Source organism: Choloepus didactylus, chromosome 8, assembly GCF_015220235.1.
Source record: "Choloepus didactylus isolate mChoDid1 chromosome 8, mChoDid1.pri, whole genome shotgun sequence".
In the NCBI taxonomy this organism is placed as follows: Eukaryota; Metazoa; Chordata; class Mammalia; order Pilosa; family Megalonychidae; genus Choloepus; species Choloepus didactylus.
Window position 1 is genome coordinate 76,344,134 of NC_051314.1, and position 118,878 is coordinate 76,463,011.

General features: G+C 45.5%; 11 protein-coding genes across 15 annotated transcripts; 5 read left to right on the forward strand and 6 right to left on the reverse strand.

Annotated features, from left to right (window-relative positions):
* Positions 1-943: 943 nt before the first annotated feature.
* MMP19 (matrix metallopeptidase 19) lies at positions 944-6,500 on the forward strand. Its single transcript, XM_037846249.1, has 9 exons — positions 944-1,172; positions 1,466-1,551; positions 2,515-2,645; positions 2,813-3,028; positions 3,487-3,732; positions 4,151-4,279; positions 4,879-5,043; positions 5,223-5,350; positions 5,543-6,500. The coding sequence occupies exons 1-9, from the start codon at positions 1,083-1,085 to the stop codon at positions 5,939-5,941; spliced, it is 1,590 nt and encodes a 529-aa protein (XP_037702177.1). The 5' UTR covers positions 944-1,082; the 3' UTR covers positions 5,942-6,500.
* Positions 6,501-6,668: 168 nt separating this feature from the next.
* LOC119543053 (transmembrane protein 198-like) lies at positions 6,669-11,244 on the reverse strand. 4 transcript variants are annotated; one of them, XM_037847692.1, is made up of 5 exons: positions 10,867-11,042; positions 9,633-9,892; positions 8,464-9,045; positions 7,855-8,012; positions 6,669-7,748 (listed from the first exon to the last, which is right to left on the reverse strand). In XM_037847692.1, the coding sequence occupies exons 2-5, from the start codon at positions 9,805-9,807 to the stop codon at positions 7,611-7,613; spliced, it is 1,053 nt and encodes a 350-aa protein (XP_037703620.1). In that variant the 5' UTR covers positions 9,808-9,892; positions 10,867-11,042; the 3' UTR covers positions 6,669-7,610. The 4 variants fall into 4 exon arrangements, with proteins under 4 accessions (XP_037703620.1, XP_037703619.1, XP_037703617.1 ...); XM_037847691.1 differs by having other exon boundaries at positions 7,855-8,015; XM_037847689.1 differs by lacking the exon at positions 9,633-9,892 and having other exon boundaries at positions 7,855-8,015; positions 10,867-11,244.
* A 170-nt stretch (positions 11,245-11,414) lies between these two features.
* On the forward strand, positions 11,415-18,605 carry DNAJC14 (DnaJ heat shock protein family (Hsp40) member C14). Its single transcript, XM_037847687.1, has 7 exons — positions 11,415-12,451; positions 12,893-14,355; positions 16,293-16,399; positions 16,611-16,730; positions 17,081-17,241; positions 17,336-17,438; positions 17,616-18,605. The coding sequence occupies exons 2-7, from the start codon at positions 12,949-12,951 to the stop codon at positions 17,827-17,829; spliced, it is 2,112 nt and encodes a 703-aa protein (XP_037703615.1). The 5' UTR covers positions 11,415-12,451; positions 12,893-12,948; the 3' UTR covers positions 17,830-18,605.
* A 193-nt stretch (positions 18,606-18,798) lies between these two features.
* Positions 18,799-21,453, reverse strand: ORMDL2 (ORMDL sphingolipid biosynthesis regulator 2). Its single transcript, XM_037847694.1, has 4 exons — positions 21,252-21,453; positions 20,222-20,396; positions 19,889-20,040; positions 18,799-19,272 (listed from the first exon to the last, which is right to left on the reverse strand). The coding sequence occupies exons 2-4, from the start codon at positions 20,393-20,395 to the stop codon at positions 19,137-19,139; spliced, it is 462 nt and encodes a 153-aa protein (XP_037703622.1). The 5' UTR covers position 20,396; positions 21,252-21,453; the 3' UTR covers positions 18,799-19,136.
* Positions 21,321-63,709, forward strand: LOC119543056 (SAP domain containing ribonucleoprotein). The gene is made up of 11 exons (XM_037847693.1): positions 21,321-21,703; positions 30,271-30,370; positions 32,056-32,102; positions 32,311-32,378; positions 36,446-36,497; positions 37,374-37,447; positions 37,893-37,921; positions 39,655-39,680; positions 40,857-40,925; positions 61,192-61,281; positions 63,441-63,709. Exons 1-11 carry the CDS (start codon positions 21,668-21,670, stop codon positions 63,480-63,482), a joined length of 633 nt encoding a protein of 210 aa, XP_037703621.1. The 5' UTR covers positions 21,321-21,667; the 3' UTR covers positions 63,483-63,709.
* Positions 63,710-67,962: 4,253 nt separating this feature from the next.
* Positions 67,963-77,260, reverse strand: GDF11 (growth differentiation factor 11). The gene is made up of 3 exons (XM_037847688.1): positions 76,795-77,260; positions 71,592-71,989; positions 67,963-71,048 (listed from the first exon to the last, which is right to left on the reverse strand). The coding sequence occupies exons 1-3, from the start codon at positions 77,231-77,233 to the stop codon at positions 70,668-70,670; spliced, it is 1,218 nt and encodes a 405-aa protein (XP_037703616.1). The 5' UTR covers positions 77,234-77,260; the 3' UTR covers positions 67,963-70,667.
* Positions 77,261-90,933: 13,673 nt separating this feature from the next.
* LOC119543030 (acyl-protein thioesterase 1-like) lies at positions 90,934-91,519 on the forward strand. The gene is made up of 2 exons (XM_037847612.1): positions 90,934-90,952; positions 90,993-91,519. Exons 1-2 carry the CDS (start codon positions 90,934-90,936, stop codon positions 91,517-91,519), a joined length of 546 nt encoding a protein of 181 aa, XP_037703540.1.
* A 6,457-nt stretch (positions 91,520-97,976) lies between these two features.
* LOC119542697 (basic proline-rich protein-like) lies at positions 97,977-100,886 on the reverse strand. Its single transcript, XM_037847390.1, has 3 exons — positions 100,715-100,886; positions 99,900-100,415; positions 97,977-99,432 (listed from the first exon to the last, which is right to left on the reverse strand). Exons 1-3 carry the CDS (start codon positions 100,884-100,886, stop codon positions 99,206-99,208), a joined length of 915 nt encoding a protein of 304 aa, XP_037703318.1. The 3' UTR covers positions 97,977-99,205.
* Positions 100,184-103,551, forward strand: CD63 (CD63 molecule). The gene is made up of 8 exons (XM_037846702.1): positions 100,184-100,271; positions 100,883-100,950; positions 101,964-102,152; positions 102,335-102,409; positions 102,512-102,607; positions 102,720-102,860; positions 103,103-103,186; positions 103,394-103,551. The coding sequence occupies exons 2-8, from the start codon at positions 100,885-100,887 to the stop codon at positions 103,457-103,459; spliced, it is 717 nt and encodes a 238-aa protein (XP_037702630.1). The 5' UTR covers positions 100,184-100,271; positions 100,883-100,884; the 3' UTR covers positions 103,460-103,551.
* A 940-nt stretch (positions 103,552-104,491) lies between these two features.
* RDH5 (retinol dehydrogenase 5) lies at positions 104,492-108,951 on the reverse strand. 2 transcript variants are annotated; one of them, XM_037846701.1, is made up of 5 exons: positions 108,305-108,951; positions 107,061-107,402; positions 106,615-106,873; positions 105,046-105,209; positions 104,492-104,753 (listed from the first exon to the last, which is right to left on the reverse strand). In XM_037846701.1, the coding sequence occupies exons 2-5, from the start codon at positions 107,368-107,370 to the stop codon at positions 104,530-104,532; spliced, it is 957 nt and encodes a 318-aa protein (XP_037702629.1). In that variant the 5' UTR covers positions 107,371-107,402; positions 108,305-108,951; the 3' UTR covers positions 104,492-104,529. The 2 variants fall into 2 exon arrangements, with proteins under 2 accessions (XP_037702629.1, XP_037702628.1); XM_037846700.1 differs by having other exon boundaries at positions 107,061-107,407.
* Positions 108,952-109,107: 156 nt separating this feature from the next.
* BLOC1S1 (biogenesis of lysosomal organelles complex 1 subunit 1) lies at positions 109,108-112,710 on the reverse strand. Its single transcript, XM_037846703.1, has 4 exons — positions 112,540-112,710; positions 111,748-111,820; positions 109,598-109,730; positions 109,108-109,318 (listed from the first exon to the last, which is right to left on the reverse strand). Exons 1-4 carry the CDS (start codon positions 112,598-112,600, stop codon positions 109,208-109,210), a joined length of 378 nt encoding a protein of 125 aa, XP_037702631.1. The 5' UTR covers positions 112,601-112,710; the 3' UTR covers positions 109,108-109,207.
* Between the last annotated feature and the right edge of the window lie 6,168 nt (positions 112,711-118,878).

A 118,878-nucleotide genomic window follows, 5' to 3' on the forward strand; every position in this document is an offset into this window, starting at 1 on the left:
TGGCTATCAGTCACTCTCCTAAGCCAGTTATTCATTTAACAAACATTTATTAAGTACCCCCTCAAAAGCATGGAGTTGGCCCTAGAATAGGCACTAGGGATGCGGTGATGAATGAAGTCCTCAGGAGCTCACTCGCTGACCACAGCAGGCTTTTCTTGGCTTGGAGCTTCTACTCAAGACCTGTACTGCCCCTGTTTCCTCAGTACTCTTTTACCCCATCCAACACTTAGCCAGCTCAAATCCTGCCTGCTCAGCAAACCTTCCTCATGGCCCTATGACCCTTAGGATGGGACATCCCTTGCCTGGCATGGATTCCCCTCATTTCAGGTACTGGGGTCTGCTTCCACCCTGCTAGCTTCCTAAGGGCAGGTTCTGGGCCCTTTACTTTGTGCCTCTGTTAACCCCCACCCCAGTTTAATGCTCAGCACACGTTCGGAGCTTATTAAATACTTGAAATAATGACTTTTGAAGCAGATACAAAAAGATTTCAAGAGTATTTAAATCCCCACTTGGTTTTGGGTGCAAAGAAACTGAGACCTCATGCTTAATTCCTTCACCTGAAACCCAAGCACCTCAGCTGTCTCCTGCTTCTTATCTTTTATTTTTCCTCCCATCCTCAAGCCTATAGGGAGAGATGAAGGTTGAAGTCAAGGGATTTGCTGGCCCAGGATCCCAGGAATGTCCAACTTCAGGGGATGGCTATGTTTCTTCTCTCTAGTCTTTCCAGGACTCCTTCTCATCTTGCCAGGATGCCCAGCCCAGGACAGTGTGAAAATCTTCCCAACAGAGGGCTCAGGTTGGGGGTGGGAGTAGATGGGGGCTGGGGGCTTTTTTCTTGACCTCTGCTGTCTGGTAGGGCAGGGGTTAATGGTGAATTGCAACATATCTCTCTGGGCTGAGTCACCTCCCCCTGCCACTCCTCCCAATTCCTCTCAGCTGAAGTTTTATAAAGAGGACTAGAGGCTGGATAGTGACAGGAATTGGAAGTAAAAGAGTCCCTGTCTAGCCCTGCTCCCCTAACCTCCCAGAAATCTCAGGGCAGAGGACACAGACAGCCTCTGGAGCTCCTGCCTGGTGGGGCCATGAACTGGCAGCTGCTGTGGCTGGGCTGCTTACTCCCCATGACAGTCTCACGCCAGGCCCTGGGGCCTGCAGAGAAAGAAGCAGCAGTGGTGAGTCCCCAGGAAAAGGGGGACCAGGGCAAGGGGATGGGAGGGGGTGCTGCTCCACAGTTCCATCCAAGCCTCCCTCCTGATCTTCAGATCTTCATCCTGCCTCCTTTGATCTACCCCTGGCCACTCTCCCCGCCCTTCTCCTTGTCCACTGAGCCTGTTACCTGGTTTGCGTCTCCTCTGACCTTCCATGTCTAGTCCCCTCCTGTCCTGATGGGCCTGTTAGATCACTTAGGAGCTTCACCCTGACACTGACCTCTTTTTCACTCTGCTTATCCCCACCTCTATCATAGGATTACCTACTGCAGTATGGGTACCTACAGAAGCCTCTAGAAGGACCTGATGACCTCAGGCCAGAAGAAATCACAGAAGCTCTGAGGTGAGAGGTCACAAGGGACATACCTTCTGGGTTGAGGTTGCAGAGTCATCTTTCCCTCTTCTTATCCCTTCCTCTGCCCGGGTCCACTTCTGCCTGACTCAAGTCCCTGTGCTTATCACTTTTGGGTGGTGGGGCATGGGGTGAGCTGGGGATTCCAGGACAAGGAGCACAGTCATGGGATCTTCCCAGGCTGTAAGTACTCCTTTAGAAGCGCCACCCCATGCCCCATCTGATACACTTACACAAAATGCTAATATCAAGATGCATTGCATGAAGTATAAGTTATATGGAAAATTGTGAGTAGAGTTAGATTTGAGTTGTTGACATGACGTTCCCTTTTGTGTACAGTTAATTCAACAGTTATTTATTTTTATATTGTAGTTTTCTTTTCACAGTTTGGATCTAATGGATTGTTTTTCTTTCTGCTTTCAGATATGTCCACAGTCCCTTGAAAATTCCATAGGCCATGGCCACAGTACAGTGGCTGTAGTGCCTGGTGGATGAAACGACCCTAGCACAGGCTGAGCTGGGAGGGGAGTCCAGCCAGGAGAGAAGGCTGAGGGAGGACAGACCCGCAGGCGAGAGCACTGGAGGAAGAGCCTCCAGAGCTGGGGCTGGGGAGGAGAATGGAGGGTTTCACTTCCCCAGAGCAGGGGAAGTTTAGAAATGGCAGTAGGTGAGGAAGGTTATACCTGAGGGTAAACTTACCCAAGTAAAAGAGACTGAAGAGGGGAAGATAAAATTGTAGAACTACCATTTCTGCAGAACACTAGACAAAGTCCCAAAGTCCCAATTATGAGGACTGGAGGCTGGAATGAGCTCATCAGCCTTAGAAATTTTGTGCCATTCTTAGCCGCTATCTTGGGCAGCCATGGGCCAAAGAGCTCTCCCTAGTTCCCAGTCATTTCAGAGTCCCCCATCTTGGTTGCTACCCTGCTGGATCAAACGTCTCCCTTCTTTCAGGACTTTTCAGGAAGCATCTGAGCTGCCAGTCTCAGGTCAGCTGGACGATGCCACAAGGGTCCGCATGAGGCAGCCCCGCTGTGGTCTGGAGGACCCCTTCAACCAGAAGACCCTTAAATACCTGCTGCTCGGTGAGAACTGAGCTTGGGAAAGGGAGGAAGAGGTGAGGGTGGTGTGGCTCTGGAGAGCTGTTCGGGCACAGGGACAGCCTGGACCAGTTCAATGTTAAATGGATGGTCAACCCTGGGGATTGCAGGAGTGTCCGTGTTTCTAATCTATTTTCTGGTCCAATAACCAGGACGCTGGAGGAAGAAGCACCTGACCTTCCGCATCTTGAACCTGCCTTCCACCCTCCCAGCCCACACAGCTAGGGCAGCCCTGCTTCAAGCCTTCCAGTACTGGAGCAACACGGCCCCCCTGACCTTCCAGGAAGTGCGGGCTGGCCGGGCAGACATCCGTCTCTCCTTCCATGGCCGTGACAGCCTGTACTGCTCCAAAACCTTTGATGGGCCAGGTAGGCACCGCTCTCGGATCTGAGATTACCTCTGTCCTCTCGAGCCTGTGACTCTGGAACCTTAATGTTCAGGCTGCCCCCTATGCTCAATGCCCATATGTACCCTACACTCTTTACACATCTTCTGTCATCTCCCAGGGAGCAGCTGATCACCTACCAGGGGCCTTACCAAGCTTCCTTTATGGAGCTTATGCCTCCTTCCCTGGCTTAAGTTCCGTTACCCAAAGCACACCTCAGGGAGGCTGGGCTAGAAAGGAGATTGAGTGGGGGAGGCAAAAGGACAGAATAATGGGCATCCCTGAAAGAACTGGGTGAGGACAGGTCTCAGAAAGGGGAGAAAGAGATATGCACGAGACAGTGAATATACATAGGGGAATGGAGTAAGTAATTCCCTTTAACAGGCAGCTCCAGCCTAGTGACCTCTGACCTCCTTCCTGCCCTCCTTTACCTTTTTCCAGGGAGGGTCCTGGCTCATGCAGACATCCCAGAGCTGGGCAGCGTGCACTTTGATGAGGATGAGCACTGGACTGAGGGGACCTACAGAGGGGTGAACCTGCGCATCATTGCAGCCCATGAACTGGGCCATGCCCTGGGGCTTGGGCACTCCCGATATACCCAGGCCCTCATGGCTCCTGTCTACGCTGGCTACAGGCCCCACTTCAAGCTGCACCCGGATGATGTGGCAGGGATCCAGGCTCTCTACGGTCAGTGAGACAGCCTAGAGTAAGAGAGTCAGTCAGTCCAACCAGCATCTCTTCAGGCCTTGGCTTCCTTCTCCCCCTGCCAAGTGTTTCAGGCTTCATCACTTTCAGGAAGTGTTTCTCCCTGATTCTTCCTTGTTTAAGCTTCCTTCCAGGTCTCTCTCTCCTTACACCATTCTTGGGGATGGAGAATATGTATTCCAGCAAACCTCCTTCCCCTCTGCTGGTGCCTCTCAAGACTAAAACTTGTGTCCTTCCGAGATCAATATGGTCTCTCCTAGCAGTAAGGAAAACTCTCTAGGATTCCCTTTTCCTGCTTTATGTATGGACCCTCTGAGCAGAACTTACAGTAGATGGGTGGGGAGGCCATCTCCCATGATCAGTGAGTTCTCTCCTTGAGCAGCAATATGTCACCTTGCAGGCAAGAAGAGCCCGGAGACAGGGGATGAGGAAGTAGAAGAGTTGGAGCTGCCCACTGTGCTCCCAGTGCCCACTGAGCCCAGCCCCATGCCGGACCCCTGCAGTGGTGAACTGGATGCCATGATGCTGGGTGAGGCCCTTTCCTTCCAGGCTGTAGGCAGGCCTGGGGCCAGCCTGTTGACAAATGGAAATGACATGGGACCTCAGCACAGGCAATGGAGGTTAGACCCCACGCAGGGGGTGATGACTGCGGAAGGAGATGTGGTTTAGAGGGGGGTGGGGGGGAGTCAAAGCCAAATTAAAGGTGGTTCAGGCAGGCAGTTACCTTGGTTGTCACTCTATAAAGGCCTGTAAAGCATGTCTGGAATTATGGCATGATGGAGAAAACGAAATTAACCAGAACACCTGTTAGACAGAGAATTATACCCCATTGGAAGGACAATTTGGAAACTTCTTGGGTGGAGGTGAGGTCCCCAAGGAGATCCAGCAATCTGCAGGGCTTTTGTTTTGATGAATAGACCAGAGCTGAATTGCTCTGAACAGCAAAGGAGAGGCTGAGCACTAGGTCCTCCACCTCTGCCCTTAGTTTTCTCTTTGAATTAAAATTGAATGAATTTTTGAAGAGTCAATCTGTGGGAGGAGGGCAAATGATCAGCCTGCCTGAGGCACCCAAGAATCTCTATCTGACCCAGGTCTTTTTCTTACTTGTTGACATACTTTTGTTCTCAGGGCCCCGTGGAAAGACCTATGCCTTCAAGGGGGACTACGTGTGGACCGTGACAGATTCAGGGCTGGGTCCCTTGTTCCGAGTGTCTGCCCTTTGGGAGGGGCTCCCAGGAAACCTGGATGCTGCTGTCTACTCTCCTCGAACACAATGGATTCACTTCTTCAAGGGTAAGGGGGCTGCTTACAGTGTCTTTCTTGGGGTGGGCCCAGTCTCAAATAGTCTCATAGATGACATAAAAGGAAGAGGGTGGGGAAGTGATGAAACATTTCTGAAAGTATGGGATGGAGGGACCAGAAGCTATCACCTGAGCACAGAGGTGACTTGTTCTTTCCTAACACGCTCTTAGGAGACAAGGTATGGCGCTACGTTAATTTCAAGATGTCTCCTGGCTTCCCCAAGAAGCTGAGTAGGGTAGAACCCAACCTGGATGCAGCTCTCTATTGGCCTCTCAATCAAAAGGTGTTCCTCTTTAAGGTATAAAGTTCAAAGGAAGGGCAAATCCCTTCTCAAGGGGGGTGGGGAGTGGGCTACCTCATACTGAGAAAGAAAAGACTTGCTCCTGAAGGGAGATCTTTGGCAGCTGTAGTAGACTGGGGCAGACCTCTTCAGGTCCCTAAGATCTCTCCTTATCCTCCTCTTCTCTTCCCTCACGCCTCCCACCCCCAGGGTTCCGGGTATTGGCAGTGGGACGAGTTGGCCCGAACTGACTTCAGCCGCTACCCCAAACCTATCAAGGGGTTGTTCACGGGAGTGCCCGTCCAGCCCTCGGCTGCTATGAGTTGGCGGGATGGCCGCGTCTACTTCTTCAAGGGCAAACACTACTGGCGTCTCAACCGACAGCTTCGACTAGAGAAAGGCTATCCCAGGGATATCGCCCAGAATTGGATGCACTGTCGTTCCCAGACCCCAGATACTACCCCATCGGGTGGGGACACCACTGCTTCAGCTACAGGCAAAAGCTTGGATACTATTCCCTCACCCATAGATACCATCTTGAACACTGACCGTGCCCCCACAGACACAATCTTGGACAGTTCCACTTCAGCCAGAGGCACCACCCTATAATTTCCTGGTAATGTCACCCCCTCAGTGGCCTAATGCCTGAGTCAAATGTCTGCTCACTAGGATTATGCAGGTGCTGCAGCAGGGACAGTCCCATGGGACATAGACCGTGGGCCTCTGAAGATCCCCAGCTCTAGCTACCACTCTCCTATGTCCTCTCCCTCCTGGGCAATGCCTCCCTGACTCTGGGTCGACCCTATCTGTTTCCTCCCTGTTTTAGAAAGCACTTCCAACTGCATCATATACTGACTGGAGGTCAGTGGTGGAGGGAAGGTGTCAATCAGGTCTTTAGCCAACAGAAGGCTGGATACCTGGGTCCTATTCTTCCTAGATACAGTACAAAACAATAGCTTGGCCAGTAAAATGAGCAAGGGCTTTGGAATTCTTGAGGATCACCGTTACTTCTTTATGACTTTGGGCAAGTTAACCAACCTCTTTGAGCCCTGGATTCCTCATTTGCAAAATAGGGTTTGTTGTATTAAAGGAGATACTATATGTGAAGTGCCTGACACAGTGTTTGGCACATTTGTGCTTAATAAAGGCTAACTCCATGTTCTTAAGAGAGGAGTGAACAGCTCTTCTGGCTTTGTGCATGTAGTTCTTATGGTAATCCAGACTGATATGGGTACCTCTATCAGATCTTTAGGGGACAGAGGCTTAGTCAGTATGGCTTTTTATTTTGAGGGGCAGAGAAAGAAAAGAGCAGTAACACAGAGGCAAGACTCCCTGGTTCAGTATTCAGTGCCATTTTATTCACATGCTCTCAGGTTCTTCCTCCCTCCCATCATAGCCTTGCTGCCCAGGGGAGGGATTTATCTTCCTTCTTGCTGTCTGGGGAACAAGGGAACAGACTTTGGGCAGGAGACCCAGAGGTGGGAAGTGTTAGAGTGGGTTAGTGGCTGGAGCAAAGTTCTGGTTAAGGAGGAAATTAGTATCATCCACAGTGAGAGGCTGAGAAGGCACTTGTCTCCCATGCAGCCCTGAAAATCAGGCTGTTTTGGGCCAATGGGCAAGACTCTGGCATGTGGGCCAATCCTTGGAGCAAGAAGCCAACTTTGGAGGGTCAGGCTCTGAACCAGGTACTGCCCTGCAGTCTTCCCCAGGTTAAGAAAGAAAAGGGGAAGCATTATGGAGGACAGTGTCCCCAGCTGAGGTAGAAGAAGGGGGCTCAAGCCTGTGGGGTCTGGGGGAAAGATTAACCAGAAACCCAACTATCCCCTCCCTAATGAGGGACCTGGAGATTGGAATCATCTGTGCCCTTCTCCCCATCAAAAAGCTATCAAGTGCTGATTTTCTATAGGTCCTATGAAAACAAAACCGCTTATTTCACCATTGAGAGGCACACTAAGGTGGGTAGTATAAAAGAGAGGTGATTTGGAAAAGAGCCCTCTGGTTTGGAGGGGATTAGAGTCAGTTTCTTTGGGGACCAAGGCACTTCAAATATTGGACAGAAGTAGGTATTCACACTTCCATTTCTCCCCCTCCCCCAACATGCCATTCTATCTGTCTCTAAAACACATTCCTACAGACCTGGGCTTGTTTGGTGCACAGATCCTATCCCCGAGTCCAAGAGGTGGGGAATTCTGTGTGTGGGTCCTGTGAGCTCAGGCCCTGCTCACCTACTGTTCCCAGACCCCTTGCTAGGGGTGGGGGTATCAGTAGAGGTTTAGGTTCAGGTCTGGGTGGAACCAGAGGGTGTGGTGAGGGGTACCGTGGAACCACAGTCAGAATCCAGGTCCAGGATGGTAGGCGGGGCTGTGGCCTGGGTACCTGGCCGCAGCTGGCGCTCTCGTAGGCTCTGGAGAAAACTCTGGAGGGGAACAAGGCAGAGAGGGGCAAAGGAAGTGCTTGGGTCCCACCCTGACCATCCCCGTGCACCCTCTGCCCCATCCCCTCAGGGTGCCTGCCCCACTCACTGGAGCCAGACTGTCAGCAGGGCTGCGGGCAGTGGGGGGAAGCTGGCGCCGGTAGCTGCCTTCACACAGCCCCACCCCGGGGGGCGTCCGGTGCCACTTGGCCTCTTGCTGACGGAGCCCAAGGAGATGGAGATGCCTTCGCTGGCGGCTTAAGACCACTGCTTGGGAGAGGTCAATATGGACTCAGGGAGGCCTCTTTAGACTCTGAATCCCACCCCCAAACATACTTCCATGCTAGAGAATCCCATTTGACCTCCCTGGTATGGTTCTCTCAAGCCTCATCTTCCCCTTAGTTATTCCAAAAGAAACTTTTCTGGAATCTTCCTAATCTCTCCTCCTGGACTTCCTGGAGTTCCTCCTTTCCTTCCATAACAGTCCCCAATAACTCTTCCCTGCTTTTCCCAATGACTGATTTCTCTTCTCATTTTTACCCACATCTTCTTTGGTTCCTCCAACTCTAACTTTCTTTCAATGCCCTGCCCCACTCACCTTGGATATCCCTGCCTTCCTCCCTCAAGTGCATTTTTTTCTTTCCCTTCTTTAAGTCTGGGGACTGGAGACATGAGTGGACGCAGGTTGGTAGCTTCTGTACCAACAGCACTAACTCACCATTGGTGTGGCCTCCATGTTCCTCAGCCATGAGCTTCCACTGGGCCAGGGCCCCAATGGCCCCCAGGGCGGGCCAGGCCCCCAGCAAGACCCAGCTATACCAGCAGAGAGGAGGAAGGGCTGGAAGTGCCTGCAGGCGTTGGCCCAGCCGACTGCCCAGTGCCAGCCCCTCCAGGAAGTAGTCAGCACAGGCCACCAGCACTGCAGCACCCAGCAGGGCTGTGCCTAGAACTGTGAATGGGCGTGGCCACCGAAGTGTGAGCAGGGCTCCCAGCAGTGCCAGCCCCACCAGGCTCCCGGCTGGCACCCAGGCTGAAGGCGGTTGGTAGATGGGCTCAGTGCCCAGCAGGACCCCGGCACCCAGGGTCAGGCCTAGCAGGAGACCAGTCAGGAAGAGCCCAACACTGCGCACTAGCATGGTGACCAGGCCGCAGAGGAGTCCGATGCCCAGAGCGATGCCTGCGCTCACCTCCAGGCTCAGCTGTGTCTCCAGCACCCGCTCCTTGTGGCATAGGAGGAAGATCACCAGCGCTCCTGATAGCAGGCCCGAAAGAAACATCACTGCCTTGAAACAGCGGTAGCCTAGGAAGGGAGGCAGGAGGAACTGAGAGGCAGAAATGGGGAAAGGATCTACAGGGATGACTCCGAGGAACCGGGAGGGAGAGCAGTGGCTACACCAGAGGAGCAGAGGACAGGAACAGCACACCAAGGGAGCTCAAGGCAAAGGGCAGAAAGGTATAATCTCAGGGGGGCTTTTCAGGAACTATGAGGGGATGGGAGGGAAAATTAGGAGGTAAGAAGTATGCTTTGAGGGGACTATGGAAAAAATGTCTACTCCTTCCGGGAATGGCAGATGGGAAGAAATCAGCATAGGAGATTCAGTTCATAGGAGAAGAGTGACGAAGCCTTAAACATGGAGAATAATTTAGGAGCAGAGTTTTGAGGTAGGAGGCAAGAGGAATGTAAATGATAGATACCAGGGGCCAGAGCCAGAGGGCATGGTGGATGGCAAGAAGAGGTTCTGACAAGATAAGTATGGGCCACCCTGAGGATAGGCATCCCCTGATAGAGGAGTGGAGATGGTCCAAGAGCAAAGGAGAAAGTTGGTGTCACCCTGGAGGGTGACAGTCTTGGGCAACTGTCCCCCCATACCCTGGCCCTGGCCTCACCAAAGCAGCAGTAGATGATTCCAAAGCAGCAGCAAAGGGCACACAACAGGGCAGGCGCCAGTTCAGGACTGTTCTGGGGTTCCAAGACACATCTTGGGTCTGGAGGCTCTAGGAGTTGTTGGTTAAAGAGCCTGGGATCAGAGGTCACAACCAGGGGCAGCAAGCTTTCCTCCATAGCTGAACAGGAGGCGCTCACAAAGGGGGAGATCAGTGTCAGTTCCTCTCATCCATCCATGAATGTCTTGAGAGGATTGGGAAACCTGCAAGGTAGTAGGGGGCAGAACCTTGAGGACTATGAACCTTGAGGACTATGTACCTCTTTTTCTTTTAAAGAAAGCTGGGCTAACAAGAAATCTACGAGACTGTGTTGAGGGAAGCAGCTTTACCACCCTCTGAAACAAGAACACTAAGAAAAACAAATAAATGAAAATCTCAGAAGCTTATGAGCCTTTGTCTGCCCCCCAGCTTTCCAGGGTGAGGATGGGAGTAGTAGAAAGGCCTTGGTCTGTGGAGAGGCCCAGGAACCATAGTGATACTGGGGTCTAAAGCCCCAGCAACCTGTCCAACTGAAAAGAAAGCTTTTTCTATCTGCAGAGACTCAGTACTACTCTACTGGACTGGGAAGGGTGGGGTTAATAAAGGGGAGAGAGGGAGGAGGAAGAGGAGAGAATGAGTCATGGTGGGGTCTCCAGACAGCTGCTCCAACCCCAGTGGAGGAAGAGGGGAAAAAACAGACACCAAAAGATTTTGAGACAAGGAATCAAGCAGCGACAATCACCCATACTTTGTCAGGGTTTTGAAGCCTCAGCTTCATGCTAGATGGAGTTGTTGGGGGAAGGGGCATCTAGCCACAGCCCAACTACCCTCAAGAAAGAAGCAGGCGCCTTGACCACAGACATCTCATATCCTGCGCCACTCCTGCTCCTCCCCTCAGGACACTGGTGGGATTTTTTCCTACTCCTCCCTTCCCCCAGGGGTGTTGGGGCTGCAGCGGGATTTGAATTCAGTCCATGAAAGGAGGAGAACACCAAGGAGGTGCTGGCATTTGAGGCATTGTGGGTGTGGGGTAGGTTGGGTGCATGCATCTTCTTTCAGCTGTCTGCTTTTGATCATCGAGGTCCTAACAGGCTGGAGGGATGACTTGGGGAATCCCTGAGACTCCTCGCCTCAATCCGCTAGTTAGTTTGGGGATACTAAAGAAGAGGAAATTGGGGAGTGGCTCTTAACTACTCACCACCCTGCCAGGGTTGAGGACAGAAGGGGTGGAAGTGCTTCCCTAGACCCCCAGCTGCATCCCTGCCTGAAGTCCTAGGCGTCGGGGCGGCTGTCCGGCATAGGCATCTCCAGGGCCATTCTGTTCGTTGCCCCCTAAACTCTTGCAAGTCGTAGCCCAAGCCCCGGGAGCTAACTGCAACCAGCTTGGGGGGGTGGAAGAAGGGGACAGGGTAGTGTGTGTGTGTGTGTGTGTGTGTGTGTGTGTGTCTGTGTGTGTGTGACATCACGGGGCGGGCCCCTCCAATCCTTTCCCCTGGGTGGGGAGGACCCACATTGCTTACTGTTCTACACCGAACCAGAGACCCCCAACCACGGAATGGTCTCGGGGGGCACCGCAAAAGGTTTGGGAAAAGGTCTCTGAATACTTAAGAGATGACTCGACAACTCCAAGCTCTCAAAGTCGCAACTGGGGTTCCAGCGCACCCCTAGCTCAGGCTTGGTTTCTTCCATTACCCAGAGAATTGGAGTATTGTCTTCTGGAGAACCGGGTGGTCGGGATCGGGAACCCGGGGAAGGGACTATTACTGGTCTAGGGGCGGCAGGGGGCTTATTGGTGGAAAAACCTGCGGGCTATGGAAGGGGCACTAACAGGAGCGGTGTAAGAAGCTAGAGGCTTGTGTTACACGAGTGGACAGAAGGCGAGGGGACCCAACAGGGTCTGAGTGGGGCGGGGGCACGAGTCGACGTCGACCGAACGGAGCGGTATGCAAAAGAGATGCAAAGCAGCATGCAGATGAGTGCGGTGTTGTCTGGTTCTCGGCTCAGACTCTAAACCCAGCGGAGCTACGCCCCCAGTATCCTCGCTTCGCTTGCTGACGGGGCCTGGGAGCTGCGTCCAGAAGGGCGGATCTGGGCCGTGGGAGCTGCAGTTATAAGACAGCTGGGTTAGGCGCTGGGAAGACACAAGGGTTGCCAGGAAAGGAGGCGCAGCGCCGGGGAGCCAGGGCAGAGGCTGGCCGGGGACACTTTCCCCTTCGCCTCGGCAGGATTCAAACGGCCTCTGACCTCGGCTGCGGCCTACAGGAAAGGGATTAGGGTGGTGGCTCCTTTGCGCTTCCCGGTTTTGTCTGCAAGGGAAACAGACTGTGGCTCGGTGGCTCTCCTCCGTCTCCCAGTCTCGACAGAGTCCAGGAATACAGCCAGACGAACCCTGAGAATTTGCCCCCATCCGCCAGCTTTGCTGCAGCTCCCACTAGCCACACTTCCAGCGGCGAAACCAGCCAGATTCCCAATTTAGCGCGCCGAGGGCAGCCGCAGAGGACCCTTTAAGGGGCGGGCCCAGTACTTCCCCAGGACCGCCTCCTCTGATTTGACTCAGGGTTTGCGGGATTGGCTCGCGCCTCGGCCAACCGCTTTTTCTTTTCCTTCCCGTCTCTTCCCTGGTGACCCCGGAAGTGGAAGTAGGCGCTGGTCGGCAGCCGCGGCGGGGACGGAAGGCGGAAGCAGAGCGTGAACGGGAGGCGGAGCCGGGGGAGCTGCTCTCGTAGCTCCCCCTGGCCCCAGGCCTAGCTCCCCGAGGGGGGAGGAGTCACCGCCGCTTTTGGGTACGTTATCTTCGCCCCCTTTGCGCAGCCGGAGGTTCCCTGGTTGTCTCCCTCGGGCAATCCCAAGCTCCGTCCTCAGGTTTTCCTTTAGGAGGGTACGGTCCCCACCCTTTTCTGACAGCCTGCGGCCCCCCTTTTCCGTCTGTCTTTCCCTTTTTCTTAGAGTGACCTGAGGACCACACCCTTTGTGACACCTCCCTCTCTCTGATTTAGGATTATAGTTCTCTGGGGAAAGAAAAAAAAAAAAGAGGAATTTTGGGGTGGGGGGAAGCAGGATTGTGGTTCGTCTAGTTCGGGCTTTTTGCTGGGAGTAATGAATGCCCCAAAAGAACTTGGGAAGACTAGGGGGTAGGTACATTAAGTGTATCCTCGACTTAAGATTATCTACCCCTTCTCTTGGTTCCATCCTTGACCATCTCCACCTTGACACCTTTGTTACAGGCATCAGAACTTACCATGATGGCTGTGACCTAAAACCTTCAGAAAGCCCCGGGGTCATGGCCCAGAAGCACCCCGGAGGAAGAGGGTTGTGTGGAGCCCACCACGGTGGTGGTGCATCCTTCAGGACTTTAGGATCCTCCGTGGATCCTGATATACTTTCATTCTCAGGACTCAGGGACTCAGCGGGGACAGCTCTTAATGGTACCCGTTGCCTCACGGAGCACTCCGATCCTAGGTACACACAGCCCCCAAACCCAGCTCACTGGTCGGATCCAAGCCATGGCCCTCCAAGGGGTCCAGGACCCCCCAGGGATGGAGAAGATCCTGATCAGAGTGAGGCATCTTCAGAAGAGTCAGGAGTGGACCAGGAACTCCCAAAAGAGAATGAGATTGGGTACCAGGAGGATGGGAACCCTTCTTTTCTTTCCATTCCACTTGCTTGCAACTGCCAGGGAACCACTGGAATCCCTGAAGGGCCTTATTCTGAGGGAGGAGATAGCCCTTCTAGCAACTTTTGCCACCACTGTACTTCTCCAGCCTTGGGAGATGAAGAGTTGGAAGAGGAATATGACGATGAGGAACCTCTTAAGTTCCCCAGTGATTTTTCACGTGTGCCCAGTGGAAAGAAACCACCACCCCGGAGACAGCGGCACCGCTTTCCAACCAAGGAAGATACCCGAGAGGGTGGACGCAGGGATCCCCGGTCCCCTGGTCGACATCGGCTGGGCCGGAAACGAAGTCAGGCAGATAGACGCAGAGGACTGGGATTGTGGGGAGCAGAAGAACTATGTCAGCTTGGACAGGCAGGCTTCTGGTGGCTGATTGAACTGCTGGTATTGGTGGGAGAGTATGTGGAAACTTGTGGGCATCTCATCTATGCATGCAGGCAGTTGAAAGGCAGTGATCTGGACCTTTTTCGAGTCTGGGTGGGAGTTTGGGCTGGACGACTGGGTACCTGGGCCCAGGTGATGTTCCAGTTGCTAAGCCAGGGGTTTTGCTGTGGGGCAGGGCTGTTCACCCGTTTTCTTAGGCTATTGGGTGCTTTGCTGCTCCTGGCCCTGGCCCTCTTGTTGGGCTGTCTACAATTGGGTTGGCGGTTTCTGGTGGGACTGGGCAACTGGTTAGGCTGGAGGGGTAAGGCCACCTGGCTCTTATCTTGGCTAGATTCTCCTGCCTTGCAGCGTTGCCTGACTCTGCTGAGAGATAGCAGGCTATGGCAGCAGCTGGTAAGAATTGTTCATTGGGGTTGGCTGGAGTTGCCTTGGGTCAAGCAGAGGACCCACAGGCAGGGGAATGCACCTGGAGCTAGTGGGCGCTATTGCCAGCCTGAACAGGAAGTGGCTCGACTCTTGACTATGGCTGGAGTTCCTGAGGATGAACTAAACCCTTTCCATGTGCTGGGAGTTGAAGCCACAGCATCAGATGTTGAACTGAAGAAGGCCTATAGGCAGCTGGCAGTGATGGTAAGTACCCTTCCCCTCTGTTCCCATCTTTTCTATTACAGTTTTGGAAAGCATGGAATAAAGGGCAAGAAGAGTAGAGTGTTAATGTGAAGCTGACGAGTAACATTCTTAGAATACCATAAAGACTTTTCCCCCCCTCTACTAGGGGATCTGAGCTTCCCTTCATTTTAAGTTTTTTTTTTTTTTTTAATGATAAGGAATGAACCAGTGTTGGACTCACTCACCCTGGAATATCCAGGTAAAGTCCTGAATAAGATGGAGAAGAGGTGTAGTCAACCATTCAGCTGTTCTCCCCTAAACAAATGAGGGTTTGTTGAACACAGGAAAATCCAACTATCTCTCCTAGAGAATCAAGTGTGGACTTAGTGTGGAAGGTTCAGGGAGCTCAAGTGAGTGATTATCTCAGAACCAGTTGGAAGAAAACTATTTCATCACCAGCAATGCAGAGAAATTAAGGAAAAGGGAATGGAACCTCAAATCATACAGCAATATGTGTATAGGTGTGTCATACATGAAAATATGGTTGCTTTTTATAAGGGGGTTGCAGGTTGGAGGTGTGATGTACCATATGCTTGAGGAAAATGGTTTACTATAAGCATGCAGTCAAGTTGCTGTTAGAAGTTGATAATAGGTTGCTGTTATTACATGCTTGTTGTATTTCTGTATAAGTAAAACTGTATTATGAATATAAGAAATGTGTGCAAATTGTATTGGAGGCCTATTTTTACTGAGTTAATGGAAATGGATTGTTAAAATATCACTGTGCAAATTCCCTCAATGGTTATGTGATGCCAAAGAGGAACAGACTACCAGAATTTCTCTTTTAACTATTCAAGGCATAATAAACTGTCAGCGTTGTAACTTACCAAAGGACTGAATTAGTTTGGTGGGAAATGCATACCTCTTAATGGATAGCCTAGGAAATTCTTAGAGTTGGGAACTGCTTACACTCAAATTGTTACTTTTCCCACTTTGTCTTTTTAGCAGACATCCCCTCTTGGGAGATATCACTCTTAAAAAATTCTCATTTTTCAACTTCTCTTAGAGGTGTAAATACCCCCATCCTCAACATACCCCTCCCAACACTCCAAGGTTCTCTCAGGTACAGGTCAGAATGTCCAAGTTTCTTTTATAGAACCCCTTACTGCCTTTACTAGTCTGGGCCAGAGTGCCCATGACCAAAACACTGTTTTGTTTTGCCTGGAAATGTGGGAGATTTAAAAACATGATGTTTATTTGGCATCAGGTAGGAGGCTAGCTCTACCTCTGTATTTTTAGAGAATGGGGATCAGAACAACCAGGAAGCTGTAGGAAGAGGGATTATTCATTTTGGAGAAAAGACTCAAGAGTGGATAAAAAGCCTGTGAGGATCACAATATGTTGTTTCATTTCTGGGAAAGAAAGAAGAGCAGACTATTGTAGGAAGTTTTCAGTAGACAGGAGAATTTTCCAGTTAGAAAAGAATGAATTTGAGGAACTCTGGAACTCTCACTTTATGACTGATAATAAAATTAAACATAGAGACTTAGTATGTGGCTGCCAGGTCCCTGTTTTCTGAGACATGGGACTTTCAGTGCTAAAACTGGGACAGTCCCAAACTATGATGGTGGATTGCCTTAGTGCTAGATTCTGTTTTATGCACTTCACATGTATTCTCATTTAATCCTTTCAACAATCCATAGTTGATACCATTATTACACCAGTTAACACTGGAAAAGCTGAGCCTCAGAGAAATTAAAATATTCAAGATCATTTAGCAAATAAGTAACAGAGCTGGAACTTGAACTCCTATGTCTGCAGAGCCAGAGCAATTAATCATTAAGCTATATTAATTCTCTAAAGGGTGGTGAAAGAGAACCCTTTGATATGGTTATTTTGATCCAAGATAGGGAAGTGGGTGGGAATAGACTTGTGATGAAATCTGTTTGTCTTGGTAGGTCCATCCTGACAAAAATCATCATCCCCGGGCTGAGGAGGCCTTCAAAGTTTTGCGGGCAGCCTGGGACATTGTCAGCAACCCTGAAAGGCGAAAAGAATATGAAATGTAAGTTGGAGATGAGAAATGGTCAGTTGAGGTAAACGTAAAATCCTCAGTAGCAGAGGCCTCTGGACTTGTGGATGGAGGCTTTTTTAGAGGCCAAGAAAACTGAGGTTGCTTTTTTTTCTCACTGGCCAAGGGCTTAATAAGCCAATAGATCTTTTCCCTTTTGTCTGTTCCTCAACACCTTTTGATTTACAAAGCCTTTCTTCCTTAGGAAACGAATGGCAGAGAATGAGCTGAGCCGGTCAGTGAACGAGTTTCTATCCAAACTGCAAGATGACCTCAAAGAGGCAATGAATACTATGATGTGCAGCCGATGTCAGGGAAAGCATAGGTATGAAACAGGACAGGGATGGGTTAGCCATAACTCAGGAATTGGATAGCCAAAGACCTTTCTTGTGGGTATTATTGGTACTTGAGGGATACATGTGGCTAGTAAAAAAGTCCCTGAGGTTTCTACCTTTGCCATACTGTCAGAGAATGGGGATTTGATTTAGCAGTGCATACAAAATGAGTATTTTTATCTGTAAGATAGAAAGTTGAGGGCTGAGTATACACAGACATACATTAACGAGCAGAGATAGTGTTAGATGTTTTAGCCATATTTATGAGTAATGAGACTGGAGTAATGACCTAGATAGGCTTCACAAATTATTGAGAAATTACCTTTTTGTTGGGTTGTAGGAGGTTTGAAATGGACCGAGAACCTAAGAGTGCCAGATACTGCGCTGAGTGTAATAGGCTGCATCCTGCAGAGGAAGGAGACTTTTGGGCAGAGTCAAGCATGTTGGGCCTGAAGATCACCTACTTTGCACTGATGGATGGAAAGGTGTATGATATTACAGGTACACTTCTGTCCTCTAGAAGTATGGATCCATACTTCTGATCTCATATTTGCTCTAAACTGGTGTTTTGGCTAATTACATTTCATGTTTGCAGAGTGGGCTGGATGCCAGCGTGTGGGAATCTCCCCAGATACCCATAGAGTCCCCTATCACATCTCATTTGGCTCTCGGATCCCAGGCACCAGTGGGCGTCAGAGGTAGGTGGTATTTCTTGTCAATAATCCATCCATTGTTCTAATTTTGAATATGGTTTCAGACGACATACTGTTTAGGACATCTAGCAGGAAGTTGGGGAGCTGACTGTCTCTTTAACTGAGGTAACCATATGACTCTAGCAATATCTCTTGCCTCATTATTTCTTGTTTTCCTTTTAGAGCCACCCCAGATGCCCCTCCTCCTGCTGACCTTCAGGATTTCTTGAGCCGGATCTTTCAAGTACCACCAGGCCAAATGTCCAATGGGAACTTCTTTGCAGCTCCTCAGCCTGGCCCTGGGGCCACTGCTGCCTCCAAGCCTAACAGCACAGTACCCAAGGGAGAAGCTAAACCGAAGCGGCGGAAGAAAGTGAGGAGGCCCTTCCAACGCTGAGACCCGTTCTCTTCTATCCTTAAATCAATGTCAGGGAGTCAAAGGGCTGTGTACAGCACAGGATGGAGTTTGATTTGTTTATTTTTAAATATTTAACAAAGGGAAAATTTTAAGCTCAAATTGTTCACTCAGTACTTCTAGAAGCCCCTGAACCACTTTTTCTCCTTCCCCCGCACCCAGGAACTGAATCTTATCTTCTGACAATACCAAAGAAATAGGAGGTGGCTAGAACAAAGTATCTAGGGCCTGGAACCTGGGCTGGACAATATATCCCATAGTAGTGTGGGAACTGGGTATTTCCTTGGGGTCTGTATGCCTTTGTCCTGTCTTTTGCTTTTAGAGCAGATGACTCCCCACCCCCCCTCTTTTAAAACTGAGTCTCTTATTTCTTGAACCATTTCAAGAGCAAATCCCTCTGCCCCCTTATCCCTGGTCTAGACTAGTTAAAAGACCAGAAAAAGAAAGCAATTGGCCCAACTTATAGGAGATGTATAGCGTTCAGAGAGAACTCTGAATTCTTCCATCCACGGACTTTGATCTTGTGGGTCATCACGCAACTACAGGCTTGTTGCTGCAGGGATGGCCAAAATTAATAATTTTTAAAAAGCAGACTTATGCCCTTTGCCCTTGGGTGAGGGGAAAGAATAAGGGGGTCCCCAGCAGCTCTCATACGATCCAAGGGTTTGTATTTTTTTAAGTTTGTTCATATTTTTATGTACATATCTATTTAAAGCCAGGGGATTATCTTTCTATAAACATATAACTGGCAATCTGTATTTTCCCTCTCTTCTTTGCCCCATGTAGCTGAAGTCCTTTTTCTCATTTGAGAATCCTTTCCATACTGTTAGCTGAGAGTGAAGGGCACCCCCTACTGGACCAAGGGAGAGAGGATTAAACAGTAGCCTTAGAGAAGTTTTATACAGTAAGTCATCATTCCCTCTTTCCCTACACTTTCTGCAGACCATATTGTAGCCATATCTGAAAAAAATTATCTTTATTATAAGGAAAATACACAGCAAAACAGAGCTGCAAAAGAGGTGTGTGAAGAAGATATGGAAAATTTTAATCAACAAACAACTGCCCAAACATGGCTTCCTGCTGTGGAGGAGAAGGATTTGGCCCTTGTCTCACCTGCCTTTCCTGATTCAAAGAAACCTGCTCCTAGCAGGGCTGGACCCAGGCAGCCCCATTTTCCAATCTCTTCTTTTTCTGGGAGTTTGAGAAGGGTTGTACAATATGAAGAAGAAGGAAGGATTTGTAGCCGTTTGTTCCAATGTCTTCTCCATGCCTGTCTGCAGTCACCTCCCTCAGTACTTGTTGATCCCAAAGAGACGAACCCCATGGAACTGGGGCAACTTAGGCAGCAGTACACTGAGCAGTGAGGCTGTGTTGATTAAGAAGTGAGCAGCATCATACTTGGTGTAGAAGCTGGCCAGGAGGTAGCTGGGGAGAGAAGAAACAGAGTGAGATTGGCCTTCCCTTTTATATTCATGCCTTTCCAGTAACTTTCTTTTCTATTTTAAATTACCAGTTCTGCATGTAGTCTTAGGACATCTGAAAACATTGCAGCCATATCAACAGTATTTATTTTTGGGTTGGGGATATCATGAGATGGCACCTTTAACTGGAGATTATAAGTCAGTTTGTGTTTCTTCATTGTTCATAACAGGTGACAAATGACAGCTGCAGCTGTTTCAGCCTATATGAATATTAAGGATCTTAATTTGTTTCTAGTCTCCACAGTTTTCACAGATGAACATCAGTTCTGCCTCTATTCACTTCTGTTTGGAATTGTAAAATCATCTGATTTTATTTGGCATTTTATCATTTCTCAGTCCCCCTCCATTCCCCTACCACCAAAGGAGGTGGCAAGGAATGCTTGATTACTATCTTCTACTTTTTACTTCTCTCCCTAATAACTAGTATACCATGGTATCTTCTAAGAGTCTTAGATTGGTAGATCCCCTTTTAAACGCCTCGCTGTGGGCCTTTGTACCTGGCTTTTTAAAGTGTTTTCCAATCTAGCATCACCCATTACCAATCTCCTTCCCAAACTCACAGTACAATAGGAGAGATGCTAAGGAACTTGCGGGAAGAGGTAAACTGGAGCCCATAGTCCATTTGCTCCCAGTGTGTCAGGAGTCGTGCCTTTCCTTGGTCAGGGGTCTCAAAGGGTGTCCCTTTCACCGTATGTAGAAAGACGTACATAGCCTAGGAGGAGGGAAAGGACAGGGTGAGGGGGGAACAGAAGGTAGTCTTTCAGCTCAAGAATTCTGCTAAGGTAGGAAATAGGGGATCCCAGAAGGAAGGCAAAATCCTCAAAGAATTGGTGATTTTATTTTGTTTTTGGTTGGGGAAGACCTGGGGTAGGTGTGTGTGGTTTAGTGCTCACCAAGTTATGGATGACGTTGGTCAGGGTCCAGACAACAGGAATGCTGAAGAAGGGGATGCTAAGTAGAACCACATGCAGCAGTCCTACCAAGATGATGTAGGCCAGCCAGATGCCACGGCTATTCATCACTCGAGTGTTGGGATTTACTTCACTGTGTGCCACCCCCACATTCATCCTAGTACAGTGGGAGAATCAGGCAGAAGTATAAACTCAATTTCCTCTCCTTTGAGCTTGTTTTCCCAGTTGTCTCCCGAATAGCCCAAATCCCCTGAACTCTGCTGAGGATGGAAGAACTTTCCCATCATGCACAAAGGAAAAATTGCAGTCTTGGGGAAAATTTTCAAAAGTAAGAAAAGCCCTCCCTACATTTTAGAGACATATGGTAATTTTTACTGATCCTCACATTTCAACTGTAATGTGAAGGATTAAGTTTAGGCTTGGGGGACCTGCTTCAAGAAGCAAGAGAAACTTAGGAGTATCTCATTTTACTATCCTTAAGAAGTTAGTAAGGAATTAGGAAGAGGTTATATAATCTAGATTTCCAGAAGACGGTCCTGGGATTCAATCAAGGAACCACTAAGGAGAGTTCGGGGGTAAAGCTACTTCTAATTCCCACCTTTTCTGGGGTTTGTCCGCCCTGTTTCTCATTTTCTTTGCTCGTAAGCAACAAACATCCTCATTCCTTCTCTCAAGTGTGGGGCGCTGAAAGAACTTGCCCTGGGCTTCTGAAGGGCTAGAAAGGGACCCGAGTTCAATATCTCGAGGGATGGAGCCCTAGCGCATACTCTGGGGGCTCTTCTGGTAGTTTGAACTCGGCTCTAAAATCGCGCTAACTCTAAAACTGATGCCTGGTTCGGAAAGAGCCCTTGTCCACCGCCCCTCTCTACCTAAAATATCCTAAATCCTAACATTGAGCCCGTCCCATGCTCCTCCTGGCTTTCCTCTTTCGTTCTTCGTTTCCCCTCACTTTCCTTTTGCCTCGCCCCATTTTTTCTCAGCACCCCCTTTTCAGTCTCCCTCCAGCCCTTACCTGTCAACTTCAGAGGCCCGTCCGGCCCGGGGCGCAGCGCTCGCTTCCACACCTGTGGTCTCCAGGAAGCAGCCTCCCTCCGCCCATTTGCACTCTCCTTATTGGTGGAACACAATCAGCGCTGCCACCACTCATTGGTTGGCTGTCTGCAATGGAACGCACAATTTGTCGCCATTTCCGTCGTCTGGAAGACGCAGAACCCACCCTTCTCTCTCTCCCACCTTTTGAGATAGGTGGGGAAAGTTGCGAAGAAGAGCGAGAGCGACGCCAGCTATTAACTAATGGGGAGAGCTGATAGTGTGAGGTGGAAGTAAGACTGACAGCGATTGGTCGGCCAAGGTTCTCTGCGCCTAGGCGGGAGCTCCTGGAGGCGGAGGCAGCGGCAGGAGCCCCAGCAGAGTGGAGGGGGTAACAAGATGGCGGCAGAGACGGTGGAACTCCATAAGCTGAAGGTACCGTGAAGGGGGGAAAGGCTGAGTTGGATATTTCTAGGAGCTGAATTTTGCAGGGTGGCCTGCGCCTTCTCCTACTCGTTCTCTTTGCAGACTTTTTCACTTCGTTTTCCGGCTCCCTCCGTAGTTAGTCAGCTTTTCTTTTGTGCTTCCCTTCTTCCCCGCTACGCCTTCCCTAATTTCCCATTTCTTCCTGCGGTTTTACTGTTATCTTTACCTGTTATTTCGGCGCCCTGGCTTTCTTCATCGCTGTATCATCCGTCACCTTTCCTTTCTCGTTTCTCGTCAGAGCCGCATTACGTCAGGGATTTCCTCCTCATCTCCCCAATGCCGAACCCAAGACCCCTTTTTCTTCCTTGGGTTGTCTGTTGTTCACAGCTGAGATTCCCCTGTTAGCCAGGTACCTTTGTGTATTTCTGAATCCAAACGTGATCCAGAAAATGCTTCCTCTCCTTTTCTAGTGGGTTTACGCCCCCACCCTCCGGGTGAACTTTGAACCCTGAGAAAGCCCTTAGGCCTCTGGGTGAGGCTTGGTCTTCTGGAGGGCTTACGAGTTAGTAAAAGGCACTGAGGCTTAGGTTTAAGTTTTTCGAGTTCTCTCACTTTGCCCCCCGCCCCCCCCCCCCCCAATGCCAGCCTTCCTCCCCGCTCCTCTCCGAGAGAATTTACAGTTGCAGCACTGTAGAAAAACAGTTCCAAGGCTAGGGTTATCTTGTCCCATTTCATATCGCAGGTGAGACCCTGCATCTCTTGGTGTCACTGCTGGGTGACACTTCGAATCACAGAAGCTGTTTCAAGTTCTGTGTCTTTTGGGAATCTTGGTAGCTTTTTCACACTTAGATTAACATTAACCTGGAAGAAAAGAGTAGGTTCTTTTAGGGTAAATTAAGAGAATGTCTTGATTAGTTGTCCATTTGTGGTTTTATGATAGTTTTCCCATCACATGTTTTGGTCACATGTCATGGGAACTTTGAACAAACCAGGCTGATTTCTGCTGAAGCTGAAAAGTGATCCTTCAGAGCTTAATGACCAGTATTTTTAAGGGAAGAAGAATAGGGAGAGTTTCTTCAGTCACTTAGTAGTTGACACTAGTTAGCTTTTTTGTGAAAGCTGATATATTTCTTACCCTTGGATTCTAAGCTGTAGAGTGAGTTTTCTGTTATTCTGGAGTTACTGTTAAGTTGGTGACACTGAAACATGTAGTTTATATCAGTGTTCTAATATTTATCATGATAAGTAAAAAAAATTGAGCAACTACCTGTATTATATGTATGCTTATTTATATGTAAATTACGTAGGTACTACTATACTGTTATGTATGTTTTAAAATATACACAAAAAAGGAATTTTTGAATGGATGAGCCAAAAAGGAATTATGAATAGAAGATCTAATATTTTCTTTTGTTCATCTCATTTTTGAAATCCCTGGAGTAAGTCACTAGCTTCCTCTGTGACTTGCTTTTATGGATGATAAATTGTGTTTTTCAGGTCTATATTAAATTTGCATTTGTTTGTTAAATCACTTTTACAAAATGACCTCTTACCTGATTTCAGGCATTATAATCTAAGAAAACATGAGGCACTCCTGACAGCCTAAAAAGGACTCACTCTTTTAATCACATTTGCTTGTCTTTGCTTTTTCTCTAGAGCACTTCTTAACCTTTTGGAGGTCACAGATATCTTTGAAACTCTGATGAAAGGTATGGACCCTTTACCCAGAAAAAGGCATGTACACATACTTTGCATGCAGTTGAGGGGCTTCATAAAACTACCTTGTAGCCCTGAAGAGTCCATGGACCTCTGGTTAAGAACCCATGCCTTTAATTCTGACTTCCAGGATAGTTAATGTTTGGTTACTCTGTGATTTTGATGGAGTGATCCTGATTTCTGGGTTGACTTAGGGTTTCTTCACTTTTAAAAAAAAATCTTTCCATTTTTATAAAGAAAATGTGGGGCTTTAGCATGGGACTTCAGAGGAAAGGTACAAGCTTTAAAACAGAAGAAAAAGTATTGTATTATCTATCTGAATTGATGTGAAAGTCCACATTGACTGCTGACTTCTGGAGATTTTTATAGAAGTGTGGTCATTCTGACACAAGTGGGAAGAGAGACAAAACTGTGGATGCAAATGTTTTTTGAACTGTAACAGTACCATATTTCCAAAGAGAGAACAATAAGACATTTGTATTATTGAAGCATAAAGTACACATATATGGGTGGTTAAAGGTTGGAAGGGAAAGTAGGTGAACTAGGTGACTATAAAGGTAGAGGGCCGTCTAAGTCGTGTACGGAGTTTGGCTTTTGTTGTGTAGGAAGAAGGGAGATGTTTTTTGGAAATTTGAAAGGAGGAGCCTCATGTGACCAGTTTATATTCTACTGGCAATATGGAGAATGGACTCTGAAGGGGGAGAGATTTCATCAGTTACATGTTTATTATACTAGTCACTCCCCTGCCATTTTCTCCTGCTTAGTTTCTCACACTACAACCACATTGGCCATATTTATTTCTTCATAATGGCTTTGTTTGTTAGTAGCTAACACTATATGGCAAGCAAAGTGGAAGCTGTTTCCATACAATAACTGATTGATTGAATTTTCCCAATAACCTTATAAGGTAAATACTATTAATACTTTTTTAAGATGAGAGAACCCAAACTTGCACAGCTAGTAAGCAGTGGCTGAAACCCAGACAGTCTGTCTCCAAAATTCATATTCTTAATCACAGTGCACTACCATCTCTCCTCCTTACCTCAGAACACAGAAGCTTCATATATGCTGCACTTTGAATTTCCTTTTGGCTACAGTGCTCCTGCCACTTCCCCTCTAACTTCCCTCCCCCCATATAACGTTTGTCTAAGTGACTATTCACCATTCAGATGTCAATCAAATGTCATTTACCCAAGAAAGCCTCCCCTCTTCTCCCTTTCCACACATATGATCAGGCCCCTTTTTATGTGCTTTCGTAAGACCTCATGCTTAAAAAAAAAAAAAAATCAACTATTTATATGGTCATTGATTGTCTTGTTCCCCTACTAGATTGTAAGCTTGTGTGGGCAAGGACTCATTCGGTTTTCCTTCTGATTACATCCCTGTATCTAAGATAATGCTTGACACACAGTAGGTGCTCAATAACTTCGTCAAATGATTAAACATGTTAAAATCTGAAAACATGTAGTGGCTATTAGAATGGGAATGTTAGAGAGATTTGAAATAAAGAATCAGAAGTGTTTATAGATCAGTGTGGAAGAGAAAATGATAAGTTCAGTTTGGGGCTTAAGTGTTTTGGGGACATTCACTGGAGATGTCTAGCAGTCAGTTGGAAATGGGTTTTTCACTCAAGAGCTGAGAGCCTGGTGGTAAAGGTTTGGGATTTATCTAGAAAATAATTATTGAGCCTTTCCCATGTGCCACCTACCATAGGTGCTGGGGATACAGCAATGAACAAAACAGAGAAAATACTTGTCCTCATTAAGCTTGTATTTTACTGAGAGAAGGCACAATAAATAAATAGAATTTATACTGTGTCAAATGGTGAGAAAAATAGGAAAGGGTGATAGGTAGTACAGTAGGAAGGACATTTTAATTTTAAATAGGGTGACCAGGGAAGGCCTGATTGAGAAGGTTATGTTTAAGCAAAGACTTGAAGGAGTTGAAAGAATGAGCCCAGTGGAAAGTGTTAGAGGAGTAGCAAAAGAAACCAGTTTGGCTTATCAGAGTGAGCGGTAGTAGTAGGAATAATAAGGGAGGAGGAGTCACAGAAATAAGGATGAGGGCAGGTAGCAGATTACATAGGGCCTTGTATGTGAGTGTGTTTTTTTCGGTTGTTGTTTTCCATTTGAAAAAAAAATTCATGATAAACTATACATAACATAAAATTTGTTATTTTAACCATTTTCCAATGCACAGTTGGGTGGTGTCAACATATATATATATTTTTTAAATACATTTTTTATTGTGAAATTTAACATATATACATAACAGTGATAACTTTCAAAGTACGATTTAACAGGTAGTTGGAGAGCAAATTTCAAAGAATGTTTTGGGTTACAGGTCAACAATTTCAGTTATTTCCTTATTGTGAAGTACAGCATATATACAAAAAGGTGATACCTTTCAAAGTACAATTTAACAAGCAGTTATATATGTAATTTCAAAGAATATTATGGGTTATAGTTCCATCATTTCATTTATTTCCTTCTGGCTATTCTAATACCCTAGCATCTAAAGAAAAGAATATTTATTAAAAGACTTAGTAAATCCTATCTTGTCTATTGCTACCCCTTTCTCTCATTTAATCACTTCCTTGATCTTCAGAGGTGTCTAGGCAGTGACCACCTTATTTCATATTGAAAAGGGATGTCGACATTATGGGGAAGGGAGCTGCATCTGGTTGTTCTTAAAGAGGCTATTGCCTCTGGTGATTGTTAGGACTCTCATCTCTTAAGGAGATGAGGAACCAGTGAAGATTTTTGAATATAGGAGTGATATGATCTGATTTAAATTTTCAAAAGATCACTCTGATTACTCTGTTGAGAATAAACTATTAGTGAGATGTGCTGAAGAGATTTTTTAAAAGAATTTGTATGAGAGACAGGCCAGGGTAGTAGTGTTTGAGATGGTGAGAAGGGATTAGATTTTGGCTAAATTTCAAAGTAGAGCTAACAGGATATGCTGATTAGATCCAGAGAAGTGAATAAGCATTTGGTACAAGTAGAATGAAATAGGGCCAAAGAAGGAATCTCAGTGAGAGAGAGAGAGAGAGCACGCGCGCGCCAGCCATGTCACCACCTTAGTAATTAAGATTATGGGTTTGAATCAGAGAGAAGTGAGTTGGCATGTTCGTGCCACTATAAGTTGGGGCTCATAGTACCAACCACATAGGTTTATTGTAAAGATTAAATGAGAAAATACATGCAAATTACTTAGCTCTTTGTCACATACTGATATTTGAAATAAGAACGTATTTGAGTTCCTATTTTATGAAATATTACAGGTGATTAAAAAGTGTCTCTGCCCTCAAAGAGTTTACAAACCATGTGGACAGATAACAGGTGAAAAAGATTTCTAATAAAAGATTTGAATCAAAATCCAAGATTAGTAAACTAGAAGGGATCACAGGGCAATAAATTATTAATGTCAAATGTATTATATGGTCAGTTGATCTGTCTTTCCTCTGTTGACTGGATAGGTAGAATGGAGAAAACTTTACTGACACTGAAAAATAAATAAGACATTTAAAAATTATTTTTTGAATAGGTAATTTCAGGCCGAAGTTCAGGATTCTAAAGGTACAAAAGGGTATATGGTGGAAAGTTTCCTTCCTACAACTATCCCTAACTGGCTTCCTTTTTCCAAATTCAACAAGTATTACTTATCTGTTTCTTGTTCATGCCTCTTGTGTACATACATCAAGTGTGTGTAAATATGTATATATTATTTTTACATTAATGTTAAATCCTGTATATAATTTATAACTTTTTAAAAACAGCTTTATTGAGATATAATTCACATACCATACAATTTATGTAATATACCTTGCTTTTTAAATAAATGCTTTAAAATTCTTACAGAAATGGTAAGAGTTGATATGTTAGTTCTTATTTGAGGTTTTAAAAGGTTTTTGTTCTAATAGAAATGTGCTGAAATATGTGTGAAAGAAATTACTCCATTTTCAGCTATTTTGTGTTTTTACTCATCTATTTCCCTTTTAAAATAGTATCCTAATATATGAAAATAATCCACAATATAATTCAAGTAATACAACATTATGTAGAAACAATGTATAATATTCCCATTCAACTAGGGAGTGGGTCACGGAGGTGCTGAGACCACTGCTGAATGAACAGAGACCTAGGGTTAGGGATAGGGAGCCATTGAGAGCTGAGACCTTGATGAGTAGAGGCAACTGTGAGATCAGTATTCACGATGGATGCTATTCATGCTAAAAGACCAGTTGGAACCAATTGTGCCACTTTTATGTCAGACCCAAGTCTAGATCTGATCATACTAGATCAGCATCCTGTGTAAAACCAGCACTGGCTGTCAATTTTCCTGTCACTTGGTAGCCTTTATAAGCTTTTGCCTATGTCTAGGCACTATTTTGGGAAATAAGAAGGAGAAGGCAGAACAACTATTTATGAGAAAGACTAAACTTTGCCTAAAATATTGTTTAAACCAGGAGAAAACAAAGAAATGTAGGCTTATGAGGAAAGTTTAGGAGTTACAGGAAACAAAGGAGCTGTATTTCTTTGTAAGCAAATAACCAACACTCTTCCCTAAACACAGAATTAATTATTTAAAATGAAGCGATCTCTTGAAGGTGGGATTATAGATGACTTATTTTCCTCTACACTTTCCACTATTTTCTAACTATTATATGGTGAACATAGTACTTCTGTAACAAACCAACAAAATTTTTTAATGTAACAAAAATCAGAAGACTCATTCTCTAGCTAGTTGAAAGAAAATAAAGGAATAAAGTACCAGTGTGGGAAAGATCAAGAGTCTTACTTTAAATATGGACCTTAGAGATCATCTAGAGTCTGCATTCTAGATGAAGCCTGTTCAAGTGTGGACTGCAGTCCAATGCTGATCCATGAATTACTTGTTACTGGTTAATGATGAGATACATAGAAAAATTTAGTGTAAACTTTTAGAAACTTATAGGCAGCTTGACATCACTGCTATATCCAAATTTGTGATAATTTTTCTAGTAATTAGTTTTTATTGATTTTTTTTTTTTTTTAAACGAAAGTGTTGGTCTGTGACCTGGTTGCGATATTGTAAAAAGTTGGCAGCCATGTCATTCTACTTATTTAAAAATATGTGAAATTTAAAAATCTGAGGATTGCTGATTTTATCTAATCTTGTCAAATCCTTTGCCCATAATCTATTAAGCACTTATAAAGTGCTTATTAGTTCTGTTCTAAGCACTTTACAAACATTTACATGTTTAATCTTCATAAAATAAGTATATGAGATAGGTACTGTTATTATTACCCTTTCACAGATAAGGAAATTGAGAGACAGAGAGGTTTACGTTACTTGCCCAAGGTCACACAGCTGGTAAGTGATACAGCTGGGATTTGAACCCAGGCAGCCAGGCTTCAGGGGCCATGTTTTTAACTATTATGCTATGCAGCCACTCAGCAATCACTTTTTATCTTCAGAAGCCTTTAAAAAAAAAAAAACATTTATAGTGGGTGATTATCTACCATGTTTCTCAATAGAGGGTGCTTTTGGCATGTTGAGTAGGAAAGTTCCCTGCATACCATCCTTGCCTGCTCTGCCCACTAAATGCCATTAGCACCTCATCTCTTCAATGATTGTGACCTTAAAAAAAAGTACTCCAATTTCCATTTCCAAGTGCTTCCTCCTTGGGGTGGTACTACTTCCCTGGTTGAAAACCTAGAGATGCCGAGCATACTCCCTTAGTTATAATAGTTTTTCTGTCAGAATCTGCTGTCTAACTGCTATTGGTTGGTCTTAGATCTGTACTTCAAAACCATCAAGGCCTTCTTTCAGGCCAAACATTTATTTGTGTATGATCTGCATTTATGATTTCTGGAGCTTTCCTTTTCCTGCTTGTTCTGCTTGGATCAGCATATGCATCAGTATGCTCCTTAACATAAGAATATACAACCCAGTAAGGCTAGTACCTCATTTATTTTAGATTCTATATTTCATTTACACATAGCCTAGAATTACTTTGATAGCAAATCATGTTAAACCCAAGGTCTTTATCCTTTGAATTACTGTTGAGCCATATCTCCATCTGGTTTTTTACAGCTGAAATTTTGAATATAAGTGCAGGACTTTATATTTATACCTGGTTCTTTCTAAATTGAATCTTCATTTTGGCTCATTGTCCTCCCTGAAGAGTTGTCTTTTTTTAGCTTAGTTGTCTGTAGTCCATCAATTCTCCTTCCTTCTTCTGTCATCTACAAAGGTGAAGCATGCCCTTTATATCTTTAGTTAAGTTACTGATTTTAAAATTTTCAACAGAGCTCTGTGGCATGCCATTAAATATTTTTTTCACATTGATATAAATCCTTTAATCAGTTCATTGTTGACCTTAATCTAGCTAACACATCTACCTAATTCTACAGTGGTCAGACCTGTATGCATGTATATCATAGACTGCAGTACAGGATATGGAGTAACAGATGGTGAGGAGAATCTGCTTTTTGATAATTGGATTTTCTGCTCAAAGATTCATTCTTCCCATATGCTAGCTGGCACAGTAATTTTTAGGAAAAAAAGGATTTTTTTTCCCTTAGAATTATTCAGAAATAGCTAGATTTGTAATATTAAATAGGTGCATGAGCAGATAAGAATTTTAGTAAAGTGGATGCTTAGTGTCTGTTAGAGAAGTCCTCTTGCATATTGAATATTGTTACAGGGAAGTAGAATATCTCAGGGGTCTTAGAGGCTTGGTGGGATTAAGGTCAATATTTGGGATTGGACTTTATTTTCATTATGCTTTTTTGTTTATTTGTAAGGACTAACTCTTCATGACCAGGATTAATTGTGTTAACTAAGGATAAGCTTTATTCTTTTTTTCTCAGCTTGCTGAACTAAAGCAGGAATGTCTTGCTCGTGGTTTGGAAACCAAGGGAATAAAACAAGATCTCATCAACAGGCTCCAGGCATATCTTGAAGAGCATGGTGAGTGCTTTGTGGAGGCCAGGAGTTATGTGAACCGGGAGATTAATTTTCAGGCTCTGCCACATAGAAGATTTTTTTTTACTTAGGTCATTGGCAGTATAAGCTCTAATTAACTGCATCAAGGAAACTGTCTCAATCCAAAACAATAGTTAGGATGGGGGAAAGGTTCCTTTTTTTTCCCTTAAGATGTGATTTTATTTCAGCAAATTATTTAAAAGTTAGCATGGTAATACAAGTATCATTAGACTGAGAATTAGAAGATGTGGATTCTATTTCCTGTTGCCAGAAATTTACTAGGTAACTTTGGTCAGTCAGTTTACATGGCTGTGTCTGATTCTGATCTATGGAATGAGAAAAATATCTTGAACCTAGAAATCCATAAACCTAGGTAATCTCTGGTCCCTTCTAGCTCTGATAATTTTCTGATTCTGCTTCTTAAAAATCCACAGAACTTGTTTAAGGTATACTGTCATCCCAAGTTGTACAAATTCCCTTTCTAATTTTTATTTATGTATTCCTTTTTATTCCATTCCTCACTTCCCTTCTCACCCTCCTTAGGCAACCATTCTAGTAGGTTTGTTACGTTTTTTCTTAGTTCTTATAAACCATGTGGTGGTGTTGGTGTGCAATATTTTTATTTATATAAATGTTACTGAGGTCATAGCCTCCCTCACTTTATTTCTCACTTTTTTTCACTGAGTACTGTGGTTTTTATCTTTGTGGCATGTAGCTATGTGGTCATCTGGTCTATTGATTCCAGTTGTTGATAGTGTTCTATGATCTGTATCCACCACACTTTACTTGATTCACACCTATGTTGCCTCCGAGTCCCTACTACTATAAATAATGGGGGGATGTATACTACTTTCATGTCCCCTTATGTTCCTGGGTGAGAATCTGGGATAAATACCAAGGAATGGGATCTCTAGGTTATATATATATTTGTAAATGTATACTTAAGACCAAGCACTGCAAAATTATTTTCCAGAATTACATAAATCTACACTCTTACTGGCAGTGCGTGAGGGTTCTTGTATCTCTGCAAACGTACACTTTGGCACTGTCCTATCAAATGCCCTAATTTTTGCTAATCTATTGGTTGTTTTAATTTTCATTTCTCTTAATTATTAGAAAGTTTAAACATTTCTCTTGTTCATGCCTAGTTGGGTTTCTTCTTTGCCCACTTTACTGTTGAGCTTTCCATCATTTGTTTGCTGGTTTGCAGCATTTCTTTTATATTCTAGTAATTATTCCCTTATTGGTTTTAGACACAAATATCTTCTCTGTCATTTTTCTGTTAACTTCGTGCATGGTGTCTTTCGTTAAATAAAAGTCCTTTATTTTGAAAAAACTTCAGTTTTTCAGCTATTATTTTTGCTTCTGGACTTTTTAGGAATCCTTCCCCACCACTAAATCTCAAAGATACCCTCTCACAATACTTATATTATCTTTATAGTTTAAACTCTTTACACATTTAGTTCTTCAGTCCAGCTTGAGTTCAACTTTGTATTAATGTTAAGTAAAAATGCAGTTTTGTCTTCTCCATATGGAACAAATTTTGAGTATCAGTTCTGCCTTCGTTATTGAATTTTATTTTGATGAAGCAAAGTGATTATAATTTTAGTCTAAGTACTGCAAAGTGGTTTTGTAGCAGTGCTTGATCTGAATATTTTAATATTCTTTAGCTGAAGAGGAGGCAAATGAGGAAGATGTACTGGGAGATGAAACAGAGGTGAGTTGGAGTCATTGGACTAGCAATGTGCCACTGCCTTGGCTGCATGGTTTCACTTCAATCATTTGATGGCTTTGGTGCTAACCCATTAAGGGAGCATAAAAGGGGAAAGTCCTGAGAGACTGCTTCATTTTGGAATTCTGATATTTTTCTGTTGATTGATATTTACCTTGAGTTATGTTAACCGTCTTGTTTCTTTTGGTTTTAGGAAGAAGAACCAAAGCCCTTAGAACTGCCTGTCAAAGAGGAAGAACCCCCTGAAAAAACTGTTGATGTGTAACTATCCCTTTTTTGTAGTCTGAGTACAGAGCCGACAGTCTGGTCATGTACCTTCGTGTTTAGTGTTGGGTTTAGTGTTTCACTCTGTATACCTCTTTTACATTCCCTCAGTCCTTTTCATTTATGATCAGATCATACATTTTCAGAAGGGTCTATTTCACTCCAAATACATGGTCCTACTGAAGCAAAGCAGTTTGTCTCTGGATTATGTAGTGGATAATTGGGACCAGGTGACTGCAAGTCCAGACACAAATTTAGTTCTCCTAGCCTTTGTTGTTCTTTTGTGGGATCACCATAATAGGTGATTCATAAATGCTCTCTCAAGAAGTGAAAAATGTATCTAAGGAGTTTTGTAAGGGAGGAGGGTGTTGTTGGGTAGATGCAGTGTCTCTCAAGTAATGCTGTATTCTCTCTTGCTTTTGATTTACAGTGGATAAGGGGAGGACAAAGTACTAGAGTAGAAAGTGGATCTCTATTTATTTAAACTATCCCAACAAGGTTGATCATAAACATCTTTTATTTGGGGCTTTTTCCATAAATGCCTGGCCATGTTATACTCCAGCACTTTAGGAACAGTTGAGTCCCTTTTAAAATGTTTGTTCTTTATAGCTATATTAATGCATTTAATTATAAAAGGCAATGGATGTATTAGTAAAAAAATCAAACAGTATAGAGGAGTTTATAAATTGAAAATGAAGTCTTCTTTTCCCTACCCTCTACCTTCCCAGAGGTTTTTAGTATATCCTTCTGGAATATTTTTTATATGGTGGGTGTATGTATATGTATATTTGGAGGTGTGTGTGTGTATACATACACACACACACACACACATACATACACACACATATGTATAATGTATGTTTATAGTATAAGAAAACACACATATACATGCACATATATACTGCATACTTTCTATTTCTTGATTTTTTTCCACATCTAGAAAGCTTTCTGTATCATAATGATAATTCCTTATTTAAATGTTACTTGGTAACATGCTAGGCATGGTTCTAAATTTTTTTTTAAGTGTGTTCTTGTTTAATCCTCACATCAGCCTCTGAAGTGCGGATAATTATCCTAGTAAGTGGTAGGTCTCTTTTTTTAGTTTGTTATTATGGAAAATTACAGTTTAGTAGTATATAGCCCCCATGTACCCATCATTCAGATTTAGTAGTTATCAACTTGGAATCTTATTCTTTCTATTCTGTGATGAATTGTAGTTTATTTATCTGTGGATGAATTGCAGTTTATTTATCTAGTCTCTTGCTGATGGACATTTAAATTATTCATAATAGCAAAAAAGTGTGCATTGTCCAACTTTTTAAAAATTATTTTTATTGTGGTAACATATGTACAGTGCCTCACTTCCCATCTTAACTACTTATATGCATACAATTCAGTGGTATTAATTACATTTACAGTAATGTGCCACCATCACTACCATCCATTACCAAAACTTTTTCCAAACAGAAACTCTGTACCCACTAAGCAATAACTCTCCATTTCCCCCATGCCCATTCAGCCCTAGTAACTTGAAATCTACTTTCTGTCTCTATGAATTTGCTTATTTTGTATATTTTTATGTATTTCATATAAATGAAATCATAATATTTGTTCTTATGTGTCTGGCTTATTTCAGTCAACATGATGTCTTTAGGGTTCATCCATATTGTGGCGTGTATCAGAATTTCATTCCTTTTTATGGCCCAATAAAATTCCATTGTATGGATATACCACATTTTGTTTATCCATTTATCTGTTGATGGACACTTGCATTGCTTCCATTTTTGGCTTTTATGTAGTGAACAATAATGCTGTGAACATTGGTATACAAATACCTGTTCGAGTTCCTCTTTTCAGTTTTTTGGGTATATACCTAGAAGTGAATTGGCTAGTCATAAGATAATTCTGTGTCTAACTTTCTGAGGCACTATCAGATTGTTTCCACAGTAGCTACATCATTTAATATTCTCACCAACAATGTATGAGGATTCCTATTTCTCTGCTTCCTTGTCAATACTTGTTATTTTCTATTTTTTAAAATAAAAGCCATCCGGTGGTTGTGAGGGGATATCTCATGATTTTGATTTGCATTTCCTTGAAGGTCAGTAGCTTTATACTTAGGCAAGTATATCTTTAGGATAAATTCCTAGCAGTGGGTTTGCTGGGACTCAGAGAATGTGCATTTAACATTTTGATAGATTTTTGTCAAATACTACTGCTTTCTAAAGCCATTTAGTTATCTTTCCATTAAAGGAGATTTATGATTAGGTATAGTGCCTTGAGAAAATTACTTACTGGGATAGCCTTAAATGTTTGGGGGTTTCTGGGACAAGAAAATTACTTACTGGGATAGCCTTAAATGTTTGGGGGTTTCTGGGACAAGAAGGAAGATCAAATAAATAAATAATAATTGGATTTTGTGGACTAAAAATAATGAAGTTTGAAAATTTGTATAAGTTCATTATCATTAGAATATGCAAAATGTACATAATACTCATGTTTAGAGGGCTTTAATTTTTTAAATGATGTTCTAAACAAGGGAATTGAAGCACATGTGTGTATGGGGGTAATTTTGCTTTTTAGATGAATAGTTGTGGTTAGACAGAAGTATGTACAAAAAAGTTCTGGGTCGCTGTAGTTTGGGGAGTGTTTTGTATGTGACTGTGGGTAAGAGAGGCATATTTCTCAGTGAAGAATGGAAATTTCTCCTGAATCCCAGAAGGTGATATATTTTTATTGTGTGAGTTTAATTGAGCCTAAGGGAGTTGAAATAGAGCGGAAGTAAGCTTCTTCTCCGGGGTTCCTGTTCTGCCATGAAGTGTACTGCAATGATTGTGCTTCAGTATAGGGATGTGAAGGAAGTCATTAGCCTGGGTTTGGTGGAAAGAACTACTCCCTTAGTGGCCTTGGACTTAAAGTAAAACATTAAACTTCTGTTGCCCTTTCTGAACAAGATGGAGGTGGGGGAGGAAAGATGGACAGCAAATGGGAAAATTTTAAACATTTCTTAAACTGAAATATCCAGGGCTTATTTAGGTGCTTGGAATCTTCGAAAGGACATCCTCTTGTTTCATCTTTGACCCGAGATTCTCCAGTAATATACATGTGTTCCTAGTTTGATTTCTTTCAGCCAAGGCAGTTAAATATTGTAGCAGTTAGTTATGGTCAGCAGGGGGCACCCATTGCTTGTTTCTCAGTCCACAGACCTCCGACAAAAGGACAGAAGAGAAAGTTCCTGTTCCAGAATTGCTTCCTCTGAAAATGTCGTTAAACCATTACTACCTTTCAGGGTATCAAATGGGAAAAGTGTCCGGGATATTGGAACAAAAGCCGCCCATGTCTCTAAATGAGGGACTTTAATGAGACTGGTTATGACCCATGGTTTTATGGGAGTTGTTTGGTGGAGGGTTAATGCCCTTCCATTTATCCTGGATACTTCCGAACTTTGTCTCCCGCCCCTATGTTCCCCCCTCTTTTGTTTTCTCTTAAACCTTTTGACCAGTAACTTACCATGTTTTTCTAACTCAAACTTCCCTTAGCCCTTTTTCTTCCCTCCCCCTTTGGCATTTTTATTTGTCCCACTTTGACTGTTCTAGCTGGAGCTACAGGCCCCATGGGAGAAATAAGGGATTTGTAAAAGAAGGAAACCAGGGCCTGTAGAGCACTCATTAATTGTTGTGATGAAAATTGAGGGCTGGTATTTAAATGAGGGTTGGAGGAATAGTCATTAGTCTGGCAGCAAATTAAAAGTTCCTAGAAGGAAATGAAATGTTTTCCAGTGTCATTTGAGTGTTTCCCTTCAGCCCAGATATATTTAACCAGACTTCTTTCCCAATTTCTGTCTTATATCTTAGGAAAGTAGCTTAGTCTATTACTGTTTGAACTTTCTTCTCAATAGATGACAGTTCAAGGAACTAAAGTTCTAATGGCCTTCATGGTTTTTAGGCTGGGGGTGGTAGAGAGAAATGGGGCTAAGGACATGACTCAGGTGAATTCTTATACAGCTCTGAGGTTTTGGTTTAGAGTGTCAGTTTTCTGATTTTTAAGAATCTCTTCTTCTCCAGGTCAGCAGAGAAGAAAGTGGTAAAAATTACATCTGAAATACCACACACTGAGGTAGGTATTTGCCTCTTATTGTATTGCTGCTCCCTAGTAGAAGAGCAGTCTCTACATTTATCTCTGTTTCTTATCCTTTATTTTATCTGCATTATCGTTTTAAAAATTTTACTCATAAGCAGAAAATTAGTGTTATCAGATTTTGGTGTTACTGTGTTTCTCTACCAGCTACACTTGGGAAAATATTTGGGCTGTCATAGTGGGTAATCGCCTTTGGGGATCTAGTCTTTTTGTACATAATGAGATGATCTTAATGGTACCTCTATGATGTTTAGAAACCTAGGATTAGGGTTTGGGAGGATTGTGCCTTGGAAGAGATGAAAAGTAGTAAGGGAAGATGTCACTTTTAAGTTGCTACTCACTAGCAGGTGAGATTCTAGTTTCTCTAGGTTCTGTTTCCAAGATCTCTGAAACTAGGTTCTAGTCAAGATCTTATGTTCGATTTTGTACCCTTAAATTAGAGAATTATTAAATCCTTTTAGAATGATATAGGCCAGCACTGCCTCATTTCTGAACTGAAAGAGGACCACTAGTGTTAAAACCAAGCTGTTCCTTTGATCCCTATTCAAAGGTCAAGCAAACACAGCTTTTATCTTGTTGGCTTCATGCAGAATGTGGATTTTATTTTATTCCTTCCTTTTTGTTTTTGAGGACATAGATGTAGAGTCTGTGTTTGTTTTCTGGAAAAGAGCTGTTGAGTTAAGCCCTAGAATGGATACAACCTGATATCCTCTAGGATTGTCACTATTCTTGGTTTTGGCCCTAAGAAATTACTCCTGATGTTCTAAAGATATCCATCTCCAAACAACTTTTCTCTTAAAAGAAGCAAACCAGAAATTGATTTCTCTTCCCTTTCTTTAATCTATTATCACTTAGAGAATGCAGAAGCGAGCTGAACGATTCAATGTACCTGTGAGCTTGGAGAGTAAGAAAGCTGCCCGGGCAGCTAGGTAAGTATCCCCTGCCTTTTGGATATGAGATAGTGATGATAGGAGGGTGAGGGATTGTGATCCTAGATTTTAGATACAATTGTTGACTTTAAGTAGAATAGAGGTCTTGCTAAAAGGAAATGTCCACTTTCTTGTCCCTATTTAGAACATCTGCTGATTTGGATGTAGTAGCCATTGATTGGGTTTTATTATCAAGCAGGGTTTTTGTCACAGGTAAAAGTCATGCTACTCCTAATTCTGATAAGTTCCTTCCTTTTAGTTTATCTCTATACTCATTGTGAGAAGAAGAGTAAACTGAACCTCTTTCATGGGGTTGTTAGAATTAGCTAATGATTGCAAGGCTTGAGATCACAAGTGAGAAGTGCCATATGTACACTTGACACGGAGACAGACAACCGGAAATGTAAACAGCTTCCTAAAATTTAACTTGTTTTTCTTTCTCCAGGTTTGGCATTTCTTCGGTTCCAACAAAAGGTAAGAAGAGTGCAGAGAATATTCTGAGAAAGTTATCTTTATTTTTACTTTTGTGGTACAGCATGTTTCATTCTTCCAAATTAGGGTGAATTTGTTAGCTTTGGAAGATCCTTAAGAGGTTTTAACAGTCACCTCTTTGCTTTAGGTAAAACCATACTTAAGCCTTCCTGGGCAAATAAGAGAAGGTGCTGTTATGAGAGGGTAGGAGGAACGGCCAATATTTGCCTTCCTTTTCTTGGACATCTTTAGAGAAGCTTCTAGTAACTTTCTTGGTAACTTTTTCTGGTATCTCAAATCAGCATGTAAGTATTGTGCACCTATCCAGGATTACACTGATTAGTATAAGTGACAAAAGGGAAAAGAGAGTACCTTTTACCTTGTAATTTTACTTTTAGGGATTTATTTTGAGGAAATAATCTTAGGTGTTCCTAAAGACTTAGTGGCAAGAATTAGCACAGCATTGTTTGTAGTGATCAGTAACTGGAAACAACCAAATACGCAATAGAGAATTGATTAAATAAATGTGTGCCACAGTATAGTAGAAGATTGTGCACATGTTAAAAATGATACTAAAGAATATTTGTCAGAAAAATATTAAGTGAGAAAAGCAAGTTACAAAATCATATTAACAGTGTTTCTACTTTAGTAATAAAAAAAAGTACGCATATGTACAGGAAGATTATAGAAGGTTATATACCAAGTTTTTAATATTCAGTATCTCTGTTTACTTTCAGCAGATGTTTTAAAAACAAAATACTTTCTGGCTCTTGGTTATATCAAGAGAGATGTAATAGAATTGGTGAAAGTACGTAAAAAAATGATCATAGATATTAGGTACTGCTGTTGAGGAAAGGTAAAAGCTAAAATTATTTATTGGTCTAGAAAGGCATCTTGATCAATAAAATAATAGATAACATTGTAATGTTACTCATAATTCTGACATCCTAGAACTATAGAGTAGCTCTAAAAAGAATACAATTTGGAAATATTTATATACCATACAATTCATTCATTTAAAGTATACAATTCATTGTTTTTTAATGTATTCCGAGTGTTGTGTAACCACTGCCACAGTCTAATTTTAGAACTTGTTCATCACCCAAAAAAGAAATGTGTATTCTTCAGCAGTTATTCCTCATTACGCCCCTTCCTTCCCAGTCCTAACCAACCACTAATCTTTTTCTCTTTCTGTAAATTTGCCTATTCTGGGCATCTCATATAAAAGGAATCATATGATATGTGGCCTTTTGTGACTGGCTTCTTTCACTTAGCATAATGTTTTCAAGGTTCATCCATATTGTAGCTTATATCAGTACTTCAGTCCTTTTATTGTTGAATAATACCCATTGTGTGGATATACCACATTTTATTTATCCATTCATCGGTTGATGGTCATTGTTTGTTTTCACTTTTTGGTTAATACGAATAAGCTACATGTATGAGTTTTTGTGTGGTTGTATGTTTTTGTTTTTCTTGGGTATATACCTAGGAGTGGAATTGCTGGGTCATATGGTAACTCTCTGTTTAACTTTTTGAGGAACTGCCAAACTGTTGTCCAAAGTGGCTGTACCATTTTACATCCCTACCTGCAACAAATGCAGCTATGATCTCTAGATGCAAGTTCTGCCTTTTCTCTCTCTGTACTATTTCTGTGCTAATTTGATTTGAAGACTATTAGCTTCCTTTCTCGTCTTTGAAGATATTAAGTAAAACTTTTTTATTTGCTTCCTTAGGCCTGTCATCTGACACCAAACCTATGGTAAGAAATCTTTTTTTATCCCTTGCAGAACCAGACCTTACCTTTGTATAGTTAGATTAGTTTTAACATTTGAGACGACTCCTCCTCTTCAGATTGGAAGAAACTCTGAAATCATATAGGTTTGGTGACTGTTCATTTTCAGTTCAGTGTTACATGTCCTAAATAAAGAGGTAGTGAGAGATCAGGAACATTGTCACATCTTCCAGGTTACTATTGGCATCTTCCTTCCCACTACCCCTCCTCTTGAAAGGGTGAATAGATTTTGGTAGCTAGAGGACCATCTATATAACTCTTTTTTTAATAGTCCTGGAGTTTTAGGTCTTATCTAATATTTTTGGATAATGTTTGTTTTTTAATTACCTTTGGAGAGTCTGGGAAACAATGTATGTATTTTATTTGTGGATACTGCTATTTTTCAGTACTCCCATTAAATTTAAAATCAGAGAATAAAGATCAGTAGATTGATGACCTCTGTACCATTGTGACTAGTCAGCATGGTTAGAAATTGGAAACAAATACCAAGGTAAAATACATTCAACTTTATGTAATCTTGCTCCTGGTATTATTCAGTATTTTAAGTGAAGGTGAAATGCTGTATTATTATTATTATTATTAACAAAAATGTCCTTGACATCCTTGTGATAACAAGTCCTTTTTGCCAAGACTTCCAGGAAGGAGGAGGGAAAATATTGAGTTAGGTATTGATGGTGGATTTGTTTGTTTTCTGAAGAAAGGAAAGCTGTAGTGCTAGTTTTTGTCTTTGCTAAGATATAGAAAGAATTAGATTATTCTAGAACCACTTGCAGAAACTGTATAAGACCTAATGGTTTTGGACTGTGAATGATGGACTTGTTTTGAGGTGGTGATTTAAACATATGTTTGTCTTTTCAAGCAGTGTTTGGCTTCTTTGATCTTAAACCCTCCAACCCTACTTAGGCTTTTGTCACCTTTGATGAATGAAGGAGGCTGGGTTGACTTTGACTGCATTCTAGAAGAGGCCTTTTAATAATTAGTAGGATCTATGCATGCTGCTTAGTTTTGTAATTTGGCACACAGAGTATTTTTGATAGGAGTCTTATTTGAACTCTTAACTTTGGACTGTATTTCTGCCTTCTGTATTTTCTGTTTTGATTTTTAAAAATATATTAGTTTTATTCCTTTTTTTTTTTTTTGTAGGTTAACCTGGATAAGCTAAAGGAAAGAGCTCAAAGATTTGGTTTGAATGTTTCTTCAATCTCCAGAAAGGTAAGGTTGGACTGAAGTACTGTTCTTGCAGCATTAGAGCAGCGTGGGAGCTACATAGGCTGAAATGACTCACCTGAGAATATAGCTGGCTACTTGATCCTTCATTTCACACAGTCCTTTGAGTCTTGCCTCCTCTCACTGACTGTTGATTACATTATAGAAATTGTTCACAGGCTAATTATTTTTGTTCACAAGTGGTTGTTTGTTAAGTTTGCCAGCAATTTGAACATGTGTATTTCTTTCAGATAAAATGTTGAATTCAATGATGTTGAAGCTTGTTATATCTGCCTTTACTTATGATATAGGCACAGTGGAAATTAAATAATCAGGAGAAGATAGTCCTGTTTTTAGATCAAAGGTGCCTAGGAACAGAACAAAAATGAGAAAGCTCTCTCTGCTCCTCTGTTCACTGATAATCTTTAGTTTATTAAGCAAGATGACTTTCTTGACACAGTGGTGGATGGGATGATCAGTTCTTCAGGACATAGTTGCCTTAGGAGTTTTGGTAGGCACTTTGAAGAAAATGATAAGGATTCCTTTGTTTGTCTAGGGCAGATAGTCTCTTTATCTTTATTCTATGAGAATGAGGGATCAGGATGTTCTTGGTTATTGAAGTGATGGTAGGATTAAGAAACTATTTGAAACCCAGAAAAAGCATCATTTAGAAAAAAAATCATTATTTCCTACTGTAGAATGGAAACATTTAGCTTTTGGAAAACACTTGGAAGATACCTACATGACAGTAGTTATTCTTTTGTGTTGAAAAAAACCTGAGCACAAAAAAGTAAACACTTGACGTGTGCCCCTATAGGACACATAACCTTGCACATAACTGTGATCCATGTTCCTTCCTTTTAGGTTACAATTTTGATGTTTACCAACAATATAACATCATGTCTTTGTGCCCAGCATGATGTTGAAACTGTAGATGCTCCAGTGGAAGTACTTTCTGGTTTATGTGAAACAAGAAAAAGATATAAATTGAGAGTTAGGCAGAGAGTATGTGATTGTTAAACCACATGCAACTTAATTGGGAAAAATTATTGTAAACCAAAAGTCATTTGTGTTGTTCTGTATAGCCAAGGGAAAGGGTGCCTTGAATTTGTGGCCCTGGTTCTCATCTATCCCTTTTTTTGTATATTTTGTATATGAGGGCTAGGTATCCGAGAATTGCAGTTCTAACTTCACCCCATCTTCTAGGGAATGATGTGTGTTTCTTTTGAATTTACAAAACACTACTCAGCTCATATTCCTGAATTTGTCCTTACCATTATTCAATCTACTGATTATTTTTATAGCATTTTATTGCCAACATATTAGCCCTTTCTCTTCCCTTCGCTGGAGTTTTTCTCCATATTTGACTTGTTTTGAAATATGTCCATAGGAGGTTAGTAACACATGAAGAGATATCTTTATTAACTTCATGACCTTGAGCAAATTATTAAACTTCTCTGAACTTCATCTGTAAAACCGGGAGTAATATGTAATACCTTTGTTGTAAAGATTTTACAAGTAATTATATATGTGAAATTATCTGGCATAATGACACTTTGACCCTCAATAAATGTTAGTGTTCTTCCTTTTTTTTTTTTTTTTTTTGTATTTAATAGTGTTTAATCTTTGTAATGTGGGATTTTATATATATATATTTCTTAGACATCTTTTTTATGTTTTCTGACAACAATCCTCTACAACACTTGTATAATAAAAATGAAACAGAAATAAAGAGTGAGAAAGAAAAAAAAAAATCAATCAGTGAATCCCTGGGGGATTTTTACACTACAGATATATCCAGCACAATTGAAGAAATAAAGTGATAAAAATTATGAAATACTTAAAGCAAAACTTTAGAAAGAATCTCCTGCCCTGATAGTGCAGTGCTCATGGCTGACACTCAGAGTTCTTTTTCAGGGATAGGTGTTATCTGATGACAAAAGTAAAAATAATTGAAAATTGGAACAATTACATTCAGACTTATTTATCAGGATTCTATGAATTTGATTATCTAGATAGGAAGACTCCTTAGAAGGTAGTCACTCCCTGGTAGAATGATGAACTTGTTAAAAGGAAGTGGAATGCAGTAAAGAGCTAGAACTATGGAGCAGACTGCCTAGACTCAAATGAGTCAAACTCTTACCGGAGGCCTTTAAAAGGAAAAAAGTGCATTGACTCTGGAGCCTTAACAATCATGTCTTCCAATTCTGGAAGACTTATTTTCTCTGAGCCACAGTGTCTTCATTTTCAAAAGGGAGGTAATAACTCATAGAGGAGTTGTGAAGAGATATGCATGCATGGACACACATGCCCACATATTATATGTAGCATAGTGCCTGGTGAATACTAAGTGCTCAATAAATATTAGTTGCTTGGCCCCTTAAGAGAAATCCATTCTCTTCCTTTATAAGGTATCCTTAATGATTTCTGTAGCTTTTAAAAAATATTCCAGACATTTATTTCTGAGTTGTCTAAAAAATGGATTTCATCTCCTCAACACTTTTATTATTCAGATACCTGTATTAGGTATTTTCAGTGGACCAGGCACTGTTTCACACTAGGGTCTTGGCATAAACCAGCCAGGAAACTTATATTTGGTCTCTAGGATCCCCATGCTGTACTTTTCCACAGCAGCAGTGCTCTTATGTAGTAGGGCCAATGGTAAGTCCCCTTCTGGTGATATTAGATGACCTGAGACCAGAGTGAAGAAGACCTTTCCACCAAACACAGAGACCCTGTGCCCACCAGCAACACTTGCTACATTAACGCTGTGGAAAAACTTAACCATTCACAACACTTACAGAGGGAATACGATTATTACAACTTAAACTTCACAGGTGAGGAATGAGCTTTGTTATAGACAACAAAATTCCTCTGCAGAATAGGAAACCCAGTAAGGATACACTTATAGAAGTGATTGAGAAGAAGCATCTGCATAATCTAGGAGCCAAAGCATAAGACTGCCTATCTGCTTCCTCCATACACACAATTTCACTCCTCTTTACTTTTCTGTGCCATGAGATACACCTTTTGTCCTGGGCCCTAGAAAGATAAATGAGCAGAATGAGGGGAAGACGTCAGTTCTTTCCCGAATGAGTGAAACTTGGAGTAAATTGTGAGTGGTGAATTATCCCAAATTATGGTTGGAGAGTCCTTTTCGGTGATTTCACTCCTGCTTGGTTTTATGCTCAATATTGTCTCTTCTAATGAAATGGCATTCACATAGCTTGGTTGAGATATTAAAACTCCAACAGCTCTGAAACACTGGGAAGTGTGAAGACAGAGAACTCTAGATAGTAGAAACAGGGCAGAGCTGGATGAAGCTAGTAGATGACTTTTATTGGAGCAGGTTTCGGAGCCGTTTCCAAAATTTGCATATAATGCCTAAGTAAGGAAAGGAACGCAAAGGTACCGTGCATTTTCCAGCCCTGCATTTGTTCATACTCCTACTGCCTGGAAATTCTCTCTTCCATGTTGTGCACCCAAGACATTGGTTGCTGCATCACCTGGTCTTCTGATCTCCCTTCCTGGGCAAGGCAAACTTCGTCAGGCTGGAGGCTCTGAGGCCTGGCCCTTAATCAGCCTCAATGTTCCTGGAGGTCCTGCTGGGGCACTGGAGCTTTGGAGTGTTGGTCTCAGAGATCCTAGGGGCCCCTGTTCCTGTTTTTTAAGTTAATGTCGTTCAGTAAACTGTCTTTATGACTGGAATTGAGTCAGTTAACTTCTGTGTTTTAGTTGGTCGTTGATAAGATTTCTTTTGTTTCATTTTAAATCTCTAAAGAGTTATCGGTTATGGTGATTGGCAAAGAGAACTTGGGCTTCCACCTCCATTCTCAAATAACATTTATTGTCATCTGGTATTTTTAGTACATTATAAGAGTAGTGCTTTTCAGATTATCTTAGCAAAAGACTAGTTTTTTTTAAATTTCCAATTCGTTGCAGACAGATACGTTTGTAAAGTACAATAAAAATTTCACAGCAATGTTAAATTACTCTGAAAGTTTCTTAACACACTTAATTTCTGGACTTAATAAAACTGGTAACAGTTGAGGACTAACACCTGGAGGCAGACCACATTTTGAGTACCCCTATGTATTTTGAGTATATATCGTTTCTTCCGGGGAACACTTTGCTCCAAGGCTTGTGACTTGAGAGCTCTTTGACTGTAGACCCCATTTACATTGATTCTAAATCCCAGTTTTAGGAACCATCCTAATTTCAACAGTTTACTACAGTTTGCTCAAATAAACCATGAAAATGTCCCAGAAATGCTGATATTTTGCATTTCCAATGAACTTTCTGTGATGATGCAAATAAAAAGATTCTGTAGAATCTTGTTCTATAGAATAATGTGTTGTCTAATATAGTAGTCATTAGTCATGTGGTTATTGATCAGTTAAAATGTAGCTAATATGAGTGAGAAACTGAATTTTTAATTAATTTAAATTTTAATTTAAATAGCCACATGTGGCTGCCATATTAGACATCTATCAAACAGCTTGATCAGCACACTTCTGTCCTTGGGGTCCTGAGTTCCAGTGTTGTCTCCTCCTATATAATTAGGCCACCTGACTTTAAGCTTTACAATTTTCTAGGCACCAGTCTCATTCATGCTAGGTATGGAAAAAATGGTAGTGAACAAATAGTTCCATACTAGGATTCTATCCTAGTATCCTAACTAGAAGTACCGTGAGGAACTTAACCTCCTGTTATCTCCATTGCAAGGCTTTGTGTCTGCTTGATCCAACTTAAAGCCCTGATGGCTTGCTGATTTCTCTTCAGTGGACTCTTCTGCAGACCAGTGTATTTGAATATAGAGAAAGAGAGTATGTGAGAGCAAGAGAGCCATGAATCAGTAGTGTTTATTACTGAATTTTTTGACTGTTTCAGTCTGATCATCTCTTCGTATTTCATGTTTATGTCTTGATTGTATTACCAATTTGAAGAAACTGAGTCTCTGCTATTCTTCCTGAGCTGACTTTTGCATGACTGCTTATATATTTCCATTTAAGTTCCATTAGTATACTATACACATTGAGCACGACCCAGAAACTTAAAGAAACCTGCCCCCCCCATCTTTCCCCTTAACCCCACTCTAGAAAGGCCCATCCGTTCATGTTTCCAGCTCAAGTCTCAGTGAATACAATCCAGTTGGTTTAGGATAATGGGAAGTGACAGAACAAAGAATGGCACTGGCATTTATAGACATTTTTTACACAAGAGGCTGTAAATTGTCCCCTCCAATTCTTTGGATTATTTGAGGATAGAATGGCATGCCTTTTCTCATATAAGCCTCATGGTGACTATAGGCTGAGAAACTTCCCATCTCCTCAAACAAAACAAAACTCAGATAAATAACCTCTGTCTGGTTGGTTCTGATTGATCACCAGCTAGGTTTTCAGTCTTGCGCTTGAACAGGTTTTTTTTTTCCTACTTCTAAAGTGTGTTTACTCATGTTTGTTTTTATCCTTGCTATGAACATATATATTATAATACTGAGACAACAGTTAAGAATCATAATTTTGTGTTCTAAATGTTTGAGTTAACATTCAAAGTTGTTTTCTGATTGATTTCAAATCTTTGTGTTACAACTACATAAAAACAAAACTAGAATGTGGCCAGTGTATTAGATTTTCAGCAACAATATTTGTTGCTTAAATACAGGCAAGTACTGCTCAGCAGTTATTTTTTTTTCTGTCAGTCAGTTCTCCATGCCTCCCAAGAGAAGTAATGTTTGGGTTACTCTGACTAACATTGTGACTAACTGATGGTGAAGAACAGAACTTAGTCTGACACATAGGAAAACTCATCTCTAAAAGTAGTGAGAGATGGATAGAGGGAATAAAGATGGGAAAGCCAGCTTAATATGTGATGGTTATGTTTTTTCAAACATTGGCCCATTTGGGAAGGCAAAACAATACTTGAGGTAGTTACAGGAAATCCAGCTAGGTGAATATTTGGGGGGAAAAAAAAGGCCAGGCACTAAACAGAAAACTGAGGTCTGGTTGTTCTCTCTTGGGGAGTGTGAGGGGTATGTGTTAACCGTTTCTCAGTTATTGATTAGGAGTAGAAAATTAGGTTTCTTATATCCCTACTGGCCTTTGTATATCTTCCTTATGTCTCTACTAGAATATTACCAGGTTTTGCCTACTTTTAGTTCTCCATATAGGTAATTGTCCTCATTAAATGAGTTGTCTTGAGGCCCATAAACCCTGAAGGCTGCTTTTTTCACATTTGGAATGCTCTGGTTTTCTTGTGATTTTTGTCAGTTTTCTTCCCTGAAGATTATGGTCTGTGTTACACTGTGTCAGAATATAAAAAGGTTGAAAACAAACTAAGCATCTCTCTACTGACCTTGTTGTGAAGGCTAGTAGCTAGAAGATTCTTGAGTGGCTACAGAGATTATTTTCATGAACCTTTCATGTAATTAAATATTTTTGCTCACTATTGGTTGGGAGTAAAGCACTTTAGAAGTGAGAAAGATAGTGGTTCTGTATTGTGGGTTTTTGTTTTTTGTTTTTTGTTTTTTTTCTCCCCAGGAAGTAGTTTATTGGTGGGAACAGATGGGGAGAGAGCAGTGCTGGATAGGCCTTCACAAGTGCAGGGCCTGCCAGTTGTCCAAGGGGCCATGGTTGCAGATGTATTTGACTCCACAGCCATCTGGGATGAGGTGCTTCTCAGCCACCATGTCTTCGAATTCATCCACATTAAACTCGGTGAAGCCCCGGTTCTTGGAGATGTGGATTTTTCTGGCTGTCAGGGTAATGCAGTTTTATTGAAATATATTCACATACCGTACAGTCATCTGCGGGGACTGAGCTTGTGCCTCGACTTACCAGGCCTGGGCCAGGGGACCTGATCACCCCCTGGGGAGGGTAGTAGGTACGGGCGTGAGTGCCCTCTGCAGCCCCCCCCGAGCCTGAGGAGCGAGGTCAAGGCAGCTCCCTTTTCCTCACCCAAAATGCCACTGGCAGGGGAGGCTTGCCGGAGGAAACCGCCTTTCTCCCAACTGCCCTTTCCCCACTTCCTTATCTTGCCCACACACTCCCTTGTGCCAAGGCCACTCCTGCCACCGCCAGCGCGCATGCACCGTGGCCAGAACAACCCCCGCCCGCTGCAACGGCTCCTGCGTCCTCTCAGAACCAATCCTAGCCCCTCTCCCTTCTATATTGCCATTTAAGGCTACTTCACCTCCTTTCCAGCCCTGCCCTTCTTACCAGCCTATATAACCTGTAATCACCCCTGAATAAATCTCTTTGGCGCATACTCCTACTGGATGAAGAGTGTTTTTTGTCCTTATCGCCGCCCTCCACACCTTGCACGCCTCTCGCCGAGGACCTTGGCCACGTCCTCCGCCTCGCCCTCGCCTCCGGGAAAGAGCCCCCGCCGCCGGTACCCTTTAAGCAGCCCCGAGAGCTGAGGGCTCGGCTACCGGCCGCCACTCCCCCTAGAAGCAGTAACCCCGACCGCAACTGGTGCCCCGTGTGAGGAACGTCTCCACACGACAGTTTGGCAGGTCACCCGCTCGCCCGGACGCCCCTCCAGCTTCCCATTTCCTCGCCTGCAAGTATCAGCGACTCGCCACCTCTGACGCCCCCCACTCCAAGATGACAGCCAACCCTCCGCGACCTCAACGCCACCGGTCAACCCGCCGACCGCGAGGCCCTTCTCAATCACCTGAACATCGCTCTCACCTCGAATTCCAGCTTCTCTGAACCCCTGAACTTTAAACCCCTGAACTTTAAACCCCTGAACTTTAAACCCCTCACCTTCGCCCAGTCCGCTGCAGCGAAGCCCTTGTCAAGCGCCCGGGCACCACACCAACACTGAGCTCCAGCCTCACTGAGCCACCGTCAACCCCTTTTTCCCTTCCCTGACCTCCCCCTTCCCTCACCCTTAGCGGGCCTCTCCGGTAAAGCCTCTTCCTCTAATTAGAAAAGAAAGGGGAATTGCGGGGACTGAGCTTGTGCCTCGACTTACCAGGCCTGGGCCAGGGGACCTGATCACCCCCTGGGGAGGGTAGTAGGTACGGGCGTGAGTGCCCTCTGCAGCCCCCCCGAGCCTGAGGAGCGAGGTCAAGGCAGCTCCCTTTTCCTCACCCAAAATGCCACTGGCAGGGGAGGCTTGCCGGAGGAAACCGCCTTTCTCCCAACTGCCCTTTCCCCACTTCCTTATCTTGCCCACACACTCCCTTGTGCCAAGGCCACTCCTGCCACCGCCAGCGCGCATGCACCGTGGCCAGAACAACCCCCGCCCGCTGCAACGGCTCCTGCGTCCTCTCAGAACCAATCCTAGCCCCTCTCCCTTCTATATTGCCATTTAAGGCTACTTCACCTCCTTTCCAGCCCTGCCCTTCTTACCAGCCTATATAACCTGTAATCACCCCTGAATAAATCTCTTTGGCGCATACTCCTACTGGATGAAGAGTGTTTTTTGTCCTTATCGCCGCCCTCCACACCTTGCACGCCTCTCGCCGAGGACCTTGGCCACGTCCTCCGCCTCGCCCTCGCCTCCGGGAAAGAGCCCCCGCCGCCGGTACCCTTTAAGCAGCCCCGAGAGCTGAGGGCTCGGCTACCGGCCGCCACTCCCCCTAGAAGCAGTAACCCCGACCGCAGTCATCCAAAGTGTACAACAGTTGTTCACAGTATCAGTTTTACATTCATCACCACAATCACTTTTTGAATACTTTTCATTACTCCAAACAATAAAAATAAGAATAAAAATAAAAAAGAACACCTAAAGCATCCCATACCCCCCCCCCCATTATTCATTTACTTTTTGTCCTCATTTTTCTACTCATTTGTCCATTCTGATGAGGGAGTGTGAACCATCAAGTTTTTATAATCATATGGTCATACCATATAAGCTGTATACTTATACAGTCGTTTTCAAGAATCAAGGCTGCTGGGTTGCAGATCAGCAGTTTCAGGTATTTCTTTCTGGTTATGCTAATAAACTCTGCCTTATTTTTAAGGAGATTGTCACTCAAATGTGTTGAGATACCAAAGAGAGCTGAGACAGAGGGTCAGTTCCAAGCACAAAAGGGTACCAGTGTCTCCCAGCTTACACATTTCATTGTGACTAACTGATGGCAAGCTGATCTCCATTCACTCTCTTCTGAGGATCTATTTGATTCTATCTAGATTCTCTTCCATGATCTGATAAAAATGAAGAAATATTTGTTGGTTGTTTATTTGTTCCTTCCCTCAGTGCTGGGTTTTGGTGTGGAGGTTAACCATTGGGATGTGGAACAAAAAATGGTGAGTTTGTACTATTATTTTATTTAGAAGTTGGTCTCCAGCCTTTTCAGAGGCTTTGTATTGGGATTTGTTTGAGAGGTAGATGTGGTGTGTCAATCTTTTCCAAAGGAAGAACTGTGGGGCCATGCATAGAACATTTCCATCATGGAACTGCAAGAACTGAAGGAACCATAAACTATAGTGAGGAGATCGGTAGAATGTTTTTGAACAGATGATGGTAGAAGAATTGCAGTTGGTGAACAATTGTTGTACACTTTGGATGATTGTATGGTATGTGAATATATTTCAATAAAACTGCATCCTAGAACTTATCCTAGGACAAGTTGGGAAAGTAGCCTACTGAGTAGGTTTGGTTCTTTGTAGCAGTTCCTAGGTCAAGTGCAACACTGAATTCTCCATTTCCTTTTCTTATGGGGCCCCACAGGATCAAGAAAAATGCAGAATTATTAACCTAATTAACCTTAGTCATTGTATCTCATTGATCAAGGACTTTGGGGGGAATTTCCCCTCATCCTAGATTGTTAGTTTTCCCAAAAATGCTTCTTCTACTGAAACATTGTATTCTTTTAACTTGAATTAACCAGAAAGATAAGGTAAGATATGCACACACACGCACACACACACACACACACACACACACACACACACACACGGTAAATAGAGATAGCAATTGGGAGTGGATATCTGAGAAGGATGAATTTTAGGAAAACCCTGAGACCCAACCCCACAGTCATCAGCATTTCTCAGAGAACTTTGGCCTATTGGGGTCCATCAAAAATTTAACCACTCCTTTAAATCCTTTTATAATTCATAATATTTTGAAAATAAATGTAAGCACACTCTGGAGGAGAGGAGAAACACAATGTGTAGTCCTGTCTTTTTTTCTCCCTTTACCCCTCCCCTTTAAGATGAAAACAGATAGCACTGCTCTCCTTCCTTTCTTCCATCCATCCGGTGGAACAAACCTTGAGGGAGTGGTAAAGGAGCTGTTTAAAGAGGAAACAATTGGGGAAACTTTCTGACCTCAGTTTATCCCATCTTCTGGTTCTTCATTTGTCCCTGCTGAGGAACAGAACTTGTCTTTTGTCTGTAACACAAATACATCTTCACCTCCCTCCCTTCCCACTTTCTCCCCCACTCTCTTTTCTCACTCTCTTCTATTATGGTTCCAATCAATGATGTCATTATGTGTGCCATTCACTGCTGTTGAACCACTTGGCTATAGGAATTTGGAAGAAGCAAAGAGGCAGAATGGAATTTTTCTCTCTCCTGCCCAGTGCTCTTGAAAATGTATTCTAATTTTAACTAGAGAAATGGGAGTCAGGTTTTTCTTTGCTCAATTTCTCCTTTTACCTTCCCATTCTCCCAACCCTCAGACACACACGTTTAAGGGGAAAAATTGGACAACAATTGCTAGGAATTGAGCACTTTAAAGAGGAAAAACTAAAAATTTGGGGAAGCCAGATGAAATTTTTGATGCTATATCACTGTATGTGGTTGGTGCATTGCCCTATTTAGTATAAATTGAATATTTCAGAGTTTTGATAGATTAGACTTCCCTAAGGTGCATGGTCTCAACCACTAGAATCTTGTACCTTTTAATTTAATTTTATTTTCTCTCTGATTTCATTCATTGAGTTTGAACCCAATGAACTAGAGGTAAGAAAGTTTGTGGGGATTAAAAAACTCCTTTCTGTCTTCCCTGCTCAACACCCTGCCCCCACTAATGTCTTTGCATTCCTTCTTCTAACATGTCAGAACTGATGACTTTGATAAAAAACAAGTTTTATGCCTCTCTGTGGTCCCTCAGTGGTTTGCTCCAAGAGTAAACACAGCCTAGAAAAAAGGGAGAATGCTGGATTCAGTTGAGTCTGTTTTCCTTTAAAATACCGTCAATTACTTTTGCCATCCAAGTTCTTAGGGTGGGATCAATTCCTGAGTGGCAGTTTAAAAAAACGAAAGTACCCTCTTAGTAATTTTTAAAGCCCATCTGTGAATCACAGTACATCTGGTTGTATGTCTAATTTTAGGGTGGCCCACTAGCTGGCCTGGCTTTTCACAGGTGAAATGTGATCTGTATCCAAGTCTACCCAGCCTTCAAAATCTGTAGGGAAGGGGAAGAAAGTAGTGTATTGTTAGTTTTTTTTTTTTTGGGGGGGGGGTGTTTGGTGTTAAAAAGTTGTTATGATGTGGGAATCATAGCAGCATAGGGATATTTAAGATATCTTTTAATACTGAGAGACTAATGCTTGAGTAGTGCTGTTCTTTGGGCTGGCATTGATTAAAAAAAAAGATAATATATATATATATTTTTTTGAAATACATATGGATTCAATTTAATTAAAAGTTTAATAATTAAATGATAGTTCATTTTCTTACATTCTCACCAAAATCACAGTTGCTTTTCATGCCTAATAACTTGAAGCAGGTGAGATAAAATCCTGTAGCGTTTTGGAGATGGAGGTAGGGAATGAAGCAGGACATCAAATTGGGGGATATTCAGCAAGGGGGGTGGGTACTTGGTGGCAAAATAGCAAAGGTCCTAGTTTAAATGAAATTTGAGTTCCCTTTGTAAGGTCAAGAAAATGTTAACTTCTTTCCTCCCCTCCTTTTCCTTTGCTATTCTTTTCTCAGATTTTTAAAAATAATATTTTAACCAAATCTTAACCTTCTCATTCTTAGAGCAGATTCTTAGGACAGAAATAGAAATGTAATTTCAAGCTATACCACATTTGGAGTTCATGTCAGATATTGAATTTTTAAATCCCTAGTGGTAAGGATGTTTTGAAGTGCTTGGTGTCTGGACTTTAGAAAGTATTATTGGTTGGGTAGCTAATTGGGGTATAGAGTAGAGGAGGCAGTTAGAAAATTTCCCCTACCATGCTTATACTGTATGAAATGTCAAAGAAGAGCAACTGAAAATAAACAGAAATAACTAAGCAAAATACGTGAGCCTTAAAAGAGATCCTATCTGTTCTTCTCTCCTTCCTCACTTTATTGATATCCCTCCTTCCTCAGCATCAGTTCTGTTAAAAAAAAAAAAAAAAAAAAAAAGCCTTTGTGTGCTTGAATTTAGTTGCTTCCCTCTTTTCCCCACACACCTGAGGTGTGCCTTATCTTACTTTGGCATGTTCTTCCTATATTGAACTACTCTGGTGAAAAATTCTCTGTACTAGTATCTCTATTTTAATTCTGGGAAGATGTGCTCCTTAGAGGCAGCTGTGATTCCTTCCCAGTCCTCCATTTCTCTTCACATCCCTGCAGCTGAGATATCCTGTTTGTAGGTAGTGTAAACTTTTTTGGAAGGCTCCTAGTGCTAGTGGAGGGAAATTGAAGTGGGATGGCAGCCTTATTTGGATTTGGTAAGAATTTTTTTTTTAATTTTGGTCTGTAGTTTGCCAAAACTATTTGCTATTGTTCCCAAATATGGCTTGCATGTATAAATAAGTGCCTTTTTAAATTATAGCTCTCTGGGTCCTTCCCTTTGAGATTCAGATTTATTAGGTTGGAGTGAGACCAGGAATATGATTTTTAAATACTCCAGGTGAAGAAGAATCCTAGTGCTCATTCTAAATTTCTTAATGCTCAAGTAACTATCCATCATTCACTGTATATTTTAGGAAAGGTAGCATTACCACCACCCCCTCCTCTCAAAAGATTTAGCCTCCCTCTACTGACTTCTTGACATTTCTGCCAGGCTCTGCATCGCTTCTCCTTAAAAGCAGCAGCTTCGTGGCTTTTAGGGGAGGGAGGTAGGGACTTTTAATAGAAACTTGGTTTCCGGGGGTCTCTGTGAAGGCTTCATTTCCTCCACCTGCCTTGCTTTGTCCTACAATCAGCTATAGCAAGACCGAGACGACCTCCTCTGGTGTTGGAGAGAAGAGGGGATTGGGGAAAGAGCTGATTTGGACAAGAGAAAGAAAAAGAAATGGGAGCTAGTGAGTCAGAAGAGTGTTTGACTCTGAGCTCACTGTGTTCTTGTGTTTCAAATCTTGTGAAGATAGGAGGAGATACAATTCCTGGTGGTCTCTAATCTGGCATAGCTTTAAAGTTCCCAGCACTCTAATGGCCCTAGAAAGTTGACTCTAATCTTGCGGTTGGAGGAGATTGCTGAGAGTAGGTAAGGTGGTTATATTGGGGAGGTGTGCTATGTGTATGTGTGTGGGATGTTTGTAGTGTCTCATTACCACAAATTTGCTTAAGGTAATGTGCCCTCTGCTAGTCCAGTCCTCTTCTTTAGTCCTGCTTAGACTCCCTGCATTGGTTTTTAAGACCACCTATGTTCTGTGGTCTGGCTGACATAAAAGCTCAGAAATAAACATGTTCAGATGAATTTCAGAAACTGTGGCAGGGAGGTGACAGCTGTGTGTTTAAGTATTGAAGTGTTTCTGAGAGAAAAAACATCAGTTGCTGTCATTCACCCTGAGAGTATGAAATTGGACGCCTGCTTTACCCTGGAGTGTTTCATAACCTTTACCTCTAGGAAGTCAAGGCTATGTCATCATTAATCCACCATCGCCTGAAAGCCCTCAGGCTCTGCTTTTCATCCTGACATCAGTCACATGGCAGTAAGATGCAAGAAATGACCATAAGGCTTCTCTTTTCCTTTTTACCTCACTTTTGCCTTGCATTCCCTTGGAAACTCATATTGGCCTGAGAACTGTTAACATCTCAGGATGGTAATTCATTTACAAAAGGGGGAAATTATTTGTTATTTTTGCAGAATGTGACCATCTTAGCTCACTGTCAGCCTCTTGTCCATCACTCCAGGGAAAAACTTCTGAGGGAAAAAACAGTTGCAGTGCCTGAGTTTCTCTTTTATGCTGCTTTCTACTTGTAAGAATATCGCTGACTGAATGCTTTAGATTAGAATTCTGCTTCTCACACAGAACGTTAGGAGGGATGATGCGTGAGTGTACTTGTTGCACTGACCAGGAACAATGCCTGGTTGGATAATTCTTTTGGAATCTCAGAGAATAGTGAGGATATCTCTTATTTGTATCCAGCAAATACTCTTGCTTTATGTTCTTGGGAATTACTGAGTTCAAATTCCCTAAATATGTCTGGGTTACACTTGGGTCACTTTTATTTTTCCTAGTTTCTCTTTATGATCCAGAGTGGCACTGGTAATAAGATGGAAGAAGGGGAATGCTTTCTATACACAGCCCATGGAGTGCTAATTAAATCAAATTGGACTCTTTTTGGCAGAGCAAAAGCCCTAGCACATAGGGCCACCAAGCTTGGAGCAGTATTCTTTATTGTCTTGAGGATAAAAGTGGTGAGTTTTGGAAAATGTTCTCTTGAATTTGAATCTCAAAGACACAAGTTGGGTTTGGAAGATAACGAAGTTAGAACATCATTTTGGGTGGAGATAACCTTGGTACACTTTGCCATAGAAAGGGCTGTCACTTTAGAAAACATCTATGGTATTCAGCTGCCAGTTGTTGTACCTTATCTTTCTTTTGGGGCTTAATTCTTGGCTACAGTGTATTTGCCATGGAAACCATTGCCAAGAGCCGTTAGTTAAAACTTTCTCTTTATCATCTGGTAACTCCTTCCCCTCTCTTTTTTTCTTCTCATAGCATTAAAGTATTTTTAAATTACTCACATATCAGAGAGGAGTAAGTTCCTAAGGAACCTGCAGCAACTCTGTAACTTAGTGTGTTTCATCTTGTTCTCTAAGCTGCTTCTACCTAAGGAGCTAGGTGTTGGGCATCTATCTATTTTTGGATTCATGTTTCTCTCCTCAGTACTGTTCTTTCCTTTCTAATAAAATACTTCCAAAAACCACTTAACAGAGATAGGCTACACATACACATTTGGCTTCAAACTTTGTAGCAGTCAGTATGAAAGACCAAGCATAGTTGCACTGCTCAAACAGTGATTCACAGGGCTCCTTAGGTGAAAACAAGTTGTTGTAGAAACGTATAACTCTTTGGGTCTGGGGACCAGAAAGAAATTTTTCTCATGGGTCTTCATAATGTGGTAATGTAATGAGCAATGGCACACATCTTTACAGTAACTCAGTGGTGGATTCATAAGCTCCGTGAAGTTAAGGAACTTTGTCTTATTCATCTCTGTGTTCTTTATGCCTTAACAGTGCCTGACCCAAAGTAGATTCTCAGTTGATGTTTGAATTGACTGGTGAATGGATGAATTAATTTTATGGTTTCATTGTTAACTGAAAATGTTGGTATAAACTGATAATCACGTAATTCAGTGAAAACAATTCCCCAGGAATCTTTGGATTTGGGTTTACAGAGATAAGGGACTGGATCCTTGCTCAATCCCCTTGGATATCACCTTGTATAGATATTTTTTGGTGGTCATTAATTATGAGGTATGATAAAATTAGTAAAGTCTAGCAGCCTAGATTGTTAGGGTTCCAGGAAGAAAATATGATTAATAGCACCTGGTATAGAAGACTAGTTTTGTCCAGTTACTACTCTGTGCCATGTCCTAGACTTTAACCTTAAGATCTAATCATCTGTCCAGATGCTCTTCTCTTGCAGCCAAAGGGAGTTTTTTATTGCCCTGATAATGGGTCTGATTCTTAACAACCTTTGGTGACCTTACTTCTTAGCTGGAATAAAAAGTAAATCGTTGGTACTTTTTTGTCTGTTGCCTCTGTGATCTTCATTAGCTTCAAAATTTTGGTGGTGATTTCAGATTTGGTCTCTAGGACAATAATAATAAAATAATAATAAAATAAAAACAATTAGCACTTACTGAGCACCTTTTATATGATAGTTCCTAAATGCTAAGCACCTTCATACATGTAATTTGTATCTTGAAGTAGCCTTGAGTCTCTCAGCCTTTACCCTCAGCAGGTATTTTCTTTATGTTGCTTGAGGATTTTCCAAATGTGAAAGGGAAATATGGATAGAAGTGAAATTTGAAAAGTTGGAGATGTCATCTAAGGAGCACATTTTGGAACTTATTGCATAGTGGAAAACCCAGTGATAGTGATTCATGGGGGTTATTTGGCTTTATTAAATATAGATTATGTTTTCTATCCTGTGCTGCTTATATGGGCACTGTCTGTTTTGTACAGTTCTCTTTCTCATTTGTATCATTGAAATTAAAGAAGGAAAACAAGGCATTTGTTGGGTGGTATGAGGGTTATGTATGCTGAAATTATTGGCGTCAGTCAGTTGGCTTGCTGTTTAAATCTTGGGGAATGAGAGGATGGGGAAAGTGAAGTATATGTATCAGTCTGAACATCCAATGCCTGAGTTTGGTTGGTGAGAACAAGTTTCCCCTCTGGTTTTGGATGCAAGTTGTATGTTTTGAAGAATTTGCATTTGATAGGAAATAAGGGTGCTTCAGATTCAAGCACTTCTCTTCCCACACAGGAGCGTGTGTAGAAAGAAGAAAGAGATTTGTTAATAGGTGAGAGTTTGCGGAAGGAAAAGGGGGGAAGGATGAAGAAGGGAAAGGTTTGCAAATGCATATGACACTGAGCTCAAGGGGTCAGTTCTGCCTGCAGATGCACAACCCCATTTGTGCACTTGAGCATGGCCTGGGGGAGCATTGGGTCTGATGAATGCAGAGAGAGATGCGTTTTGATCGAGGTAATTTCCCTCAGATGGGTCTTGCCATCCCATGAATCAAAACCTGTCAGCAAGCAGCTAAAGATGAAGTGAAGTTTATTGTACGTTTGTTTCCATGCGACACCGTCACGCTAGAAGGGTCAAGTGAGAGAGATCATTAGAACTGTGTTGATTTACTGGGCCTGTTGTGCACTTTCCCTGCAGGGCAGAGAGGAAAGAGGCTTTAGAAGGGGAGCTGAGGGGCACTGGGTTGGGAGGGAAGGGCAGGCATGCACAAAATAAATAAAACCCTCACTGGTCTCTGTGGGTGAGGGGTAGGCAGGCTGTTTGTTGGGGGTGGGGAGGTAGGGGGAGCTGTATTGTTTTTTTCTCCCTGGAGACCCTGGTGGGTTTGGAGCAGATGCTCTGCTTGGTTCTGCAGGAGAGGCACCAAATATCTGATTAAAAAGCGAAGCTTGTGGGGAGATCTCTGATACTTAACATTAGCCTTAGTGGCTAGAGAAGTATGTTCTCTTCTCTTCCTGTTCTTTCTTTCCTCATCTTTGAGATCAAAAGAATATATAGGAAATTTAATTCAGAATTCAAATTCCCCATTTCAGGAGGTAGCAAAATAGAAAGCCACAGTAAAGACTATTCCACACATTCCAAATGGACATAGGCTTTGTGATGATATCTGTGAAGAGAGTGGCCTCAACATTTGTGCCGAGAGAATGGCTGGGATTCAAAAAGGAGCATCTTCCTTTCCGTGGCTTTAACTTGCTGAAATACCCCAGCACTAAATTTTATGAGAAAGGAATATTTGGGAAGTTGAGCAAGATACTGATCTAGCCATGCCTTTTCCCATGAAGGGTATAGGATGCTTACCACTCCTCTACCCCCACCACCCAAGTGTCTTCTGCTTGGCTAGGAGATTTACCAAAATGAAGATATTTCATTTAGAACATTTTAGGGATTTTCATTTTGCAGTCTCCATTTACATCCCTTATTCATTTTTATGTTAAACTTTTGTAGACAAAATTGAGAAAACTTTTCCCAGTGACCTTAGTAAAGAAAAATATGGTGAGGCCTGTGTTCTTTGGAAACCCTCCTAATTCTTTTATTATAGTTCAACAGATGGAATAACTGATTAGCCATAGTTAGAAATAAATTCAGGTGAGAAAAGTTTTAGTATAAGATAACTGACTGGGGTTCTTTCCTTAGATCCCTAGTTATTTTTAAAGTGGAGGCATATGGTTTGGTAGAAAGGGAGTGGGATCCTAATATTGACCCACGTTATTTGAGTGATGTGGAAGTGGTTGACAACAGTGGTTCACAACTGCTTTTAGCTAAAGGTCCTAAAGATCCTTCTCTTCCTGGGAATTGAGCATTTCCTACATTCTGCCACTATTCTTCCAAATAAATGCTTATGTCGGGTACTTGAGAAAAGTGCTTATGTGAGATACTTGAGATGGTAAAGGTAGGAAAGGGAGTTCTTGAGTAAATGTCCTGGGTTCCAGTCCAGGGCCTGCCACTTACTAATTTGTGAGACTTCGGGCAAGTTACTTAACCTCTTTTCTCTAAGCCACAGTTTTCTTATCTTTGAAATGGATTTAATCATAGTGCCTACTTCATAGGGTTGTTATAAGAAATAAATGAAATATTGCATATAAAGAACCACGGAATACCTGTACCTGGCACATAGTAAGCATTCACGTGTTAGTGGCTGTAATATCATCATCATCATTATCATTTTAGTTTATGAGTATTAAGCACAGGAATACTTGGCTTAGTGTTTTACAATAGTGTAGATTCCATTAATTATGTACCTTCTACAGAATTGCTGGTGGTTATAATGAAAAGGGCAGAAAAACTGTAGGTAATAATCTATTCTAGTAATATGCTGTGACTAAATAACTTATATGTAGGATTCTCTACTCCTTCATAGCAACCAACCTTTCTTAGTGCTCTTCATACTCACTGAAAAGCAGGTGTGGCAAAAGGAAGAAAATGAAATATTTCTCAAGCTGAAAGAGCCAAAGTAAGATACAGACAGTTGAACAAATAAAGCACAGAAAATCAGATAGCCCTTTTGACTGCTTTTGACTGCAGAGGTGGCTTCTGTGGTCATAAAGACAAAGGCAACTCCTTGGTTGGATTTGAGGGTAGAGTTATTGAAAAATTCCTGTGTTTCTACATGTTGCTTGATTGCCTTTGCTTATTTTTTTTTAGAGCAGTTTACAGAAAAATCATGCAGAAGGTACAGAGTTCCCATTTACCAACACTCCCTATTGCCACCACACACACACATTGCCTTTGCTTTGAACCCTATGGTTTTGGGGCGTCTGTGGTCACAGCTTACCTGTAGACTGCAGGAATATAAACTCCTTGGGGTTAAAAACACACACACACAGAAAGTGTTCAGAAGTTTGTTTGAATTCTTCTGGCCTGGTCTTATATTGGTTAGTGGCAAGGGTGGGTATGTGTGTATGGAGTAGAATGTCTCAAACTGTATGAGAGGAAGGGATCTTTGTCTAGATGTGCCAAGTTCTAGAAAATCCTTTGGTGGGGGAAACACCCAGGGCATCCACCTATTTTCAGATGTTTACTAGTCCTAGGACTGGCTTTTGGTTACTAGTGAGTGGGTATAGGGGAAGGTGGAGAAGAAGAAGATAACTCTTAAAGTGGAATAGGTAAAGTAGCTGGGTTTAGGTCCTGATGGGAATATACATTAAACTCTTTCATTGAACAGTGTTGGAAGTGAACAGTAGCTCAATCTTTAAAAGAACTATAGGAAAATGGCCAGCTCCACCTCATAGTAGTCTGAAACACCCTCTTCAATTACGGGTCAGACAAGGTTCATCATGAAGTCTCTTGGATGCTTGGGAAAGGTCCATAGCATCTCAGAGAAAGATGACTGCAGCTGACACCTTGACTCACCTCCTTCCAAAATCATTTAGAACTTTGTTCAGAGCTTTCTATTTATGACTTTGCTGTGTATTTATAACAATTGGATTTCTTTATAGCTCTTCAGAAACACTATTATGGTTCCCCTTCTCCCTTCCTTAGTAAGTAAGTGGAACTTGTAAGCAATGTTTAACAGGTAGTTTGGATACTTTCTGCCAGTTTGTTCTCTGCAGATGTTAGTAAAACCTCAATTTCCACATTGCTAAACTGTCAAAATTTCTTGAACATAGAAATTTTGTTTAGGGGTGTTTCTTGCTATTTCTTGACTACCTATGAATATTTAGACCCTACTTAATAAAATTAAAATTAAGTTTTTAGTTATTCTAGGGACAGCATGCCTACATGCTGGCCTGTTCGTTTTCGATTTTTCTGTTTGTGTGATCCTTAGTTCTCGATACAAGATTGGCCAGTATATTGTAACCAGTAAATTATAATTTCATTCCCATTTACCTTGAACAGTGGCTAGCTTGTTTACGTCTCCCCACCCCCCACCCCCGTTTATTTTTCCCTGAACAGTCTGAAGATGATGAGAAGCTGAAGAGGAGGAAGGAGCGATTTGGGATTGTCACAAGTTCAGCTGGAACTGGAACTACAGAGGATACAGAGGTAAAATATACTTAGAATGCTCCATAGAGCCCTTGAAGGGAAATGAGGGTAAATAAACTGTTTCTCCCATTCTACTTCTTAAGTGCCTAAATGACAAAGTGTTTTGCCTTTTGTTTTGTATCTGTTTTCTGGATGAAGTGGCCACACTGAAGCCATCGGTATGCTTAACTTAATGTTATAACCTGTTAGTCTAGAAGGAAGGATCACAAGCTTTGGGACATGTAGGCTTGGGTTTGGAGAGTGGCCCTGCCACTTACTTACTATTATAGTATTACCTACAAGTTATTGTATTTTCAGAGGTTCAGTTTCATCATCTGTGAAATGGGGATAATATACCTACCTCAAAGTGGTATTATAAGAATTTAATGAGTTGATTCGATGTAAAATGCTTGGCCACAATGCCTGTCATATTGTAAGTATTCAATAAATGGTACTGTCTTTAATTGTTATCTGCCATGCATCATTCTTGTGATCGTTTTAATGAAGGCTGTCTCCAACCCAGGCGCAAGTATAGTTGTGGCTGACTCCTCTCTGAAATTGGGCAATAGAATCAAATCAAATGAGATTCACATTCCTATCACTTTGTTTACAAATAGTTTCACAAGATGAAAGAATGACTTTTTTTTTTTTTTTTTTAAATTAAGTCTTTGTGTTCATCCATATGCCAGCTTCCCCTGGGATGCCACACATTCACTGAGACTAAGCATTGACAAACATAATGCTGATTTGCCAATTTGCAAGTATTCTTATAATAGAGATCAAGTGTCACCTGGGGTGTACATAAAGAGCAGTTGAAATATGAATACATTTAGAATTATAGAAAGCTTCTTGGGTGGTAAAGAATTTGGAATGTTCATTTCTTGCTTCCATTTAATTCACATTTACTTCTTTCCATCTATTTCTGGAAATGACCTCTAACAATCTATTACCTCACACTGAAAATCTTTTAAAGTTTCTTGATGAATAAGTACTGAACTACTTAGTCTTGTAAATAAACTCTGGAAGTTTTAGAGTCTGATCAGTTTACCCTTTCCACTAGAAAAAAACTAAAGGAGTTTATATCCTTTGTGATTCTATTTCAGAATAAAGCAGTACCTCTCTAAGTAAGTATCTGCTTACATACTTACCTACCAGGATGAGCTAGAAGTAAAATTAAGTTTGTTTTAATTTTACTTAAAATTACTCCCTCTTTGCCAAGGAAATATTAAACCAGCCATGATCACTAAGTAGGTAAATTTGGCCTCTCCAAGATAAGGGAAATGAGGATTTTGTTGGGTGGCAAGGAACAGTGGTTTTTCTTGGGAAAGATGCAGTGTATCTAAGGGAGTAGTAACTTCTGAGGCTGATGGAGTTTATATGAACTAGATGACTTTTCTTTCTTTCCAAAAAATTGTGTCAGTAGTCCAGGTGGAGTGGTCTGGGCTTGTGTCACTCAGCTTTTCTTAATCTAAATTAAACTTCCTGTGTGAATGGAATGGAAAAAAGGTCCACTCCTTGCTGAGGGCAGTGATTGGAGTGAGGGTAAAGAACTCTGTGCTGTTTTGTGAGTCTCTTCCAGAACAAAAAGGTCTTTCTCCTCTCCCCCACCCCCCACCCCCCACTCCTGATTTTGTGCCCTCTCTCCAATGCTGCTTCTCTTAAGAGATCCATGACACGGACTCACCCACACCCCCAACCCCCATTTATTCTGTTGGCATTGAAGATTTATATACCTCTCTATGGTTTGGAGGCCTGCGGAATAGCTGCTGCTTAGGCCTAACTGCCCAGAAGGGCATCCGCCTCACCTTTTCCATGAATAACAGTGGTTAACCCTTTGTCCTCTGGAATCTCCCATCTCCCCTCTGACTGGAAGACTGTCCCCAGCCTGTAAGAGTTGCTCTAAGGCTGAGTAGCCTTCTTTCCTTCAGGAATTTTATTTTCTACCACTACCACTCCCGCCCTCCATTTTCTCTCCTCCTCATCCTCCCTTTGCCACCAAACCTCCCAGCTCTAACTGGATAACTAGAAAGATTCAAAAGTGAAATCTTTGGCTGCTAAGCTTAAGCCTAGGCCATTCTTCCACCTGGGACAGCCCATGTTGGTTTGGATTAAAGCAGCAAGGAACCTGGGGCACTGTTGTCTTGCAATAAAATTTTTTCTACTTGGTTATTTTTTTACAGGCAAAGAAGAGGAAAAGAGCAGAGCGCTTTGGGATTGCCTGATGAAAAGTTCTTGATGCTTTCTGTTCTCCAGTGGTTTCCGTCACTGATTCTTCTTGGTCACCTATATACCTAAATGCACAGTCTTGTGCCTAGGTCCTGCCTTGCAATGAGGGAATGTGTACCTCAGGTACATTTGAGAACTCCAGTAGCAGTTTGACTTAACTGCTGTTGCAGCTTGAAAGTTGTCGTTGTGTGGGGTAGGAGGGTTTTTTTTTTTTTTTTTCCTTTTTTTTTTTTTATTATTTTGCTTGTTAATAAAAAGAAAAACTGTAGAAAAGAGAGCAATGTGTGTTATTAGGTGCTTCTTTGACTTCTCAGAGCCAGATTAGAATGGATAAGGGGAGCTTCAGGGGCACATATTACAGGGAATCAGCCTTAATGCCTTTATCCCTTAAAAAAAAGACAAGGAAAAGAATTGAGTCTACCCCTTTAAGCCTATTTATTCCCTTCTCTCATACTCACAGATGTCCTTTTTAATCTCTCTATCTTCCAAGAAGAGGCTAAGTTATCCTCTGAATCTTAGCTTTGGCAGGTTGGGGTAACTTAAGTGTGTTAAATGGGGAGAATACAGGGCTGATGATTGGAAATAGTATTTTGGGCCAATAAAGAAGCCATTTGTTTTCTTAAATAAAGTCTAGTCCAGAGTCTTATAGGAAGGAGAAGGAGTGGTTTTCAAGGGTGGTCTGGCAGGTGGAGATGATTGTGATACTGTCTGGTTCCAGCAGACAGAAGTCAGTCTGTAGGACCTTGTTGGTTATACGGTTCAGGAAGGGAGATGGGCTGGATATCCCTCTGAGGTAGAAAAAAGCGTAGGTATTCAGAACATGAGAGAGGATGCCAGAGATGTTAAGCATTCAAACGTAGATCACTGGGAACATAAGCAGTGGGTCTGGAGGCTTCTACCTTCTAATCAAGCCTTGTGCTAGTTCTCCTATGTTGCAGACGGATGCTTTTGCAGTTTGGTTGGTGACATTTCTTGGATATTACCAAAATCTAGTTTCCTCACTTAGCCTCCTAAAAGGTCTGGCTCTTCCCAGGCTGGCTGCATTTTTGCATTTGAGGTTTCACATAGATCTGAGACTTGTTTTATTAATCATTCTAAATGTATTAGTTTAGGGTTTCTCCTTTTAATCTTTATTTTTGGGTGTTTTCATAAGGTTGATTTTGTTTGTTTTTTTGGTAACAAAATTATGAGCCTGGCACCTTACCTGAAGACTTTGGTATCACGATAAGATCCTGTGTTGCTGTGGCATAACCCTTTGCTCTCATTTCTACCAAAATCTGCCTAGTTCTCTGACAAATAAAAAGGTAATGGTTTGATCTTCCTAGCATGAAGAATCTCTTTCTGTAAAGTCACTATGATTGCTGAGGATGGACAGGTACCTAAGTTTGCACACTTAAATAAAACTGCCTTGGAGAGCAAATCTAAAGGTTGCCCATTTGTTGTGAATTTTGCCCCATTCTGAGACTTTGGAGAAATGAATAAAAGGGAAAGTTGGCTAAACTTTGACACCTCAAACCAAATAAATCTGGCAATTGGAATGACCTTTTCTCATTTCTGGCCTTTTCTGTCCTCCTCTCCTTTTCTTTATTCCAGGCTCTGGTATTGAGGCCAGCGTTCCTTTCTCTACTCTGTCTTCATCTGAAAACAGAACCAGAGAAAATAGCTGTTTTTTAGTTTGAGAGAAAGATTAAAGAGTTTTCTACCCAAGGATGGTAGAAATAAGGAAAAGGAAAAGGGGATAGAGCCAACGCTGATAATGGAATAGAGCACTGCATTCTTCAGAATTTTTCTTCACTTTGTCTCATTCTCCAGACATGTCTTCATCCTTCCCCTCTGCATTATATTCCTGAAGCCAATCATTCTTCTCCCCATCCAACTTACTTTCCCCAATTCTTTGATATATTGTTTCACAATTTGTGGGGATCTTTTACTTTTTTCATTCCATCCCAGCAGCTGTCCATATGTTGGTCAGAAGTCTCTTACATCCAAGCCTGATCCCCAGATTCTCCCCTTCCTGTCTCACTGTTGTCTTCCACAGATAACTTTTTGAGCATGACTAGTTCAGCATGCCTAAGGTCTTTTTACCAATTCAATCTTAAAGACAGAATAGGCTTGCAGTTATTTATTTGGGATCCAAGTTCTCTTCCTTCCTATTCCTGTATCCCTACAGTAGCCGATCCAGGATCCAGGTGTGGCCAGCTGACTTGAGCCATCTTTGCCCTGCCCTGAAGCTGTGACATTCTCTGCATACCTGGAAGCTCTTAATGAGGGAGTCTATAAAAGCTGTGGAGGGAACTAGTTTCCTCAGCTGTAAATCTGTGCCTTTTTATGGTTCTCTAGGATCATTCTCTTTTCTCCACCACCACTCTTAAACTGCCCTTCCCCCATCCCACCTCCTGGGAACTGCTGAAGATAGAAGACTAGAAACTTCGGGGGGCTTGAGGGCATTAGGAAGAACGGTGAGAATAAGGGCAGGATGGGCTTGTTGAGCTCAGTCCTGTTGCCATGTTTGACATGAGAAACAGAAATACAGATGAGATGGGGGGAAGGCAGGCACTGACAGGTAAGGGGAGGGTGGCTACTTTTCCCAGTTTTCTTATATGAGGACCTCTGACAACTATGTCACTCACTTCTGATTATTGAAGCCTCCACCCCCAATTTAACCTCCCTTTCTTGCTACATTTCCAGACCCTTCTTATTTTTCCCTCCAAAGGGATTGGAAAATGGCAGATTTCACACCTTTGTAGACCTTTTGAGCCTAAGGTGCTCCCAGCCTTTATCTCTTTCTTAGTGCCCTCAACCCTATCAGCTTTTAGTTCTCCCATCTCTCAGATCACTTAGAGATTAGAATGTAATATTTTTTAGCAACTACTTAGGTTTAATTCCTTGTCCTACCACACTAGGTCTGAGGCCCTGGGCCAATTAATTATTCTGACTCTCCACACCATGTACCAATAGGAACCCTATTAATTAAATGATACCCTGTACTCACACAATGTGCTTACCATAGTTTACACAGTAAGCATTCAAGAAGTATAAGTTCTTAGTTTTACTACATGTTTAAGGTACAGTGGAAGTAATTTTTTTTTCTAGAGTAGGTTCTAGCTAGAGATTAGGAAGGTGAGTGTGCTTGTTTTTGTCTGTGTGTGTACATGCACATATGCACATGCATTTGTGAATTTGGAGAGTGGGAAGAAGTGGGAAGGGTCCCAGTTACCCCCTTACCTCAGCTTACTGTGAGAAGATTGATTTCCCTGCCTCTGCCCCACTACAGACCAAAGTTATAAAACTGCTGTCTACTGGTTCTTAGCTTGGGCCTGACATATGATACATGGGTAATGGCAGAGTACAGTAAGATATTTACCTATGTATTGGGTAGGAGGATATTTTGGGATAAGGAATAAACTTAAAACGTCTTGCAGTCTCTTAGTGTCCTCTCATACCCCGCATGGGAAACAAATGAGCAGTAGAGGGAGAAAATATTTTCAGCTCAAGCCAAAAGTTGGGGACAGATGTCAGTAAAGCCTTGGGAGGATCAATATTGAACACTTTTTTCTTCCCTCACTAAATTCCAACCTCAGTCTTGTAGTTGGTCTGGGATGGGGCCAATTTGCTGATAGAACTGACAGGACAGGGAAAGCGTGGTGGCACACTGATCCCCCAGTGACCCTGTCCCCCATTCTAGATCAGGTTGATGTCAAAAAAGCTTTTTTTTTAAATGTGTCAGGAGAAATTCCTTCGCCACCCCCAACTCTTGCTCCCTGGGAATTTTGTGCTCTGAGTACATCAGTGGAATCAAGGAACAGTTAAGATGCTTAAGCACTCGTGTTATACTGTCAAGTTGAATGGTTATGTTGGTCTGGTTTATGGATTTTGGTGTAATTTTGTGAAGGAAAGCTAGGATCAAGGACTGCAGAATAGGATAAACATTAGCTGGATTATTTTGAGAAAATTTTTTTTTTTTTCTTAAACAATAAGGATATTCTCAAGAGCTGTTAAAAGTCCTCTCCCTTTCCTATACTTTGCCCATCATCCCTTGGGCTGCATATCCCAGACCCTTCTCCCACATGCCTAGTTTTTCCCTTGTTCCAAGGACACCATCTTCTTAGTCTTTGAGCACAAGCTTTCATCTTCCTTCAGATCCTCTTCTGTTCCTGTTGTCTGCGGTGTAAATGTGGTGCTTGGCTAGGGAGAAGAGCTGAGCACTGAATTCTAAACTCTTTGACTGCTTTTATTTTTCTTTTTTCAGGTTCAAGTGCTGGATTGTGTCATGTGACCATCCCCAAAATCAGAGCACCCCATGGCCATCTTTGCCCTCTGTCACATAACTTGAAAACTGCCTGATGGCCTTTTGCAATAGTTCCTCCAGGAAGCCTCGATCTCAGTGAAGAAGTCCTTTCCCGACATTCCAGTGCCCCTCTCAGCCCCAAACTCTTCAGATACCCTTAACAAACAAAGGCAGTCACACACACAGTGTAACAGGTACACAAAGTAAATAATAATTACACTAATTGTGATATGTTCAGAGGGGCACTGGCCAGGTCCACACACATCATATGGTGGGAGGAGGTGTTAGTTCCCACTGGGTCTCTGGGCTGCGACCCCAAGCCTCTTTGGGGGTGGAGAGGAACAGGGGAATAAGACTTCAACTCATTCATTTATATTTATGAGAGAAAGACCACCCCGCCCCCCAAAGATCTTTATTTGGTGATATTAAAGGGGCATATTCTAAGTGTTCCCCAAGTTTAATGCCCCAACTCTGGAGAAGGAAGTCATCTGATGCCAGCTCCCACTCCATGCTAAGATCAAGAGACATGGACATTTGACCTTGAAGGAGGCATTTTCTGTTCACTTCTCTGTTCCTCACCTCTACCAGGGAAATATTGAGAATGGCGTAGGTGGTCAGGTGTATCTTGTTCTCCAAGATTGGGGCAGAAGGAGGGTTGAAGAACGGCCAGAGAGGAGAGGCTCCGGGTTAGCAGAGCTGTTCTATGTGAGGTGAGTTGAAAAGCTTAACAGCCCCTGCCCATTCCTCTACGGAAACACCTTATCTTACTTTCTCACTATGGGAAAGGGAATAAGGTGCTAAAGTTCACCAACATCATCTTCCCAGGCTGATCACATACCTTTTCCCCTTCTAGTGCCTGGGCCAGGCAGGAGAGTCATTCTCTGGGAAAGAACAAGCCTTCCTGGTGAGCTCTCCAGCTTGGGCTTTACCTTAGATCAGTATTATATCAGACCCGTAACTGGTGACGCTACTTAAGTGATAATTTTGCTGAAGGGCCTTTTCCCTTCCTCCTCACATCCTCTAGGCTTTTGCCTGGAGCCAAGAGGTCTGGTGGTGAGGTATGGATAGGGTGTAGATCAGGAGACTTTGCTCAACTCCTTGGCTTCAGGTATTGTCCAGCTGGGAGGCAGAAAGGGAACTTGTACTCTGAAGCCTGTGACTCCTCTACGCCTCACATCTCTTCACCACTACTCTGGTGCCCTGGTTATCTGTCCCACAGCGAGAGGTATTTTATGTCCATAAAGTGCCCGTGGTAAGTGCTCAGAATTCATCTCTTTGCTGTGGCGGGTGCTATTTTTTTTCCATCGAGGGGAAGAAACTGAGGCACACAGCGAGTCCAGAGGAGAATGGGTGTGGATTGTGGGAGGAGTGAACACGCCCAGCTAGTGACTTGGAGTGGCAATCAGTCTCTGACTGCTTCCTAGCCCTCCAAACCAGGGAATCTCCATCTTTCCCATCCTCCACTCTAACTGGCCTTGTCAGATGCTTTCCCCCACTGTACTGTCCCCCTCCTGTTGCCAGGTACTGCTAAATTCCAAAAATAAAAGATAAAAATAATTATAGACACTCTGCTCCCTTATTCTCCCTGCTTCCACCCTGAGCTTTGGGGTTGGGGAACTAAAATGCCCCCCTTCCAGAATCCCTTCCCCTGTGGTCTGCTGGCTGTATTCTCTAGCCCAGAGCAGTGATTTGGATTCAAATGCCCTGTAACCTTCAGCCTCCTTGTTACTCCTTTCCTGACCCCCTCCTAACCTTACCCAGACCTAGGGGACTCTGGGATCTCTATAATCTCCCCTTTTTCTTGACCTGAAGATAGAGGCTGGGAGCAGGAGCATTCCACAGGCTCTTTGGTCTCTCTCTTGGCTGAGGGGAATTTGGATATAAGCAGTCCACACCCTCTGGCTAAATAACTCATTACTATGAGGGCGGGCCCGAGGGTTAGTTTAGTGGCTCTCATTATATAGATCCTGGATATTGAGGGCTCCCCGTTTCCCCTAGCTCCTAAACCCTAACCTCTTACTGTTCCCATGGTCACTGGCTTCAGTTCAACCTGTTTGACTCAGGAAGGTTGTGTAGGGTGATTTTGGGTTGGAAACTTCCAAGTCAGCCCTCTTGCCCTCTACTCCTATTCCCAACCCCAGAGGCTTTATACAAGTGCTTAAGTGGGTGGGTATTGGGGGAGAGAAGGTTTGGGGAATAAGGGACAAATGGGGCACAGTGGGCAGGGGCCCTCCTATTTCAGTAAAGCCAAATACCAAAAAATGAAAAGTCACAATAAATAAATAAATAAAATTCCAAAATCCTTACTTTTGCCCCTGCCCTCACTTCCCTCCCCCTGGCCATTGTTGGAGGGAGAGAGGGAAGAAGTTAAGTATGGATTTTTGATTTCCTCTCTTACTGAGAATGGTAGTCAGGGGATCTCCCCAAACTATACCAAACCCTTCACCTTGCCAGTGGAAGAGAGGAGGCTTGGTGTGAGGCTGTCTCTTACTATTCCATTTCAGTCTCTTTCTCACTGTTTGTCTCTGCCTAATCCCTGTCTCTTCTGCATCTCTATCCCTTTGCCTTCTCACTGCTGCTCTTTTTGTCCCTCTTTCTATCCTGCTGTCTCTACCTCTGTCTCTACATCTCTCGTCTTCTCACCAAACCTTCTCACCTGCAAACCTCAAACAGTCCCCTCCCTGACCATGCCTCCTCCTTCCCCTCTTCCCCAAGACCCTCAGCCCCTCACCCACCACCTGCCTCCCTCTGTTGTATTGCACACTGCTTGGGCAGGGAACAAAGTGTGATGTTCATGGGAAGAGGTGGAGGGAGCTCTAGGGCCTGGGGGGCTGGGGGTCAGGACTGGGGGTCTCGGGGTAGGGTCTGAGGGGAGGCATCTCTGTCCCCCACCTTAGGAGCAGCCACAGCGATCCACCACCATGCCAGGGATCTTGCCGTAGATAATCTGCTGCTTGTCATTGAAGTAGAGCATGTTGATTGGGGACATCTTGGTGGGAGTACAGCAGGGCCCAGCAGAGCCTCTCGGATTAGCCTGTTGCACCAAGTGGGTGTGTGGATACTTTTGCATGAACATGTACTCGCACTGGCCGGAGCAGTAGTTGGCCTTGTAGCGCTTAGGTGCAATGATCCAGTCCCAGCCAAAAGCTTCGAAGTCCACTGTGAGGGGATATCGGCAGCAGCGGGACTCGCTTGAGTGCTCATCACAGTCCAGGCCCAGGTTCCGCCGGGACCGTTTTGTGTTTTCAAGGACTCGCAGCTCCATGAAAGGATGCTGGGGGTGGGGAGAGGAGAAAAAGATGTGACATGGTCCTGAACATCCCTCACTTCCCTGTACCTTTCTCATTTGCTTTTTGATAGGGGAACCAGAACTGAGACTGCTGACTTCTCAGCTTTTCCACTGCTTCCATCCCCAGCCCACATCTGCCCATTTTTCTGGCCAGCTAGCCATCTCTTCCTTCCACTCACCTTCCCTAATTCTTCCTCCGCTGGTAACCTGACCCTCATCAGTTCCTTGGCCCAGGGCCTCATCAACAGCCAATTTTGTTGTTCCCACGGATCTCCCATTAACTAACATTCTCACCCCAAATCCAGTGTTCAGCTGTTGCCTGGCTTGGATTCCCGAAAAGTGATAGCTGCGCCACCCCCCCCACCCCCCCACCCCCCCCTGCCTCCTCTAGAATCAGCTCCTGGCCCCAGAGAAACGATGCTGGTCCCCAAACCCTCTTCACATTCTTGGTCTCCCTCCAACATCCCCACCTCCTCAGGGCCAGGTTACATGTATCTGCTACCACCACCACCTCAGGCCCCTGCTCACCAGCCCCTCAGCTCCTGGCCCCAGGGAGGTGACAGCCAGATCTGTGCCGCTGGGGTCAAAGGCGTTGATCTCAATGCCCCAGTTGCTCTGCGGTTGGCGGAACCAGCTGTGTAGCACCTGCTTGAAGTCGATGCTTTGCCAGTGGCCTGAGCGCGAGTGCAGCTCGATCTTGAGTGAGCGGATACGGATATGACGCCGGCTTCCGCCCCCTCCCCCCGCGGTCCCTTCCCCAGTTAGGGGTTTCAGTCGCAAGATCTGCAAGTAGACCGTGGCGGGGCGCGGCACGGGCCGTAGATACACCCACAGCTGGGCCTTCAGTACCTTCGTGAACATCACCTTGGGGCTGAAGTGGAAATGGCAGCAGAGAGGGCTACCATCTGTCTGCACCGCAGGGTCCGCTGATGGGAGAGAGGGGCATAGCATCAGCAAAGGGTGTCTGTGGAAGCAGACTTGGGTTGAAAGGCCAGAAGCGAGGGGACCTTGGCGGTTTGGACTCCTCAGCCTGAGTTTTCCTGTGTTTCTTACTCTTCCTCTCCCATGCCTGTTTTGCTGACTTCCGTGTCTTTGGTGCCCAGCACAGTGCCTCCTGTCTTTTCCTGTAGGATGGCTCTATCCGTCTTTACTGAACTGAACCCATTCCCTAATCCATTTGCCCTAATGGGTAGGTTTACCTCTACCAGATAATCTACAAAGACAGTTACTGGGTAATTCTCCCTCCACCTGCTTCCTCCCCTTCCTCCAGCTTTCCCCAGTGTTTAAGGCTCCAACTTTTTCTAAACCTTTGATCATCTTCACAGGAGCCATACCTCTTCTCACACTTGCTGTCTTTGGTCACTTTGCTGTTTCAGGTGGAGCCTGGCACAAGCCTCCAAAACAGATGGCCTCAGAAGGGATAAACCAGGGTCTAGATACGGAACTGGTCTAAATTTATCCTATGACATCCACCAGAAGTCAGATCTAGGCCTCTTGCTCCTTCTGACTAGAAATAACACACCTAACAGAATGGAAGGGCCCAAGCACTTCCTGTGCATTTTGACTCCCTGCTCCCTCCACCCTGAGGAGTACCCTCAGCTGCTTCCTCCTCCTCCTCATCATCACCATTACAGCCTCAGCTTTTGAGGAAAGGAAAAACGAACTTACGTTGTTTCCTTCTATTTGCCCAAAGCACCAGGAATAATATTCAACACACCAGATCTATTATAATCAGTCTTCTTTTCTCCCAAGTCTCCTTCGGTTCCTCAGCCCAGTGCCAGTAAGTCTTTACAAAAGTTCAACATCCCACCTTTATATTTTGGCCCATTTCCTCTTGTTCTGGAAAATAAATTGACCCTTTGTGATGATTCTTGATAATCTACTACCACTTCCCTTCCAGATCCTCCCAGTTCCCCTTCCTAATCTATTGGGAATGCCCTAAATCATGTCTGCCTTGGATAGGAATGTCCATTCTCACCCCAGGTAGACTGAGAGAGGAAGAATCAAGATTGAGCCTCCAGAGCCATATAGGTATGATCAGGAAGTGCAGGCCCTTATGCATCATACCCAGCTCTTGAGTTGTGCCTAATCATGGGGATCAAGGAAGACTTTTTCAGCATTGTTGTCTTCCATCAGCACTCGCCCACCCCCCTCCCGGGAGAAGGACCCTCCAAATGGAGGAAAGTGTTTAGTGATCTTCATATGTTCAGGGCATGACTCACTAAAGTCCCTCTGCAACTTCCTTTTCCTTGGATTTTCTCTGAGATCACAGGGCTCTGGTAACCCTCCCAATTAGCCTATTAGCTGGAGCTGCAGTGATGGTGCAGTGGGGGTAGGGTTTGGGGAGTGGAGATTCAAAGATTAGGAGAGTAGCTGGGCAGGGAAGCTTTAGGTGAGGTGGGGTGAAAAAGCAACAATCCAAACGGCATGCAATGTCTAATTTCAGAATAGGAATTGTCTATTTTCTTGCCTGTCTTTGCCAATTGTTACTAATCTCCATGAGGGTGGAGTCTTTAGTGCCTCCTATAGTGCCAGGCAGTGCTCAATAAATACATGTTGAATGAACTCCCCAAATCTCCGATCTTAAATTATATAGGCAAGAGTCTGAAAGTTCTTCCTAGCATCTAAACGCTAGTCTTTGGCTACAAGTGAAGTGGGTGTAATCATTGCCTGGCTCCTCATTAACCAGTATCTGACCTTACCCACCAAACTTCTCAGTGTGGTATGATAATAATCCTTGCTTCATATGTGTGCAGAGCAGTAAAGAATGTGAAAATATTAATAGCTTCTCAATAAATGTTGGTTTATTGTTAGTTTTCCTTCTCTACTCTCTAAAGAAAGACATCATTTCTTTTCTAAGCTCTAAATATACCCCCACCTAAGCTGACCCTTTATGCACAGGGCTTGGAGGTGGGGGACTGGACACCAGGGGCCCCCATCCCTCTAAGTCCCAGGTTCCTTCAGACAGAGTCCCTTATTCCCCACCTACTTCTCCCCCCAGTGGATGTGAGGACAGTTGGTGCCAGAAGGTGACAGGACATAGGGAAGAAAGAAAAAGGGCAGAGATGGGGGATAGACTGGAGGGTGTGAGGGAAATAGAATAGAGAAAAGGGGGAGCGAGGGGTAGATCATGGTAGAAGGAGAAGAAATAAGTTTGGGGGTTGGAGAGCACTGGGACAGAAGGGAGAATGCAAAGGAATGGGGGGGGGTTAGTTGGAAGGCCTAAAGGAGGAGGTACCTAACCTAGTGAGGTAAGCCAGAAAAAAGGCTAGAAAGGGTACAGAGCGAGGAAACAAGGAGAAGCAGGTAGAGCCACAGAAGCAAACGGGGCTGAGAGAGTCCCCCAACATACACATAGGCCCAGCCCCCGTCAGGAGGGAAGGGGCCACATCTGTGTTGGATTGATCGGGATGGTGGCAAGGCAGCAGGTCAGGTTTAGTAGGCGGAGCTGGTCCGGAGAGAGGTCATTGCACTATTTTCAGCAAAGCCCAACCCCCTCCCTGATCCCCACCCACCCCCCAACACACACTCTCCTAACCAGGGCTGGAGGGCCTAGGGGCAGGAGGTGTTGGGCTGAGAGGGCAGGGGCCTCTAGGAGTGGGGAGGAGAGAGAAACTGAGGGGCTGGGCTTGGATCCCAGAAGGGCAGGGGGCTGGGTTCCCCAGGATGAAGGCTGGGGTGGGAGAGCGAGAGGGTGGAGGGAATTAGGGCAGGCACTGCAGGGGTGGGGGTTGGGGTACAGGGTTGAGGGCTGGGGGAGGGGAGGGAGGGAGGGGGAGGGGAGCGGAGGCCATCTCTGCTAACAAACACCTCCCCCGATTAGCAGAGCACAAGTCTCTTATTAAAGCGGGTCCCTGGGGATTAGACTATAAAAGTCTCTTTTTCCTTTTCCCCTCTCTCCCTCCCCTTTCCTCCGCTCCCCCTCCCTCTCTTAAGAGCTCAGGCTTGCTCTTAAAGGGGACGTGCAATACCTGGCCAGAGACCCAGTTCCCTAGTTATCTAAGTCCTGGGGTGGCATGGGGTGGAAGTTGGTGTGGGACCCTCCGGCTGGTGCCCCCCTCACCCCTGCCCACCAGCCTCACTTGCACTGCCCATCCCTGCATGCAGAGTCCATTCACTTCCTGCACCAGAGGCTCAGGCCTTTTGGTTAAGGGATGCTAAGGATACAGAGCGGCAAGGTGGGGGCTGGTCCACACCTGGCTACCCATCCTGGAAATCCTCACACACTATATACATACACTAGAGTATCTTTTCTCTCTGTACCCTTCATCTTCTTCCAGCAAACTCTTCTTCAGAATTCCTCTATAACTTTAGAGAATCCACTACCATCACCCCTGCCCTCAATCTCAGACTGACCCTAGCTTCAAAGCCTTAGGAACAGAAGGGAGACTGCAGAACACAAGACTAGATCCCCATTTCCTCACTTCTCAACCCCAATTACTTTTCTAGTCCTTTCAGTTCTCTTTTCTTTACAGCCTTGAGTAAGTACAGTGGAATTGGGAGCTGCAGATATATGTGTGGCAGTATGTGGCACTCAGCCTCCCAGATGCACACCTGGGTTCCTGTATGTCTCCCACGAGGGTGGGCCACTAGGACTCCCCTCAGCCCCCCGCTTTTTATGACCCATCTGCCAATAAACCAGCCCCCCCCCCATTTCTGTTTAGAGCCATTAAACCAAACTGTGTGTGTGTGTGGGGGGGTGAGGCACAGGGAGACTTTGCAAAACCACTGGGAGAAGAGAGGGCCTGGTTCCCCAGAGTTGAAGGGTGGGAGTGGGGGGTACCTCAGTGGGGGAGGGGAGGAGGGAGTCACCTGACCCTAGGGAGAGTGGGGGGGATTTTCCAGGCCATAAAATTTCAAAGCAGCTCAAGTCTATTAAACATGTTCGTCTTCCGTTTGCCAGGAGCTCGGATGCCTGGGTTCTCTGCAGTCCCCACCCTCCCCCGATCTTTCTCTTTTTCCCTAGGTCTTCTCTCTTTCCTCAAGTCCGGCTGCGCGTAGGGTCGGTTGAAGGAGGGCTGGAACACTACTAAGGTTTGAACGGCCAAAAAGATGCCCTTAGCCCTCAGTGCAATGGAGCTGAGTTCTCTGAGCTCCGTCAGTATCGAGAAAGCGCAGCTTTCCCGGCCCCTTGGGAGACCGGGTGTGAGGTGGGGCTCGGGGTGGAGAGGGTACCAGCTGGTTTGCCAGGAGAAATCCTGTTCTTGGGAGAGGGAGAGGAGCACTCGGTTTTCGGCAGTCCAGGGGGCGCGTTGCGGAGCACGGGGTGGAGGGGGTGGGGAGTTGGTGTCAGGGCCATTGGGAGGCAGAGAGCACCACAGCCCGACTGGGACTGCAGGAATCCCGGACCCGATTTTGTTCTCCAGCCTCCCCACCATGGCCCTTTAGGTCTCATAGAGTCGCTGACCCGTCCACTCCGTTGCGGGGCCCTGCTTTGCCGGACACTCCAGAGCATGGGTCTTGAGCGCACACAGGGGTGGGAGGCTGTATCTCGCAACCCGCCCGATTACCGCCCCCTCCCTCCACCTCCCCGGATGGGGCGTGCATACAACTCCGCAGCCCATCTCCACTGTTCGAAAAACTTCTATGGAGCAGCCCCCGCCCCGCAACCAGTCAAGTTTTTGCGGACAAGCCTTCCCTGTCAAGGCAGCGGGGAGAGCCTCGCTTCCCAAACGGAGGCGCTCGACTTCCCGGCACCGGAGCCAGCACCCCACCCCTGGCACCCACTTACTCTCTTGGGCCATGCTAATGACGGTCTCGGTGGTGGCATGGTACTCATCCTCCTCCAGGAAGTCCTCGGGCTGCAGCGCGTCGCCCTGGAAGTCGTGCAAGTCCAGGATCTGCTGCAGCGGCGGCGCCTTGGGCAGCAGCTGCTTCACCACCTCGCGGCTGATGTTGGGCGCCTCCTTGAGCCGCAGTTTGCTCAGGATCTGCGACTTGATGCTCTCCAGGCGCAGCTCGCGGCTGTGCTGCCGCCACACGCACACGGGGCAACCGTCTGGCTCCGGCGCCACGGACGGGGCTGGCCGGCTCAAGCGCTCCCCCCCGGCCCCCGCCGCCACCGCCACCGCCGCCGCCGCCGCCGCGGGGCCCTCGGCCGCCTCCCCCCGGGGCCGCAGCTCCAGGGCGAGGAGCAGGAAGCCCAGCAGCAGCGGGGCCGCGAGCACCATGCTGGAGGGGAGGGGAGGGAGGACTGGGGGGCGGGGACGCCGGAGTCCCGCGGGGAGGGGGCGGAGGGAGGAGGGAGGGAGGAGGAGGGGGTCCGGGCGGCGCGGGATTGGGAGCTGCCCGGCCGAGGGGGGGCCGGGGGGGCCGGGGGCGGCGGGGCGCGCGGGCGGGGCGGGCGGGCGGCCGGGGCGGGCGGCTGGGGGGGCCCGAGGCCCGGCCGGGCCCTTTATAGCCCCGGCCCCCGTGTCGTCAGCGGCCGCGATTGGCTGCGGAGCCAACAAAAGAGGCAGCGCTGTCACCCGAGGCGAGAGAGGGAGCCGGAGAGAGCCGAGGAAGAGAGAGGGAGGGAGGGAGTGAGGACCCAAAGAGAGAGGGAGAGACGAGACAGAGATCTCGGGAAGGTGGGCGGTGGGCGGGGGTGGGGGGGTGGAGACAGAGGGGCAAAGTCAGAGTCAGAGAGAACAAGGAGAGTCTGAGCGATAAATGGGCAACAGGCAGACTCAGAGACAGAGAGAGGAAGAGGAGGAGAAGGAGAGAGGGGGAGACAAAGGGGGAAGGAGATTGTCAGAGGGGAAAGCCACAGAAGCAAGAGACTTAGCTAGAGACAGAGATTCTATGTCCGTGGGGATACAGAGAGACAGAGGTCAAAGCAGGGATAACTAATGAGGGAATTAGAGTGGGGAGAGCCAAAGATAGGCTCTCCCTCTGGGAGAGGGAGAAGAGAGAGGGATGGCTAGACACAGGGTAGAGGCAGAGGTCCACAGAGCCAGACCATAAGAGATCAGGGCAGCACAGAGATTGGAACACAGAAAGAGGAACTGGTGGGACAGAGCCCTGGGCAGGGGGAGAGAGGGGGGCAGAGGAGAGGGCAGCAACTAGAGAGGCAGAGACTGGGCCATCCTGAAGGAGCCCTGATGAGACAGGCCCAGAGAATCAGGAGAAGGCAGAGATGGGAGACCTAGACTCCTATAACGAGGAGAATGACGAGTCAGCTCTAGGGGAAGCATGGAGAGCACAAGGGGGAAGGAAGTGGAGACCCTCAGTCCAGAGGAGCCTCAGCTATAGGGGGAAGCCTGGAGAGGAGGTTAAAAGAAGCCACAGAGGGAAGCAGCAGGCTGGGCTCATGAGAGAGATCAAGAAGAGACAGAGGAAGGGATTGGCCATGAGGATTAGCGAGAGATTAGGAGAGGAAGAGGCCAAGAACAGTCTGGGAAGGTGGGGAGGTGATGGGAAGCACTGAAGGAGGAAAACTTAGAGCTGGGAAGACTGTGAACTTGAAATTGGGCCTGAAAGAGTTAAGAGGGTCAGCAGGCTGGAAAAGCAGGGGCTGGAGGGCAGCTCTACTTGGAGAGGAATCTGGGCCTCTGGGTTCCTAGCTATACTTTTGGGTCTGCAGGATCTTAGAGCCCTGGGAAGGGACTTGGACTTGCAGAGGAAGGATGGGTTCAGAGGTCTGCCCTCAGTTGCCTGAGCTGGAGGTGGCAAGTTGCAAGAGGAAAGACCCAGATGTGGGACCAGCCCTGGTCTTCAGGAGTGACCCTGGGCACGGCCAGAGGGCAGAGTGGAGGAGTGCCAAGATGCTAGGATGCACCTAAATTTCTTCACTTCTCCTGGATCTGGATACCTCTTCCCAGACCTCGGTTTCTCCAGGCTTAATTTCTTAATCCCAAAGCCCTGGAGGTCAATAGACAAATATCCACTAGTTTGAAAATTTTTGAGGGGATCAGCTCATGCCCATCTTTGTGTTGCTAGTGCCTAATGGTGCCTGGTACACAAAATGTTTGTTGAGTAAATGGATGAACTTCCTTCTTGGGCTTCTCCAGCAGAATAGAGGGGGCATGGGCTTCCTTTCTGGAATTATAGAGTCGACTACAGTGTCTTAAAGTTGGCTTTTATATATTTATATATCTAAGTTGTGAATTATATATTTGAATGTGGTTTAAAGGGGGGAAATTTTTTGTTGTATATATGTTACTAGGATAAAAAATTTTAAAAAAATCCATGGAACTGCACAACACAAACAGTGAACCCTAAATTTAAGCCATGGACCAGAGTTAATAGTAAAATTATAAAAATGTGCTTTCATCAATTGTAACAAATGTACCACACCAATGCAAGGTGTTAATACTAGGGTGATATATGGGAATCTTGTATTTTATCCATGACTGTTTTGTACACCCACAACTTCTCTAATAAAAAAAAATCTAAAAAAAAAGTTGGTTTGATAGAGCACTAGGCATAAGGACAGAGGTTGAGAAGCTGGAGTAGAACGAGGGAAGAAATTGGGGTCTAGGTGAGAAGGGAAAAGATCAATCAGGTTAAGGGAGCTTTGAAGAAAGAATCCGTTTCCATAAGGAAAAGGAACTGAGACTAGCAGAATGGAAAAACCCCATAGATAACTACTTCCCTCCTTTGCTTTGGGCATCTCAATATTTCACTGTTTTCTTCTTGTGGGGTGATCACGTTGCCTACCCTCCCCTGGTCATGAGAAGTGCATAGCAATCAGTCAGTGTATAGCAATCAACAAGCTTCATGCTCCTTCTCTTCCTTCTTCAGGATTGTTTCCTTTCCTTTCCAACCTCCAAGAGCAGCATTTACCTCTATCACATATACCAGCATATTCTGTTCTCCGAAATGTTTCCCTGATGTCAGTTCTTCAACAAAACTGCAAACTCCTTGAGGGCAGGTGGTGTCACCTCCTTCTGCTCTCTCAGAGAAGGTAACCCGGCCTTCACCTCCTCAGCAAATGCCTATCAAGTAGTAGGCCTGTGAGAGATGCAAAGATAAATAAGACACAGCCCCTTCCTTCAGGGGACATATAATCTAGACAAGGCATTAGGTAAACAGTACCAGCCAATGCCTCCAGGATAATTCCACTGGGTTGTCCCAAGGTACCTCCAGCTTCAAAGATTAAATAGAGAACTTATCTCCTCCAGAAAAGTGGCCCGATCCTGGGGTTTTCCGTTTTAGTGAATGGCCCTCAATCATCCAGGCTAGAAACCAGGATGTAGCATTACATCCTCTTTCTCTTGATTGTCTTTGAACCTTTCCACAGGTTGTTTCCTCTTCCAAGGACAACTCTCCCTCCTACCTCTACTTCCCCTCTGCTGCACCAATCTCTTGGCCATATTTAATCTTTCTTCAGGCCTCGGTATAGATGGGATTCTAGGATTATAGATGTCTTCTAGGAATCCTTTTCTAACCTTCAAGTCTAGATTAGAGGTCCCTTCTAGATATATCTGCACCATTCTGTGTGATGTGGAGGTTAATTACACAGCTTCTATTCTAGACCTAGGCTTCCTGGGTTCAGATCCCAACTTTCCCCATTGTCTGGCTGTGTGAACTTGGACAAGTTATTTAACTTCTTTATGCCCCAGTTCCTCATCCATAAGATTTAGGGAATAACAATATTGTACCTATTTCATAAGGCTATGAGGGTTAAATCCCTGACATACAATACTAAACGAGTTATTACTATCACCCCAACTGTACCCTCATTACATTGTGAGATCTAAGAGCCCAGGAACTTTTTTCGTCGAAGTACTCCTCTGCAGCTAGCATAGCTGTTTTGAGTAAGGAATGAACGGACCCTGCTGAGCGGACCTGATCAGAGTTGCCACTATTGTGAAACTGGTTGGAGAGAGCAAACTGCGTATTTGTGGCCATGGGGGGGACCGGTGTCTGCCAAGTACAGGGAGCAAGAATCAGGAACAATCTCAGAGGCAGAAAGGATTTCTACCTCCTGGCTCCCTACCCACCGGTTTCCTCAACTACACTTAATTCAAATAAGTGGGCAAGACTGCCACCTGGTGGTGCAATCTAGAATTTCAGCTCCCTGGAGGCTGGACTAAAATCGCTTTATTTTTGCACACTTTACATATTTTCCTTTAGATTTCTAATCTGATAAGTTCCATACAGTTATGCATTAAGCCTTGTCACTCTCCCCAACCCCTCCTACATCTTGCCTCTTTCCTTTTGAGTTCCCTCAGGCCTGGTACTCTCTGGTTCCCGAGTTGCAGGAACTAACCCCCTGTAGATCTCTTTAGGGGCTTCGGGTTTCCAGCTGTCCCAGACTCAGTCCTGAGGCGGGAACCTGGCTGGCTTTAAGGAAAAGAAGTTGGGAGAGATCTGGACATTTAGACCTTTCCTCTCCTGTTGTGAATACAGGTTTACCAGGGTTTGGGGCCCCGCCTACTGTCCTGGTCTCCTAGGCAACTGTCCACTTGGCAGGGGTGCCCCTCAGAGGTCTGGGCGTTACCCAGGCAACCTTCAGGCCTGCCCCTTTCAAGGTCCTGACTGGTTCATAGCAAATGTATGTCCGGGGCCTCAGGTTTGAAGAGTGTGAGTGACCCAGAGAGGAAGGAGGTGATGTCCTGGGGAAGGGGATGAGGTTTGAGGACGGCGAAGAAGGGGAGAGGTGCTGTGTGGCCTCATGTAGAAAGTCCCTGACATTCCCAGAAAGAGTTGCTGCAGGTCCTGGGAGCCTGTCGCCAGAGTTGGAGGCCAGAGACGCCTGGGCCACCTTCCGAGCTGCTGCTTCCCGAACGGGGAAGTTGCTGTAAGGAGGAGGGGGCAGTCTTGCTCCCCTGCACCTCCCTTGCCCAAACTGCCGTGGCCATCAGCTGTCGTGCTGGGCTCAGTGAGGAGCAGCTATCTTTCTCTCTTCCCAGGGAGAACTCCCAATCTCATCCCTTTTCACTTTTTCCTCCCACTGGGGGTGGGTGGGGAGATGTCAGTGGACCCATCCCTGGCACTGCAGGGTTTTCCAAAGAGGGGAGGGGGCTGGGTCGTTAGGATGTACCAGAGGAGATGGGGCTTCCCTTTGAGGCTTGCTCGTTGATCCCCCTGTTCTCCCAGCATTGGCCTCTGGGGGTGTGTGGGGAGGCTATTCTGGGCTGGAGGTGGTGTGTTGGTGGAATGGACCCCACCCATGCCTCTGCCCACGAAGCCTGCAACCCCTAGAGAGAACTTCACTGTGTAATTACCATTCTACCCTACACCACTTTCTAAACCCTATAATTATCCTGCCTGGGACTCCAGGCAGCCTTGTTAACCTCTTTCGCCCCAAGGCCTTCTAAACAAAGTTGGGAGGACGGAGCGGGAGCACGGAGCCGAAGAGTTTGTGTTTGGGGAGTGGAGGTGGGATACTGGTGGGGGACTCCAGGATTCTTTTAGGGTCACATCTTCCTTTGCCTCTGGCTTCCCCAAAGACCCTCCCACCCCCACCCCATTCCCTGCATCAGTTTCCTCTCATCCTCTTAGTGCCTGCCCAGCCCTTCCTCTCTTCTGAGTGCACACACTTTCCCGTCTTCACTCTTCCCCAGGGCTTGTGGGTTTCTCCGCCTCTCCTTGTCTTTCTCACCTATGGCCCCCTCTCCAGGTCCCAGGCGGGATCTTTATTGCAGGTCCTGCTGGGGGCAGTGGCCAAGGCTGTCTGCATTACCCAGCTGTACCAGCAGGAGGCATCGCTATTCCCACTGCCGGTCAAAAAAAGGAAGAAGGGTCTGGGCACAACTTCTCCAGGGATTTCCTAACCCCGGGGGATGTGCTGATTCAGAGGGTGACAAAGCCACCACCTGGGCTGCCAGGTGAGGGAGCTGGCAAGAAGCAGCGGGGAGCTGGAGGCAGGAGTATTCAGAGGGAATCCAATCCCCAGGAGGAAATAAGAAGAGAGAACACTGCAATTAAGGTCAAGGTTATTGTCAGATGAGGGGTGACAGGTGCACGCGTGTGCACGCACGTGTGTTTGTGTGTGTGTGTGTGTGTGTGTGTGTGTGTGTGTGTGGTGGTGGTGGTGGTAGGGGGTGGGTAGCGGTGGTGGTGGTAATGGTGAAGGTGTGAGGATGAGATAGGAGATAGGAGAGCAGGACAAAGCTGTCCGGGCTCTGCCTGGGGGGTTGCCAACATGACCCCTGCAGTGCCCCCCACCCATTCCAGCCCTGCCTCCTCCCCCCATCCCCAGTTTGCTGAGCTAAAAGACCACTTCTGAGGGAAAAGTCCAACCAACTTGAGAACAGCGTGGGCGAGTGCCCCCAGAAAGGCCCCCACTCCTTGGCAGGTGTCTCAGATCCTTCAGTGCCCCTCTATAGCCCCTGACCTGTGCTAGGTGGCCCCCAGCATCCAGGGCTTCCCTTTCTCCTAGCTTTTACCACTCTGTTTTGTTTTGTTTTTTTCTTTATTTTTTTTTCTATCTTACGGGTTGCAAGCACCTTGAAGGCAGGAGCCATCTTATTCATCTCTGTGTATGTTCCCAGTGCCTGGCATGTTTAGGCTCTCAATAAATGTTTGTTGGATGAATGAATGAATGAACAAATGAATGAATGAATGAATTCTTCCTCAGCCCCTGCTTAGGCCTCTCAGTTCCATCCCCCTACTCCCACCTTCCACCCCAGCATTGCCTCGTTCTCATTTCTCCTGTGTTCATCTCTGCTCCATCCCAGGAGAGACCCTAGTTTTATGGTCTGTGACTCTCAGGCAGAGACTGCTGTGCTCCCTAGCTGGGTCCTGGACCAAAGCCACATGGCAGCTCCTGGGCAAGGCAGTGCACAAGGAAGCCGCAGGCCTGGTCGAGGCCCCCGAGCTGGAGGGGCTGGAGCTGCCCACCCTGCCCACTCACCAGCTGGGCATCTGGATGGATCCCATTGGTAATGGGGACACTGGCTTTGAAGAGGCTAGGGCAGGAGCCAGGGACGTTTGGGGAGAATGAAGGGCCAGAGGTCAGGGGCTGTAAGCCCAAGGGGTAGGGAAAGTAGTGGGGCAAGAACGGAGGCAGAGCCCTGAGGACAGAGCACGGCAGTGGGAGACTGGGGTTGGAACAGGAGCTGGGCCTTGGGGGTCTGGAGCAAGGCCGAAGGGGGCTGGGTTGTCACTCTAAACCTTTACCTGGGCCATCTCAGATGGGAGAAGTTCAGAGGTTTCTCAAATCAAAATAATTTTAATTCCTGTGAATCTAAAAACAGGGTATGAGAAAGACTATCATTCTTAACTTAAAACTGATCTTCATTTCTTCTGGGACCCTCACAACCAGCATGAGAGATGGGGAAGGGGCTGTTTTCCTTCTACTCAACAGGGAGGAAGCTGAGGCCCAGTGAGCCAAAGTCACCGCATTTGTGAGTGGCAGAACAGGGTCTCACATGAGAACTTCTGACCTCAGGGGGCTTCTTCTTATTATTCTTCTTTTTTAATTCAATTCTGTTTTATTGAGATAGAGTCATATACCCTACAATCATCCATAGTGTACAATCATTTACAGTACCATCATATAGTTGTGCATTCATCACCACAATCAGTTTTTGAACATTTTCATTACTCCAATAAAAGTAAAACTAAAAAACACCCAAAAACATCCCATCCCCCATTCCCCCCATTATTCATTTAATTATTGTCCCCATTTTTCTACTCACCTGTCCATACACTGGATAAAGGGAGTGTGAGCCACAAGGTTTTCACAATCACACGGTCACATCATAAAAGCTATATAGTTATACAACTGTCTTCAAGAATCAAGGCTACTAGGTTACAGTTCAACCATTTCAGGTTCTTCCTTCTAGCTATTCCAAAACACTAAAATCTACAAAGGGATATCTATATAATGCATATGAATAACCCCCAGAATGACCTCTCAACTCCATTTAAAATCTCTTAGCCACTGAAACTTTATTTTGTTTAATTCCTTTTCCACCTTTGGTCAAGAAACTTTCTCAATCCCATGATGCCGGGTCCAGGCTCATCCCCAGGAGTCATGTCCTGCGTTACCAGGGAGACTTACACCCCTGGGAGTCATGTCTCAGGGAGCTTCTTGCTGGTGGTGGGCATGGTGGGTCCAGCATTGGAGGTGGTTTGTTAAGGCTCTGGTTCTTACCTGCAGGTTGGCCCTGAGTGAGTGGCTTCCTCTCTCTGAGCCTCACTTTGCTCACAGAGAGGCTATAAGGTGACTTTGTCAATGGAGGGTGTTCTCGTGGGTACCAGGGTGACCTATTCTTGCTTACCATGAAGTGTGTGTCTTCCCCAGTCACAGCTGGCCTCCTACAGTGACTGGGGGTTCCCTTCTCTGCCCCCAGAATTGACCGACCAGTACAACAGTGGCGATGATGGATGTTGCCATGAAGCCTGTGCCGGGTACTTTCCCTTTGGGGCTGCCTCAGGCTTGGTGATCCTCAGGCTCTAGGGGTCCTAGGGGTAGTCCAAGAGCCTTTCTCCCATTGGGACCTGCAGAGCCACAGGTATAGCCCCTCCCCCTCCTTGTTTTGCTTGGGAGATACCATCAAGCACCCAGGCCTCCTCCGTATCCAAAGCTGAGGCCTCCACTTAAATCCCAGCACTCCAATTCAGACCCAGCCTCTTTACCTGAAATGCCAGCCAGCACCCTTCCAGGTAGAGATGGCCTTGATGCTGACACACCGTTCCTTTCCTTCTCACCCCTCCTCCTAATGTTCCCCATCCTTCCCCAGTGTCTCCCCAACTCCTCTTTCCTCATTTCTCCATCTTTCTCTTCTCCTCCTCAACCTCCCACTTTTCCTCACTCCTTTCCCATGCTACCCCACTCCCACCAGAGCCTCTCCTGCCGGGGCATCTTTATCTCATGTCTGACCTGGTCCCCCGGGGGGCACAGGCAGGAGGTCTGGCGGCCCTGCTGCATGGAGGGGAGAAGGGCTCTGTGCAGTGGGTGCTGGCCTCCCTGTATGGGTCTGGGCTTCAGCAGGCCTTGGGTGCTTGTTACAGCTGCTGTGGGTCATGCTGGGTCTGGCTGATGCTGACGTGCTCCCAGAAGGCACCACCTTTGCTTGGGACACTTGTGGCCCCCATGCCCTGCTGCTGGCCCTGGGTGTCAGTGTGGTGGAGCTGGAGGGCAGCCAGGCCCTGCTGTGTGGGGAGGGACAAGGGTGTCTGCCCCAGCTCACCTACTGCCAGCCAGGGCCAGGTACCCAAGAGGCAGCAGCCTGGGCAAACTGGGGCAGCTGGGTGGCATATCTGGATGCCAAGACACTTGGAGCAGATGCTGGAGGCTCTGAAGGATGTGATGTGAAGGTCCAGGCACAAGGTCGGCCACCATCCCACTCAGAGCCCCTCTTCCCTGGAGCCCAGCAGGCACTGAGGTCTCTGTGCCGATGCTCCGAGATGTAAGAATAGGCTATTCTCCCCCTCCCCCTTCCACCTCCACACAAGCTTTCTTGCTGGGGGGGTCTCCCTGCCCTAGCACCATCTTTCCTCTCCCCTTTGCTTTACCAAGTTGTTGTCATTGCTCTGCATTTGCAGGTCCCATTCTCCTGGTCCCTCACCTCAGCTCTCCCCCTGCCCACCTGGGTGTCTCCATTTCCTCCTCACTCCTTGGCCACAGCAGGTGCTCTGGACCCTGCCCTCACACTGCTCTGGAGAAGGCCACATTGTCCAGGGGACTCCTCTTGCTTCTCACTCACGTTGACCTCTCTGCATGTTTTGACACTTCTGGCCACTGTCCTCTCCTCCTGTCTCAAAGCTCTCCTTTCTCTTGGCCTCCTCGAGAGAAGGAAAAAAAGCATGGGCTTTGGAATCCCCAGAGATCTGGGTTCAAATCCTACCACAGCTCTTTACTGTCTTGGACTCTGGGTATGTTACTCCATTTCTCTTAGCCTCAGTTTCATCATCTCTAAAATGGGAAAAATAATACTGATCTCACAGGGCCATCATCAGGATTAAACGTGTTAGTGGATATAAATGCCCAGCTTGGAACCTGGCACAGCACTGAGGCCTGGCTTTGCAAGTTGCTTTCCCTTGCAGCCTCTTTACTGGCTCCTACACCTACCCCCATGTGTTCCTTAACTGTAAGGGTTCCCTGTGGCTCTGCTTCTGTTTTCTTCTGTTGCTCTGACCGTCACCCATTCGTGGCTTCAGATATCACTTATCTCCAGGCTGACTCCTCTCCTGAGTTTCACATGCCCACCTCCAGGTGGGATAATCCTTCAGTGCCCCTCGTGTGTCTCCTGCCTTGGGAGATGTGATGGTTAGGTTTATGTGTCAACTTGGCCAGGTAATGGTGTCCAGGTGGTCAAGCAAGCACTGGCCTAACCGTTACTACAAGGACATTTGTGGCTGCTTAATAAATCAGAAGGCTGGTTTATTTAAACATCAGTCAACTGACTGCAGCGGTGACTGATTATATCAACGAAGGGTGTGTCTTCTGCAATGGCAGAATTCAATCAGCTGGATTTCATCAAATCAGTTTAAGACTTTTAAGAAAGAGATGGAGAGGAACTTCACTAGCCAGTGAAGCGTTTCCTGAGGAGTTCAACAGACACCGTCAAGGGAGTTGCAAATTTACTCTCTGCCCTATGGAAAGTGGACTCCTGCATACCACAGTTGCATGAGACACTTTTGTAAAATCTTATATGTATAGACATCTCTTGTTGAATCTGTTTCCCTAGAGAACCCTAACTAATTCAACTTGGTAGTGGGAGTGGTTCCTGAGAAACAGAATCTTAAAATGGGCTTTTACAATTGGTTTTCTACCCTGATAAGATTCAAAGGCACTAATGTCTCCATTCCCAGTAATCAAGATGGCACTGACTGTCCATGGTGTGAGCTGACAATGGAGATATGCAAAATTTCACCACTTAATTCTCCTAATTACACTCTTGTATGAAGCAAGGCTCTGGGTGACAATGTTTTTGACCCCTGAACAGAGTTTTGCAGAGTCAAGAGGTATATTGATGTTGGCTGGTTGCTCTTAGATACACTGGATAAATTTATAAGAGAAAGGGAAACTTAAGCAGCGTATGACAGATGTAAAGGTTTCTTTGTGTGCCCTGAAAGAAAATCTTATTTCCTGTGGCCGCAGACTTGAGATTTCTGAAAACCAGACCCAGAGTCTCACTGTGTAAGTAGCAGATTTACAACATAAACTAAAATCTCAACCTTGCAGCTTGTCTGCTGTTAAAGTAAAGGCATTGATTAGAAAAGAATGGGATCCTGAAACTTGGGATGGAGATATATGGAATGATAATAATGGCAATGAGGACATTGGAAACTTGGATTCTGCTGAGTCTTTGTTAGATACACCTGTAGTGGTCTGTCCTGAGAAAACAGCCTCCCTTTGCCCCCACCTCCAGTCTGCCCTGAGGAGACAGCTACCCAACCTCCAATCTGCTTTGATGAAACAGCTTCCCAACCTCCAGTCTGCCCTGAGGAGCCTGCCATCCAATCTCTACCTAAAGGGATTAACCCTTCCGTGCCTGCTAAACTTATAATCACCTCCCCTAAGGAAGCAGCCCTCACTCCTCTGTCTGGAGAGCTTAATCCTGTTTCATGAGATGAAACTGCAACAGAATGTCCTGAGGTAAATGGCTTGAGGGATACTTCTAATTCTTTTCATGACCCATCCTCACCATCAGTCTTTGCTTCAAGACCTATAACTAGACTAGAGTCCCAACAGACCCTGAAGGGTAAGGTACAAAGTGTGACCCATGAGGAAGTATGCTATAATCCAAAAGAACTGTATGAGTTTTCACACTTATACAGACAGAAATCAGGGGAATATGTGTGGGAATGGATGTTAAGGGTGTGGGATAATGATAGAAGGAATATAAAGTTTGATCAGGCTGAAATTACTGATATGGGCTCACTAAGCAGAGATTCTGCATTCAGTGTTGTAGCTCAAGGGGTTAGAAAGGGCATTAACTGTTTGGGTGGTTGGCTGAACCGTGGATCAAAAGGTGGCTGACATTACTTGAGGTCCAAATGCCAGAACTACCCTGGTTTAATGTAGAGGAGGGGATTTTTTTTTTTTTTTAATGTTTGAACATTTTCATTACTCCAAACAATAAAATAAGAATTAGAATAAAAAAGAACATCTAAAACATTCCAAAGAGGAGGGGATTCAAAGGCTTAGAGAGATTGGAATGTTAGAGTGGATTTATCATGGAAGACCTGCTCACACACCCCTGGAATGTCCACAGGACACATCTTTTACCAGAACTGTGAGGAATAAATTTGTGAGACTAGCTCCCTCATCTCTGAAAAGCTCTGTAGTCACCCTTCTCTGTAGGTCAGATATGACTATGGGAACTGCTGTCACTGAGCTGGAATCCTTAAACACAACGGGAATAATCAGATTCTCAGATCCTGAGTCAGCAGAAGTTAATCACCAAAGACAAGGTGGGTGTGGCTACCATAAAGGAAAACAGGATCAAAGCAGCAGTCAAAATAATATGACTCACAGAGACTTATAGTGTTGGCTAGTAGATCATGGAGTACCTAGTAGTAAAAAAGATGGGCAGTCTACTAAATTCTTGTTTGAGCTGTATAAGCAGAAGAATTCTAGGTCAAGTGAACAAAAGTCTACCTTGAGTTACAAAAACAGAGAGTCACGGCCTGTTAGTCAATTCCCAGACTTGAAACAGTTTACAGATTCTGAGCCCCTTGAATGAGGGGAAGGCCGGGCACCCCTGGGGAGGGACCTTGTTACACTGCCAAAACTTTATACTGTTAATCCTCTTCCCAGCCTTCCCCAGGGGGACCTACGGCTTTTACCAGGATAAGTGTGCATTGGGGAAAAGGAAATGATCAGGTATTTTGGGGATTATTAGACACTGGTTCAGAAGTGACATTGATTCCAGGAGACTCAAAATGTCACTCTGGTCCACCAGAGTTGGGGCTTATGGAGGTCAGGCGATCAATGGAGTTTTAGCTCAGGTCTCTCTCACAGTGGGTCCAGTGGGTCCCCAGACCCATTCTGTGGTTATTTCCCCAGTTCTGGAATGCATAATTGGAATAGACATACTCAGTAACTGGCAGAATCCTCACACTGGTTCCCTGACTGATGGAGTGAGAGCAATTATGGTGGGAAAGGCCAAGTGGAAGCCTCTAGAATTGCCCCTGCCTAGCAAAATAATAAACCAGAAGCAATACCAGATTCCCGAGGGATTGCAGAGATTAATGCCATTCTTAAGGACTTGAAGGACTTGGGGATGTCCAGAGGACACATCTTTTACCAGAACTGTGAGGAATAAATTTGTGAGACTAGCTCCCTCATCTCTGAAGAGCTCTGTAGTCACCCTACAGAAGGGTGACCACATTCCCATTCAACTCTCCTATTTTGCCTGTGCAGAAAACAGATGGGTCTTGGAGGATGACAGTGGATTATCGTAAGCTTAACCAGGTGGTGACTCCAATTGCAGCTGCTGTTCCAGATGTGGTATCATTGCTTAAGCAAATCAACACATCTCCTGGTACCTGGTATGCAGCTATTGATCTGGCAAATGCTTTTTTCTCAATAGCTGTTAGTAAAGACCACCAGAAACAGTTTGCATTAGCTGGCAAGGCCAGCAGTATACATTCACTGTGCCACTGCAGGGTTATATCAACTCTCCAGCCCTATGTCATAATATTGTTGGCAGGGACCTTGATCATTTCTTCCTCCCATAAGACATCACACTGGTCCATTATATTGATGAGATGTTGCTTGAACCTAGTGAGTAAGAAGTAGCAACTTCTCTAAGTTTCTTGGTAAGGTAGGTTTGTGGCAGAGGATGGGAGATGTGTTAATTAGGGTTCTCTAGGGAAACAGAATCAATGAGAGATATCTATGAATATAAGATTTATAAAAGTGACTCACAAGCCATGCGTGTGCGGCAATAACGTCAGCCCCGCTGCCCGCCATTGCACCCGCCGCCCGCAAGGCCACCGCGGCGGTTATTTTTCTTCACGGATTGGGAGACACGGGGCATGGATGGGCAGAAGCCTTTACAGGTATCAGAAGTTCACATATCAAATATATCTGCCCGCATGGGCCAGTTATGCCTGTAACATTAAATATGAATATGACTATGCCTTCTTGGTTTGATATTATTGGACTTTCACCTGGTTCACAGGAAGATGAACCTGGAATCAAGCAGGCGGCAGAAAATGTCAAATCTTTGATGGACCAAGAAGTGAAGAATGGAATTCCTTCTAACAGGATTATTTTGGGAGGATTTTCCCAGGGAGGAGCTTTATCTTTATATACTGCTCTTACCACACAGCAGAAACTGGCAGGTGTCATTGCACTCAGTTGCTGGCTTGCACTTCGGGATTCATTTCCACAGGGTCCTATCACTGGCACTAATAAAGACATATCTATCCTCCAGTGCCATGGAGATTGTGACCCCTTAGTTGCCCTAATGTTTGTTTCCCTTACTACTGAAAAACTAAAAACATTGGTAAATCCAGCCAATGTAGCCTTCAAAACCTATGGGGGCTTGATGCACAGTTCATGTCACCAGGAAATGATGGATATCAAGCAATTCATTGATAAAGTCCTACTGTCAGTTGACTGACATCACTAAGAGGCCTTGGGTAGAAGTACACCAGCATCACTGTAGTAGAGTAGAAACTTTTAAATGTGCCCAATCCTGAAACCTCTTGTTTGCAGTGCTAGAATGTTTTGCAAATACGTACCACTGACACAAACTAAATGTCTCCTCATGGGAAATGTATGTTCTTTTAAGTTTCTTTTCATGTATTTGTATAATGTGATCCCAGAGTAATACTAGTATTAAAATAGGTGAAGCAGCTGGCTTCTTTTTCCCAAATGTAATTCAGAAAAATAATAAAATACTGCAACCAGAATATTCATTACATCATTTGGAAGTTATTAGTATGCTTAGAGAAAATTTGTTCGGGTATAAATGAGTAATTAAGATATAAATGATTTAAGCGCGTCATGACTTAGACTATGGATTTATTCCCAAACTGCCTAGTCACCACACAGTGGCTGTATTTTTATGTATGTATTCATATATACATAATCATTGTAATACAAAATAAGGTGGTATTGATATACATCAAAATGATAGTACAAAATGAGATGGTATTATATAATTCCTAATAATAGGGATAATACTTTTAAGTGTTAATGAAAGAGTAATATTGCTCTCCTCAATTAATGGCCCTTTTATTTGGGGGACCAGACTTTTTTTCTTATCATTTCCATTTAATACTCTTTTCTCCTTTCTAGAAAAGACACGTGTTCTGCCTTTATTATCCTTCATAGGAGACCAAATATTGCTTCCCTGCCATAGACATCAGATGTTAATAAATGCTGTAATTTGACATTCTGAATCACAGACATATGGTATTTATGATGTATTTATACTTATAATGAAACCAGACATCACTTAAAACTTCTGCGCTACTTATTTCTTTAACTGTTTTTTAGTCCAAATTTAGACTTACTCAGTTATTAGAATCTTTAGTTCAGGGAACAGAATGATTCTGTGGTTTTAATTTTCTGTAATCAACTGGAAGAATGATTAGATCATACTTTACTATGTTCTGAAATTTTAAGATTTGATCTTAAAAATTGTAATTTCTAAGGTGATTTGATCTAAGATGATTCTCCTTGTAGTATAGAGTTTAATTTTACTTACTTTGTACATGTTTGAAACCAGTTACTGTGGAAAATTAGAATCCATCAGAAAATTTTGCTTTGGTTTTTATCTTCCAATGAACGTCTTTGAAATTTTGACTTTAATCAAATGATATTTTAGTTTTTGTGCAAACATAAAAATAGCAATCCTTTGATTTTATATAGTCAGTATTTTCAGATTACTGTAAAATTATTTGAAAACAAATTTCTGGGTAATAAAGGGTAGTCAGAACTTGATACATATGGTATAATTACCAAAAGTTTAATATTTAATTGCAGGGTATGCTTGGTATTTTGAATTGCTAGTTTTGGGGTTTTATTCCAACTGATAAAACAATGATGGAATTGCATCAGTATAAATGGGTGCTAATTGATAAAGGAAATAATTTGGCAGTGTACAATATAGACTGTTAATAATTAAGCCATATGTTTATGTCTGGATTTAAAACTTTTAAACAATCATTTACAAACACATTGTCTTTTATTTTGGAGAATATAAACAGTTATATTCAGTTATACAAATAAACATCTTATTTATGGTTAAGATACCTTATTCCGTTGAAAAGTTTTGCTGTAGTGTGGGAAAATGTAAATCTTTTTCACGGTTTGTATCAATGTGAAATAAAATTTAATTCTGCCTTTCTGTGAAAAAAAAAAAGTGACTCACACAACTGTAGGTATGCACAAGTCCAAATTCTGTAGGGCAGTCAGCAAACTGGCAACTCCAATGAAGATGTTCGATGAACTCCTCAGGAAACGAACTGGCACCTTTGACGAACTCCTCAGGAAATCAGCTGGGATCTTCGAAGAATGTGTTCGATGAACTCCTCAGGAAATGAACTGGCAACTTTGACGAACTCCTCAGGAAATGCTTCACTGGTCAGCCAAAGAAGAAGTGAAGGTCCTCTATCTGTTTCACTTAAAAGTCTTTAACTGATTGGTTGGATTAAATCCAGCCAACTGCATTCTCTCTTTGTGGAAGACATGCCCTTCATTGAGCCATCAGTCACAGCTGCAGCCAATTGACTGATCATTTAATAAACCAGCCCACTGGTTTATTAACCAGCCACAAAGGTCCTCACAGCAATGGTTAGACCAGAGCTTGCTTGACCAGATAGCTGGGTACCATCACCTGGCTAAGTTGACACATGAACCTAACCATCATAGGAGATAAATCCAACAAAAATACAGGGGCCTTCTACCTCAGTAAAATTTCTAGGTGTCCAGTGGTGGGCATGTCGAGATATCCCTTCTAAGGTGAAGGATAAGCTGTTGTATCTGGCCCCTCCTACGACCAATAAAGAGGCACAATGCTTAGTTGGCCTCTTTGGATTTTGGAGACAACATATTCCTCATTTGGGTGTGCTACTCTGGCCCATTTACCGAGTGACCAGAAAAGCTTCTAGTTTTGAGTGGTGACCAGAACAAGATGAGGCTCTGTAACAGGTCCAGGCTGCTGTGCAAGCTGCTCTGCCACTTGGACCCTATGATTCAGCTGATTCAATGGTGCTGGAAGTATCAGTGGCAAATAGAGATGCTGTTTGGAGACTTTGGCAGACTCCTATAGGAGAATCACAATGCAGGCCCTTATGATTTTCAAATAAAGCCTTACTATCCTCTGCAGATAACTACTCTCCATTTGAGAAACAGCTTTTGGACTGCTACTCAGCCTTAGTAGAGACAGAATGCTTAACCATGGACCACCAAGTTACCATGAGACCTGAGTTACCTATCATGAGCTGGGTGTTGTCCAACCCACCAAGCCATAAAGTTGGGTGTGCACAGCAGCACTCCATCATAAAATGGAAATGGTATATACAACATAGAGCTCAAGCAGGTCCTGAAGGCACAAGTAAATTACATGAGGAAGTGGCCCAAATGCCCAAATGCTCCTTCCACCTTACCTTCTCTTTCCCAGCTCACAGCTACGGCATCTTGGGGAGTCCCTTACAATCAGTTGACTGAGGAAGCGAAAACTCGGGCCTGTTTACAGATGGTTCTGCATGATATGTAGGCACCACACAAAAGTAGATAGCTGCAGCACTGCAGCCCCTTTCTGGATGTCCCTGAAGGACAGTGGTGAGGGGAAATCCTCCCAGTGGGCGGAAGTTCAAGCAGTGCACCTGGTTGTTCACTTTGCTTGGAAGAAGAACTGGCCAGATGTGCATTTGTATACTGATTCATGGGCTGTTGCTAATAGTTTGGCTGGATGGTCAGGGACTTGGAAGGAACATGATTGGAAAATTGGTGACAATGAAGTCTGGGGAAGAGAGACCTTTCTGAGTGGGTAAAAAACATGAAGATATTTGTGTCCCATGTGGATGCTCACCAGAGGGTGACTTCAGCAGAAGAAGATTTTAATAATCAAGTGGATAAGATGACTCGTTTGGTGGATACCAATCAGCCTCTTTCCCCAGCCACTCCTGTCATTGCCCAATGGGCTCATGAACAAAGTGGTCATGGTGGTAGGGATGGAGGTTATGCATGGGCTCAGCAACATGGACTTCCACTCACCAAGGCTGACCTGGCCACAGCCACTGCTGAGTGCCCAGACTGCCAGCAGCAGAGACCCACAGTCTCCAATATGGCACCATTCCTCGGGGTGATCAGCCTGCTACCTGGTGTCAGGTTGATTACATTGGACCACTTCCATCATGGAAGGGGCAGCGATTTGTTCTCACTGGAATAGACACATATTTCGGATATGGGTCTGCCTTCCCTGCATGCAATGCTTCTGCCAAAACTACCATCCATGGACTTAAGGAATGACTTATCCACCATCATGGTATTTCACACAGCATTGCTTCTGACCAAGGAACCCACTTCACAGCAAATGAAGTGAGGGGATGGGCACATGCTCATGGAATTCTCTGGTCTTATCATGTTCCCCATCATCTAGAGGCAGCTGGGTTGATAGAATGGTGGAATGGCCTGTTGAAGACTCAATTACGGTGCCAACTAGGTGGCAATACCTTGCAGGGCTGGGGCAGTGTTCTCCAGGAGGCTGTGTATGCTTTGAATCAGCATCCACTCTATGGTACTGTTTCTCCCATAGCCGGGACTCACAGGTCCAGGAATCAAGGGGTAGAAACAGGAGTGGCACCACTCACTATCACTCCTAGAAATCCCCTAGGAAAACTTTTGCTTCCTATCCCTGCAAGTTTAAGCTCTGCTGGTCTACAAGTCTTAGTTCCAAAAGGAGGAGTGCTTCCACCAGGAAGCAGAACAATAATTCCATTGATCTGGAAGTTAAGACTGCCACCTGGCCACTTTGGGCTTCTTATGCCTCTGAATCAACAGGCAAGGAAGGGATTACTCTACTGGCTGGGGTGATTGATCCTGACTATCAAGGGGAAATAGCACTGCAATGACACAATGGAGGTAAAGAAGAGTTTTCCTAGAATACAGGAGTTCCCCTAGGGCATCTCTTAGTACTACCATGTCCTGTGATTAAAGTCAATGGAAAACTGCAAGAACCCAATCCAGGCAGGACTACCAATGGCCAAGAAACTTCAGGAATGAAGGTTTGGGTCACCCCACCAGGCAAAGAACCATGGCCAACTGAAGTACTTGCTGAGGGTAAAGAGAACATGGAATGGGTAGTGGAAGAAGGTACTGATAAATATGAACTACGACCAGGTGAGCAGTTACAGAAATGAGGACTATGATGGCATGAATATTTCCTCCTTGTTTTGTTATTATTATGTTTGTATTTGTCTGTAAAGCAAATATCTTTGTTTTCTTCTCTATCTTATCCCCTTACCATATGATGTAAACTGTACTGTTCATTTCGCAGTATCTAAGTTAAAGGAAATCAAGTTTAAGAGTCAATGTCACCCAAGGATTTATACCCTATTCTGGAGAGATTTAGTGTGTTTCCGGTTGTATGCAGGACAGCTGAATATTGTTAGGCAAAATATATGTCTGTTATTGTTCTCTACTTAGAGATAAAGTATGGTTTAAGGTGATGTGTATAACTGCCAAGTTGACAAGGGGTGGACTGTGATCATCAGGTTCATGTGTCAACTTGGCCAGGTGATGGTGTCCAGGTGTCTGGTCATGCAAGCACTGGCCTAACCATTATTGCAAGGAAATTTGTGGCTGCTTAATAAACCAAAAGGCTGGTTTATTTAATCATCAGTCAATTGACTGCAGCTGTGACTGATGGTATCAATGAAGGGTGTGTCTTCTGCAATGAGAGAATTCAATCAGCTGGATTTAATCCAATCAGTTGAAGACTTTTAAAGAAGAGAGGGAGAGGACCTTCACTTCTTCAGCTAACCAGCAAAGCATTTCCTGAGGAGTTCATCGAACACCATCATTGGAGTTGCCAGTTTGTTGCCTGCCCTACAGAATTTGGACGTGTGCATACCCATAGTTGCATGAGACACTTTTATAAAATCTTGTCTTTATAGATATCTCTTGTTGATTCTGGTTCCCTAGAGAAACCTAACTAATACCCCACCTCCTCCTCCCCTACGCACCCAGTTTTAGAAGCTCCAAGTTGTCTCTGACTCTTCTCACTTGGTCTCCTTCTCCCACAGGTAAACAGTCACCCAGTCCTTTGATTCACCTTCTGAAATGCCACTCATATTTTCTTCCACTCTTTTCCCACCTCTCCTTGGTTCTGGCCCTCACCGTCTTCCTTGGACCATAGCACTGATTTCCAGCTATCCTCCAGGCCACCTGACATTCATTCCTCCTCATTTGGATGTAGTGTTGAATTCCAAGATGGTATCATTCCACTGATCTAAAACTTTCTACCATTCCCCATTGCCTTCAGGACATTGGTCAAGTCAATGTGGCCCTCCAGGTACTCAATGGTCCTAACACCTGGGCCACCTTCTTTTGTGCTTCACCTGTTGTGAGGTACTTTAAAGCAAATTACAGATATGACATTTCACCCTTAAATATTTTAGTATGCATCTTTAAAGAATAGGATGATTTTTCAACATAACCATTGTCCTAGTTTGCTAATGCTGCAGAATGCAAAACACCAGAGATGGATAGGCTTTTATAAAACGGGGGTTTATTTCACTACACAGTTACAGTCTTAAGGCCACAAAGCGTCCAAGGTAACACCTCAGCAATCGGGTACCTTCACCGGAGGATGGCCAATGGCATCCGGAAAACCTCTGTTAGCTAGGAAGGCAGCTGGCGTCTGCTCCAAAGCTCCGGCCTCAAAACGGCTTTCTCCCAGGACGTTCCTCTCTAGCAAGCTTGCTCCTCTTCAAAACATCACTCCCAGCTGCACTCACTTTCCTCTCTTTGAGTCAGCTCATTTATATAGCTCCACTGATCAAGGCCCACCCCGAATGGGCGGGGCCACACCTCCATGGGAACATCTCATCAGAATCATTTCCCACAGCTGAGTGGGGCACATTCCAACAAATCTAACCAGCACCAAAACTTCTGCCCCACAGAAGACCACAAAGATAATGGCATTTGGGGGACACAATACACTCAAACTGGCACAACCATAATATTATCACAGCTAACACAAATAATTTTCTGGTGTTGAATTCTCAGTCCATATTCCAATTTCCCTAATTGTTTTCAAAATTTCTTTCACAGCTTGTTTGTTCAGACAAAGATAATATCAAGGACTAAGTATTGCATGTGGTTGGTCTGTTTGAGTTCTCTCGATCTTGATCAGTCAGACCCCCTTTCCATCCATCTTTCAACACATCCTTCCCTGAGCCTTTTGAGCCAGCCAAACCCAGCCTGCCAGGTAGGTACTTGTTAGACTACCCCTTCTTTACCCTGACACGGAAAGCTTATGCCCTTCTTTTCCAAGGTCACCTCAGAGGACACCACCGCCTCTGTGAAACCTGTTCTTCTTCATTCAGTGGAGGCCCCACCTGTCCCTCCCTCTGAGCTTGTCCAGCTGCCCTTGTTAGCCTCTGCCCCTGTTCACAGCAATGGCTCGGCCCTGCCTGAGGGCAGGACTCCTGTCTTCTTCCTCATGCTGCCCCTGGGGTGCAGCACATGCCTGGCATTGAGTGGCAGTGCAATAAAGACACTGATGAATATTCCTTTCTTCAGCATCCTCCACAGCCTGCGGGCTATTATAACAGGGGGTAAGGTCCAAAATGGGCTTGGCGTGTCCTGAAAGGACTGTGATCCTGGAGACTGGTTCTTGGCCCAGCTCAGCTCTCCTTCCTTTTGCTCTTAGATTTTTTTTTTCTCTTTGGGTACACACACACACACACACACACACACACACACACACACTCCAAGACTCAGGAAGTGGTTCTTGAGGCAAGACCATAAAAACCTAAGGGGTGGGGCCCAGGCTGGGGAAGTGGGGGTCTGAAGGCTGGTCCACTTCTCTGCCTGTTTCCACTTGCTCCTTCTGGGTACCACAGAAGGGAGAAGGCAGCTTCAGCCCACCGCCGCCCCTTCCAGCCCTCACCTGGCTTTGCCTTCTGGGATGAGAGGTGTTGTCTGCTAGGGTGGGGTGTCTTAGTGGCCCCCTTTCGGGTGGGGTGGCCCTGGAGAAGGCCTCCCCCCCGCCCCACTCCCTTCTCAGCCTACTGCCCAGGGCCCTGGAAAACCGAGAGGCTGCTCTAACAGAGAGGGGGAACAGGAACTCTTACAATGTTGGGAGACTCCCAGGAAGCAAGGCCAGGAGCTTTCTGGAAGTGTTTACCTGGCCCCACTTGATTCCGGGCAGCCCACAGCTCCTTCTGCAGAGCAGGGTGTGGGTGGGGGCTTGAACAGAGTTGGAGTCCGAGCAGGGATGTGGGCTCTGGGTTAAAGATGGAGGCCTGCTGCAGTCCTTGTCTCTGCCTGAGCTTGAGGCTGAAAACCGCAGTCTCACTGCCAGATAGACACTAAAATCAATATAGTGACACCAGTGCTTCAGAGAGAGAAAGTGCCTCATTTCATGGCCCCCAAGAAAGAGACCAGAGTAAGAAAAATCTCAAATCTGTTCAGGGCTTTTACGGATTCAAGCTAGGGGAGATGGAGTTGTTACCACTACAATAACAAGTAACTGAGCTGAAGTAACCATTACAATAACAAGTAGAAACAACTGCAGTATCACGTAAAGGCGGGGAAAGTAACCGTTACAATTACAACTATAAACTCTGGTATGTAAAGGAGTGGAACTATGCTAAAATAACCATTACGATAACAAGTATACACGGCTATAGCCAGCAGTTAACTCTGCAGCCTGATGTTCAGAGAGTAACTGGGCCGCCGGTCCCTCCTTCGGCGCTTCCCGGCTCCTCCCCCGCTGCTCGGAACGAGAGAGAACCAGGGGGCGTTCGGTCCCGCTCTCCTACCCGGAGTTGGCACCGGGCTGAGGGTGCCTGACGGGTCCCGGGCGCCCTGAGGTCCTGCTCTCGATGCCCTCCCTCGGCAGAAGCGGGCGCTGTTTTGTGGGCGGGGGCTACGTGGCCCCGAACCGGGCTGGGGGCTCGGCCCTCCCTTCGCAGGCCCGGGTGACTCAGGCCGCAGCTGCTCCCGCGTCACATGAGGGAGGCTGGCGGCCGCCGGCGGGGGCGGAGGCGGGGGAGAGGGCTGTGGCTGCAGCCCGGGCCGAGCCGAGTCCGGGGCGGGGCCGCGGCGGCGGCGGGCGTGGCCGGAGCCCGGGCGGCAGCTAGAGAGCCCCTGAGCAGCGGCGAGAGAGGAGCGCGCGGCCTCGGGGAGCCCAGGTGAGGCCACGGGGCCCCCGGCCGACTTCGGGGTGGGGGGGGGGGGGAGACCACCGGCAGCCCCTTCCTCCCCGGGCGCGCCGCGAGCCGCCGAACGTCTGTCCCGCGCAGCCCGGCCGCTTCCGTTGCCCTCGAGCAACTTTGCTTTAAAGTTCCAGAGGCTGGGGCGGGGGGGGGGAAGGAGGGGTGACAGCCGAACTTTTTTTGGGGGGTGGCGGTGGTGGTTAGAACCCAGGGAAAGTGTCCTGGGAGGCGGGCTTGGGCCGGGGACCCTTGTGGGGGGGCTGGTTGGCGGGGATGGGGTGTTTAACGCCTGGGGGCTGGCGGGCCGAGGGTCGGCGTCAGGCCTGAGCCCCTGGCAGCGCCCTCGGATCTACCCCCGGCCCGGGAGGCGGCGGGACGGGGTCCCGGCTTCGCGGCCGTCGCGCCCACCCCTTTTGTACCTGGGAGAGGGGCCTGGGAGACGTGGATCTGACCGCGGGTTTCCGGGTGGGAGGGGCCGGGAATGGAGGCCAGGCAGGGAAGGCCTCCGGGGCGGGCCAGGAGCCCGGAAACCGAGGCTCCCCCCTCGGCGCGTTCTAAGCCTCCAGCCCTCCTCTCTGCCCTGGCAGCCATGGCGGTGGACGGAGGAATGAAATGTGTCAAGTTCTTGCTCTACGTTCTTCTGGTGGCCTTTTGCGTGAGTGGAAGGTGGGGGAGGGGGGCGGCGTGGGGGGCGATGACAGGCTGCGGGGCGACCCTGGCTTCGGAGTGGGGAGGGCCGAGGGACCCAAGAATGGGGGCAGCTGGAGACCAGATGTGGAAATCCTGGGGAACCGGCCAGAGACAGCGCCTCCCTGTTTCCCTCCAGCTCCCCCGCCCCCCTTCTTACAGCCACAGGGACCCCTGAGGCTTGTTTGAACAGAAAATGACCAGACTGGGTGCCTAGCACCCTAGGCCTGACCCCTCCTGGCTCTTCTTGCCTGTGACCCAACCACTTGTGATATGGGGCCATGGGGCAACCAGCCAACCGCCTGATGCTATCGCCATGGGACTTCCCTCAGCTTCCCATACTCCTCCACCCTTTCTCCCCCTTCACCTCTCATTCCTCTCCATCCTCTTATCCTCCTTCACTTGTCTCAGCTGCTTTGGTGTAGAGGAGGGCTCTGCTCATCTTGTCTTACTCCTGCCCTGGGCTCCTGGCTTGTGAGGCTACTGTCCAGGGAGGGAGCACTACACTCTTGTCCCCTTTTCTCCTTTCTTCCCCCTCCCTGGCCTAGGGAGGAACCATGGCCACAGCTGATGGGTGTGGGGTGGGCACTGGAGAACAGTGAAGGACAAGTTCTGGTAGAGGGCTGAGCCTGAAGGCTCATCAGAATCACCCGCTCTGGGTCAGGAGTGTGCCCTGGGGTCATGGCTTTCTGAGAACTTCTCCTTTTGCTTTGTGCAAATTCCTGTGGTTAAAGAGCAGCCTGAAAGGAAGCATGGATCCTGACTCCCTTCTCCCTGCGTGCCTGGAATAAATTCCCTAGCCTTCACTGAAGGGCAAGGATGGGTTACCCCCTCCCACATAGTCAAAAGTTTCCCCAGAGGTGTGAGAATCTCCCTCTTCAGGATAGGATCAAATCTGTGTCCTGGGTGCACCCCTGCCCTCAACCATGGAGGGCTGCCAGGGTGTGGCTCTGGCTTACCCCTGACTTGCTTTTCTCCCAGGCCTGTGCAGTGGGACTGATCGCTGTGGGTGTGGGGGCCCAGATCGTCCTGAGGCAGATCATGACTCAGGAGAACTCCACTGGCCCCCTGCTGTCCATAGTCATCATTGCCCTAGGAGTCTTCCTCTTCCTGGTGGCCTTCGTGGGCTGCTGTGGGGTCTGCAAGGAGAACTACTGTCTTATGGTCACGGTGAGTGGGGTGTGGGGCTAGCGCGGGTGCCTGAGCCTGAGGAAGGACATTTCCGTGGCAGGAACGGAAGAGGGTGCATGCGATGAAGAAGACCTGTGTGAGTGTTCCAGGCAGTGGCCGGGCCAGAGCAGACCCCCTCACCCATAGACTCCAAACCTGACTCTTGTCCCTTGTATCTGTAGTTTGCCATCTTCCTGTCCCTGATCATGCTGGTGGAGGTGGCTGCAGCCATTGCTGGCTATGTGTTTAGAGATAAGGTAAGCAAGGAATCAGGGGAAGGCTCTGTTTCAGAGCCCTGGCTGCTCTGGGACCCAGGTGTCCTGATTTCTGATCTCAGCAGCGCTCCTCCTCACTTCCAGGTGATGTCAAAATTTAACAAGGACTTCCAGCAGCAAATGGAGAATTATCCAAAAAACAACCAGACGGCTTCACTCCTGGACCAAATGCAGGAAAATGTGAGTGGAGTTGCTGGGAGAAGGGGTAGTGGGAGGAGAGGAATCTCATCTCCACACTGAAGGCAGAAGTTCACTTGACAACCATCTCACGCCTCTCTCCCGCTTTGTGCAGTTTAATTGCTGCGGTGCTAACAACTATTCAGACTGGAATGCCATCCCTCTCGAACCCAAGGGCAGAGTCCCTGACTCCTGCTGCATCAATGTCACTCAGGGCTGTGGGATTAATTTCAAGCCAGAAAATATCCATACCAAGGTAAGGAGGCAGCCAACATAGTAAGAGACTCGGAAGTCTCCTTTCAAGAGGCAAGGAAGACCAGGGATTGGAGGTGCAGAGGGTTCGGGCTCTGGGAAGTTGGACTTCAGGGACAGGAAGGGATCTAGCAATGGTAGGGGTGGGGTGAAAGGGACAGAGAGTGGGAAAGAGACAGGTGACCAGGGAAGGCAGGTGGAAAGTTTCTGATGGTGTTTTTGCCTTACGTACCTCCCACCCCTCAGGGCTGTGTGCAGCTTATCGGGAGCTGGCTGAGGAGCAATGTTTTGGTGGTGGCTGCAGCAGCCTTGGGCATTGCCTTTGTGGAGGTGAGAGGTGCTTCGAGCAGGGGCTGGGACTCAGTCCAGGGCCTCTGAGGGTAGCGACAGTGGGGAGGAGGGGGCTGAACAGGACGTACTGGCCTGGGGCAGGGAGTCCTAGGAGGGTTTGGTATCCCTTGGGTAGTTCTGGGGTCCATTGCCCTTCTGCCTCCTCTCCTGCCCCTCTCCACATCACCTCTCCATCTTTCCTTCCAGGTCCTGGGAATTGTCCTTGCCTGCTGCCTTGTGAAGAGTATCAGAAGGGGCTATGAAGTGATGTAGGGGGTCTGGTCTCTCAGCCCCTCATCTAGGAGAGTGGAATAGTATATGCCAGTTTTTTCAATTAAACGGATTATTTTTTCAGACCAAAAAGAGACAGTCTTAGTATGTCTTAAAGAATGATACTTCGTCCCTTCCCTCCTCTCATCCATGTTCTCTGTCCTCTGGGACTGTGTTCTCTTTGCATCCCTTGGAAAAGGCAGGCCTATTTTGGGGGTGTTTGGGGAAAGAGGATGCTTGCTGAAGACACTGCCTCGGCTGGCAGTGGAAGAAGGGGGATCTGGGTAGGATATGGCCCAGTGCCCTCCCTGTCCACCTAGGCTGCTCACCAGGTTAGTGCTGAAACGTTCCTGAAGCCACCTCCTGTATAAATCAAAAGGATTCCCGAAAAAGGTCCTACTTGGGAGAGTCCAGTCCACATCTGCGTTGGACATCTTCTCCCTGGCCTCTGCCCACCTCTTAGGGCCCAACAGTCCCTAATCCCACCAGTCCTCAAGGGGGCTCGACTTTAGGGTGATGATAAACTGTCTTGTGGCCAGTGTCCACCCTTCCTGACTTAGATTGTGGTAGTGAGAGAACTTAGGTTGGTATTGCCTTTTCTTCATGAAAACTATCCAGCCTGGCCCTGACACCCTCTTCAACACTCCCTCCTTCCCCCAGCCCAGGAGAAAAAGAGATAAAGGCCATTCCTGCTCCAAACACTTGAACCTCCACCTTACTCTATCTAGGAAATGAAGGACATGTTATGAAGTGCCCTCTTGTGGCCATTCAGGAGATTACCTACAGTTGCGAGGCAGTCCCCTCACGCCCCCCAGTGGGTATCGATGTTTTGCAGACACTAAACAGGCCAGAGACCCTGGGCAACAAGTCAGCCTAGGGTAGTTAGCAGTTAAATGGGGCCAGCCTCCCATTGGGCATCTTCATTTCTGCCCACCTATGTGTTTTTTTAAACAATACACATTTATGGAGTGCCTACTTTTATGTCAGGCACCAGGCAGTACCAGGATGGGGGCAGAAATAAATCAGACTTAGTCCTTGCCCTTGGAGAACAATCTCTTGCTGAAAGGCTACATTCAGGAGACTGCCTGGGCAGGCTTGGGAAGGACCCAGGTGAGCACAGCATCCACCAGGCTGGCTGGCAGGTAGGAAGCCGGCAGCCAGAGGAGCTTAGCGTCCCAGCCTGGGCTGTAGCGGGTACGGGGGTGACGAGCAGTCAGGGCATGCTCCAGGCACCTGCTCACCTTGGTCAGGTCCGGGTCACAGATAAGGGTCATGATGCGCTTTTGTACTTGCAGGTCTACAGCCAAGAGGGAGTCTGAACTCAGTGTTCCTCCTCCAGTCCAGCCCATCTCAGACCCCATCTTCTGGGTCCTGGGGCCAGCAGGAGGTGAGAGGGAGCCTCAGTCCCCCTCCCGAGCTGGGGGACTGGGCAGGTTCCACAAGGGCTAGTGCTCTCTTGTGGCATCCCACTCACCTTCACCCCCTCTCTGGCTGCTCTGTCCATTTCTTCCCAGCAGGCTGGAGTGGGATCAACCTTCCTGGCATTCTCATTTCCCCTTATGTGCCCCTATATGGGTCCAGTTACTCACACTTGGTGAGGAAGGCCTCCCCATAGCAGGCCCGTGTTGCAGGAGGTAGCCGTGCCCAGCAAGCCTGCAGGGCATCCTCCAGACTCTCCAAGCTGGTCACAGGAGTTCGGAAGAAGCCAGGCTCTACAATGGAGACTTGTATCCCAAAAGGAGTCACATCTCTCCTGGATGGGGGGCAGGGGAGAGCTCTAGGTTATTGCCCTGTGGGGAGGTGACCAATGGGACGTGAGTGGGGGAGCAAAGATGGGAAAGTTATCATAGACTAGGTTCAGGGGTCCTGCCAGTGAGGAGGTCCCTGATGCCCTGAAATTAGGGGCAAGTGGATGGAGGGAGTTATTGTGGCTTGTTTTCCTTTATATTGTCTTATATGAGCTATTGTCTTCTGTAAGTTTTTCTTAAATGGCCAGATAGTAAATATGTTAGGCATTGCAGGTGAAGAAACAAAATTGAGCATATTATGTGGGTCCTTATATAACTATTTATAACATTTTTTAAAAATGCACAAAACATTCTTTGCTTGTGGACTGTAAAACCACTGGTGGCTGCCATAGTTTACCACCTCCTGTTCTAAAGGTACTCCATTCCCTAGCTCCCCACACATATGGTTGAGTCCTGGGTGCTAGATACGAAAGGTATAGATTGTGGTATTTGCTGGGGGATAATCTGATGGAGAAAGTAGGGATACCTTCTACCCCTTGGCTCTGACGGAGAAAGTAGGGATACCTTCTACCCCTTGGCACAGATGGAGAAATCCAAGTATAAAATGTGTTCCCTGATGCCAACTGAAAAATTAAAGACTGAGGGACAGGAACAAAAGTAGACACTGAAATTCTTTGCTAAGTGATGGTGATGAACACAGACTTCCTTAGGAAGGTGGGCTCAGCTTCAGGGACTTGTGTGCTTCTGCTCAAAATTCAGGCCCTCCTCCTTTCCTCTGAGGCCCCTTCCCTGACTCCCATAGGCAGGACTCAGCAAGTCTCCTTTGCGTCCCTTGGAATGGTGAACATTTTTTAAAGATGAGGGGCAGGAGAACAAAATGACCAGGCCCTTTAGGCAAGCAGACCTGGGCATAAGTCCCAGCACTTCCACTCACTAGTTGTGTGGTCTTGGATAAGTTATGTTACCATAAGGTTATTAATATCTACCCATATGGAGTTGGTCAAGAATGAGAAAATGTTATATGAAGCTACTAGCTTAACATAAGTAATAGTTATTGATGGTATACCTCCCCACTCCTAATAATAATGATAGTAGGCTTTTTTGAGCATTTACTATGTGCCAGGTAATGTACTGTTCGCAACCTCCATGAGGCAGGTCTGCTCATTCTCATTTTCATTTTACAGATGAGGAAAACAGAGGTAAAGAGAAATGGCCTGCCTAAGGTCATAGTGCTCCCATGAGAGAAAGTTGGGATTTGAACCCATGAGGTCTAGCCCTAAACTGTCTCCTCTTTAAGTATCATACTATGCTGTGTCTTAATCATTTCTGCTAGCCCACCCTGAGCAGAGGCTCACTGGTTTGCTGAGTGGGCTGCCCTTGGGCTTGGAGCCAGAGCCCCAGACCTCTCACCTCAGGCTGTCAGAGAAGGCCTCCAGGCCAAACTTGGAGACACAATAGCCACCGCCACTGGCTGCCAGGCGACCCAGGACGCTGGTAATGTTGACCACCCGGCCCTGGGCCTGTTGCAGCAGAGGTAGCAGGGCAAGGGTGACTCCAATAGGACCCAACGTGTTCACCCTCAGCACCCGATGGAAATCATCCTGTGTCAGCCATGGTGTGGGCCCGATGATCCCAGCCACACCAGCGTTGTTCACCAGACCAAAAAGCCCTGTGAAGAGATGAGATAGACACTGGGGCGAGGTGAAATGCTCCAACAGCCCCATCTTCCTGGGAGGATCAGAGAACTATTCTTCCCCAAGTCAGCTTCCCATAGCTCCTGCAAGTGGCCATCTCAGGTCACTGAAGGGACCAGGGACACCTCATGCCATGTTCCTGGTGGCCCCAGCCATACTCACCTGCTCCCCCAACATGTGTCTCCACCCATTTGGCTGCCTGCTGGATACTATGGGGGTCAGTGACATCCAGCAGGGTGGTGTGGAGACGGGAGGAGGCCACCTGCTGTAGGTCCTCAGCTCCTGAAGGGGTCAGGCAGCCGGCCAGGACACGGAAGCCCTTCTGGTCCAGTCGCAGTGCCAGAAGCCGCCCAAAGCCTGAGTCACAGCCGGTGATGAAGACAAAGGCATCGCTGGCGGGCAGGCTCTGACGGTCCCAGAGCAACCACAGCACTGCCCAGAGCAAGGCGCCCAGCAGCAGAGGCAGCCACATGGCCAGAGCTCAAGTGACCTACGGGTGGCAGCCTAGGCTGGACAGGAAAACTTGGTTTACTCTGATACTCAAGCCCTTGACCTAGTATCTAACCTAGCTAGAAGTCCCGGTCTGAGAGGACTGAGAAGTTATTTCAGGGTGGGGGAGCAAAAATGTAGGCAGAGCCTGAATTTGTAGCTAAGAACTAAAACCAGGTGAGTAGGGTTCTGTGTGCAGATGTGCTGCATATGAGCAGAGGGACCTTTCGTTGCCATCACTCCACCCCTCATATTAAGCCAGGGACATATGAACCCTCTAAATGAAACCTGGGCCTTATTGTTGGATCCAGGTACAGGGCCAATAACCCTGCATTTTAGTCCCAGTGGCCCACACTTATTGTGTGATGCTGAAACATCTCACTGCATCTCTGAACCTGTTTTCTCATCTACCAAGTGGGCTCACACCCACCATGCCCACTTCATAGTAGTGGAGAATCAAGGGGGATAATGTGTGAGGAAGCACTTTAAAAGTTTAAAGCTTTGAGTTATCAATACATGTATTACCTTTTTTTTTAATTGTGGTAAAACATATACAATATAACATTTGCCATTTTAACCACCTTCAAGCATACAATTCAGTGGCATGAATTACATTCACAATGTTGTGTTACCATCACCACCATCTATTACCAAAACTTCCATCACCCCAAAGAGGAACTGCACTCATTAAGCAAAAACTCCCCATTGCCCTTTCTCCCCAACTCCTGGTAAACTGTAATCTACTTTCTGTTTCTATGAATTAGCACAGTCTAGTTATTTCATATGAGTGATATCATACAATATTTATCCTTTTGTGTCTGGTTTATTTCATGCAATGTGATGTCTTTGAGGTTAATACATATAATATCTTGTTAAGTTTTCTCACAGTAACCCCCAGCTCCCAGTAGCCTGCTTACCTCCTTTGGGGAAAGCTGTTGGATATCACAATGTCCACAGCTTCTTTCGCTTTGAGAAACTTTGCTTCCAGTCTTTCCAGGCTCTCACACTAAGCCACAGCCAAGGCCAAAGTCCAGAGGGAGTGTACTCAAGCCCCAGGAGTGTTAAATGTGACAGGGTGGCGGTAGGGGCTGAGGAGGCGGAGCCTGGCTGGCTGAAGCAGGTGCTTGGCACAGGCCAGGCTTGCCCAGGCCCCCGTCCTGGCTGTCTTTCTAGGCCTGTGTTCCCAACCACTTATGTCATGGTCTCCCAGGAGGAGGGAGCTGTCACGGATAGCAGCTGCCCCTCTCTGTTGGTGGACTTGGACTTGTCATTCCTCTCCCTTCCCAGTCCCAAAGTGCCCCCATGCCCAGGAGTTAATCTCTCACTTGGTCCAGACTCATGACACTGCTTAGCACCAGCCTGGGACAGGTCATGAGCACATAGAGGGGCAAGGTGCCAGAACTGGGGACCCAGCTTGTTCCCTGTCTCATTTCTCTGCAGGAAACTTAAGTCCTGAATTGGAGAGGTTTGGAGTGGGAACCACTAGGACCTATTTCTGGGAGGTGCAGGAAAGAAACCTCCAACTTTCACTTACATGACACGCATCTGCATCAGATTCCAGGCCCAAGGAGAAGGGGAAGAATAGAGTAGGGACAGTAAGGGGAAGCTAGTTCCACCCTCTACCCAAAAGGTACCTGTCTCCTCAGAAAAACAACCTTTGAAATAGGTTCTGCACCTCTGCCCTCCATGCTGAGGTAGTAGCACCTTGAAACACATCACATAGAAATAGAAGCTTGTGTTTTATTCATGGTCCTGTCAGCCTCCCTCCAGCCTCCACGGGGGAGGTAGGAGGGGTGGGATAGAGGGGAAGGGGAGTGAGGCTAGGATGGAGCAGACTGCAGCTGTCCTTTGTAGATGTATTCCAGTGCGGTGGCAATCGTGCGCATGTCCAGCTCAATGCTCCGAGCCCAGTTCTCCACATCCCCGATTTCCTGGGGAGGGGGGAGAGGGGGCAGGAGCCCAGGAATCAGGGTAGGTAGAGTGTGGCTCCCAGTCTGGGGGCACTTTCCATCCACCTCCTGGAAAGGGCTTTGCTTGGACCCACCAACTGCTTTTACCTCTTCTTGCTTCTCTGATGCTGGGGCCATAGGTAGGATTTCCAGGACCATTCCCCCTTCCTCCTTAACCCTAGGCCTGAGATGACCTGAATGGAGGTAGCCAATGGGAACCTAGGATGGGAAGGTGGTGGTGAGGTAGGGAGTGTGGCCCACCTTGAGTGCCTGGTTGAAGTTCTCCACCATCCCGATCCACTGGCCGGTCTGCTTGGCAAACTGGGCGGCCTGGACCTGGAGAGTCTTCACCTCATGGTCTAGCTTCCTCTGGTTCATATAGGCCTGGGCCACACTAGAGGTTGGAGGAGGGAGGGGAAGGAGGTCAACCCACCCAGCTTGTGGGAGATGTTCTCCACGACTAATATCCCACTGCAGGATTGGGAGGTCAGCCAGGAGTCAGGACTGGGGAAAACTTCAGGATTTTAGCCATTTTTGGATATGATGCAAATGGATGCAAATGACTATCAGCACACGCAAATGAACCCAGCTTCTTCCTCCTACTCCCAGGATTCCCAGGAGAGCTGAGCTGGGAGCTGACTAGAAACATACCATCCCCTACCCCCCAAAAGAGTTCCTGCAGCTGGGTGGGGAAGGGAGGGTTAACCTAGGGGGATAACCTCGAAGAAGAAGCTGGGAGGGAGAAGGGATAGTTGGGAAGCTGGGGAAATCTAGCAGCAGGGACACATCTGGCAGCGATTGGAAGCCCAGGGATCTGACCTAGTTAGGAAGGGGAATTGGGCCCCTCCCTGATTCTGGGGTGGGATGGGAGCAAAATCCCCTCCTCAGAAACCCTGGGTCAGGAGATGGTATCCCAGGGACTTCTTCTTGGCTCTCTTTCTCAATCCTTTTCCTTTCACCCACACGGATGAACGAACACACACATATTCCCTCCCTTCTGTTTACGCTCCACAGTGTTTTCTCTTCAGTCAAGATGGTGGCTGCCACAGGAATGGTGTTTCCAGCCCTGTGCCATGCCCCCTGCAATAACTTTTCCCCCTTTCTGGCTGATGAATCTTTTATTCCCCTCCCCAAAGCTCTAGGTCAGCCAGGAGATTCCACATCCAGTGCCTACCCCCTCCACTGGAATCTGTGGGGGCTGGAGGGGGGCTAGGGGTGGGGGTGGGGGGTTGAGAGAGTGGGCAGGACACCTGACAGGGGCTAAGATAGAGTGAGCCTTTGTTTTCTTTTCCTGGGAATGAAAAGAACTGTGGGCAGCAACACAAAACCCTTTCTAATCCAGCTTTGGCTTAGCTGCCCTCTGAGCTGAAAGTGGGGTGGCCCTTAGTGAAGGGAGAGGAGAAGAGGGAGAGGCCTGGGCCAGCCTCACAAGTGGTGGGCACTGCAGAGCCCAGGAAGCATCAATGTGGGAGGGAAGAAAAGGGGCAGACCCTGTTCCTTCTCTTTGGGAAATAGCTGGGCCACAGTAGAAGAGCTGAAACAGTAACAATGCCTCAACAGATTCCCCTAGAAGTCCCTGAAATCCCAGTTTTCCATATTGACTCCCCATTTTCTCTTATTCACACTGAGTGAAGGGAGAGGCCTGGAGGGGAGGAAGATCAGAGGCCCCAACCACAGCTTTCTTCTCTCCTCATCTCCCCCTAAGATGAGTAATGAAGATGATGCCAGCCCCTGCATAGCTCACTTGGGTGACTCAACTATGGAATCACAACCAAACTGTTCTCCTTGCCCTGGGGTGGAAGGCATCATACTGCCTCCTTTCTTCCAACAGATGGACTATCAAATCATCATTTCTGCTCTCTTCAGGGTCACTCAGGGTCAAGAGACAATATTCTTTGCTCCTTCTCAAGTCTTTGACTGTTCTTTTTTAGGACTGGTGCAGGGGGTGGCCTCTGGAGACTCAGAAGGAAGTGAAGAGGCAGCTGGGCTCTGCTTTAGCTCCTGGCATGAGTTCTGCCCTCACCCCCCACAGCTGCGCCATCTCTTTCCTGCCAGCTGCTCCCCAGGCCTGCCAGAGAGTGGGAGGTGGAGGAGAGGGTGGTAAGCTGTGGTGAAGGAGGATGCTCTCCCTCCCACCGAAGTGACAGCTGGATTGGAGGGGTCCAGGGAAGAGGGCAGATGGCCTCAAGTTGTAAGCACCAGGGAAGTTGATGTGGGGAGGGGGAAATCTGGCCGCTTCGCTAACCATTGCCGTTGTTCCAACCCCATCCAATGCTAGGGTCAGAGCTGACTCAAGCCTCTCTCCATAAAGTTAACTAGGGGAGGGGAATGAGTGGAACATTACACCCTCTCCAGAGCAGTGTGAGGTGCCTAAACTTGGCGATCTGGTGTAGATGGAAAGAGGTTCATACCCCACATTGAGGTGATCCACCAAAGCTTCTGTCAGGCAGGTCGCTGCAGTGATAGCCTCTCGCCTTCTCTTCTCTGAGGAATTGAAGTGACGAGTTGGTTTTTTGACGGGTGGTGCTAAAGGTTCCCCACCCATTCATTACTATTCTGCTAGTTGCCGAAACATCTCAAATAATTTCAGAATGTCAGGGCTAAAAAGGCCCTGGCAAAATACAAAGAAAGTCCTTTCATTTTAGATATGAGGAAACAGGTACCCTGAGAGGGGAAGGGGCTCTCTCGGGAACGCCAAGGAGTCAGCGGCAGCGCCCAGGACTTCTGACTCCTAGGTACTCTTTTTCCACAGTGTTGGCAGAAGGATTGGTAACTCCAGGATTCCCAAACAGAATTCAGAAAACAAGCGCCGCACCCCTATTTCGATGGTTTCTGGCCTCTAAGAACCTCATCTTTTGTCTGATCCCCACACCCTCCTCCCCTCAGGGGCGTCCGTTCCCACTTCCAGGATGAGAGGCTCCCTGGACCAATAGGCACAGAGTTTCACGAGAAGGGGGCGGGGCTAGGATGCAGCGAAGCTGGGGAGGAGGGGGCGTAGCCGAGGGGGCAGGAGTGTTGGCAAAAGGACCAGAGCCCGTTGTCAGGGGAAGAGAATTTCCAAAAAACCATCCTCTACTTCCCTCTCCCTCACGCCCGCTAATCCGTGTCCTTCCCTGGCTCTAGGCCGCTACTCGAGACCCAGGCTCGGGGCTGAGGCTAGGCCGCAGTTGGAGAGAAAACTGCAGACCGGATGTTCGACTCACCCTGCAGCTCCTTGCGTTCATTCTGCTTGGCCTGGTGCTCCTTCAGCAGTCGGGACAGCATAGTCAATGGGTATAGGGACTGGGCGCTGGGTACGGAGACCTCTCTGTTTCCGGGAGCTGGAACGCGCACCTTGGCTCCCGCGGGGCCCGGGTCACGTGACCGCAGTATCACGTGAGGCCGGGAGCCTCCTTCTTTTTGAGAGGTGGGGAGGTTGGTAGTGAAGACCTCGGCAGGAGAAAGGGGAGGATGGTAGAAGGTTGGAAGGGTGTGGGACGGTTGAGCTCTTTTCTTTAGTAGGGGCTCACATTTTGGTGAGTGTTGAAAGAAGTTTTCTTACTACCCTTATTTCAAGACCAGTTTTTAAATATGTCCCTTGGGAGTCAAACTCCCGGGAGGGTTGATGTTGCCGGGTGGTCCATCACCGGTTCGGCTGTTGGGGAGCAGAGCTCCCTGAACTTATTGAAATTCTTCTTCTTTCCCTCGCCTTTCTCTCCTGGCATCTCTAGCTGTTTCTCAGAAGTTGTTTCCCAGCTCCCTCTCACTAGTAGGAAATGCTTTCTTCTCTTTTCCAGTCCTTTTTCTTCTCACCACCCCATCGAGATCCCTCAGCTCTGGGTGATCATCGTAGAAAAGCATTTTAGGCACTTCAAACGGCCTCCTAGGGAGCTTTGCTAATTCGGCTAGCTACGTGTGGTGAATGTACAATTCCATCTCTGTCCTTTTGTGGTCAGGGAATGCGAACTCATTCCAGTCTTACCGGACGCCTAAGTGCCCCTGCCAAAGTAAAATGCAAATTATATAACGCCTTCCAGAACTAAAGAGAAGTGCTTTCGGGATTAACTACCAACAAGAAAAATTATGAACGTCAGTATATTCTTGCTATTGCCACTCTCTTGGTGCAACTTGTACCAACATTCTGGGTGACTTTGGGCAAGTTGCTCATCCCCTCTGGATTTTAGTTTTATTTTTGGCAAAATAAGTGGTTGGATCAAATCAGTGGTTTTCAGCCCTGGCTAAACATTAGAATCACATGGGGAAGCTTTGAAAAATGCTTTGGACTCAGACCAATTAAATAGAGTCTTTGAGGTGGGGAGCTCGGGCGTCAGTTTTTTTTTTTTTTTTTTTTTTTTTTCTTAGCTGTTTAGGTGATTCTAATCGCTGGACAAAATCGTATTTAAGCTGTTTTTCCAGTTTTGGTATTCTTTCATTTTGTGATTCAGTGATATAATTGAAAATTGACTTCATTATGTCTACTTCTAGGGAGAGGAGAAATGGGTGCTGATAGATTGTGTTAGAATAAAATATTCGTCTGGAATTTTCTGAGTGAGAGTTGAGAATTACTGATGGATTGAGTCATTCAGCTTTTTTGCAGAGGATCATCCCAAACCCTGGGAGATGTATGACCTCTGGAGGATTGGTGAGTTGAGACACATGCAATGTTAATGGCATAAAGCAGAACACTAAGTGCCAACAGAAAAATTCTAACTAAAAGATTTGAATACTGTTTATGTATGTCTTTGCTTATAAGTGTAATATAACTCCTTTTTCCAAGATTTACTGGATCAAACATTTTACATAGATTCATTTACTTAATCCCTAGAAAAATCCTGTGAAATATTTTTATTACCCTCCCTAATTTGCAGATGAAGAATCTGAGGCACAGTTAAGTAATGGAGTTGGTAAATGGTAGAGTTGGGATACAAATTCAGGCTGGCTGACTCCAGAGCCTGGATGTGACCATTGTGCTATCCTGCATGAGCTATGGGAGAGACCCCAGGAGGGGAGGCCTAGAAGCATTTTGGGGGTGGGGTTCTCTGTATCTTGTCACTGTTCTCCTCTAACTTGTTGGGTATCAGCTGAAGGGAATCCTAGCAGGGGAGGAGTGTTTGGGAAGAGGCTCTACTCCAGAGAGGGGCTGATCAATAGAAGCGGGAAGAGTGAGAGCATCACAGGCCCGACTGCATCCTCCCCTGCCCCCCTCTGGCTCCAGCTTCCGACTTCAGTGAGCAAGCAAAACAGAGGCAGAGTTGAAGGTGCCTGTTGTCTCACCTCTGGAGCTGGGGGGCCTGGAAGAGAGGGGTGGGGATTAGAGGGGGTGCCAGAGAATGGTGACATGAGGGAAGAGAAACTGAGAATGGGGACTGAAGAGGGATTGGGTTGGAGGTTTCTGGGGTGAGTCTGTGAATGTTAAGATTAGGCTGACTCAGAGAGCATGCCAGTCCCATTCCGTATTACCCTCATCCCTCTTGGCACAACCGCCTGACATTTCCACAGTCAGTCCAGAGACTGCCAGGCATCTGCAGACATCAGCCCTGCCCTCCTCTCCTACACACTGGCTGTTCCTTTGCCCTAGAGCTGGGCAAAAGACGTGGGGTATCTGTATCTGGAGGACCCCTATTGATCTCTCTAGGGTCATCATCTGTCTGCTTTTTCTCTGGGCTCTTGTTGCCCACTGGCTAAACTGCTGTGGCTGAAGCTCAGCCCTACGTGCACACAGCTGCAGGCATAGCTGGAAAATGACTCTTGGGATTTGAAATTTCTTTCTGCCCACTTCTCCCCATAACTTCCCACCTAGATTATTTGCCCTTAGAGTGAATGAATTCAACTCCATCGCTTTTCTTCTGCTGATTTTGCTCCCTGTTCATTTGAAGTCTCTTTCAGAGTTAGCTTTAATTAGCAAACTCCAAACCGACCATTTTAAGCCAAACATTAGGCTGGAAGCTGCTGAGATGTTAGGGGTTGGGTGGACATAGAGTGAGTAGAGAAGGCTTTACATGCTGGGAAATCTGGTTCAGCTTCAAGAACGGGGGCCTGTCGGTGGTGTGTTCCAAATGTTGGCCCAAACCCAAGTATTAAATGAAAAATGACTCTCAAGTCAGTGTAAAGGGCTCTCTGTGGGAAGTGCTACCTCACAGTCCTGTTCCCCAAGGGTCAAGGGTTTCTCTTGGATACTTGAAGACCAGAGTGGTCACACCTTTTCCTCACTGACTCCTCTCCATCACACTTATGTTCTTTCTCTCTGAGCCACTCCCACAGTTCAAGCTTTGGCTACAGCCAGAATTCAGAAGCAGGGGGAAGGATTCCAGTTCTGGAGAGGTGGGTGGGGTAAGGCAGTTTTCATGTTGCATATTTGAAAAAGAAGAGCCTGACCTTGGGACATTTGCTCTGAGACTTGGCCGCCAGGTGAGGTGGAGGGAGAAATTAACCCTGGAGTGTGTATTCTGGAAGGGTATGCTGGTAAGTTAGAGACAGGAGAACGTATAATCTGGAAGAGCTGAAAAATTGGGGTCCCAGATGGAGAAGAAGAAGGCTGTTAGATTGGGAAGGGGCTGGAGAAAACCTCAGCTGTCTCCCAGACAAGGACCAAAGTCTTTGTTGGGTCTGGACATTTATCAATTTTCAAAAAGTTTTGAAATTATTTTGAAGTAATTACAGGCTCAGAGGAAGCCGCAAAAATAGTAATGAAGTCCGATGTACTCTTCACCCAGCTTCTGCCAATAGTAGCATTTTATATAATGGTAGCACAATATTAAAACCAAGAAGTTGACATTGATACAATACTGTTAATAGTCTACAGGCCTTATTCAGTTTTCACCATTTTTTATATGCATTCATTTGTGTGTGTGTGTGTGTGTGTATGTACAGTTTTATTCAATTTAATCCCATATATAGATTTGTAAAACCACCACCACCAAGATGTAAAACTCCTCACAAACAATCGAATGTATGATTTGTTTTATATGACTGTGTGGTATGTGAATATATCTCAATAAAATGAATATTAAAAAAAAAAAAAAAACTCACAAAGGAACTCTCTTGTGCTACCCTTTTATAATTATAGTGCCTGGCCCCATCTCTGTCCCCTGGAAACCACTAATCTGTTCTTCATGTCTGTAGTTTTGCCATTTCATATTTCTTTGTCATATAGTATCAGCATTGTGTTTTTAGAAAAATTTATTGTAGTAATATATATACAACAGAAATTGTCCCTCTTTAGCTGCTTTAAAGTATACTATTCAGCAGTATTAATTACATTCATAATGTTGTGCTCCCGTCACCACCATCCATTACCAAAGCTTTTCCATTATGCCAAATAGAAACTCCGTACCCATTAATCATTAACGTCCATTTGCCACTCCCACCCTCACCCCTGATACCTTATAGTCTTTCTGTCTCTGTGAATTTATATATTCTAGTTATTTCATATGAGTGAAATCATACAGTATTTGTCCTTTTGTGTCTGGTTTATTTCAGTCAACATGATGTCTTCAAGGTTCATCCATATTGTAGCATGTATCAGAACATCATTTCTTTTTATAGCTGAATAATATTCCATTGCACATATACGCCACATTTTGTTTATCCATTCATTGGTTGATGGACACTTGAGTTCCTTCCAGCCTTTTGGCTATTGTGAATAATACTGCTATGAATGTTAGTGTACAAGTATCTGTTTGAGTCCTTGCTTTCAACTCTTTCGGGTATTCACCTAGAAGTGGGATTGCCAGGTCATATTGGTAACTCTATGTTCAACTTTCTGAGGAACCACCAAACTGTTTTCCACAGAGACTGCACCATTTAACATTCCCACCAACAATGCACAAGGGTTCTAATTTCTCCTCTTCACCAACACTTGTTATTTTCCATTTTTAAAAATAATAGACATCTTAGTGGGTGTGAGGTAGTATCTCACTGTGGCTTTGATTCACTTTTCCCTAATGGCTAATGATGTTGAACATTTTTCATGTAGCATTGGTTTTTATTTAACAAAGTCCCAAGCTCTTGGCTCAAACATAAGAAGTTCTTTGGCAGGTTATTTGTTTTAATGCTGAGCTTCCTCCATTCTCTCAACCCCCCTTCCCCTTTAACATTCTTCCTTTCCCCTTTCTCCCATATATTACTCTCCATGCTAGCAATCTTGTCTCACTTCTTCTTTAGTGAAGATCTAGATGTCTAAATTTACTAGGCTAGTCTAGAGCTCTTGTGTGTGTTTCCTGCCCTCCCTTCCCCCACTATTTATAGCCAGGCTAATTCTGGGCTGCTGCTGTCTCCTTTCCTGCTTCTTCCTCCTATGGCCTGTGAGGTGACTTCTCAAATATTTGGACAGAGGAGGTCAGAAGCAGATTCTTGGCATCTGATTTCAGCCTCAGATTTAGCAGGAGCCAGTGTGGTGGAGATAGAGGCAGGCAGAAGCTGCAGGTGCAGAGAGGAGGTCAGCTGAGGCTCTAAAAGCATTTTGACAAGGGTTGGAGGTTTGGGCTGGGAGTCAGGCATCCCAGGTTCTCTCCTGATTTTACCACTCTGCGTTCTCATGTCAAAATCACAAGTTCCTCTCTACTGTTTGGGGCCCTGGAATAGGAAAAGGGGTGGAGAAGGCATAGGTAGAGGATAATAAAAGTAGAATTTGGGTGCCAGCCCTGTTGGTAGCACATATATTTTCATGATAACACCTGTCTAGATGTGCACTAGTTCCCTGGATGGGATGTCTGCAAGTGTAGCATTGCAAAAATGGAGGCCCAAACTTTCAATTGTATATTAACTTACCCAGGGCAAGGATTAATCCATGGCCATCAGAGTGAGAGCCCATCTATTTTTTTTTTTTTTTAATATGATACTGGAAAAAGAAGTAAGAGGGAGAAATGGAACACAGAAGGAAGAATTAGATAGGACAGAAATCGGGGCTTTAAAGAAAGGGAGGGAGAAGAGAGAATCAGAAGAATGTGATAGCCTTTGAGGGGCAAGACAACATTGGAGACACTGAGAAACAGTCTGAGGAAGATTCCATGTGTGACAGAGACAAGAAGTGGGACAAACATATAGTTTGGGATGAGACAAAATAGAGAGGAGAGAGAGAGAGAGAGAGAGAGAGAGAGAGAACGGAAAGATGGACAAATGGATATACACAAGACGAACACCCAGTAAGAAAGAGAACTAAGAGTGGGAGGTGGGAGCAAGAGAGGTTTCATTGTGCCAAATGATTTCCTATCTCTCCCCCTTGATTGGAGTTATTAATAGCAGAGAGTTGGAAAATGTCTCTGCTCCCTTTGCTTCTGTCCCAGTTGGGGGAAGGGAGAGGAAGAGGGACAGGCCTACGGGTCCCAGTGGAGGCCTTGGAGCCTCAACCAGACTGCCTGAGCCAGCCCAAGACTCTGGGATGGTGAGGCCCCTCCCCTTTTGGTGGATGGGAAATGTACAGTCGTGGGAAGAGTCTGCAAGCTGGAGACACCCTTTCCATCCCTCTTCCTCTTGGATCCAGTATCTTTCATTTTTGCCTTTCTTTGACATGCCCCCACCCCCAGCTTTTTTTTTCCAGCTTAATTTTTTTTTTCTGGCTTAAT

What these genes read in the sequence shown, in the direction of transcription:
- GDF11 (XM_037847688.1), bottom strand. Translation starts at nt 77,233, where the DNA reads ATGGTGCTCGCGGCCCCGCTGCTGCTGGGCTTCCTGCTCCTCGCCCTG. An exon ending in CATTAGCATGGCCCAAGAGA is followed by an intron (nt 71,990 to 76,794) that starts GTAAGTGGGTGC and finishes CTCTCCCATCAG; the next exon opens with CGGACCCTGCGGTGCAGACA. An exon ending in GGCCAGGAGCTGAGGGGCTG is followed by an intron (nt 71,049 to 71,591) that starts GTGAGCAGGGGC and finishes CCCCACCCCCAG; the next exon opens with CATCCTTTCATGGAGCTGCG.
- ORMDL2 (XM_037847694.1), bottom strand. Translation starts at nt 20,395, where the DNA reads ATGAATGTGGGGGTGGCACACAGTGAAGTAAATCCCAACACTCGAGTG. An exon ending in CCAACGTCATCCATAACTTG is followed by an intron (nt 20,041 to 20,221) that starts GTGAGCACTAAA and finishes CCCTCCTCCTAG; the next exon opens with GCTATGTACGTCTTTCTACA. An exon ending in AGCATCTCTCCTATTGTACT is followed by an intron (nt 19,273 to 19,888) that starts GTGAGTTTGGGA and finishes TTCTCTCCCCAG; the next exon opens with CTACCTCCTGGCCAGCTTCT.
- RDH5 (XM_037846701.1), bottom strand. Translation starts at nt 107,370, where the DNA reads ATGTGGCTGCCTCTGCTGCTGGGCGCCTTGCTCTGGGCAGTGCTGTGG. An exon ending in GACACATGTTGGGGGAGCAG is followed by an intron (nt 106,874 to 107,060) that starts GTGAGTATGGCT and finishes ATCTCTTCACAG; the next exon opens with GGCTTTTTGGTCTGGTGAAC. An exon ending in GCCTTCTCTGACAGCCTGAG is followed by an intron (nt 105,210 to 106,614) that starts GTGAGAGGTCTG and finishes CCCCCCATCCAG; the next exon opens with GAGAGATGTGACTCCTTTTG.
- DNAJC14 (XM_037847687.1), top strand. Translation starts at nt 12,949, where the DNA reads ATGGCCCAGAAGCACCCCGGAGGAAGAGGGTTGTGTGGAGCCCACCAC. An exon ending in ATAGGCAGCTGGCAGTGATG is followed by an intron (nt 14,356 to 16,292) that starts GTAAGTACCCTT and finishes TTGTCTTGGTAG; the next exon opens with GTCCATCCTGACAAAAATCA. An exon ending in AGGCGAAAAGAATATGAAAT is followed by an intron (nt 16,400 to 16,610) that starts GTAAGTTGGAGA and finishes TTTCTTCCTTAG; the next exon opens with GAAACGAATGGCAGAGAATG.
- LOC119542697 (XM_037847390.1), bottom strand. Translation starts at nt 100,886, where the DNA reads ATGGCTGCCAGGGCAGAGAGGAGGGCTGGAGGCTTAGAACGCGCCGAG. An exon ending in CTCCCAGGCCCCTCTCCCAG is followed by an intron (nt 100,416 to 100,714) that starts GTACAAAAGGGG and finishes GGAACTTTAAAG; the next exon opens with CAAAGTTGCTCGAGGGCAAC. An exon ending in CAGCCCGGTGCCAACTCCGG is followed by an intron (nt 99,433 to 99,899) that starts GTAGGAGAGCGG and finishes TCTATCTGGCAG; the next exon opens with TGAGACTGCGGTTTTCAGCC.
- CD63 (XM_037846702.1), top strand. Translation starts at nt 100,885, where the DNA reads ATGGCGGTGGACGGAGGAATGAAATGTGTCAAGTTCTTGCTCTACGTT. An exon ending in TTCTTCTGGTGGCCTTTTGC is followed by an intron (nt 100,951 to 101,963) that starts GTGAGTGGAAGG and finishes CTTTTCTCCCAG; the next exon opens with GCCTGTGCAGTGGGACTGAT. An exon ending in ACTACTGTCTTATGGTCACG is followed by an intron (nt 102,153 to 102,334) that starts GTGAGTGGGGTG and finishes TTGTATCTGTAG; the next exon opens with TTTGCCATCTTCCTGTCCCT.
- LOC119543053 (XM_037847689.1), bottom strand. Translation starts at nt 11,131, where the DNA reads ATGTCACACACACACAGACACACACACACACACACACACACACACACA. An exon ending in TCCTCAACCCTGGCAGGGTG is followed by an intron (nt 9,046 to 10,866) that starts GTGAGTAGTTAA and finishes CTCCCTTCCTAG; the next exon opens with GCTACCGCTGTTTCAAGGCA. An exon ending in ACATGGAGGCCACACCAATG is followed by an intron (nt 8,016 to 8,463) that starts GTGAGTTAGTGC and finishes ACCTCTCCCAAG; the next exon opens with CAGTGGTCTTAAGCCGCCAG.
- LOC119543056 (XM_037847693.1), top strand. Translation starts at nt 21,668, where the DNA reads ATGGCGGCAGAGACGGTGGAACTCCATAAGCTGAAG. An exon ending in CTGAAATACCACACACTGAG is followed by an intron (nt 36,498 to 37,373) that starts GTAGGTATTTGC and finishes ATTATCACTTAG; the next exon opens with AGAATGCAGAAGCGAGCTGA. An exon ending in TTTCTTCAATCTCCAGAAAG is followed by an intron (nt 40,926 to 61,191) that starts GTAAGGTTGGAC and finishes TTCCCTGAACAG; the next exon opens with TCTGAAGATGATGAGAAGCT.
- MMP19 (XM_037846249.1), top strand. Translation starts at nt 1,083, where the DNA reads ATGAACTGGCAGCTGCTGTGGCTGGGCTGCTTACTCCCCATGACAGTC. An exon ending in CAGAGAAAGAAGCAGCAGTG is followed by an intron (nt 1,173 to 1,465) that starts GTGAGTCCCCAG and finishes CCTCTATCATAG; the next exon opens with GATTACCTACTGCAGTATGG. An exon ending in ACTGGATGCCATGATGCTGG is followed by an intron (nt 4,280 to 4,878) that starts GTGAGGCCCTTT and finishes TTTTGTTCTCAG; the next exon opens with GGCCCCGTGGAAAGACCTAT.
- BLOC1S1 (XM_037846703.1), bottom strand. Translation starts at nt 112,600, where the DNA reads ATGCTGTCCCGACTGCTGAAGGAGCACCAGGCCAAGCAGAATGAACGC. An exon ending in TGAACGCAAGGAGCTGCAGG is followed by an intron (nt 111,821 to 112,539) that starts GTGAGTCGAACA and finishes TCAATTCCTCAG; the next exon opens with AGAAGAGAAGGCGAGAGGCT. An exon ending in GTGGATCACCTCAATGTGGG is followed by an intron (nt 109,731 to 111,747) that starts GTATGAACCTCT and finishes TCCAACCTCTAG; the next exon opens with TGTGGCCCAGGCCTATATGA.